Here is a 122,605-nt window from a genome sequence, read left to right as displayed (position 1 = left end):
GTTAGGATGAGGAAGTCTGCAGCCATTGAGCAGACTATACGGATTTGAACATCTCTTGCTTTGTCCACTACAACTGACTCTAAATTATTTTCCCTCAATTTTAAAATACAAGCAACAGTATTTTATACATAGGTAATTTTTCTAGGAAAGTAGAGGTATGGTATACACAATTAATTTAGAGCTGCATTTCCAGATAATTTCAAGGCAGTGCAAAGTAAAGGAGGGGAAACCCAACACTAGGTAAAAGTTTTATCTTGTTCAGGGGAAGGATACAAGTAATCCTTTACGTTGAAAAAGTATAAACATATGTATCACTACCTACTTCTATATTATTTGTTTGTCATGAGTTAGAGCTTCTAGTTCAGACAATCCTTTTCTCTACATTAATTTTATTTTAGGAGACATACTGCCAGTCCCTACAACTGGCCCTTAGGTGAATGAAGCCTGCCTTATTCGTTCCAACAGCATTCTCTAATTTCATATTTCAGAGAGGAGGGCAAGGTTATCTCCAGAGAGGATATTTAGGATTTATTCTCTCACAGAAGGCCTTGGGCTCCTTTAAGCAAATTGATCTACCTCTGCCCTAGTGACCAGCTTTATATTCCAGGAAATCACAGTGACAGACTTGATGGAGTGATGAAAGATATCTGCTACATTCTCTCATTACAGGACATTACGTCTTCATTCAAGACCTCTGCCTGCCTGACATTTGCATGAAGAATAGGGCTACTTTAGTGATTCTTCAGGAAATAAATAACAAGCTTCTTGCAAACGATATCAAAAAATGTCCTGGTCTGCTACATGTAAAATATTGCCATGGTACTTACTGCCTTTGTCATAGTAGAGGTCTCAAAACATGTTAGCTTCTTTGTCTTCTCTCTTAATCTAGGTGTCTCATGTATTAGGGTTCATTATGAATGGTTGAAAGTTTTCAGAATAAGATTAAAATCAGTAGTTACATTGAAGGCAATTTCAAGCTCTTAGCTTTAAAGAATAAGTTATCACCACTCCTGTTACTTGTCCCAATTTTTGATCCAAGAGTCTTTTTTTCTTGAATCTTACATAGCTTATTTGCCATTCATGTAAATCAATAAGAGCAATAGAATTAAGGAAAAGAGTGCTTGAAGTTAAATTCAAGAGTGAGGTACAAGAGTAAGAAAAGGAGTGAGGTGATGTAATAGAACAAAATAATCAGTCTTTCTGACCCCATCCTGCTTGAGCCTGACATGTCAGTTAGCAACTTCTGCTTAGTCCTGCACATAGGCATTGCTAATCATTAATGGACTCTAACCTGTAGGCTAGAAATGACTGAAATGACCTCCATCTCAAAATTACCTCCCCAAAATTGCTAAGGAAGGTATGTACAAAAATAATGATTGTTTATCAAAAGATTCTAGGAACCTCGTGACTGAGATCACAGCACCTGGAGTTTGAAGTGTCACCATTCGCCTTGGACCCTTACTGACATTCAGACATCTGTGATCATCAATCACCTCCTGACCTCAAACCCCTCTTGTTCCCCTGAATTCTGTACTTCCTCAAGATGGTTCTTTAGAATGCTAGTCTGCTATCTTCCTGCATTGTTGGCCTTCTGAAGAAAGTTGCTTTCCTTGCCCCAACTCCTTGTTACTTGACTTATTAGCTGTCCTGTGGCACAATTACAGTGGGAGGTGAGAAGGAGCTACTAAAGAATCTTGGTATCAAGGAACAGTTGGATTTTTCACTTGTGACAGGAAGTGCAAGGTGGTATTCCTTTTAAGTATGCCAAATGTCAAGATGTCTTGACGCTGGTATTTATCCTATACATATGTTTTTTTTTGATCCTTGAACCTGGTAGAGAACAAAATTCAACTGAGTAAATTTAAGGATCAAATTGGCTTTTTTAAATAATTCACGATTTGGGCAACATCCCATCTAGCTATCGTGTTTCCCCAAAAATAAGACCTAGCCGGACAATCAGCTCTAATGCATTTTGGAGCAAAAATTAATACAAGGACACCCCCAAAATATATATATATATGTATAAGACCCGGTCTTATATTACATTATTAAGACCGGGTCTTATATTATAGTAAAATAAGACTGGGTCTTATATTAATTTTTGCTCCAAAAGACACATTAGAGCTGATTGTCCAGCAAGGTCTTATTTTTGGGGAAACAGTAATAGGAGCTCTGAGGAGTCATACAAAATGGAAGGCTTTTATAGGCAGAAGGGTGCAGGGATAAGGAAAGAACAGAGTACCTCATCTTTCTTTGGGGTATGGAAGGGTCTTTTCGATGGATTACCTCACTACTGTTGAAAAGTAAATTACAGATTGACTGGTTTAAGATTACATTCCTGGGGGAGGCTGAAACCACAATTAAGTCTTGGTTTACTGATAGGGGGCCTAGCACAAGTGACTGTTTTATTTAAGCCTGCTGTTTCTTCCTTCCTTCCTTTCTTCCTTCCTTCCTTCCTTCCTTCCTTCCTTCCTTCCTTCCTTCCTTCCTTTCTTTCAACAGAAAATTTTTAGATATCAGAAATGTAAATACTATTTTGGGTAAATCAAGATGTAAAATTTAAAAAAAAATTTCATCGATAGAATATGAATTTGATAGAGAGAATTCTGAGATGTCCTAAATTAAATTACAGCAGGCCAGAGGGTAGAAGGAAGAGACAAGAAATGGTTAATCAGTTAACAACTGCTAACAAGACTGTTCACATTCCTGAATGTGCTATGGAAATTTGGATTAATTTCTCAGATCGTCTAACAGAGAATAGCCAAGCACCATCAACTCCAGGAGACTCCACTTATTGTTTACACAGGAATTTTCCAATCTGTTGCCCACAGCCAAACCACAGGAGTGGACAGTTCTTTCTTGAGCACTGGGCCGGTTCCAGAGCTGGCCTTGTTTTACCTTCTCCTACCTCCTTATCTAAAGACAATGTAAATTCTTTCAAATTCTTTTATATCTTTCTACCACAACTTGTATAAAAACCAGTCCTTAACTCCAGGATGGTGGATGTGTTGCCTTTTCCCTCTGACGCTTGCTACCGGGGGTTTAGACTTTATGCCCCAGGACTGGTCCTTTTCTTGTTAGCAATGGCCTAATAAACCCTTTCTTTTAAGAGTTTAAAAGAAAGGGTTTAACTTCAGCCTTGGAAGTGAAATTTTGTTTAAAGTAACTTTATTCTTTAAAGCTCAGAGTTTGAAATTGCCTTCAATGTAACTGCTGATTTCAATCTTATTATGAAAACTTTGAAACATTCACAAAGTAGAGACACTAGTCTAATGAACCCTAAAACACGTGACACCCAGATTAAATAATTATCTGTATATTGCCCTGCTGGCTTTATCTACCTTCCTTTTGTTTAATTGCTAAAGTATTTTAAAATAAATCCAAGACCTCATGAGATTTTATCCACCTACTTATAATTCTACTGACTTTTAATTGAATTATTGATTAAGTAGTTAACAGAAAACAGGATATTACAGGAAGTATCTAGTGAGGTGCAAAGTGCAGCAATTAATCTTTTCTCATTTAATCAAAGAGAGCAGCAGGGCTCTAGTCATATCAATTATGTTTAGAAATGGAAATTTTTTTAAAAAGTCAAAAACAAGGAAGCAATTTAAAGTATTTTTAAGCCCTTACTTCTGTTTTCTTTCCTGTTGACATATTTCCTATTAACAACTGGCTATCCCAGCACTCTGGCCCCTCAATGTAACTAGGATACACGTAAAACATACTTGTGCAACTCAGCAAGGGATTGGCACAATCCTAGGACATAGTTCTGTGGAGGAGGAAAAGTAATTTTCCTTTTATCCTTCTAAATTATTTTGGCTGGCCTAATAGTCAAATTGACATGAGACAGATTAACAGGAGAAAATGACCAAATTTATTATGTATACATGGGGGTTGCATAAGAATATGAGACCCTGGGACAAATTGGGCAGTTGAGGTTTGTATGTCACCTTGAGCTAAGAAGAAGGGGGGTTTGTAGATTGAGACTTCAAAGGGCAGGAAGGCAATTCACAGGGATATGAAAAAGCAAATGTTTGATAAACAAATGCTTGCTGGGACACCTTTAACAATGGGACACAGAGAAGACTTTGATCAAACTGGCCTTGGTATTTTCCTTTCTGCCTACCACACACTAGTTCATATTAAACTGTAGTTATCTGTGACGCTAGCTCCCTTCCTGCGGCAGTTCCTCTCTCTAAATTCTTTTAGGCGGTTAGAAGTTCAAACCTGTTTCCTGAGTCTTTCATTTCCTGAAAACAAACAGCTTAAAATAATATCCCAGAAGGCATATTTTTGGGGTGGCAGATTTTGCTCACCCCTCAGTTCCAATAGAAGTTTTCATTTTCACAGTGTGGGGGTAGAGACAATAACTTTTCTTCCCCATTTCTCAGTTCTTCTTGCTAGAGTAATAATCAAGTTAACATGAGAGAGGTTAGCAGGAGAAAATGACCAAATGTATTACATGTGTACATGTAGGGGTTTATAAGAATGTGAGCCTGGAGGACACAGGGGACAAATGGGATTTATACACCACTCTGGACTAAGGAGAGGGGGGCAGGGGTTTAGGATTGCAAAGGGAAAACAAATCACAGATAGATGAGAAAGAGCAAATATATGCTAAACAAATCCTTGCTGAGTCACCCATTAACAGTGGGGACACGGGGTGTCCAACGAACAGGCTTGCCGGGATCCTTGCTGTTTGCCACTCAACTCACATGGGCTAAGGTAAATAGCTAAGGTGAATAGCTCAATAGAATAGCTCCCTTCCTTCAAGCAGGTTTTTCTATTCCTTTAGGCAGGTAAAGGAGATGATCAAAGGTTCTTTCTTTCCGAGTCTGAGTCTTTTGTTTCTCAAAAATAACCAGCTTAAAACAATCAATATCCCATAAGGCATATTTTGAGGTGGCCAACTCTGGTCCCCCTCAAAAGCAAAATGTTGGCCCTCTGTCTAGGAGGCCTCTCTAGTCCTTTATATTATAACGGTTCCATTTATGTTGCAATTATGGTAACTGTATTTATCAGTATTTCAAAATAATTTTTCTTAGTTTCAGTGAAAAAAACAGACAAATTACCCAACGCTGATGAAGGTATACATGATGTATTTCTGGGGGGAGTATGCATAAGTTGATACATGTAAACAAAAAACTAGTTTGATAATAATAGTTTGATAACTTAAATACCAAGTTTCAACACTTGGAACTTGATACCGAGTTTTAATATTGGGTAGCTTACATTCTGTTAGCCTGTTCATAATTGAACAGGATAAAGAATTCTTAAAGTGAAATGACTCTCCCTGTGCCAAAAAAGAGAAGGCTGACTTTGTTTTTTTTCTGTTCCAGCCTCCCACCTTTTTCTTCCAGAGAAAAAGTCACTCCCCCAGATTGGATTGATGAACATTTGAGATGCAAAATTCAGGATTGAGTGGAAAGAAGAGAAAAACTAACTGATATAGGTTTATTTTTTAAATAACTGACAAAGGGCCGGCACCGGTGGCTCAGGCGGTTAGAGCTCCATGCTCCTAACTCCGAAGGCTGCCGGTTCGATTCCCACATGGGCTAGTGGGCTCTCAACCACAAGGTTGCCAGTTCAATTCCTTAAGTCCCACAAGGGATGGTGGGCTCTGCCCCCTGCAACTAAGATTGAACATAGCACCTTGAGGTGAGCTGCCACTGAGCTCCCTAATGGCTCAGTTGGTTGGAGCGCGTCCTCTCAACCACAAGGATGGTGGGCTGCGCCCCCTGCAACTAGCAATGGCAACGGGACCTGGAGCTGAGCTGCGACCTGGAGCTGAGCTGCGCCCTCCACAACTAAGATTGAAAGGACAACAACTTGACTTGGAACAAAGTCCTGGAAGTACACACTGTTCCCTAATAAAGTCCTGTTCCCCACCCCCAATAAAATCTTTTAAAAAAAATAATACTGACAAAGAGAGGGTAGAGATAAAGGGTAAGAGAAAAAGGAAAGAAAATAGTGGAGTGCAATGTGTAAATAAGAGACTCCCAAGTGATGTAGGCTTATAGAAAATCGAAAAGGAGAAAAAAAGAGATGTGGGAAGTATTACTGCAGTATATGAATGGGAATTTATTAACAATTTTAGAGGAGAGCCAAGTAAATTATTAGAATTAAAAAAGTAGTTTGACTATTAGAACTGTACTTCTTTGAGAGTGTTTCCATATATCAAACAATCTTTTTCTATACTGGTACACATTTGAAAAAATCTTTTTGATGACACATAGGATACTATCAAGTGAATAAATTTTAGCTAATGTATCATTCTTCTATAATTGGATTTATATTATTTCCATTTTTCTACTATTTAAAAACCACTGTGATGAATATATTTGTATTCACAGCTTCTTATTTAAGAATATTTCCCTAGGGTAGATGCACAGAAGTAGAATTACAGGACGAAAGTTAAAAATATTTTATATTGTCAAATTGGTTTTTTGTTTGAATGTATCAACTTATACATACTCCCACCAGAAACATATGAGAATACACACCATAGATACCTCACCATATATATATCTTCATCAATACTGGGTGTTTGATTTCTTAGTGTCTTTTTTTATGGGATTGTTTTTCTGATTTTTTATATGCTTGCCAAATTGTAGATTGGACAAAACTTTCCTATTCTCATAAGAAAAGAGTGACTATCATCTTAAATTGCTTTGCATTTACCTCTTAAAATAATCTTTGATAATCATCGCTTAAGATTTTTATTTTTTAAGGGAGGGCACAGCTCACAGTGGCCCAGGAGGGGATCGAACTGACAACTTTGGTGCTACCAATACCATGCTCCAACCAACTGAGCTAACCAGCCACCCCCCCTTATGATTTTTCCATTCTATTCTTCTTTCCCTTCCCCTCCCTCCCTCCCTCTTTTTCTTCTCTCCCTCCCTCTCATTTTTTGGTAAAGCTGTTTTATATTTATTTTGGAATATATTTAAAATATATTTTAAAAGCACAAATACATTTAAATATTTTAAAAGAACAAAAAGAAACTCTCTACCCTGGTAATGTTAATCTTGAGCATTTATAGCAATGGGAAGGGAATTCATTCGCTCATAAAGTCTCCCTGTCCAATTTCATTTACCTTATTTGTGCCTCAAAGCAATGAAAAAAAAGATCTAATCTATTCTGTACAAAGTGTGCAGGACATTGGCTAAGATAGAGTGATGTTCAATAAATGTTAGTTGTATATTCCTAACTAACATATTAATTTAGCTTCCAGGAGGCAAAGATATAATCAGCTTAGATTTTCTGGTTATATTTATCCATATACTCATTAAAAGAATATTATTCTTTTGTTTTTATTTTAATGACATAAATTAATAGCAATCCTATAAAGTTCTTAGTTGAACTTAGTTCAGTGGAACTATTTCCTTTCCTTGATTAAAATACTACTCATCTATGTGTGGAAAACATAGCTGTGTATCAAAAAGAAAGAAAATTCTTTTATTGCAGTTCAGTTTAAATATGCTTAAATTGTAAAATAATTAGCTCAGGTTTTTTTGGCCAGGAAACAAAAGATAAACAAAACAGACATAAATGACTAGATTGTTACTAAGCTGGGTTTTCCCTTAACACCACTCCTGAAAATATTTCATCTTTATTTGAGGAAATTTTATGTTTATATTAGACACTTTACCCAAGTCAACAGATGAGAAGATACCTGTAGCCAAACTTGAAAACCTGAGAAATAACCATATTAATACCAATGTTACTTTAGTTAGATCTAAGAAGTATAACATCACATAAAAGAATCTGAACAAAACAATATTAAATTTGCTTTTTTAATAGAATTTTTTTTTTAATTCATCACTGCATCACTATGTTTATTTCTTTAAGGAACATTTCCATGCACATATTTGAGTATGTATCAGGTTGCAAGTTCCATTGTTATGAGAAATGAATCACAAAACAAACTGATTCAAATGAAGGCTTTATAAGCCTAACTGCCCCACATTTGAAGCTGGAATAGTTACACACAAAGGAAAATGTTGAGAATACCTCAGTGAATGGAAGTCAACTCACAAGCAGTAGAGTATTCTGACAACATAAAAGTGTGAAGGATTTCCCATTTCCGAAAACATTTATTAGTCTAGTTAGTTATTTCAGAATCATCATGTGCTTTATATTTGCAATCCAGGTAGCTAATGAGTTACTTGAGGAAGTTAAACACTCATGTAGAATTGCAAGCCTTAGGTCATATTCCACCATGTAACCCATGATCACATTACTGGGGAATTCAGATCTCTTAGAACTGTGCATTGACCTCACAGTAATAAATTCATCATAGCCTGAAGTAAACAGAGTGATCTTTAAAAAGCCAACACAATTTAGATGCTTTTCATAATTTTAACAGCTATGTTAGTGTCAGCAATTTTGGGAGCAATAAAGTCAATTATCAGCTTTGTGAGGTAAATCTCCTGTAACATTAGGAAAAAAGGTCTCAATAACCTAGCACATTCAATACTTCATGCTTAGGAACATCAATGACTTTTCAAAATGGGCTAGTTATCCAAAACTTAGCTTCAGCTTTTCAATGATGAGAAATATACGAGCCGTATGTGACTTACTTAATTCATTAATTCAATCATTTCTTCTTAAAGAAGACACTACCATGTGTCAGGTACTGTGCTAGGTAAGGGGTACAAAAGCAAATAAAATGTAGTTCTTATCCTTAATTTCTGAGGACCCTCCATACTGGTTTCCACAGTGGTTTTATTAATTTACATTCCCACCAACAATGCACAGTGTTCCCTTGTCTCCACATCCTCACCAGCATTTGTAATCTTTTTTTTTTTTAAGATTTTATTGGGGAAGGGGAACAGGACTTTATTGGGGAACAGTGTGTACTTCCAGGACTTTTTCTCCAAGTCAAGTTGTTGTCCTTTCAGTCTTAGTTGTGGAGGGCGCAGCTCACCTCCAGGTCCAGTTGCCGTTGCTAGTTGCAGGGGGTGCAGCCCACCATCCCTTGCGGGACTCAAGGAATTGAACTGGCAACCTTGTTGAGAGCCCACTGGCCCATGTGGAAATCGAACTGGCAGCCTTAGGAGTTAGGAGCATGGAGCTCTAACCACCTGAGCCACTGTCGTTTGATGACAGTGGTTCTAACAGGTGAGAGTTGATATCTCATTGAGGTTTTGCTTTGCATTTCCCTGATGATTAGTGATGTTGAATACCTTCTTGTATCTGTTGTCCCTTTGTATGTCTTCTTTGGGAAAATGTCTATTCAGGTCTTTTGCCCATTTTGTAATCAGATTATTTTGGCTTTTGTTTGTTTGCCATTGAGTTGCATGAATTCCTAACATATTTTGGATATTAATTCCTTATCAGATATATACTTTGCAAATATTTTTCTTCCATTCCAAGGTATTTTACCTTTCACTTTGTTGGTCTGTATGAGTCTTGAAATATGAATAGGAGCTTTTTTCAGGCTCAAACTGAAGGGGGGACATACTTCAGGTTTCTGCTGTTTTGATTATAAATCATTAATCACAATTCACAAGTGATATTTCTAGCATAAAAAAATTAAATGAAACAAAGAGTCAATTTTGGCACACTATTTGTTACTAATGTTAATATCAGGTGATTCACATATATTATAAATTATTTTCTTCTGAAATATCTTATAGGTTCTTAAAATCTTTAAGGCCTCTAAAAGTTTTCAAAGCTCTTTGCCAGAAAAATATACATATAGTTTAATAAGCACTCTCCCTTCAATATAGTATAAACATAAAGTTTATATTTTTCTAAATGACATCAACTCTGCTATCAAATCCCCCTGACTCACCTCTTCATTTATTTATTTTTTAAAATTTTATTGGGTAACAGTGTGTTTTTTCCAGGATCCATCAGCTCCAAGTCAAATCGTTGTCCTTCAATCTACTTGTGGAGGGTGCAGCATTCTGGCCTATGTGGGAATCGAACTGGCAACCTTGTTGTTAAGAGCTCAGTGCTCTAACCAACTGAGCTAACTGGCTGCCCGTGACTCATCTCTTAATGACATCCTAGTCAGATCCCAGAGCTTTCCAGTCATATTCCGGTATTTAAAATTCAGCCTAGTTTGACTCACTTCTGCTCACTCGGGTGGCACTCTTTTCCATGTTAGCCAGTTTGTGACCTGAGGGACTTGCAATGAGAAGGAAAGCTCTTATCTTTTACTCTTTGTTAGACATCTTGCCAGATGAATATGGTGGGATCTTTTTCAGTATAATTCTAATGAAATATAGACTCTGGACTCTACTGTTTACAGAAAGTCAATGAACCCATTAACATTTTTATTATCTGCCATTATCAACTAAGGCTTTCAGTGATATATGTTTCACTTGGATGAAGAATCAACATTTCACAATTTGAAGCATGTGGTTCACTCTTTATAACTTTACAACACTGTTTATTCAAGAAATATTTATTGATTACCTACTCTGTGTCAGACACTGTGTTATATAGGTTAAACCATAGCAAAATAAAAAAATGGATTTCGTTTGGATATATTTTTTAAAAGGTATAAACATGGTCCTAGGTAGTCCAAACAGGTATTATCTTTTTATTGATGCAAAATCTAAGTTACTTCTAAGTTAGTGATGTTATTCTCATTTTACAGTGAGAAAACTGAGTGTGAGTGGACATTCAACTAGCCTGATTTTACCTACCTGCTAAGTAAGTAAGCCTTGAGCTCTGATTCAAAAGCCAGCTGAGCTAGTCCAACTGTCTGTGGAACCATGATATGAATTTGTGTCACCCCTTATTAGCTTTGCAAGTTATTTCACCTTTCTTTGTGTCAGTTTCCTCATGTATAAAATGGAAATAACCACTGTACCTTTCTCATAAGTTTTGTGAGATCAATTAGGTTAAAATAAATAAAACAGAATAGTCTGGCACAGAGTACACATTATAAAAAATCTTAACTAGGACAAGTCCAAATCCCTTATCAGAAACCCATGAGATCTCATGTATTTTGGAATTCAAAGTTGTTTAGATTTTAGAAATGTGCATGAGAGAATACAGCAAATTTTATATAACATTTTCATAAGAGTATGGAAACCTCCTCATAAGCAAAGAAACAAGTATATCCGATTTACACATAAATTCATACAAAGCAGGACAAGTGAGGACTATAAGTAGTTTTATTTCCGTTCAGGTCTGAATTTGTTACCCAGTTGTCTTTGGAAAATGTCAAAAAAAAACCTTGGTTTTTAGAGAATTTAGGACTTGAAAATTTTGGTAAAGAGCCTATTATTAACAACTAATTTATATTACCTATCCCATAATGATCAGAATTATCTTTACTTAGGTGCTAGAATTTCAAATGGGGTTCAAGGGAACATTTCCCATGTAAATTATCCCCACCAGTTAGTTGGCAGAATTAAACACACAGTGATGTTATTTGAAATGATCAATTTCATTTTATCTGCTTCACAAAAGGTCTCTTAATTGAATTTCCATTTCAGAGGTCCAAAAGACATTTTAAATCATTATAAAATTTCTGCTGCCTCCTCAATACAAAGCTTTTGATTCACATTTAGATTATATTTTATGCCATGAAGTTTCAAAAGCCATATAAAAGTTTCCCCCAAACTTAATCATTTTGGTTCTATAATCTGAAACAGTTTAAATCATAACTCATTCAGAATAGACTGGATTTTACTGCAGCTAAAATACAGTCCTCCAAATCTCCATGGCTTAAACATTAAAGGTTTCTTCTTATTCATTCTGGTGAAAGTTCAGTGCAGACAGGTACACTTGTTAGATTAAAGAAATGTAGTTTGAAACATACTTTTGGGAAATCAGTGTGGCATCATGAATGAAATCTTATAGATAGCCTTTGACACAATAATTCTATTTTTGGAATCTACCATAAGGAAGTAGTCAGAGTGAAAGTAAAGATACATGCACAAAGATGTTCCTCAGAATGTTAATTATAATACAGGAAAATTGGGACAAACTAAAAATATACTGAGAATAGAGTGATTTAATAAATTATGGCAATTGCTGAAAGAAATTAGAGACAAAAAATAAACACTGCATGTGTTCATGAATTGGAAGAATAAATATTATTAAAGAGATAAAAATGTGAACTGCTGATTAGAATTATTTGTCTTTGACCAGCTGATTAGAATTACTTGTCTTTGACAAGACCAAGAGAAAAGAAGGAAAAAAGAAAAAGAAAACATTGCAGAAGAGGGAGAAGAGATGTGATAGCTAATTTCGAAAGTAAAAAAATAAAAGTTGAAAAATTCATTCTTTTTAAACTCAAGATCATTTTGTTTAAAATTTCACTGTCTTTTAATAAGTTTATTTTCATTTCCTGTGCTTATTACTGAATAGTCAGAAAAAACAGACAAGAAAAAACAATCATGGTCTCTGTTAAAGCAATGATGTCTGTCTTCCTAATTACTTTTCTGTACATACACATATGTTTTAAACTGAAAACACATTATATACATTGTCTGGTCACCTTTTCATTTTGTTTTTCACTTCAATAGATACATTTTGCATTATAATTTATTAATTGCATAAATTTATGCTACATGGGCATATCATAAGTTACCCATGTTTTCCCTACTTTTGAGTATTTACATTACTGTCAAATTTACTGTTTCAAGTACCTGAGAGCAATGTAATTAGCTGAAAACAAAGAAAAGCAAAAAATCTGAAAAAAATTTTGACCAAAATGTTTTTTAAAGATTGAGGAAATTGGTAAATGGGGCATCATGTAAAAATTAAAGTTACAGGGGATTATGTTTTTGCCACTGTGTCATTTTGACGAATTGCTGTCTCTTTCCCTTTTTTTAATTATTCGTTTTTTTTCAGTTACAGTTGATATTCATATTATTTTATGTTAATTTCAGGTGTACAGCAGAGTGGTTAGACATTTATATAACTTATGCAGTGATCCCCCTGATTAGTCTAGTACTAATCTGGCACTATACCGTGTTTCCCCGAAAATAAGACCTAGCTGGACCATCAGTTCTAATCCATCTTTTGGAGCAAAAATTAATATAAGATCTGGTATTATATTATATTACATTACATTATATTATATTAGGTCTGATTATATTATATTATATTATATTATATTATATTATATTATATTATATTATATTCAATCTTATATTATATACGACCCGGTTTTATATTAAAATAAGACCAGGTCTTATATTAATTTTTGCTCCGAAAGACACATTAGAGCTGATGGTCCAGCTAGGTCTTATTTTTTGGGAAACACGGTACGTAGTTGTTGCAACATTATTGACTATGTTCTCTATACTGTACTTTACAATCCCATGACTATTTTGTAACTACCAGTTTGAACTTCTTAATCCCTTCACCTTTTTTACCCAGCTCCCCAACCCGCCGCGCCCCCCCCCACCCCGCCCCTCTGGCAACCATCAGTTTGTTCTCTGTATCTATGAGTCTGTTTCTATTTTGTTCCTTCCAGTTTTTTGTTTGCTTGTTTTTTAGATTCCACATATAAGTGAGATTATATATTATTTGTCTTTTTCTGTCTTAACTATTGCATTTAGCATAATACCAGCTAAGTCCATCCAAGTTGTCTCAAATGGTAAGACTTCGTTCTTTTTTATAGCCAATAATATTCCGTTGTATATACATACCACATCTTCTTTATCCAGTCGTCTACTGATGGGTACTTAGGCCGTTGCTTCCATATCTTGGCTGTTGTAAATAATGCTGCAATGAACACAGGGGTACATATATCTTTTTGAATTAGTGTTTGGGTTTTTTTTGGGTAAATACCCAGAAGTGGAATTGCTCATTCATAAGGTAGTTCTATTTCTAATTTTTTTGGAAACTTCATAACGGACCAATTGCTGTTTTGATTAAATTATATTTAACCAAATCATCTGAAGCTAATATTATTGATAGTTATTGGTGTGTAGAAAAAAAAATACAGGATTTTTTCTTTATCCATGTTAATATTTTATAGTTTTAAAAATAAGTATTATACTATAGGAAAAAAATCATGCATACCTTTATTCCTGGGTAATTTATTTATTTTTTGCTGCAACTGTCAATACACTTTAGAAAAAAATTTTTTCTACCCAACTAGTTATTGATGGTGCAGAAGAATTTCATTTACATTTGTATATTCTATTGTAGCTAAGGTAGCCTTGGCTGAACTGATAGATTCATTTTATATTGCTGTGGGCCCCCACCTTCTTCTCCCTGAGGTATTTTTTAAAAATGATAAACACAGTGCTTATTTTCTCCTTTCCTAAGTCATAAATTTACCTACAATTGTAAGTTCCAATTTTGTAGCAGCCCATCTTGTGCATATTGTTTTCATATCAATTATTTCCCAAATATTGTTCATATATTTTTAATTTCCTTTTTGACTCAGTTTTTATTAGAAAAATATTAATTTGCTTCTTAATGTTGGGTCCTTCTTTTCAAACTCAGGTTAATAATTTTCATTTTGTATGATTTGGTATATGTCCTGTTTTAACATTTATCATTTTGTGATCAACTCAAAATATAATTAACATTAAAAGAATCAATTTGAATCTATATAAGTATGTAAGTTTTGCATTTCTTTTATGACTAATTAGGATAATTTATATTATTTGGATTTTTTTTATTTTTTTATTTTTTTTACCACTCTGCCTCTTTCCCTTTTCTGTCCCACTCAACTTTTTATTTTTTCCATCTGAATGTCTGTGTACGGACCACCTCTTAAGTATGTGTTTCAGACATATGGTTTTGGGTTAAGAAAATGTACCTTTGTTTGGCTATTACCATTTCTGAGCAATAACTCTAAGCTGTGGAGGTGGGTAGAAGTTCCTGCTGGCTTTTGTAAAATGTCTCAGACTTGTTGCATATAAGTGTAATAAAAATGCCTTGGACTGATCCTTAAATAACCCTGTTTTGTACTTTGTGGCAGCCGTGGTACTGTTAACGATTTGGATAAGATATTCAGTCAATTTTCTCTATAATTTATAATATTGGATTCTAGACCATCTGGTCTTATTATGTTGACAAGAAGAAAGAAACATGTCTTATCAAAGTCCAAATACATGAAATCAAATGTGTCCTCATTATTGCTAATGGCCTGACCCCATCATAAAAGCTAATTAATTAGTACAGTGGGCTTTGTTTTTTTTAAGCTATCAGGATATCACCTCATTATACTTTAAGCTCTTCTGGGTGGTTATTACTGGATTGCTTGATAATCTGTTATCTCGTGGTTACCTATGCATCCTAGTTTATCTCACTTTACAATTAATAGGGCTACATTCTGCCCATCTTCATTTACAAAAAGAAAAACCTAGTATTTCATTGCACTCTTTAGCATCTTCAGAGCTTTCATATGCATAAATCCTCTAAAATAATGGTCAATCTCTCCGCATCTGCTCTGGTTTTAGGCGACTTGCAGACATTACAGAGTCACCAGGCACTATGTTACTCCTCATTTCTTGCTATTGTTCTATCTTTCAGGTCCGATTACTCAGGGCAGCTTTGATATATACAATGGGAAGAAAAGAGAGTAACATGAGTAGACCTAGTGGATTACAAAGGACGAGAGAAAATAGGTCCTTGATATTCTTCTTATTGTTCCCCCAGAACATTCTCCTCTAGCCTCTGATAAACCTATCCCAAGGAAAGAAAAGAGAACCATCCTTAGGTTAGGCAGACCCCAAAGCCATAACTCAGTTCCAGACTTTGAAATCCCTTTATTGAACTCAGGTTTAAACATTGGAATAATTCCTCTTGATTAAGTTAAACAAGTCTTTTTAGCTTCTAGAACTATCTAACAATAATGGCACCATGGGTGCATCTCATTTAATAATAGCTAATTATTATGTACCATTTCACTTACGCCAGGTAAAAATTTAATAATAAGGGGTCAAACATACTTGTATCCTTACTAGGACCAGGCCTTATTCTGAAGATTTGATAATCATCTTTTTAAATCTTGGCACCACTGTTATTATCACTGTTTTGCAGATGAGGAAACTAGGGTTAAAAGATTAAATTGCTCAAATTCTACAGCAGGATTGTCTAAGTAAAGCCTTTTAATCCCCCTCATTACCTCTTTAGTCTCTGTATAATATGCTTTAAAGAGCTAGAAAGCAAAATTGCATCTGTTGGAGCAAGATAGAGTAGAATCTGAAGTGCAACAAAGTGGCCCTTATTTGTGTGTTTATCCTATGCTGTAGGCACACAAGTGGTAAGCATTAGCCCTTAGTAGTTCATGTTAGCCCTTTGCACACACAATTGCTCTGAAATCCTTACTTCCAACTATCAAAATATTGTTTCAAAGACTCCTTATGGAGGACCAACTAGACATAAGAATAGAGATATTAAACATTTAACTTAAGAATTGGTATTAAAGTAATTAGGTGCACTTAGGGAAAAGTTGGAGCGGTAATAAAACAATTAGAGTGCTTATTCAATTCAGTATTGCTTGCGAGTCTGAAAAAATTGTTTTAAATGATAATGCAGAACATATTTGGCTTGTCACCCATTTTATCATTTAACAAATAATTATTAAGTGCCTATTAAATACCAATCGTCAGCTAAGTCCTAGGAAAAGCAGGTTTAAAAAACCCACAGCATTTAAGTGAGTTAAATATCTATTTTCTCACCTTAGTGATATTTTTGCCACTGTTTTATATAAAACTTAGATGAAATATTGGTAAGCTTTTATAAACTTTTAATTAACCCGAGTTATATAACAATAACAAGGGTTGCTAAACTAGCTTTATCAAGTTCTATTAAAAATGTCATCTCAGTATTATTCTTTAATTAATCTGCTTTTCCTCACTGATTTAAAATGTTACCTTTATTGCATACTAAATACCCATATATATTTGGATTTTTCTCTTTTATTTGATCTGTCTATTCCTGTTCCAGCCTCATAGTTTACGGCTTTATGATATGATGCAACATTTGGTAAGGTGCATTCCATTTCATTACTCGTCTAAGGATCTTTAAAAAGATTTTTTGCCTTAAATATTTTAGATGGTTAAAATTAGAGATTATACAATATATTTCTCTGTTTGATTAAATCCATAATTGTAATTTACAATATACAAGGCACTGTCTTGAGATCATGGAGGATATAAAGAGGAAAATGATAGGATCTTAGCTCTCAAGGAGTTAATTTATTTTATGAAATAGTTACAGTTTGATTCTAGGAATATGAAAAAGAGGCAAGCTAGAACAAGCACAGATAGACATGTTTTATAGACTTAAATACCAGGGGTGCCAAAAAAATTTGTACAAGTGGACACTTTGGTCAACGTTGCTCAGACAGTAGTTCGCCGTAATCAGAAGTGTCTGGACGCTGATGGTAATCACTTTGAGCACCTCTTGTGATCGCAGAAGTCAAACGTGACTTGTGTTCATCTTTTGTTATTGGTATTATCGAGTATTACAATTTTAATAGTTTTCTTAAAATGTGTATACATTTTTTTGGCTATATATATACATATATATCAGTTAAGATACTCACTTATAGACACAGTTATACTCTCTATATATACATATATGTGTATATATGTATGCATTGTTAGATCTTATAACTGAGCACACTTATAAGTAGCATGGCCCTTCTTAGATGTTTAATGGGTCAGGGCCATAGTTTTATAGATGGACAGCTCCCTTAGGCTATCTTAAAGCTGTCAAGTACAGAACAGGTACGGCCTCATTTTTATGCAGCATCTCAGAGAATCTAAGGACTTAGAGGCTTTTTCTTTTTCCTTTCTTTTGAGAAATATAACTTAATTACAATGGAGTAAACTTTAGTTGCCAGAGCATGCCTGTACTTGAATGTCAGGTTTTCACAGGTGTTTTGGATTTCAACTAGCTCTGATTCTCTGTGCATACGAGAGTGATTTTTAAACATGTTTTCAGTTTGGTGGATTATCGAGCTATTAGACATGCCCACATAATCCATTTCATAGAATATCTTCTGCAAATTCTTTATGTTATTACTCTGGTAACTAACGTTGTGACTAAATTTATGATCAGAGCCTCTGGATTTATATTCAGTGATCTTTTCATTCTCTCATACAAAATGCTCATTATGTAACAAATTACAAACACTTTACTAGTCCTTTATGTATCACACAACCATTATGACCTACATCCACAAATGAAGTTGGCAAAAGGCAGAATTTATTAGGTGTTCTAACATGCATAAAAGAGAGAAGTAAATTTGGACTAGGAAAATTCCGATAGGCTCCATGAACATGATTGCTAGAGAGTTAAGCTCTGAAGAATGATTGGGATTTCAAGAAGCAGAGACAGGAGACCAGTCTTTCCAGATATTGAAGAGCCTCAATGTCATGCTAACTACTGGAAGGGGACTAAAATGTATTGAACATTTTATATTGATGATATTTCTTAATAACTATCTTATGTCTTCTGGTCATGTTGCAAGGTGCTGGACAGTTTTAATGTCCTGTAGCTAAGGATTTGTTCCAAAGCCAAAGATAATTAATGTGCTGGCCTGTCGCCTAGGAAATGGTCATGCAGGAGAGTTCAGCATGATAAGAGTACAGCAGGTTCTTGAAAAACGTCATTTCGTTCAACGTTGTTTTGTTACAGCATTGATGAGAAAGAGAAAATAAATTCCCTACTGGGGCCACTATCTGAGGAGTTTGCATAGTCTCCATGTCTGTGTGGGTTTTCTCTGGGTACTCTGGTTTTCTCCCACATCCCAAAGACGTACACGTTAGGAGAACTGGAGTGTCTAAATTGCCCCAGCGTGAGTGAGTGTGGGTGAGTATGTGAGTGCACGCTGTGATGGAAGGGCAGTCCTGTTCATGGTTAGTTCCTGCTTTGTACCCTGAGCTGCTGGGAATAGGTTCCAGCCACCTGTGACCCTGAACTGAATAAGGGGGTTGGAAAACTATCTTGTTTTCATCAATTTTTCTTAAATGTATATATAGCTCACATATATTTCGGTGCTTAATAGAAGTGTTTTGGGGTCTTTATTTAGAAGTTTGGTGATGTTTTGTGAGCATAAATATGCTGTAGGAACTTCTGCTTATTTATATTGATTAGCCTATAGGTAAATTGATTTCCTTGTATTTTGCTTACAGGTGCAATTTCCAAGAATCTATGGATGTTAAGTGAGGGCTAACTGTACACTACTGCGATCAGTGCATACAATCCCTGACTTTGGGCTATTGTTGTATGAGACTGGCAGACTTTCAGGCGCTAACTAGGTGGGCTTAAGCACTTATTCATTGAGTAACTTTTATGTCTTAGGCACTATTCTAGGCAGCAGAAATGTGACAATAGACAAGATAGACTGTGGACTTTGCTGTCCTGGGGCTAACATTGTAGTGCAAAAAACAGATACCAGAAAAAGTAAATACACTGATTTCAAGAAAACTTATATAGTGATAATTGATATATATAGAACAGGTTACAAAGGATAAAGAGACACACAGAGAAACCAGTAGGCAGAAATCACAAGGACGCAAAAACAGAAAATTATAATAGAAGCAGAATAGAGAAGAAAAAAATAGATGTAGAGAGAAGAGACAGAGAAGTTAACTGTTTGCAAACTAACCAGACTTTGTCTCCTGAATATATGCATAAATAGATGCATATATTTCATTATCCATCTTTATTCTGTTGTAGGATACTCCTACTATCTGTCTGTATCTATCTATCTATCTATCTATCTATCTATCTATCTATCTATCTATCTATCTATCTATTGCTTCCCTATTGAGGGACAGTTAGGTTGTTGCCAGTTTTGAGCTCTTATGAACAATACTGCAGTGTATATTCTTATACAGAATTTCTCACGTACATGTGTGGCATTTTTTAAAAAAATATTAACATTTATTGAGGTGACAGTGATTAGTAAAGTTACATAGGTTTCAAGTGTACAGTTCTGTAATATATCATCTATATATCACATAGTGTGTTTACCACTCAGAGTCAGTTCTCCTTCCATCACTATATGTTTGATCACGTTTATCCTGATCTACCATCTCCCTTCCCCCTGAGGCCCTCTGGTAACCACTAAAGTATTATCTATGTCTATGAGTTTTTGTTCCTTTGTTGTTTTCAGTTTTACATACCACATATCAATGAAATCATATGGTTCTCGACTTTTTCTGTCTGACTTATTTCGCTTAGCATAATAATCTCAAGATCCATTCATATTGTTGCAAATGGTAAGGTGCATCTCATTTCATTACTCATATAAGGATCATCTTTTCTTATAGTATTCCATTGTGTATATCTACCACATCTTCTTTATCCAATCATCTATCAAAGGACACTTTGGTTGTTTCCATGTCTTGGCCACCGTAAATAAAGCGGCAATGAATATTGGTGTACATATATCTTTACAGATAAATGTTTTCAGATTTTTTGGGTGTATACCCAGAAGGATTGCTGGGTCATACACTAGTAATTCTATTCTTAATTGTTTGAGGAACCTGCCTTCCAGAGCGGCTGCATCAATCTGCATTCCCACCAATAGTATACAAGGGTTCCTTTTTCTCCACAACCTCTCCAACACTTGTTACTATTTGTCTTGATGATAGCCATTCTAACTGGTATGAGATGATATCTCATTGTGGTTTTTACTTGCATTTCTCTGATGATTAGCGATGTTGAGCATCTTTTCATGTCTATTGGCCATCTGTATGTCTTCTTTGGAGAAAGGTCGATTCAGGTCCTCTGCCCATTTTTTAAATTGGATTGTTTGTTTTTTTGTTGTTGAGTTGTATGATGAGTTCCTTTGTGTACATGTGTGGTAGTTTTGTATATACCAGAATTGAAATTGGTGGGTGGTAAAGAATGCCTATTTTCAAATTTATTAAATATTGCAATGGTTCCTGAAGTTCTTTCTCCTACACAAATTTACCTTTCCACCAGTAATGTACACTTGGAATTATTAAAATTCAAAATTTTTTCCAATCTAATGGATATAAAATGGGATCTCGTTATAATTTGCATTGCCTTTTTTTCCATAAGCTTATTGGCTGTTTGGATTTACTTTTCTGAAAATTGATTCTTTGCTCATTCTTCGTTGGATGGTTTGGCTTTCTTACTAATTAGTGGCATTATGAATAATACTCCTCTTTTGATCATATAAATTGTAATTATCTTTTGTCTATGGCTTGTCATTTAATTTCATGAGATTACAGGATAGTTAACAAGATTATGTTCTCTCTTGAGAAAGGTTACACTTTTGAGGGGTATTACTTCTGGCGTTTCAAAGGTGTGTTAACCTAGATGTATAAGAACAATGGACAGGACTTGCTTAAAAACATTTCACTAGAGAAGTTATAGGCCCGGGGCATGACCACTCACCATACCTGCCATATTAGGAATTTAGGATTTATTATAGAACCTATTTTTTTGTCCACATTTCCCCCCCCCCCCATTTTTTCCCCCTTCTGCCTCCCCGCCACCACTACAGTTCAAGCTGCTGTTTCTCAGCCTAGTTGTGTAGACCACAGCTCCCTGGTCCATGCTGATATTATGAGGCTTTGTGCTCCTCCCAGGTGAGGCAGTGGGTCGCCAGTGGTCGGTCAACCGCTCACGACAGCTCAGGACAGCTCACCGCAGCCTTCTGGCTGCTCACTGCAGCCCAGCTCCAGGGAGACCTGTTGTTCACAATCTTAGCTATAGAGGGTGCAGTTCACTGGCCCATGTGGGAATCCAACCAGCGACCTCGGCGTTAGGAGCATGGCATTCCAACCACCTGAGCCACAGGGCAGGCCCCAGAGATCTTTATTATAATTATCTTTTCTTATTTATGAATATGGTTTATTTCTCCATTAATATAATTTCATCTATAGGGGTCTTGCACATCTTTTGTTAGTTTTATTCTTAGGTACTTAGTAGTTGTTTTCTTTCTAATTGTTAATGAATGCTTCATTAAAAGTACATACTTGTGCATTTCTTGAAATTTTTTTATAATTTGCTATTAAACCATTTTGTAATCCAAAAATTTTTAAATTCTTAAAATGTCAACTGTTTACATACAATGTATACAAAAATACAAGAGATATTATCTGAAATGTGAAAGTATTAGCATAGTATTTCTCCCCAGCTTGGAAGGAACCCGTAATCTAGTATTTCTTGTAGTACACAATTTAAACAAAATATATGCCTGAGTCTGGAAAATGCTGAATCAACTTCCTTGCTGTATTATAAAACTTTATTTTCTTTTTCCTCTTTTCTTTCCCATTTACTGTTACCCATAGTGAGCTATTTATTTTGTGATTTAGAAAGATAAGTAGGTTCTTTCTGAGCAATCAGAATGTAAAGTCATGCTAATGAGGTAATTAAGCATTTTGAATGTTAATTAAGCTGAATCCAGTCAGTGATTTAATTTACTACTAACCTCTATTCACCATGTACTAAGTGCTACAGGAAAGACAGATTGAGGTCAAATCTCAGCTTATTTTCCTCAATCATAAGGAAAATTAGGAGCTACCAATAAATTATTTAGGTTTTAGCTCCAGTATTTTTAGTCCACTGAGGGATACCTTGAAACAGGCATCCAACCAGTCTAGTGTTGAATCTGGAAACTGTTTTCCTTCCATTCCATGGTCATCCCAGACTATGTTTTCTTTTGTTCGTTTGTTTGTTGTTTTTATATTGCTTATTACAACAAGTTTTTTCCTGCTCTGAATAATTCTCAGTATGGTCAAACACTTGACCTTAAAAATAAATCTGGAAGTGCTGTCCTTGTCTTAACGGATTATCTTAACTGTTTGTTCCATATACCATGATCTCAGTATACATCTCATAAGAACTTAGTTGTCAATCCAACTATGGGGTCCCCAGTACACAGCAGCTCCCAGATCAAAGCGACCCAATTAATCTTGTCCAGCCTCAGGCCAAATTCAGAGGCTGATCTGTTGGTTATTTCAGGATGCGTCCCAGCTTCCCAGAAAAACTCATCCCTACCTCAAACCCAGACCCCAAGACCCTCATGATCAGGTGAGCTAAAGCTTCAATGCCTTTCGGGTGTTGGCAGGGCTCGGGCTCATTCCGGAGGGGGGAGGTCTGCGTTTTTCAGACCAGCAGCACGCAGGGTAGACTGATAATGGCAGGGGAATCTAGCTCCAGACAGCTGGCCCATTGTGCTAACGGCTGGAAAGTCCGCCTCCGCTCTGACGCCAGGAGAGGCTCCGCCCCGCGCGTGACGCCATCGTCAGGCCAGTCCCGGCATGCTCCGCGGTCACCGGCGGTCGAACGCAGATGAGAGGAATTTTTCGCGTGAACAACCACTGCTCAGTTCAGCCGGTGTCCAGACTTGGGTCGGCAGGCGTGCCGCCTCCAATCGTTCTCCTACCGCTCGCCCGTCAGTCTGAGCGCCCCCAGCCCTCACGCGAGGGCGCCCCGGGACGGAAGGATCCACCAGCCTGTCGGCGCCCGCCGCTCTCGTGGTCGCCGTCGCGGTCGTCGTCGTGGTAGTCTCTGCCGTCGCCTGGGCCATGGCCAATTACATACACGTCCCTCCCGGCTCCCCGGAGGTCCCCAAGCTGGACGTCACGGTTCAGGATCAGGAGGAGCAGCGCTGCCGGGAGGGGGCCCTGAGACTCCTGCAACACCTGCGGCCGCACTGGGACCCTCAGGAGGTGACCCTGCAGGTAACGCCCACACCTCAGCCCTGGGTCTTTCACGACCCTAACGAAGCCCTGGGTGGTCTCACAGTCCCTTCTGTTCCCGGATAACCGGAGAGAGCTGACGGGAATGTCTTCTCCCTCAGTCCTTTGATATGTGACCGTGTATTTCCTCGTCACGCCGAGGAAGGTCACTCCCCCTTCTTTCACAGTTGCTTGATTAAGGTAGTTCTGGGGGCATATTTTCTCGGTAAAAGCGGCTACGTAAGTGACGCACCCATTCCACGCCGGGAGGATTCTTGTTGATAGTTGCCCCTCCTCCCACTCCCCTGTCCATTTTAAATGCAAAATGAACATTTTCCGCCCCTCCCCCCTTGCAAGGGGTCCTCGCCAATCGGCCCGAGCAACCTTTTCCACTCTTTTCGCAAATGATGCAGTAATTAATCCTCTCTGATCTTTTCCTTTCCCTTCTCTCCCCTCCCCCAACGGTTTACTCCCATTTATGCCTGACCCTGCGTTTTACCTTTTCAAGTCCTCGAATTGGCGAAAGTATTCGATTCAAAATAACCATGTCCGTGCATTACTAGATTGTGTTCTTAGGGAGCACTACACACATTGTTTTATTGGGATCCATATTAATGAATTTTTTCAGTCGTAGTAGTGAAAGTAACTATCTTATGTTAGAATGATCAGTGGCTTGTGAATATTTCTTTCTCTTGCCCACTGTATTCATAGACAAAAATTAGGAGAACAAATTCTTAAGAATCTAGGCGCTTTGTAATAACTTCTAATAAGTTATGATTTAGTATACTTGAAATTTATTTTGAATACTCATTTTTAAGTTTTGGAGTTTCAGGAACTATATGAAAATGAACCTTCTTTTCCGTTGCACACAAAACAAAATCATTTTAAAGGGTAGGATATTTGTGGTTTGTTTCAAATCTAAGCAATAATGTAAGACTATCACTTGAAGTAGCCAATTAATCTGCCTTGTTTTGTTGACTAAATTATTCTGCAGTGTTATGAACAGTATCTCAGATTCTTTGCTAAAGTAGCCACCTATATACAAAGATGAATAAAATATGAACAGTGTCCTAGGGCCCAGAACAGTTCCTGACACTCAAGCTTTCTTTCGTGTTAGTTTCAGTTCTTAATTCCTAGAAGAGTTTTGAGCATACGTTTTGAAAAAAATGTTAGACAAAATTCTTGAAATTTTAGGGGAGTGTTTATTAGCTAACTACATAGTACATAGTGAATACAAAATGATTTTCATTTGTAATTAAAAAATATATATCTAATGAAGGAAAATTAAATTAATCGAAACACCAGGCTTTTGTTCTTTATTCATTAACTAGTTTGCTATAGAAGATTTTTATGTTTATCAAAATGATTTGTATTCTGTCAGTCGGTTATTAATTAAACATACTAATTAAAGGCATGCTACTAACTGGTGCTTGCAAAGCAGTTACTTTTTAAGCAAAGATTTTAAAGTTTGAAGCTTTGACCATTGGAGTTTCTGTTGATGTATTTGTCTGTAGAACAGGAATAGCTACCATGAGGTACTATGTGCTAGGTTTGGATTAGGTGATCTATATTTTTTATCATTTAAGCTCCCAAACAATCGTTTAGGTAGGTACTTTCCCTTTTTTTTGTTTCCTTTCCTATGAAAGGGAAGTAAAGCCAGGATATAGGTTAAAAAAAGGGGGGGGGGGACAAAACTGTGGTAAACATCAAACTGTTTTTGATTGTTGGCAAGTACTTGAGATTGAATCTTCTGTCTATGTAGCATCTTCTGACTTTTAGACCTTTCAACTCATAAGCCAAACTTCTAATATACTTATTTGTAAGTGAAGGTAAATTCTAGCACTTAATTTTGCCTAAAGGATGATTATTAGTTAGAAATACAATCCCTCCATGTGTTAGCAAAGCTTTTGATTCAGAAGCTGGGACAACTACTAAGCTGAATAGGTGGTTATTCATCTCTCAACTTAGATTTGACTCCCACATTCTAGGTCCCTACAAACTCGGCTTTTATGATGCTTCAGGATTTACTTAATCTCAATGGGATTTTTTTTTTTTATATTTGGTTTTAGTTTTTGAAGTGTAAAGATAAAAATCACACATTTCAGGAGTGGAAGTATGTATCATATAATCAACAGATTAAAACAGTTGGATCAGTAACACATATAACCCGTTTCTTTTCAAAAACATTTTTTCTAAAATTTTTATGTGATTTAAAATATGCCTTAAACATACCTTAGAAGCTTATTATGTTTCTTACCTGGCAATTACTCCTGCCAGCTGAACTATTCAGAGCATAACAATTTCCAAAAGCAAGCACAAAAGACTTTAATGCAGTCAAAATGGTAGAAGGCCCAGTCTACCTGAAGACTTAGACACGTGGAATAGAGAACCTCATTTTAGATAAGGTTTTAATAAATTTAATTACTTCGTTTTTCTATCTGTACAAGATTAAAAGAATAAGTATAAAAGGGGTGGTGAGCTTTTTGGTGTATAGTATCTTAGAATAGGCGGAGTAGGTATAAACAATACCATTTTGATTGCTTTGTATTTAATAATATTTTACTGTTTATGAAGCCCAACAACAGTGTTGTGAGGTAGATATAGACTTTTAACATGTATTTTATAGTTACTGAAACTGAACTTCCACTTTGTAAATGGCAGATCTGGAATGAGAACCCATCTTATGAATGGATCTTGATCAAGAAAAGTTTAAACTTAAATCAGGGAAGCCATGTTTGTGATAAATTAATTTCTTAAAAATAAAAGCTTTGGCTCATAAAAAGATTTTAAGTTCCCCTGAACATAAGTTTATATTACTTTTTACACATTTGACGTTATTTTAGAAAAGGGATTCACTTCAGCTTTCCTTTAAGATAGTTACTCCTTTTGTTACATAACAATTCCCTATCTCATTTGAAGATGTGGAATTTTAATTTGTCTCTATTTGGCTAGTGCTTGTATAAAGGAATAAAGAATCAGGTGAGATCTCTTAGGCCCAAAGAATAATTCTCAGGAGACTCTTAAAATTGTTTTTCCTTCTAAAAAAGTTGATGAATCAGTGTTTGGAATGTTCCAGTATGTTGTCTCTGGATCTTTCTCTCTGCAATGCTGGACAATGCTTTTTTCATTAACTTGTTATTATGTGAATTTTTTTTTTTTTTAATGTGGGGCCTGTAGTAGATGTTGGAAAAGGTAGGATAGAAAGACCTTAATTATGATTTGTCGTTTTAAAACATTTATTCTTGTTACAGGATCTCAATGAGATCATTTGTATATGTTACCTTATAGTAACTTAGTTTTTCAATAAACAGTATACTATAGTGGTTAAGAGCATGGGGTTTGAACATAGTGCTGGTTTTGAGTCCCGGCTATGTACTTGTGACTAGATTTGTTATCCTGGTAAAGTTACTTAATGTTTCTAAGCTATAAAATGGATCCAAATACTTCTACCTCAAAAGGTTTATGTGAGAATGAAATAAACCCTATCTCTCATAATTATTATTGCTACTGAGCATCTACTATATATTGGATACCTGAATCAAAAAACGAACAACACATCTCTTCTTTGAAATTTCCAATTAATGTGCAATACAAATAAGAAAATAATTATAGTGTAGTGTTTTTGGAACGAGCGTTCAAATTTTATTCACAGGTAAAGATTACACAAGAACATTTAAAAAGCATACTGTTCTGCTGTTCCACAAGTTTTTGTATGTTTTTGAATGCATAGTTTTGAAACCTTAATATTATTTTTTTAAGTATACATACACTATCTTGGAAACCAATACTTGTGTTAGGTTGTGTAGCTATGTAGCAGTTTTTATATCCCCTTGAAGTAGTTACTGAAATATTCTATTAAAAATCTGTAACACCTTTTATTTTACTAGTGATATTTAATAGTGAATATTTTTTATTTTAAATGAATCAAAAGCCAAATATGTACAGTTGCTCTATTAAATTGCATTTCTTTTAGTGTTCTAATTTAATAATTAATTTTCCTTCCCATTTTTAAAAAGATGAGTTTGTTCCTTACTTTATGTGATATAAGTTTCAGAAGAGTCTTAGATAAATTTAATATATTAAGGGTGCCAGAAGGGTACAATATTCATAGGAACCTTGAGTCCTATAGATACATATAAGGGGTCATAGTTTTTATTCGGCATAACTTTTAATATCAGTGGTTAGGTCCAGTTTTCTATTTCCTGTATCTTCTCTTTTTTTTCAGTGTTTTATAATAATGCATTTAAGTGGGTGGTAGGACCTAAGACTATATTGACTATGGCTAAGAGATGTATAATGTTTGATAGGCTCCTATCAAAGATATACAATGTTTGATAGGTTACCTTGTGTTTTAGTAAGACATGACTAAAAAGACAGGAGCCTAACCTTCTAGTTCATTTTCAGGTATTAACAGCTGTGTGACTTGGACTAAGCAAATCACTTTACCTCTCCTTGGGGCCTTAGCATATGTGGTGGAAAGGATGATTTTTGAATCCTGACGCCAGCCATTTGTAACCTTTGGCATGTTTTTAAATCTCTATAAAATGGGATTGCTGTCTGCCTTGGAAAATAGTAGAAAAGTAGAAAATAGTAGATTTTGCTACTGTACTACTACTTTACTATTATACTACTAATAGTAATTTTACCACGGATACGGATTTTATTACCTTACTACTAATAGTAGAATATCCTGAGAATTAAATGAAATATATAAAATGATGCATAGCACATTTTAGTGTTACATGCCTCCAGTCTGTCATCTCTCTTCCTTCCCAAACCCCTCCCCGTATTTATAAGTGGAAAACTTGATCTGAAAGAATTGTAAGCCCCTAAAATTTAATAATTCTGATGTATATTTTTTGTCCTAGATACGCTATTTCCAGCAGCATTTCTTTGTACAACTAACTGTACCAGAAGGTAGGCATAGGAGAATGTAGGAGGGAAGACTTCATAGAGGAGGGTACCTAGGCTGAGCTTTGAAGGAAAGTTATGATCAGATGGAATGGAGAAACATTTCTGGGCAAAGAAAACTACTTTCACAAAGCAAGACTGAGTATTTTGGGCAGAATGGAGTGTGACCAAAAACGAAGGGACTGATTTTTGAGAAAGGGAGTGGTGAGATATGAAGGTTTCGTACCTCAATTAGGAGGTTGTATTTTATTATCTAGGACATAATAGGAAACCATTGAATGTTTTTAAGTAGGTGAGGTATATATCATGTATGTTTTAGAGAAGTGGCAGGCTACGATGTAGGCAGTGGCATTGTTGGTTGAAGGAAATGTTTTGATTTGAGGAGTAAGTGGTCACTTAGGATATTTGTTTTGAAACTGGTGGTTACCACACACTAATAGGATGATAAATCAATATAGTGGGTTGAAACCACTACAATTTAAATAGATTAGTTAAAATGGCATGTGATAGGATAGATCATAGAGCCTTGCAAGTATTAAGGTGAGTATTGTTTTGTGAAGCTTGTTTTAGTTGTATATAAAAGTATCTGTCTAGTATGTACTGAAATTAGATGATAAATACTATATTTCTTGCTTTGTATTGTATTAAAAATGTTTGAGAAAGAATTAATCTAGGAGAGAGTGTTGTTAGTCCAGACAAGAGGTGCTGGGACCCAAATTACGACAGTAGCCTTGGAGAAGGGAATAAGGGACAGATTTGACATTTCAGAAAATAAATGTGCAGGACTTGTTAATTGCTTGTAGGTGAGGGAAGAGGGAATCTTACGGATTTTTGTTTTGTTTTTTGTTAGTGACAGAGATGAGGTAATAGAAGATGTGTAAGGAATCAGAGGTATTTCTAATGATTTTGTCTTATAAGGAGTTATTTTACTCTTTGATATAACAGATGGGCTATAAATAGATACTTTTCTGTCACTCTTTAAAAAATTGTGAGATACAACAAACATACAGAAAAATGTATGAAACATAAATTGTTGTAGAAAAAATAGCTGTGTAACCCAAATACAGGGAAAGAGAAAATGTTACCAGCAACCCAGAATATCTTTTTCCTTCCCTTGTCCTAACCTCTCAGTCTTTCTAGTGGTATCACAATAACATTTAAAAAAAAAATTAACAATAATTTGAATTACTCATGTTTTGCAAGTTAGTACTCTGAGAAAATAATATACTGATTAAGTACATGAATTTCCTTTACTACATGAACATGAAATAATTTGGTTTTACTAAAAAGATGTATTACAATGTTAAACTTTGAATAGAAAACAAATGTCCTACCCATATTTTATTTAAAAATTACCGGTGTTTTATTATCTTCTATTATACTTCTTCCGTTTTTATTTTACATAGTTGTAATCATACGATATGTACAGTTTTGTATTCTTTTTTAAATATAACCTTTCATAACCCCATGTTTGTATGGTATCGACTGTAATTTCTGATAGCTACAAACAGTATTTGGTCATGTTAAATATGTGACCTAATTTTTTAAATAAGGATTTTAAGTTCTGAAGAGTACAAAGAAGAAAATTAAAAAGGCTCATATTCTATCTAAACCTGTTGATTTTGTTTCAAATTAGTATAGGTAATACATTCCCTTAATAAAATATTTAAAACATATATAAGACTGTATATGAGATGTGAAAAGTCAAACTTCCTCTACTCCAAGTCATTCTCCCAACAGGTAATTTTGTGAACAGTTTCTTTTGAAATTATAAAAAATGAGCAGATTATGGAATTACCAGTGTGCATATCAACCTGTGTTTATAAATATCAGTAAATGTAATTATATTCATGTTGTATACGTAACTAAGTTATTCTGTATCTTGCTTTTTAAAATAACATATTTTAGACATCCTCCCTTGTCAGAATATGTAATCTGCCCTATATTTTTAAAGCAACATTGAATTGTTTTCTATTTTTTGGATATTAAAAACAGTATTGCAATAAACTGCTTTTATACATATATTTCGGAAGACTTCTAAGTAAATTCTTATTAATGGAATTAAAAGGTTAAAAATTGCATGTGTCAGAGTTGTCCAGAGAAACAATCTCATATATATAATTTACTTCAAGGAATTGTCTTACACAACTGTGGAGGCTGGTAAGTATGAAATTTATAGGGCAGGCTGGTGAGCTACAAACTCTAAGGCTGGAGTTGATGCTGTCTGTAGTCTTGAGGCAGAATTTCTTCAGGAAAACCTGTTTCGCTTTTAGATGTCCTTCAACTGATTGGATTAGGCTCTTTATGATTTTGGAGAAGAATCTTTACTTAAAGTCAACTGATTGTAGGTGTTAACTACATCTACAAGATACCATCACAGTTGCATCTAGATTAGTGTTTGATTGAATAAGTGGATACCATAGCCAAGCCAAGTCTGCATATAAAACTATCATGCTGTTTCACACCTTGATATTGCCAAATTCTTACAAAAGTTGTATCTATACTTCTCAAAACAGTGTTAGAGAGTATCTTTCTTTTATACCTTGTCCAATGCCTGATACCAAATTTAAAATATTTTGCCATGGATATGATATGATATGAATATGATATGATATTTTGTTAATTTTGTTATTTTGGAAGATGGTGGAATCCAATAGTTTATTCCACAAAACAGTTAATTGATGTGTATTAATTTCCATCTTTTAGGCTTGTTTATTAGGCATTATCTTAATAATCGAAACTTGTCTTTACTGTTTTATTGGCCTGAGGAAGCTCATTCATTTGAATTTGGTAGTTAATTGGTTGTTCTAGACCACGGGTGTCTAAACTGCAGCCCGTGGGCCAACTGCTGCTCGAGATCCATTGTTAATTGGCCCGCAGCAAATTCCAAAAATACATTTAGTTTACTTAAATAAACCAGGTGAGGCAATACGTACTTCACCTTGAGTGAGTGGCCTGGCTGTTGGTGTATTTTACCGCATGTGGCCCTTGGTGAAAACCGTTGAAAAAGTTTGGACACCCCTACGCTGGACCATAAATAAATACATATCTGCTTCCCTGTTTGGGATTTGTTTGGGGCCCTTGAATGCTGGGAGACCAGTAGTAGCTCCCATCAGTCCACCCAATCTCTGATAATGCTCTATTAAAAACTTTTGCCTCAACCCCATCAATGTCTGCTTTATTCATCCAGTTTTTCAGTAACCACTAAAAGCTTCCACTCTGTTGGGACAGATAGATTTGCCATCTCCCTTATCCTTTCTGCTTTTTTTTTTGAACAATTCTAATTTTCTTAGTATCATCCCAAAGACCCATAAAAGGAAGCTTGAGATAGCAAATTGAATACAGCATTCTGAACAGTTTTTTGTGTGATGCTAACATTAAAGTTACACGGGGACCCATTTAGAAGGACCTTATCACAGTATTTACCAGGACCTGGGGGCAGGCGTATTAACTGGTTGGATATCCTGGTCCTTACATATAAAGCCAGTCTGGTATGGCCTGCATCTGCTGCATAGCAGCCAACTTTATCTGGGGTATTCATTCCACTTTGCATGTGGAGGGACAGGACATTTCTCCTTTTCAGGGTAAACAAACTTTCTAGCTCTTTTTTATCTATTGTGTAAGCTAGTAGTCTTGTTGGGATTAGGTTGCTCTATGTTTGGGTTTGTCACAGCCATTCAGGCCTGCTTAGCAGTGAGCTGTGGGTCTTTCATTAGGCCATATCATGCTGTGGTTTTCCAAACCATAGACTGCTCCTAACTTAACCATTTTACGAGCCATGTTAATAAAGGTTCTTTAGGGAGCTGGCTATATTGATCCAAAAGTGAGACGACGACTTTATACTATATCCCCTGGTTTTAGTAGTTGCCTGATTTTTGTCCCCTTGCCACCTGAATCATCTTGGTAAACAGAGGTGCTTATGCAGTTATCTGCTGCGCAGCATGATTCTCTCTTTTAAGATGGTTCTGAGGTTAGCAGCCTGATGTTGGATTAGACCGGCTGAAATCCGGGTCAGTGCAACAGTTTCCACCCTGAAACTGTTCTTACTTTTTTTTTTTTCGGGGGGGGGGGCAGTTTGGCTAACAACAGTCAGGGAATTGTGCATTTAGACAATTTCACATTATTTTGAACTTTATTGTGGTGGAGTGACTCAACTTGTCTATGGTTAGAGCTCTCATTTCTAGTCATTTACTTTTACTTCTGTGACAGATGGCAACATGCCTGCTGTTTCATATTATGAGTGATTGGACAAACAGTGAGGCATCAGGGGTTTTATCATCCTATGCCTCTTATTCTTTCCCCAAATAATGTGTTAGCAATTAGTCTAGGGTCATGCTAGGGAACCCATAAAGTTGAGGGTGGTCTTGATCTCCCTGAAACAGGTTTTTAACCTGTCCTGTCACTGTAACTTTGAATAAATATTGAAACTTATTTAGGCCATAGTTTTCTTGTCCAACAACTTGATCATTTTCAAGTTACCTTATAATCTGTCTACATAAGCAAACGTTTATTGAATATCTCTATGTTGTATGTAAGCCAGTTTCTTTTTATAATTACTCTCTGAAAAGAAAGCTAAAAGTAGATTAATTAAAATTAAATTATGTTAATTTCTACATAACAGGAGAAATGGAATACTAAAGAATAGGATTTTGTTAAGTAGGGTTGAGCTTTGGATAGCCACAAACCTTGTAATATCTAAGTTTTTTTTTTCTCCCTCAAGAACCAATTTTTGACCCTTTGGTGATGATACCATCTCTGTTGAGAATGCATATAATAGACTTAAGAGATTTTATTTAATTTTCTGTAGTCATACTTTGTTTTATTATTCTTTGCTTTATTGAACTTCCCAGATAACTGCATTTTTTACAAATTGAAGGTTTGTGGCAACCCTGCATTGAGCAAATCTATTGGCACTATTTTCCAACAGCCTTTGCTTACTTCATGACTCTATCACTTTTAATAATTCTCACAGTATTTCACACTTTTTTATATATTTGTTTTGGCAATCTGTTATCAGTGATCTTTGATGTTACTATTGTAATTGTTTTGGGGAATCACAAACCATGCCCATATAAAGACGGTGAATTTAATAATGTTGTGTATGTTCTGACTGTTTCACTGACACGCCATTCCCATCTCTCTCCCTCTCCTTGGGCCTCCCTATTCCCTGAGACAGCAATATTGAAATTAGACCAATTAATACAATGACATCTAAGTGTTCAAGTGAAAGAGTCACACATCTCTCACTTTAAATCGAAAGCTAGAAATGATTAAGCTTAGTGAGGAAAGTATGTTGAAAGCTGAGATGGGCCAAAAGCTAGGCCTCTTGCGCCAGTTAGCCAAGCTGTGAATGCAAAGGAAAAGTTCTTGAAGAAAATTAAAAGTACTACTTCAGTGAACACACAAATGTTAAGAAAGCAAAACAGCCTTATTGCTGATAATAGAGAAAATTTTGGTGGCCTAGATAGATCAAACATTCCCTTAAAGCCAAAGCTTAATCCAGAGCAAGGCCCTGTCTTCAGTTCTGTGAAGGCTGAGAGACGTGAGGAAGCTACAGAAGAAAAGTTTGAAGTTAGGAGAGGTTGGTGCATGAGGTTTAAGGTAAGAAGCTATAACATAAAAGTGTAAGTTGTAGCAGTAGGTGCTGATACAGAAGCTGCAGCAAATTATCCAGAAGATCCAGCTAAGATAATTAATGAAAGTGGCTACACTAAACAGATTTTCAATGTAGATGAGACAATGTTCTATTGGAAGAGGATGCCATCTAGTATTTTCATAGCTAGAGAGGAGATGTCAATACCTGGCTTCAGAGCTTCAAAGGATAGGTTCACTCTCTTGTTAGATGCTAATGCAGCTGATGACATTAAGTTGAAGCCAGTGCTCGTCTACCATTTTGAAAATCCTTGGACCCTTAAGAATTATGCCAAATCTACTCTGCCTGTGTTCTATAAATGGAAACACAAAACCTGGATGACACAGCACATATGTTTATAACATGATCTACTGAATATTTTAAGCCCACTGTTGAGAACTGCTGTTCAACAAAAAAAGATTTCTTTCAAAATATTACTGCTTACCTCCATCAGAGCTCGGGTGACCAATTTTTCAATAATTTTCATTATGGGCAGCACGTTTAGTGTCTTGAGATCTATGCTGAAGTCATGAAGATAATCCTCAGTGTTTTCTTGAAGTTTTATTGTTTTGATACTTTACATTTTGATCTGGAGTCATTTATGGTGTGAGGTGGAGGGGATCATGATTCATTTTTTTACATATGGCTATCAGTTATTCATTTATTGAAAAGACCATCTTTCTCCATTATAGTGTCACCTTAGTGATAAATCAGGTTTCATTGTATGTGGATTTGATTGCAAATTCTGTTTTGTTCCTTTGGTCTGCTTTGTCTGTTGCACCATTACCACATTGTCTTGATTACTGTCAAATTTGCTATAGGTCTTATTACCTGGTATAGTTTCTATAGTCCTTGGTATAGAACTTTAGCTTTGTTCTTCTTTAAGATTGTCTTGACTATTCTTGACTTTTTAAATTGCCATGTAAATTAAAGACTCAGCTTTTTAATTTATACCAGATAAACAGATGGGATTTTGATTGATATTTTGTGGAATTTATAGATCTTCAAGAACTAAATTAACAATATTCAGTCTTGCAATCTATAAACATGGTATGTCCCATTTATTTAAATCCTTAATTTCTCTCAAACTTGAAGTTTTTAATATAGAGATTTTTTGTTTCATTTGATTTTTTTTCCCTCTAGGAATTGGATGCTTTTTGATATTAATGTAAAGGGTATCATTTAAAAATGGTTTGTTGGTATGCAGATATTCATTTGATTGTTATATGAGGTGTGATGAAACAATGCGGTAAATCTTTAAATAAATAAGAAAATTATTACAGTGAGAGACACATTGCCATTAATTCCCCTCAGAATACTCCCCTTCTCTTCAAACACACTTATGCCATCTTTCTTGCCACTTTCTGAATCAGTTCTGAAAGTCCTCTTTTGTGAGTGTCTTTAGTTGTGTTGTCCTGGCTGCCTTGATGTCCTGAATCGATTCAAAACGCTTATCTTTCATGGTCATTTTGACTTTGGGGAAGAGCCAGAAGTCGCACAGTGCCAGATCTGGTGAATAAGGTGGATGAGGGCACACAGTAATGTTTTTATTTGACAGAAATTGCTGTACAGAAGCGATGTGGGACACAATGTTGTCATGATGGGGGATGAATTGCTCATTTCTCAGGCTGTTTTTGATGTTGAAGGACATCCAGATCTCTCCTTATCTTCAATCAATTCACAATCATTACAAAATTGCTAGTACCACTTGTAAACCATCTTCATGGTCACTGCAGCATCACCATAAACAAATTTTACCATTTCGTGTGTTTCTTTAGCTCTTTTTTGCAGTTTGAAACAAAATTTCATGTTAATGTGTTGTTTGTGATCCATGATTTACGGCACACTTCAACACACACTTTCTCTCAACTGTAGCTCACACCCGACTGCACCAAACAAGTTGAAACTTGTCACACACAGTTACTAAGGTTCGACGTGCCACTTGCTGTATTGAAGATCCCTGCCTTTCCATTGGATGGCACTCAGCAGCAGCATTCACCATATTTTTTGATCACAACGGAAATGCTCCACGTCACACATCCCCGATAAAGCCTCATGCAGTATACAAGTTGGGTGAGGCAGGGTCTCAGGAAATCACTAGAGTGGAAGAGTTGTGTTTACCACGTTAATGTAGATTGTGGCTTGGTGCCAGTCCTGGGCCTGGAACTACTCGGCAAAAGTCTCAGCACATGGAGTCACGCGGACCCAGTAGTTTTCCAAGAAAGTGCAATGTGGACGGGGCTGGCTGCTCCCTGAGAAAATACTTCCGAGCTGGGGGAGTTGCATAGGTTTGGGCCCCCAGGAGTTAGCGCGGTGGAGCAGTGGAACCCACCAGACCACTTCAGATTCAGATTTGGCCATGTTGGGGGGAAGGGCTCAACACAGGAAAGATAGCGCCTGTCTGTTGGCTGCGTGGCAGGATGACCCCCTATACAGGGAAAATGGATAGTCCCTCCAGTCCTTTCCCCGAAACCACACAACTCGGTCTCTCCCGGTATGTCTCTGACCCCTTTGAGTCACTGTACCTCCACCAGATCCCAGGGTGAGTATCTGTGTGCAAGTGAGGCTGTGCGTGTGTCCTTTAAGATGATGTCTGGGTTTCCCCCAGCCTTCCATCCCACTTGGTTGGATGGAATTCCCACTGTTTTCTATAGGCAGATGTTGTTGGGTCTCCTCTTCCTGGCACCAGTACTCTGGGCAGGAGAATCCATTGCGAGGCTGAGGTCCCTCGTTTCTCTAGGGGGACCTTTGCTGCCAGGATATCCCTCCTGATTGTCATCTATCACATGGAGGTTTGGGGCTTGCCCTTCTGCATCTCTGCCTCTCCTACTTATCTCAACATGACTTCTTTATATCCTTAGTTATAAAACTGTTCAGCTAGACTTCAGATGGTTTTCCAGGTTGATGGTTGTATAATTTAGTTGTGATTATAATGTATTCACAGAAGTAGGGAGGCACAGTATTTATCTACTCCACCATCTGGGATGTCTTACCTGCTTTTTAAATTTTTAATATTTGTACTTACATGTTCCTATAAGCACCCACAGATTTTGATATGTCTTTTTTATCATTCAGTTCAGAATGTTTTCTAATTACCATTGTAGTTATTTTCTTTATCCTGTGGATTTTCATGTTCATTGCTTCATTTCAAATAAGTGGGAGAATTTTTTTTTCTTTATTTTGGCAAAAAGCAAATACAAAATTTACTATCTTAACCATTTTTATTTGATGTGTGTGTGTGGTGTGTTTCTGATGTCTAGCTCACATCCATTGTAGTTTGAGAAAATATCTGAATGATTTTAATCATTTGGTATTTATTGACGCTTGCTTTATAAACAAGCCTATAGTTAATTTTGGTAATATTTCATGTAGACTTGAAAAGGATGCATATTCGGTTCTTGGGTACAGTGTTGTATGTCATTTATGTAGGATTTTAAATTGTGTTCAGATCTTTTGTACACGTAGTGATTTTTTCCTGTTTTAAAAAAATCAGCTATTTAAAGATGTGCTCAAGTTTTGAACAATTACTGTGGAATGTATTTAGTATGTCAGTTTTTGCCATGTATATTTTGAAGTTGTGTTATTGGATGCATACACATTTAAAACAGTTATCTCTTGTTGGATCAATCCTTTTATCATTATACAATGTCCCTATTTATCCTCAGGACTATATCCTTAAGCTCTATTTTGTTTGATATGATGTAACTACATCAGCTTTCTTTTGCATGTCTCTTGTGAAAGCCGCATTTATAGTTGTTTTTTTCCATAATTAGCCTTTAATTGGATTATTTAGTTCTTTTACATTTAATGTAACTATTTAGGTAGTTCAGATTTTCTTTCTACCATCTTAACTATTACCTTCTGTTCAATTCATCTGTTTTGCATTCCTATTTTATCGCCTTTACTTTTTTTTCCTTCTTTCGATATGTTCCAAGCCTCAGAAGAATTCACAGTATAATATGGAGTGACAAATATAATTAAGCAATTACAGTGCATTTTAGTAAATGCTATGTGTAGGGTACTAGCAAACACTGAGAAGTATTTATGCCTTACTTGAGTTTAGGGACTATCTTCTAGAAGAGATAACTCCTGTATTGGAATTTTAAAGGAAGTTGGAAGTTAAGTGAAGGAATAGAAGGGTGAGTTTGTTAAGTAGATTACTAGATAACTTGAAGAGATATCAAGGAACTTGCATACCATAAGGATCTTGAACTTTATTTTCTGAGCAGTGTGGGACCATTTGAAGATTGCCAATCATCATATTCTTAAATGTTGTTTAGATATCTTATGCAGGTGGCAGTGAAGAAAGAGAATATTTTTAGAGGGCAGGAAGGTGGTTAAACTGGCCTAAGAGAGACCAGTGAGGCTATTGAAATCCTGCAGATAAGAAATTGACAAGATTTGACTGTTGGAAATAGGGATGGAGAAACAGAAGAAAGAATTACCTAGGAAGAAAACTTTATGTGGGGGATGAAGAGGGAGGGTTCAAGTGGTTACCATCAGCGTAATTTTACCATCACCGTGAATAGTTACATTATTCATATATTTATATTTTTACCCTTGGAATTTATTATGACTATCACTTCATTGCATGTGTGTCTGTTGTACAATAGAAAATATTGGGGTTAGTATCGTTGGAGTTGAGATTCTGTCATACTTACACATATCTATAATAGTGTTCAGTAATCTGTATTCAGTAATCTTATTACCTATCCCTATCCCTTTAAGTGCATATGTCTTACATGTATGGTTCTGTATGTACACATAAATATGTATACATTGTTTTGGCACCCTCTGTATGTAGTTATCCACATACTTGTTGTTAAGAGCTTAGTGTGTGCCAGGTACTCTAAGTGCTTTTATGTATATTAACTCATTGATCCACATAACAATGCTATAAAGTAGATTCTAATATGCTGATGTTATACATGAGGAAAATGAAGCACAAAGAGGTTTAGTGACTTGCCTAAGATTATTCAACTTGTAGAAAACTCAGCTAGAATTCAAGCTCAAACAGTCTTGCTTCGTAGCTCCTCATCCTCTGAAATAGTTCTATCCTAAGTACTTGACCAACAATGCAGGATAAACCCTGTGAAAAGGAACTTCATGAAATTTGTACTAGTCTGGTACCCCATCCATTGATGGGTAATTTTACATTTCTAGTATACATGTAGTGTTGTGTACTTAGTATATGGTGTAGTGTATTTTAATTGTATATTTGGAAAGGTCCAGCATATTGAATCACTTGCAAGTTTATATATGAGGTGGGAACTATCCAAGAGCAAAGAGCATTATCCATACATCCTTAAAGTCAGTGTTTTCCATGAGAAACCATCAAGAACACATCTATAGCCGAACAGCTTTGGACTGTTACTCACTGTAATAGGGAGAATTTCTACCATGGGGAATGGTGGTGATCTCAGGAACTGGCTGTGAGAAAGAAGTTATATAGGATTTGAGTTTGGTGATTTGGGGAAGTGTTCAAGGAAACAAACTTTCCTCAGTTGGGTGCTGTAAGGAAGGAAGTGGGGCAAGTCTATGACTGTGTGGGTATCTTTTTTTTTTTTTTTTTTAAATCAATTCATTTTATTATTTTTTTTCCAAGTCAAGTTGTTGTCCTTTCAGTCTTAGTTGTGGAGGGCGCAGCTCAGCTCCCGGTCCAGTTGCCGTTGCTAGTTGCAGGGGGCGCAGCCCACCATCCCTTGCGGGATTTGAGGAATTGAACCCACTGGCCTATGTGGGAATCAAACCAGCAGCCTTCGGAGTTAGGAGCACGGAGCTCCAACCGCCTGAGCCACTGGCTGTGCCAGCCCCCTGTGTGGGTATCTTAATCTTACCTAGAGGCCTGGAGGAATGAAGCCTGCCAAAGCTGTGACTGGAAAAGGAACAGCAGTCACTCAAATTAGCCAGAATAGAGGGATGTTTGGTCATTTTTGTGGTTTAGGAAAATTTCATAATTTTATCTACGTTCAGACATGATTACAGTGATTTTGTTTTTGTCTTGATCCTTTATGGCCCCAGAGAGGCCTCATCTGACGTTGGTGTTCTGTGAAATTGTTTATGTTCAACAGAACCTCAAGGCCTTGCTGTGTGTGCCAAGTTGGTTCCTAGTTGTTGGGCTCCTTTTCATCTCACTAATTTTATTGTTTCACTTGTGAACTAGTTTCCTTGCAGAAAAAGAGTGAGAAAACATACATAAGCCAAAAGAAAAAATTTAAACTACTTGGAAACAAGGAACAAGATTTAAACTACCTCAGGTTTTTATTGAATATCTTTGCAGACATTTTATGCTTATTTATACATGAACTTTTTATAAATATGAAGTTATATTACTCATATTTATATTTTTACCCTAGGAATTTATTATGACAATCACTTCATTGCATGTGTGTGCCTGTTGTACAATATAGGGTGTTAGGGTTAGTATAATTGGAGTTGAGATTCTGTCATACTTATAAATATCTATAATAGTGTTCAGTAATCTGTATTCAGTAATCTTATTACCTATCCCTGGCCCTTTAAGTGCATATGTCTTACATGTATGTTTCTGTATGTATACACATAAATGCACAATACAGCATGCACATTTTATAGGCAAGAGAGAATGCGTTTGTTAAAAACTAGGTAAAGAACACAATTTTGATAACTATATGGGGAAGTGTTAAGTATCTACTATTTGCTATGAAAATACAGAAAACAGATTCAAGCCCTGGTATTTGAGTATAAAGTGTCATTTATAAGCATTTCGGACTGTTTCTCAATCTTTATTACAGTAATTGAAATATTTTCTCTCCACATGATATCTGAAGAAGTTACAGAATAACATGAAATGATATGGCATTGTAATAAGAAACATGATCTTTTGTTTTTTAACATGATTTTCAACACAGGTTTTAATAAAATGATTGGCATTTAGTTTCAGTGCATATGCTTCTTGTCAATTTCTTACTGCATACAATCTTTTTGAAATCTAGGAGAGTGATAGTTTATGTCTCTAACATACCTAAAAAATAAGTCTCTTTATATTACTTCATATGTGAATAAGGGTAGTAGTCCATCCTTGTATGTAATAAAAATCCATTCTATAAAAACTCGTCAAATGTATATTAACTTTAGTAAATAGTTCCTTTCAAAATTTCATGTGAAGATCTAAAGCCTTTTCAGGTATCATTACAACAATCTAATTGAAATGGAAACATTTGCCCTCTTTCTCAGGTATTAGTTATAGTATATACATTTAAATTATTCTCTGTCCTTTTTTTCCTTTTCTTTCCAGTTGTCTTAGAAGAAAATATTCTTAACTCTTATTTTCACTTGTACCTCTTGTCCTTTTATTTCACTTTAGAGCCTCCAAAATCTCTGAATTATAACTGGGTAAATAGAAGAGTTAGTTTTCCTGTCAAATTAGTATAGAAAAAAATGAAAGATAGAATTTTTGAATAGAATTAGAGAACTTGTATCTGTTTACTTCTTAATGTGCCATTTGTGCTTAGATCTAAAAAAAAAGGCCTTGAAGTATTGACTTAATGCTCTTAAAAAATCCCAGAGGCGGGCAGCGGGTAGCTGTGGCGGCGGCCGGGGGGAAGCTTCGCTGCCGCAGCGGACGCCAGTGGCCCTGCAGCGGCTCTCTCAGGCCGTGGGTCGTCGCTGCAGCCGTAGAGAAAGGAGGAAGCGACGACGCAGCGGGCCAACTTAACAGAGCTGGGAGGAGATGCATGGTCATGGAGGTTATGACTCTGATTTTAGTGATGATGAACACTGCGGAGAATCTAGCAAAAGGAAAAAAAGGACAGTTGAAGACGATTTACTGCTCAAAAAGCCATTTCAGAAAGAAAACCATGGAAAGGTGGCTCATAAACAAGTTGCAGCAGAATTGCTGGATAGGGAAGAAGCAAGAAATAGAAGGTTTCATCTCATAGCAATGGATGCTTATCAAAGGCACACAAAGTTTGTAAATGACTATATTTTGTACTATGGTGGCAAAAAAGAAGATTTCAGGAGATTAGGGGAAAATGACAAGACAGACATGGATGTTGTACGAGAAAATCATAGATTCCTATGGAATGAGGAGGATGAAATGGACATGAATTGGGAGAAGAGACTTGCAAAGAAATACTATGATAAATTATTCAAGGAATACTGCATAGCAGATCTCAGTAGATACAAAGAAAATAAGTTTGGATTTAGGTGGCGAGTAGAAAAAGAAGTAATTTCAGGAAAAGGTCAGTTTTCCTGTGGAAATAAATATTGTGATAAAAAAGAAGGTTTAAAGAGTTGGGAAGTTAATTTTGGCTATATTGAGCATGGTGGAAAGAGAAATGCACTTGTTAAATTAAGATTATGCCAAGAATGTTCCTTTAAATTAAATTTCCATCACAGGAGAAAAGAAGTCAAGTCAAAAAAAACAAAGAATAAAATCAAAAAAGACTGTGAAGAGTCATCCCACAAAAAATCCAGATTATCTTCTGCAGAAGAGACCTCTAAGAAAAAGGATAAAGGACATTCATCCTCAAAGAAATCAGAAAACTCTGTAAACAGAAACTCTGATGAGGAAGAAAGTACTTCAGAATCTGAACTTTGGAAAGGCCCAGTACCAGAGACCGATGAAAAATCACAGGAAGAAGAATTTGATGAGTATTTTCAAGATTTATTTTTGTGACATGGAAGAAAGGAGTCTATATTCCTTAATATGCAAGTACACTTTGAAACTTCAAAAAGTTTTATCTACAAGTTGCAGCTTGAGTGGTTTGTCTTTGGAAATAAAAATTCAGCTACTCTGAAGACATCAAAAAAAAAAAAAAAATCCCAAAAGTCTCTTCTAGAAAATATAGAAATCTCTACTTACCTGTCTACCTCTAATTAAGCTTGCACTTCTTTTTTTAGCTTAGTATTCAAGTTTAAATTACCATAACCTGAATACTTATTTAACGCATGTTATGTTAAGTAACTTTTAAAATTCAGATTTTATAAGTTGGAGATTTACATTGTAAATTATGGTAGATGATGTTTGTGTATTTAAACTTGTGAACATTATTACAAACCGTTTTTTATGTCATATACCAAGCTAGGAAGAGGGCAGTGTCCCTGTCTTCAGCCTTTTCGCGCGTGTGCGCGTGCGCGCACGCGCATATATACACACACACACACACACACACACACATTTGCAATGATTGCAGTACAAGGTAGACTGATATACAGTAGGTAACAAACTATGGACATACTAGAGGTGGAATAATTAACACTTTTGAATCAAAAAAGACAATGTTATAGGAATTAAGGACGAGATAATAAACAGTAGAATTCCTTTTTTTTAATCTAGAATTAAAATTATAGACATGTTAAAATTCAAAAGTTTATGTTAAGATATTTTAATTAGTATTAATTACAAATTATCTCATATTCAATTCCTTAAAAGTATATAATTGCTTTCCTCCCCATTTTTTCTTTTTTTTTGGGCAGCTTTTCACAGATGGAATCACAAATAAACTTATTGGCTGTTATGTGGGTAATACAATGGAAGATGTAGTCCTGGTGCGAATTTATGGCAATAAGACTGAGTTGTTAGTCGATCGAGATGAGGAAGTGAAGAGTTTCCGAGTGTTACAGGCTCATGGCTGCGCGCCACAACTCTACTGTACCTTCAATAATGGACTGTGCTATGAATTTATACAGGGAGAAGCGTTGGATCCAAAGCATGTCTGCAACCCTGCCATTTTCAGGTACATTTCTTTTTCTAAATGATTTTTCCTTTTGAAAAATAAAGAGTATGAAGTGCACTAGGAAATATATTTTAAAACTGCCTGTTTTTTTCTTTGAGCAACTATTTGGTTAACTTAGAAACTTAACTAAAGAGTTAGGGTTTTGTTTTTGCTAAAGGAAAACATTTTTATCTACCATTCTAATTGTTGACTCTATTAAAAAAGGGACTACAAGAGGTTTTGGATGAGTCTACTGCAGGAGAACAAGGCTTGCCCTTAATTTTTTTTTAAAGTAGTGCTTGACTCAGTATCACGTCTTTCTAATTATTAAGTTTATTTACTCAGTTCATATTTTCAGAGTTCTTGCTTATTATGATTCTTTTAATTGTGTTAATACATCTTTGTACTCTTTAAACTTTTTATTTAATGTATTACTTTTTTTATAAGCATGTCTTGCATTTGCTTGATCATTTTTCCAAAATTGCTATCTTTTATAATTCTCTTTCTACTCTTAAAAACTAGCAAATGAGCTTGATTTGAAAACAGCAAACTCATTCGTAATTTAAACCAATAGTTCTCAAACATTTTGGTCTCAAGACCCCTTTATAATTCTTAAAGGTTATTGAGGACCCAAAGAACTTTTGTTTATGTGAGTTATGTTTATCAATATTTACCATGTTAGAAATTAAAACACAGTTTTGAATACAGAAATACCAAGTGCACATTCTGTTAGCTTGTAAGCCAACAGACATCATCACTCCACTTCATGTAGCTTATCAAACTACACTGTACACTCATGAGAGAATGAGAGTGGAAAGGGTAAATAATAGCTTGTGAAAAGAGTTTTAACCTCACAGACCTGTAAGGGTCTTGGGTCTCCAGGGATTCTGAATCATATTTTAAGAATTGCTAAGTAAACACTGATAAAAAATTGAATGGACCAGTATCATTTACTTATTTTAAAACTGTTTCAAATAATATTTTGGCATAGAAATCTATTAAAACTGTAATTTTAACCATCAGATATAGTCTCTTCCCTTACATGAGTATACTGTCTAGAATGTGTTGAAGGATCCTGATTAATAGGTTTATGTTTGTTCTTTTGTGTAAAATTTATTTGTGGTTTGAGGCATGTATATACATATATGTGTATATTATACACATATATGCATATATATTCATAATATAAATATTCATATTCCTCAATCTTGTTCGCAGTGGTTTAGAAATATTTATATAACAGGATTAAAAATGAATAGTTGCATAAATTAGGCCAAAGGAAAAGCTGGAGTTAGAGTAATATACAAAAAATATTGTATAAGGTTGTTAGAGAAGAGCCATATGAGCTTTCTAACTAAAGCAGGGAGTAAGATATTAGTTTTAAGAGTCACTGTCCAAAAAGTTTAAGAAAGAAGTTGCTTAAGGCTAATACCATTTTTACTGGTGTAGCAGTCTTAAATGCCTTTGTAAAACCCACACTTTCGTAGATTTACATTGTATTCCTAAACTGTCTTTAATACACCAAATTGAAACTTTCATTTGAACTGCTGGCATTCCGTACTATCTTCTGGTAGAAGTTCATATTCAGGAAATTCTTACCTCCCTTTACTCTGTGGTCACATGATGGAAACTGGACACCCCTCTCAGTTTTTTTTGGTTTCTTTCAGTGATAGTGGAAAGCATGGAATCAGAAGCTATGTGAAATCCTATATTAGGCAGTATAACTGTGTCCCTGTACACTTTGATGCTTTAGCTTTGTGAGCTGTGTAAATTTGGGCACAGTACTTTCGTGCCTCAATTTCCTCATCTAAAAGATGGAAATAATAGTACCTAGCTTTAGGATTGTAAGGATTAAAGTTGTTAATATATGTAAAATAAGCTAATTGAGGGAAAGGCATATTAAATTAATAAAATAGCTGAATTATGAATGCTTTAAAAAGAAATATGGTTTTATTGTTTTCAAATATGTACAGTGAAATATTTTTTAAAAACATCAAGTAAGCAGTTGGATAAATGATTGTGGAGCTCCAAGTTGAGGTTAGGGGTGTAAATTTGGAATGGTGTGCTTTTTTAGCGTTTCTTTTTAAAAAATGAGTTCTGTATATTCATGATAAAACGGGATCATTGATTTATTAATTAGTAAGGACTTATGCCAATGTGGGCTTAGTTAGATGTCACATTTTGAGCCATTGTTACTAGGTTAGCCTAATATGCAGCCCACAATTTGGACTGATTAATCACAGCTTCAGTAAATACTGATTGAGCTTTAGATCAAAGTCAACAGTACTCTGTTACTTTGGCTCATTCAGACATATCTGCTTGTCTGTATTAAGTTTATAATAAAGAATATCTACTTTAAATATAAAAGGCATTGGGATACATGTTTATGTTTGATCTAGTCCAGAGAAGGAAATATAATTCAAACTGCTATCCTACAGTCTGTGGCAGACAATAATCTTGGTAGAAACATAAGTGAAATGATGCACATGGAAGAAGAGAAAAGCTTTTAAAAAAAGTATAGATAGTTTCCTGTGGTATGCTTGGGAGATTAGGCAGTGTTTCACTGAGATCACACTTGAACTGGGTACTTTAAAGGATGAAGCAGAGCATGGAGAAGTCTGAGGGATTATAGGTAAAGACAAATTGTACCAAATCAATGCTTAACTAGTAATTTAGCTTACAGAAACTTACCATGATCTGTTTTATTTGAACTCTTCTGTAGCAATCAAGTATTGCAGAGACCTTCAGAAAATTTTTTAAAATTCAAAGGTGTTTAGGAATTTTCTCATCAGGTATTTTTTAAAACTTGAGTCTTTCACCTCCTTAGTTAAGTTCATTTGTCTACATGTAGGTACTTGTTTTTTTGTATTATAAAGGAATTTTAGCATTTATTTTTTTAAGATTTTATTGGGGAAGGGGAACAGGACTTTATTGGGGAACATTGTGCACTTCCAGGACTTTTTTCTCCAAGTCAAGTTGTTGTCCTTTTAATCTTAGTTGTGGAGGGTTCTGTTCAGCTTCAAGTTGTTCTTTCAGTCTTAGTTGTGGAGGGCGCAGCTCAGCTCCAGGTCCAGTTGCCGTTGCTAGTTGCAGGGGGCACAGCCCACCATCCCTTGCTGGAGTCAAGGAGTCGAACCGGCAGCCTTGTGGTTGAGAGGACACGCTCCAACCAACTGAGCCATCCGGGAGCTCAGCGGCAGCTCAGCTCAAGGTGCCGTGTTCAATTTTTTAGTTGCAGGGGGCGCTGCCCACCATCCCTTGCTGGAGTCAAGGAATTGAACTGGCAACCTTGTGGTCGAGAGCCCGCGCTCCAACCAACAACTGAGCCATCCGGGAGGCAGCTCAGCTCAAGGTGCCGTGTTCAATCTTAGTTGCAGGGGGCAGAACCCACCATCCCTTGCGGGACTTGAGGAATTGAACTGGCAACCTTGTGGTTGAGAGCCCACTCGCCCATGTCGGAATTGAACCGGCAGCCTTCGGAGTTAGGAGCACAGAGCTCTAACCGCCTGAGCCACCGGGCCGGCCCTAGCATTTATTTTTTAACGTATTATGGTACAAGAAATTTTATGTACTGGTAACAAATTTATGATGTTTACGCATCAGAGAAGGCCAAGAACACTTCGTAGTTGTAAGTTCAACAAAACCAATTATCGTGTTCCAGGGTATTTTGCATATGGATATCGTTATTGATTTCTAGAGTAACACTTTTAACTCATAAGCATAAATAAAAACATTTATATAGATATGGAATTAGTACTATGCATGTATAATGTACATCCTTATTTTTATCTCACAAATTTGGGCAAAAAAGTGCATTATATGTGGCAAAATATGGTAATTTTAGGTTTGAAGGAGAACTTAAAGATTATGTAATAGGCCAGTAGTTTTGTTTTCCTTGTAAGGAAGGTGAGACTCAGAGAAATTAAATAATTTGCTTAAGTTAAGACTGAAAATACAATGGCAAAGTCAGAATAAAAACTCAACTAATTCTGTGCAGTGTTACTGCATCATATAATCAGTTCAAATTCTGGCTCAATTATCCACCTTTCTGCCAGAAAAGTCAAGGCTCTCAAAACTCCTATGTGCTTTCTCTCCTAGCACCTAGTTGTGTGTAACAGATTCCATTAGTCTATAAAAGATCCTTGGAGTTGTGGTCATATAATTCATTTTTGAAATATTTACCGTAGAATTGTCATTTCAGTCATTCCCAGCTGAATAACTTTTAATCAGACAACTTCTGAGACTACATTTTATATTTTGTAAATCATAATTTCATACAGACTGGGGTAAAACTATAAAAAAATGACATTATTTTTTCAAATCAAAGCAAATTAAATTTGTTGGTGTTAAATACCTGTTCTAATATGTGAACCATCTACTGAATACCAGTCTCATTTGTTCAGTAAACATTTCTAGAACATAATGTTCTGTTGACATAGATTGCCCCTTTTGTTTTATGTAACATGGATCATACCTTTCTTCAAGCCTCTTATCCCAACTCTTTCTGTAAAGTTTTAAACTTGTCCTTACTAGCTTAAAATACATGTTTCTCTCATACACGTATAATACATGTATACAAGATCTGACAATTAAGTTTGCGAACTTGTCGCGACGATGTTACTAACCTTTTTTGATATCAGGGATTACTCATTATGAATTTATACCAACTGGACAAACAATTACCCAGGTTTACTATTTGGAAGTGCTGAAAAGGCTGTGTGAAAAAGTTAGACAACCTGAACTTTTCGCCAACAATTCATGGCTCTTGCATCATGACAGCGCACCAGCTCACACGGCACTGTCTGTGAGGGAGTTTTTCTTTACCCGAAGATAAAGGAAATGTTGAAAGGAAGACATTTTGACATTCAGGACATCAAGGGTAATACGACGACAGCTCTGATGGCCATTCCAGAAAAAGTGTTCCAAAATTGCTTTGAAGGGTGGACTAGGCTCTGGCATCGGTGCGTAGTTTCCCAAGGGGAATACTTCGAAGGTGACTGTAGTGATATTCAGCAATGAGGTATGTAGCACTCTTTTAGGATGAGTTCGCAAACTTAATGGTCAGACCTCGTATGGACGCATGTGTGTGTATTTGTACACTCCTTTGTTTTGGCTTTGTTATCACCTGGCTTTTTTCTGCAGTTTCCTGCTGCTGAAAGTATCATATTCATTTGGGCCTATGTGTATATGAGAGATTGGCATAAAAATATATTTCTTCTTTTTAGACATGAGTATGTGGTCTTGGGGAAGGTCAGTCAAGTAGCAGTTACTTAATTTATATAAAGAAATGTTTATTTGCCAATTTGAGAGGTATGAACCAAAGCACACATACCTAAAAAGGTTATATAGATTTTGATAATTTTGGTTGTGCATTAGGACTCTTGATTGAGGATGATAATTTGAAAATTCAAACTGACTTAAAGAGGAACAAATTTATTGGTACATGTAACTGAGACAAGAGTGAGACAAGAGTGGCAATTAAATAATAAGCAGTTGCAGGCTCATCTGATCAGTATTTCCACCCCTGGTTGGGGCCGGGGTGGAATTGTGTGTGTGTGTGTGGGGTGTCCTCTTTTTCTAATAGCTTCAACCAAAGTCAGTAGTAGCTTCAAGAAAAGTTCTGGGATCAAATCCTTTTGGCCTAGCTTGTGTAATATGCCCGGAACCAATTATTGTGGCCTGAAGGATGGAATGCTCTGGGCAAGTCTGTATCATATCTTCACTGCTGAAATTAGTGTGCAGATGGGGTGGGGAGTTAGGATTGAGGTAAACTCTGTATGAACCACATGAACTAAAAATGAGGGGGATGAAAGTTTCACCAAAGGAAAATCATGCCTCTTTCGTTACTTGAAACTAGGTAGATAAGAATATTCACTATAGTATAAAAATATAATAAAAGTTCTTTAATCTCAGGTCGGTGAAGGAATACCACAATGTTTGATTTCCTGTGTGCCTTAGTTGAGTGGTTCTCAAAAGTTTTTGCATATTAAAATTATCTGGGAAGCCTGTAAATATCTTGATGCCCTGGCTGCACTCCAGACCAATTAAATCACAGTTTCTGGGAGATTAGTACCCAGGCCTCTGAGTTTTTTTAGTTTTTTTTTTTAAGCTTCTAAATTTGATTTCAGTGCATAGCAGAGCTGCAGAGCATTATGTTAGCACTCTTCTTTACAGTGGGTTAGGATCACCTGGAGGTCTTGTTTAAAATACAGTTTGCTAGGGCCAACCCCCAGAAATTGTGGTTGAGTAGATCTGAGGTGGGACCTCAGGCGTTCCTAGATGGTGCTGTGTGGGAGGTCCTAGAACTGTTCTTTGAGGAGCATTACATTAGCTTGTTAGCATCTTGAAAATGTAACAGTTTTAAGTTCATTAATTTATGGATTACTATTAAGTCATTTGTCCACCTATTAGTCTATAGGTTGTTTGGTAACTTATTTCTTATTTCTGTTTGGTATGTTCATTTGCTGTACCATGTTCTGTAGATACAAAGATAGCATGGACACAGGTATACATAGCTTCAAATTATTTTGTGGTTGCATCAAGAAGATTGATTCTGACATCATAAAATCCTAATGTTTGTTCAGAGAATTTGTCTTTAACACAGTTTTAGAAATTAACTCATAGACCCCTTTTTGTCTCCCCAATAACCTTTTTACTTTAGTCCCTTTTTGCCCTTTACCCTCAGTATTTCAAAGGCTCAAAATTAAAATGACTCAGTGCAATTTTAATGTATCTCTAATTCATGTTTAATATGTGCTTTGAAATCATTTGTAATTGTGTATTATTCTGCTGGTCCCAAACATTGTCTGTGTAACCAGAATAGGCCACCTACTTCCAGACACTCAACCGCTTTGGGACTCAATATTGAATTGATGAATTGATTGTACGTTTCTTCATTCTGGTACTTTAAGCATTTGTTTGACTCTCCTTGTGAGAGTTGACTTGCCTAATTATTTTGAATGTTACATATATATGATAAAAACAAAATCATGTTATAAAAAGATGTACGCTAGTTGTTTTAGTTTACCTGTGGGTAGACATGAACTGTATGATGCTTAACATTTTCTTTTTATGCTGTTTTGTTTTTAAACAGGCTAATAGCACGTCAGCTTGCTAAAATCCATGCTATCCATGCACATAATGGCTGGATTCCCAAATCTAATCTTTGGCTAAAGATGGGAAAATATTTCTCTCTCATTCCTACAGGATTTGCAGATGAAGACCTTAATAAAAGGTAAAATTACTTTTATATTTGAAATGATGTTTTGCATTGTTTTGATCTCTATATTGGATTTCAAAGATAACTATGAGGTTTCTGTGTATAAAATATGCTTTAGTTTATCTCTTTGCATGTAAATAAAATAAGCGTTGATTCATTTGACTCAGATGGCACTATAGAAATAACAGCTTCTCCGGCCTACTCAAAAAAATAAAAAAAAAAAAATAAAATCCCCTGCAAAAGCAGGGTGTGTGGGAGTGGGTAGAGGTGAGGAGCCAAGAAGTAAATATAGAACATTTATTTGGAAATAAATGAAATACAACGTGACTGTGAAAGGGTGCATTTTTGCATAGTATGAGTTGGCCATAGAGACCTTCTTTTAAAAAAAATTTTGTTCAAAACTGTTTTATATAGGTCTAAAGATCTACATTGGGGCAGTGGAGTAGTATTGGAGCATGAAAAAGTTTGTTGTCTTAGTTTATTATGACTAATGAAGTCCCATACAATGAGGTTAGAAATTCATTTGCTAGAGTCTTACTCAGATTTTTTATGACTGACTCCCCAGGTTCTAACTGACTATGATATTTCAGTATTTTGTGTGTAAAACAATTTGTAAATCCATATTTAGAATCTAAATTATTTGAACATATTTTTACATAGTGTGATTAATACTAGTACAAAAATTGGAAATTTAATTTTGTTTTTTATATCTAAACCATACACAAACACTTCAGCTTTGTATTCAGGAAGTCTGTTTTCAGCACAACAGTCATGTAGGAACTATAGATTTTTTTCTTGTTTCTTTATGTTTTATAATTCATTAGGGAAAAATAGTTGTATTGTTCCATTAAGTTTGATTATTTCAAAGATTAGTTTGAGTCACTCTGTGTATCTGTTTGTGTTTGCAGGTAGTTTGTTAAACCTTGAATTTGATAGGGATATTATACCCCATTAACTGGAATAAGCAAGTGTCTAGAAGTGTGTTCAGTGTGCTGGATGTTTAGGAAGTGACAGCATGAAAACAAAAATTTCTCTTTTGAAATAGCTATTTTATTGAAAGATTTTAGGGAAAACCATTTAAAAATAATGAAGTAGATGACAATGGTAAATGTAAGGCTTTCTTGACTTTTTAATATAACACAGAGTTGAGAGACAACATGGCACTGTATGGTTTCAGAGCGCAAGACTCTGGAACCAGATTACCTGGGATCAAATCTCAGTTCTGCCAATTAACAGTTCTACTTTTTACCTTGGGCAAGTTACTTGTTTCCTCGTGTATAAAACGGAAATAACAAGAGTAGCACAAAATCTTCAAAAAAATAAAAAATACACCAGAAAACAAAATAAAATGACTATTGGAAATCTTCAGAAAAAAAGGGGTGAGGGGTGTAGTACACCCCTTTTAAAGTTTTTGTGAGGATTGAGTTTTTATGTATGTGTGTATGTGTAGTATGTATGTGTATGTGGTAATCAGAACAATGCCTGGCCATTTAAGTGCTAAATAAATATTAGCTGCCATTTGAAAAAGTATTTGATTCATAGAAGGTTTTTTGGGTAGGTTTTGGGTTACATTTCATACACTCTCCTAGTTTTAATTTAAATTCTTGATGTCGGTGAAACTTTGGAAAAGCTGCAGATGCATAGTGACTAATAACAGGGCGAAAGCCTCCTGTCCCGATAGAAAATATATAGCTAGAACATCAAAAATTATTAAAATATTAAAAAATTTTCTTCCATTCCTTGTTTGTACATGATTGTAATCATCATGTTCATAATCCTTTGAATCCTATTATTTCTATTCAACTCTGTACTTTTAAAATAGATTCTTGAACAGTTACACCATTTTGAAAAGAACACACGTACGAGGATTACTTTTGGAGGCTGTGTGTAGAGAAGAATGCAGTAGTGGAAAAAATACAGGTAGCAAACACCCAAATTGGCACATTCATTAAAGTAAATTCAGTGTACAGAATCTTAATTATATTGTAAAATGGAAAAGTAAGGGGTAATTTGAGAGACTTGAGAAAGAATGGAGAATTTGGCTTAAAGTGTAAAGGGAAGAAGCGAAAGAGTAAAGTAATAGCAATTTGGTAAGCCTGACAGTGCTATTGAAGGGATTCATGGTATCACCCTATGTTTTTAATCAAAATTAATACAAATATAGCATAATAAATAGTGCAGAAGAATGTAGGGTGAAAAAGTCATAATCTCTACCGTGTTTCCCTGAAAATAAGATCTAGCTGGACAATCGGCTCTAATGCGTCTTTTGGAGCAAAAATTAAAAGACCCGGTCTTATTGTATTATAAGACCAGGTCTTGTATAACATAACATCGCATCGCATCCCAGTGCAACACAACACAACATAACGTAACAACACCGGGTCTTATATTAATTTTTGCACCAAAAGATGCATTAAAGCTGATTGTCCAGCGAGGTCTTATTTTCGGGGAAACACAGTAGTACAGCTTGCCATACTACCTCCCACCCTTCCCAGTCTTTACTACTGTGAGACAATTTCTTTAATAAATAATGAGAATTCTATTATTTGATCATCATATGATATTTTAATGATTATATGATTATCATATAATGAGTCGATTTATCAATAGTAGATAATATCTGTTGACTTTGAAATGTGAATTTAGCTTATTTAGACTGCAGTCACCCTTCCAAACTTTTAGTTCTTTATTGAACTGTCTTTGTAACTTTAAATAGTATGCTTAAACTTCATTTTATTTAACTCTTTGTGTCTTGATTTTTTTTATCTATAATATGGAGATTAAATGTAAAACATTTAGAATACTGCTTAGTAAACATTAACTGTCAGCTATACATATTACTTTTCCCTTCAATTTTGTAGTGGTATATTTTTTACTTTTCTGCCCTGCATTTTAACTGTTGCTCAAGTTTCTTTTTATTCATGTTTAAGTTCATTGTAAAGGTTTTTTTTTATTCCAGCTTTTGGAATAATTGGCTTATTTTAATTCAGGAGTCTACAATTAAGTGGAAAGAATTTATTAAAATAGATATTCATCCTTTAAACAAACTTGAAAAAAATGTCATTAATATAAACAAGATATAATCTTTTTTTAAAACTAAAAGGTTCCTAAGTGATATCCCAAGCTCTCAGATTCTTCAGGAAGAGATGACTTGGATGAAGGAGATTCTTTCCAACCTGGGCTCACCTGTTGTGCTTTGCCATAATGACCTATTGTGTAAGAATATAATCTACAATGAGAAACAAGGTAGGTATTTGACTTTAGCAGTAAGTAGAGATGATTTCTTTGATGTTCTTGATGGTTCTTTGATATTTGTATCAAATTTAATTCAAATGCAAGGATGGAAAACATATGTGAAGTCTTTAAAGATTTTCTTTTAGGTTATAAAATGATGATAACCGCTAAATTAGGAATATAAGTTCTCTTTATATTTGTATAAGGTATGTTTCTTAGAATTGGTTTAATAGAAACAGTTTTGTTCCTGTTAAGTGAGTTTTAAATGAAAAATGACTTTTATAAATTTAACTGTAAAACCTATATGGTAATTTTTGGTTTGAAACTACCTGCTTGTAATGGGGGTTATTGAAAAACCAATTAACATTGAACTGCTTTATAAATATAGAAATTTTGTCAGCGTTAAAAAGTAGTACTAAAACCAAATATGTCTTCAGGTTTTCTATTACCTGTTTATTATGTTGATTTGTTAGATATTTTGATGCTAAGGAGAGAACCACGGATGGAAGAAATGTTATTGGTAGTTGCTGACATTTACATATACTATAAAGTAATAATCACTTAGCTATGGTAGATAGTTCTAACATTTTTTTGAGGTAGACAGTGATACTTTTTGTTAAAATGTTTTCTGTGATCATATCTTTCTGTATTCAAATTCTGTTTTCATATTTAAACACTTAGCTGTATTATATTATTAGATAAAGTGGTTTGAGGTTTGGTTGCTAGACAGTAGATGCCCTTAAATTTATTTAAAACTATAGTTTTGGTTGAAGGATTAATATTAATTTAAAAAGTCTGTTTGAAACTATGAAGCTATTGCATTTTATAGGAAATCAGTTTTGAAGATAGTCATTATAGTTGGAAGATTATTTTGAATCAAAAATATGCTGTTGTAAAAGTACTAAAGCCAAAGAGTTCTCATTAAATGGTTATCATTATATTAAATTACTATTTATGACAATTTTTATTAGATTGTAAGTCAAGACTATTCTAATGCAAAAGTTAAATTTTAACTTGCTGTAAATTGAAGAAAACCAACCAAAGAACACTGTCAAGGGTGGTATACTGAAGCACCTATTTTTCAAAAACATGTTTGTACTTTTTGTATTTGATATTTTAATGTGGATTAGAGAGTCCAGTATTTACAAATATAATGAGGTAACATCTTTATTTTGAATGTTTTGAAGTTTTGTGTGGAATCATTTTTTTAAAACTTCAGGTGTACCCTAAAACGTGAGGTACTTGACAGTGTCCTTTAATTTTTTATTGTCCATTTATTATATATATATATCTCTCTATCTCATAGTATATATGTACTACATTGTATACTGGTAACCAAATCTCAATGCCATTTGTGAGAGAAGAGTATTAGTTATGCATTAAAGCAGTGTATTAGCTTTTAAGTTCAGTGCAAGACCTAATAACACATTATTTTGTATAATGGAATTTCCAGTTAGGGACTTCATCTTACGTTTGAAGTGGACACTCAGCTTTATTTTTAACTGCAAGTTAATCAAAGAGTCTATTTCCTTTGGAATATAATTTTAACTTTTCATACTTTTATGTTTCTTTTACATACTCATGTCATGGAACAAACTTGTTTATAAAACTAAAATAGAAGGGACCAAAAAAATCAGATTACTTTGTCTTAGGTATAAAAAAGTACATTTTTACATTTTAATTTAACCAGTTGCCTATCTAAACTACTAATCAGTGATGTGAAAAGTTTGCATACTTTAAAAATCTTTATGCTTTAGTTTGGCTTTAAGAATTCAAGGTTGTCATTGTTCATATTACTGAGAGTTACCTAATTAATACTTTTGCGTCTAATTTTTTTCCCTACAGAGAAGAATGAATTTCACAATTCAACAAATATAATTATTTTGGTATATATCTTAAGAATTTGCCCTTCTTCATAGAAGTCTATTATGTACCATGTGTTTGTTGTCTTTGTAGTTATGTTTGTGTGTTAGCTATGGAGATGTTCTGTTATTTTTCCTTACCATTGCTTTTATAGTGCCCAGTAGGAAGGTTATTTTGGACTCCATGGCATCGACTTAAAAAAGGAAATCTGGGGGCGGCTGGATAGCTCAGTTGGTTACAGCGTGGTGCTCTTAACAGCAAGGTTGCCAGTTCAGTCCTCACATGGGCTACTGTGAGCTGTGCCCTCCACAACTAGATTGAAACAACTACTTGACTTGGAGCTGATGGGTCCTGGAAAAACACACTTAAATAGATAAAAGTTTAAAAAAAAAAAGAAAATAGAAAATCTGTTCTTATGTGACTAGTTAATAATACATGATCATTAAGAAAATACGGTTGGAATTTTGTTCAAGTAAAATCTAAAACTCATGAAGGTGTGGCAAGAAGCTTGTTCTGTTTATTATCTTATGCCATTTCAAATTAGGAGCTAATGGTTTTGAAGTAATAACTATATGAAATATTTGTTTTTAATTATAAGGAGAAGATACCATGTTTCAGACTTTAAAAAATGTAAGTTCTATAAATTGAGTAAATTTTAATAAACAAAAAAACAGACTGTAGCATAGCAATTGTATTTGTAGTTGCAATCTCAAGGACTATAATAATTAAAATTAGAAATATGTACTACTAAATTCTTTACATTCTTAACTGGTTACCTTGTATAGTATCTAAAAGCCAAGTGTTAAGTCTTGGGGTTAAAGTAATTTATACATATAAATGATTAAGCTGAATATTCACAAATGTGTTTGATTTGTTAATCACTTTCTGAGTCATGTGATTTGAGCTCAGGGCTTCACCATTTTGTACCTACCTATGAGATTATAAATATGTAAAAATAATAAGATGAAAGCCAAGAAACTGGCCTTGACATCATCAAGCCCAGTATCTGTGTAGTAGTATATTTCAGACCCTTAATTTCTCAGAATTACACATTTCAGTTAAACTTCATGAATTTATACAGGATCATCTTGAAGTCCCTCCATGTATTTTTCAACCATAATAACTTTGTCAACAGATTTAAAACTATTTGTAAACTATTGTAAACAGATTTAAAAAAAAATTTGTAAGTTAACTCTTAAAAGCAGATGCATTAAAGCTTAGTTACAAACAAGAGAGGTCAGGAAGAGCATAGATTTTGGAACCAGGCACACTTGGGTTCATCTCCCTGCTAAATCACATATGGAAGCAGCATTATACAAGTCATTTTATCTCTTAATATTAAGTGTTTCTGTTTGATCCATGACTATCTGTGTCAGAATCACCTGGGTTATTTGGGAAAAATGCAGGTTTCTAGGTCCCATCCAAGACCAACTGAAAAAGAATTTCTATAGATGGGCTTGGGTATCTAAATGTTTAATAGATTTCCATACTGTGCTTATATTGTTGCTAGTCTACAACTTTAGTTTGCTTTATTTTTAACTTGGATAATATCTATTATACTTCAGATGATCCCTGACAAGATTTTAGATGATGCATATAAACTGTACACTGGATGAGGTTAGCAGCTCTCAGTTACAGCTATTTATACTTTGGTACGGGGTGGTAAAACTTTTTCTGCAGGGGACAAGATAATACATATTTTAGGCTTTGCATACCATGTTATAGTCTCTGTTGTAACTATTCTATTCTGTTGTCTTGTAAACACAGCACAGCCATAGATAATACATACGCGTAAGTAAATATATGTAGCTGTGTTCCAGTAAAACTATTTACAAAATCTGTGGACTGGCTGGATTTGTCCTGTGCATACATAGTTTGCCAATCCCTATGTTTTGTTTATAGGATGCATTTTATAAAATGTATCTGGTTCTGAGAAAGTGAAATAGTTACTATAAGCCAGAAGGTTAACTGTCCTGTAATTAGAGGAATTATGGCTCATAGGTATGAGATGACAATTCAGTTTCTTTAAGTGCAGTTCACAGATTGTATCTAAACTGTACCTTGAGTGATTAATTTAAAGTTTAAAAATGTACATATGTATGCATATATGTATACAAGAGTACATATTCATATAGACATACACGAAGACTATGAGTACCCTGCAGTTTATAGGCATTTTCACCTGTGGATGTTACCAGAATGGTAGGCATCACAGGAAGAAATCCTGCTACTACCTCTTCTCACCATGTCAGTTGACAGGACTCAGGAATATGGGAGTGAACTTCCTTTCTGAAGTTGATGATAGCTGTCAAGAGTTTTGAAAAGTTAGTCCCAGAAGTTAGGGGGTTGGTAAACAGCGGCCCATTCACAGCCTTCAGTGAAATAACATCTTAAAAAGGTAAGAAAAGAATACTTAATGATATGATGATAGGATTTGTTACATAAGAAAACCAAAAGCAGTGGTTCTTGCCCCTGAACTGTAAGACTTAACCAGTTGTCTTTTAAATTAATAATTAAAAAAATAATTTATACTAAGTACATCAAATTGTAATATTTCTTATTGCCTATCTGACTTCAAGTCTAATATTTTAATTTCAACTAATCCCTTTAGCTGCTGAAATGTTAGGAGTAACTGCTAAAACTTGAGTTTGTTGTCTCATGTCTTGATGCTGTCATGTTTATTGGTGGATGTTTTGATCCCCCCATCCTTCCATTTCTTCATAAAAGCTCATATAAAGGTCTAATATATAACTTTAACTTTAAGTAATGGTTATTTTGATTATTTTCTATGTCAGCAAAATACAAGAAGCTGAGTTACTATAACTATTTTAGGAAATACAAATGAGCAGAAGAAAAATATAGCTTTTTCTGAGAATTACAGTGAAAACCAGATTTTTTAGAGTTTTGCACAATATATGTAAATAGAAAACGGGTGAGTCACCATTCTTAGTCACCTGTTTGGCTCTAAATCATATTACCCACTCTATTATTATTCATGAAAAGGCATTGTTGTGGTTGTTTTTTTTGACATTTTAATGGGTTTAGGAGAGTTTTTGTAGTTGATGGTTTTATTTTAAAATTTAAGTAAATACAAATTTATTGTTGTATTTGGTAACCTATTATTTTCTAGGGTGGAATTTTTATGAAGGATAGTCTTAACATTGTTTTAACTATATTCTAGATCATATTTAACATAAAATAAAATATCCTAAAATCAAGTAATACAAAACTTAAATGGACTGTAAAAATCTGAACTATTAGGGAGAAGCTATGTAAAATAGTTACTAGTTTAATGTTTTTCCTTTACTCACACATTCAGTCCCACTGTATGTTCAATCATATACTTGAATAAAAATGTCAAAAATTCCACCCTTTGTTCTTCAGTATTTCATGCTTATTCCCTCCAATCCCCATTTAAACGTGTTATTGTCTCAGCATTCTCTGAAAAACCTTCGTGTGTTCCACTAGCATTTTAATATTTTCTGTGTGCTAGAGATTACTCTGTGGATTGCATGATGAAAAATAAAAGGGACCTACTGCCCTTTCAGGAAGCCATATGCTGTGTACTGGAGGAGTCAGATCATGGAACAGATATTTACATTCAGAATGAGGACTGCTATGGTGAAGGTGTACACAGGGTACTACTGGATTCCAGAGTGAGGGATGAAAGGAAAGTTTCCCAGAACAAAATACTCCTTTTTTTCTGTATAAGAGAGAAAGCATTTTGCTAACATTAGTGTAGTCATGATTGTACTTTCTCTCTGTTCTCTTTTCTGCCTTACCTAACACTACAGAGAAAATGAGTTGGAAAGATTTCAGGTTTTCATATTGGCTATTTTGCTTTTTATCTTTATCCCGTTCTCCTTAAAAACAGCACAATAAAGGAATCCAAAAGAATGTGTCATACGAATTAAGTAGCCTTAGTTATTAATAAACTAATTTTTTGGTTTTAAAGTACTTTAAAAGTTGGCCAATTTTTTTCAGCTATACTGAGATTTGAACAATTTATTTAACTCAGTGGTGTGTGGATTTTATTACTGTGAAGATATGCAAGAAATAATAATAAGAAAAAATGTAGCTTTTGAAAATTCAGATTATAGTTTTATTCATTTACCTTATGCTTTACGCATTATATGCTAGACAGTGTGCTAATTATATAAAGATAAATAATATATAGTCTTAGCTCTTAAAGCACGGCTTCTTAACTCTTTAGAGGTCAAGGATCCTTTGAGAATTTGGAGAAGAGAATCCCTGCGGAAAATGCATATACACGCAAAATTTTATATAAAACTTCATGGAGTATTCCATTTTCTTCTACCCTTGAAACCCCAACTCAAATTCAAGTCTTAAAGAATTGAGAAGATAAGCATGCCATATGAGCTGTTATTAGTTATTAATAGTGATGTGAACGTTCCTCTAAATAATTGGAAATTTTAGAAGTCAGAAGTTAAATTTGTAGAAAAAGAATTCGGTACACTTTCTGTGGGTAGGAAAGCATTTTCCTGTAATTTGATTTTTCTGGCACCCAAAATAAGGGAAGTAGGCATCTTTAATTTTACTTCGTTGCAGACGATTAAATTTAAGGTTGAGTTCCACTTTGCAATAGTTTTAAAAAGAACAGTTAATGCAGATTTTTTTTTAATTTTTTCCTTTTAAGCTTTGTGTCTTGTAAAATGTGAGTTTGCCAAATTTTCTTCATCTGCTACAGATTAGGTATGCCATTGTTGCTGCCATGTGGCGGCGCCCCCCGTGCTTCTTAAACGCACTGACTGGAGGTTTATCGCATCACTTGTTCACATGCACGGAGCCTGGTAACAGCCTCATCTGTATCTTGTTAGCTTCATTTTCTTATTTTTTAAATTTCATTATTTATAAGCTCAACATAGCATATAAAAGTAAAGGCTAGTTTTAATGAATTAATGCTACTACAAAAAGTCATTGCTAAAATTTTCATATTGAAACGGATTTTAACTTTTGTTAAAATGAATGATCTATGCTTTATTTAAATTGTATTTACAAGCAGTCATGTTTTACCTGCCATTTTAACTATATATTTGCCAAAATGTAAATATAATTTTGAAAATGGAAGCTTTTATTTATGTGGCAAAAGTAAGCTTCAGGACTGGGCTGTGTATTTTTATTGGCATGTAAGTTAATATGAGCTCTACAAGAATTTGTATTTAGAGAGCTAAAACAATCAACAGCTGCGATTTAAAAAAATCACATACTAAAACAGGTTCATTTGTGCAACTTGGTAAATCTTGAATCCTGATTCCTTGAAGGCCTGGTAGATAGATATCTCCCAGATTGTTGTGTTTAGCCTCTTATCTATTGACAGCTTTGTTTAGAGAATTAATCTTAAATTTAAAAAATAATTTTAATCTTTTTAAACTGTCTTTTTCCCCCTCCTGAAAGTAATGTTGATTGTGTAAAGAATTTAAAATATAAGGAAAAAAAGGTCACTTTGTCTAACACCTGTAATGAAACCAGTTGAAACATTTTATTTTGGTTTATTTCCATTCATCTTCTTATCCCTATGCATTTATTTATTTTTTCTCTCTTCAGGCATAATGTTTTCATAACTTGGATTACTATCTTTACTATTTTAGATTTTTTTCATATAACATTTGTAATTCTTGTCGTTAAAACATTTTTTAAAATGAAATATTTTTTCATGGCTGCAAACTGTTTTATCATGATGGTGTTCTTCACCCTCTCATTCCCAGTGGTACCTTGAAAAAAATTAAAAACATGTTCTGACTTCCTATTCTGCAATTTAGTAAAGTGATTTGGTAAAACACTTTCCATCTACCCATTCTACACTTGTAAAATGATTTGGTTAACTTTTAAGACTTTTGTGGGATTTTTTTTTTTTTTTTTGGTGAATTCAAGAATATGATACTTGTCATGTTTGAATTGCAGTGATTTATTATAGTCACCAACATTTATAACCTTACATTTTGTCAATATGCATATAGATTTTGATATCTGGGCTTTACTACATTGATTCTCACTTATTTTACTGATGATTCTCACTTATTTGACTTACTTACACAAGTTTAGAATTAGATATTAAATATAATTACATTAAAATATGCTTTTAAGTAAAATACATTGTTTGCTGTGGCATTTTTTTGTCATAAAATTGTTTTTCTGAGTTTGAATATGATCAATATACATCCCCAAATTAAACATACATATCTATATCAAGACATTATAGTTCCAGAGCTCTTTTTTGGGGAAATGCCAATCTGTATAGATTAAACAATTTGTTTTGTTAACTTAGTGTGATTTTTAAGATAGTGTAACTCGGCATATGCTATTCACTTTCACAATATGAGCAGCTTAGAAACTATTCTTACAGCCATCTCTGTTTATGTATCCATTTTAACTGTTTAGCCTTGTAAGCCTTTTAGTTTGTGATCCGTGGTGTAGACAGTGACCCGTTTTAATTTCTCTCTCTCTCAACTTTTTCTTTTGTCTCTTTTAAAAAATAGAACATATATCTTTGTTGAGCCAAATCCCCTACAATACTCAATATACCTTTGCTTTTTTAAAAAATAAAATAACCACCATAATGCTGCTCAGGTATGTTAAGGGAAACCTTAACTATGTAGCATTCCAGGAAAATATGTTTAATTGCAACTAAATTCTTAAATTAGAGATATTGTTAAATTGATCAAATGTTATAACTGCAGAGTTCACAGAATTCAAGTCTTTCGAAGTTTATATTTGATTCATATCAAATATATCAAATATATTCATATCGAATATATCAATATATGATCAAATATATTGATCAAATATATTGATATGATTCATATCAAATATATCAGCGTGTCAGTTCACTGTTGGAGTATTGTAGATTAATTTTTTTGTTAAAAGCTTAGATTATTAACAGTTTCCAAAGATTGTGTTCATTTCTGATTAAATTTGCATTTTTAAGTAACTGGTGCCCCCATGTGGTGAAAGACATATTTTGCTTTTGTTGAAACTTGGAGAATGGACTATACAATATTGTGATTTTTCTTTAATATAATGGACATTATTAATGTTCGCAAAGGAGCTGTTGACCAAGATACGTAATTTGAATTTTGTAAAGCTCATTGCCATAAAATTCACAGCCTTACCCTGTATTGTCTCAGAAGTGCATGTTAACCAAGCACGTACAATGAGACAAAATATTGGAAGCTATTTCATTACAAATAGCATAGGGATTTTCAGATCTCATACATGATTTCTTATGTCTTTTTTTGTGTGTCTCACATAGGTGATGTACAGTTCATTGATTATGAATATTCTGGATACAACTACCTGGCATATGATATCGGAAATCATTTCAATGAATTTGCAGGTAAAATTCAGGGCTTAACTAATGGAGTAAATAGGATATATAACTTTGAAATGACACTTTTGGAATTTTTTTTTCTCTCTAAAGAAGATAAACTGGAATCAGCAACATTTTTTTTAACTTCTTCCTGATCTTCGTTCTTTGTTCCTGGAGGACAGAGGAGATGACTTCCTTTAAAATAATGATTGTGGCTTTTATTAAGACCTGACATGGCACAAGGTGCTTTATAAATCTCTTCTCACCTTATGTTTTTCTCCACAACAATTCTGTAAGTTAGGTAATATTCCTACTATACAGATGAGGAAAGTAATTCACCATGGTCACAAAGATTTGAAGCCAGTTTTTAAAAGCTTTTGCTATTTCCATTTTGTATTTAGGCTTTTGGAATGTTTGTTAACTAAACTGAAGAATTTGTTTTTTGGTCTGGCTATGACTAATAAAAAGCTGGTCATTTTTGCCCCTGAAAATTAATCTATTATCACTGTTAAGTATAAAAGTTTTAGTTTTCTTAATGTAGGTGGAATTAATTTAAAATACATTTTATTCTGTATTTAGAAACATGAAATAAAATACATTTTATTCTATATTTAGAAACATGAAATGCTCTAAAACTAAAGATTAGGAATTCCCCTGGTTTATACCTAGTAGGAATTTTTCATTGCTGAATTTGTATTTGTATACATTTATGTATTCATGGATTTTCTCATATAACTAGATTGGAGAAAAGTTTGGGGAAAAGTTTTAATTTACATGTTTTCTGTTATTTCCCTCCACCAAGCTTATATATATGCCATATCCTTACATATGTACTGTACATATTTCCATATATTTGTAGGAAAGGTAAGCAGGTGTTCATATAATGAGCTATCACTGTGTTAGTATTAAGGATAGTTGAGGATATGAAAGAGGAAACTCCACTTAATACAATTTCATGTAGGAAAAACCCAAACATGAAAGGTAGTATAGACAAAATAAAGCTAAAACTTGAAAGGTAGCATTTGGATATCCAGTTAGAAGACAAAGGAGGGTTCTGCAGGAAGGAGGAAGAAAACTTCAGGGTGAGTGTACTTATTTTTGTTGGATATAGAATTCATGAAGGAGAATAGAATGTTATAAGACCGGAGAAGTAAGATTGGACCAATTTAAGAACCTTGAATGCTAGGCAAAGTAATATGAACTTGATCATCTAGGTTGAGTTTTTCAAACTGCAGATTATGAAATCAAATTTGTGGGGTAATTATTTTAAAGCAAGGAATGGAAAAGAAAAGAAGTAGAAAATGTCAGAATTAGAAGGTATAGTTAGGGTAAATATTGTTTGTGAAACTTAATATCAGCTGTGTATATAAGGTTTCAATATAAAATGTATTTCTTACTCCGAGTAATGGCCAAAAAAGTTTTAGAGCCACAGTTCTAGGAAATGCTCTAAATATTAGTGTGCATAAGAATCTCCTGGGGTGCTTATTAAAATGAAGATTTGACGCTTCTGATGCAGATAGTTCAAGCTTCATGCTTTGAGGAAAAATTGAAGCAGTCAGAATTGATTATGGTGATGAACTGTATTGTGCATTAAATTTAAGTTGGAATACATTATGATTGGTTTATTTTAATAAATGCTATGTAACATCTAGTATTTCAGCCAAATGTCTTATAATTCTTTTTCTGAAAAATTATGTACGTGGTAAGGATTATTAAAGTATGCAGAAGAGAATGTGCTTTCAAAATCTTTAGTGTCTTTTTTCCATTTTAGGTGTGAGTGATGTAGACTATAGTCTCTATCCAGATAGAGAGCTTCAGGGCCAGTGGCTGCGTTCCTATCTTGAAGCCTACAAAGAATTTAAGGGCTTTGGGACAGAAGTTACTGAAAAGGAGGTAGAAGTACTCTTCATTCAAGTCAATCAGTTTGCGTTGGTAAGTTTAAATATAAACGAAAAATTGTTAATATGATTTAAAAAGCTTTTAAATTTTTATTCTCTTATAAACGAATTTCCCATTTTGAGTTTTGTTGAAGTTTTGTTCAAAATGACAAAATATAATTGTTTACAATTCTCCCATTGTAATGCTTTTGAGGACAAATATTTGTTTCATTCACAACTATCATCTTACCCCCAGAACAACAGTGCCTGTCCAGATGCTTAGTAATTATTCGTTTAATGAATGGATTCTAGTTAGAGTTAGGATTAATTGTGAAGCAGTTTTTTATATTTGTATTCTCATTACGAAACACATAATCAAGAAAAGATTTATGGGAAATGAAGTTTTCCACAATATATTTAATTATCACATCTTAATGTTAACATGACAGAAATATATTGGAAGAACAAGTACAATTATTATTATGTTTTCAAAACTGGTTATCCAGTATTTTGTCTTCTTGACCTTCTTTTGATAAGCCATTATTTCCAGCTTTGTTGACGTGCTAATGCCTTCTTATTATGAAGACCCATTTTCTGTAGTCTAAATACTTTTTTTATTAACCAGTTAATTTAAATTATCTTTTGAGAATTATGTGATATTTTAGAATGAGCTTTTCAGCTAGGGTGTTAACACAATTAAATTGAATACTAGGTTGAAATTATTTTAGCTACTTCTTTTTAGTTTTAATATAATTCTGTACAATTGACATGGAGAACATTTGTTGTCGTCTTTACAAATAGATGCCCTTGGTGGCTCACAGGTGTACTGTTTCCATAGTCTTAAACAGGTCACTGCTATTCTGATACCTACCTTTTTCTCTGAAAATAAGACTGGGTCTTACATTAATTTTTGCTCCAAAAGACACACTAGGGCTTATTTTCAGGGGATGTCATCCTGAAAAATCATGCTGGGGCTGATTTTCCAGTTAAAGTCTTATTTTCGGGAAAACACAGTATTTTCAGTATAATTGTTGGTTAAATTAATGGCATGCTCTCCAGCCGGTTGTAGGATGCCTGCTGTTTCTATTTATTTAAGCATCTTCTTTAAGTGGAGAATGCAGGGGTTTCTTTCTCATGAGGTCGTTGAATGAACTTCAGAATCAACCTAGTATTTCTTTTTAGCCAATTTCTATGTTAACATGAGGAGTATTATGGGTATAATTTGTATTTTTTCCATGTAACCATTTAAAGAAATTGCTAAGGCAATGAATTTATTAATTTCCACGTAAAGTCCACATACCTTATAAATTCTTAGCATCCCCACTGTTTACTATTAGAATGCTAACTTGGGTTCCCTTGTAAACTTTTGATGTTTAACATGTTTGGATACTGTGCATATAAATGTGTGTGTGTGTTTGTGTATATGTATATACACACACATTAATTTTTGCTCCAAAAGATGCACTAGGGCACTAGGACGCACTAGACGCACTATATGTATATGTGTATTATATATATTTGATATTGAAAAACACTTATGGTTTGAGCACCAGGTTATTTATAAATATTCATCCATCAGATATCAAGTATTTATTGTTATTCTAGGTATGCTAGATTGGAGTCTTCAAAAGGAATAAAAGTGCATTCCTTCAAAGTGCTTATAATTTAGAAGGGCCAATAAAATGCACAAAACACCTCTTTTTGGATGAAATTTAATACACATCCCTATTTAAAATTCTTAGCAAATTACAATTGGAAGGAAACTTACTGAACCTGATTTTTTTTTAAAAGGGAATATATACCCATAAAATATTCAGCAAACATATTCATGAAATGTCATATGAGCTCTGACAATTAAGTTCGTGAACTCATCCTAGAAAAAGTGTTACATACCTCATGGCTGAATATCACTACAGTTACCTTCAAAGTACTCTGTTGGGAAGTTAAGCTCCAATGCCAGTACCTAGTCAAAGGTTCAAAGCACTTTTGGAACTCTTTCTGGAATGGCCATCAGAGCTGTCATCCTATTAACCTTGATGTCCTGAATGTCATCAAAATGTCTTCCTTTCAATATTCCCTTTATCTTGGGGTAAAGAAAAGGAGTCATTGGGGCCAGATCAGGTGAGTAAGGAGGATGTTCCAATACAGTTATTTGTTTACTGGCTAACAATTCCCTCACAGACAGTGCTGTGTGAGCTGGTGCTTTGTCGTGATGCAAGAGCCATGAATTGTTGGTGAAAAGTTCAGGTTGTCTAACTTTTTCACGCAGGCTTTTTAGCACTTCCAAATAATAAACTTGGTTAACTATTTGTCCAGTTGGTACAAATTCATATTGAATAACCCCTCTGATATAAAAAAAAGGTTACCAACATTGTTGCTGCAAGTTCGCGAATTTCATTGTCAGACCTCATTTGTTCAGTAGAAGTTCTTGAAGAAAAAGGATAAAGATCAGTTGATAGAGACATAAAACTTCAATACCTTTTTAATATTTATTTCTCATTCAATATGTCCTCAGAATTTATGTACTCTTATAGTTTTAACATAAGCTTTACATAGTCTATTAATGTTCTGAGTTTCCTCTCACTAAAAAATCATTGAAAACCATTTTTTAACTCAGTTTTGGTTTGAATTCCTCTTTTTATTTAAATTGTACTGAATCTCTGTCACAAACTTTCCTTGCCCATTCTTTTCTTGAACTTTTTCTTCTGAGGTGGGTTACTTTCTCTGTTGTGTTTGAATGGATAAATATTAGGTTGGTGCAAAAGTAATTGCGGTTTTTGCAATCATTTTTAATCTTTTAAAGCACAATTACTTTTGCACCAACCTAATAATTGGAAAGGTAGGGTGAAATAAAAGCAAACCCTCAATCTTTCTCTTTTATCATCTTTCGTGCACTCTTCAGACCACTGCAATCTGTCTTCTCCCTTATTATATAAAAAAAAATAATTCAGGTCAAGTTTACCAATAATGACATAATTGTGAAGTCTGGTTTTTATCAAGTCTGGTCAGTCTTTATCTTACTTGATCTGTCCATAACATTTGACAGTATTTACCATTGATTTTTAGAATTTTGTCTTTCATTAACTTTTGTAATACCATTCTTCCTTGGTTCTCTTTTGTGCTTTCCCGTTCAGTCTCCTTCTCTGGCTCTATTTTTCCTCCTCTTCTCCCAACCCTCTTACATGTTAGTGTTCCCTGGTGTTCTGATTTTGGGCTCTCCCCCCTTCTTTCACTTATATACATACTTTCACAGGGTGATCTAGTCCCATGGCTTTTATTGCTCTTTTTGTTAATGATCCCAAGTTGAGTTTCTTCCCTCTGTCCAGATCAGTACTGGCTATCTCTGTCCCAGGCCCAGTTCGTATTTGACCACAGTATGCTTAAACTTGAATTCTGTTTTATGCCTTCTCTCCTTTATCTCAGTATTCTTTATTCTGCTATCTTGATTTAATTAAAATGCTATCTATTCAGTTGCTCTTTTTTGAAACTAGGAAAGGAATTTTTTTTCACGTGTTCCTCTTCTTCATTCTCACATTTTTTCTATTTCCAAGTTCTTGGTTCCTAAAATTCTCTCAGTTCTAACCCCTTTTCCCTAATTATATGACCTTTGATTAAGGTGTTAGTGTCTCACCTGTACTTCACTTAGCCTTTACTCGTTTTTTTGCCTCCAGGTTTTTTCTGTAATTTGTGTCTATTTAAAAAGCGATCTGTCTAATAACTAGAATCTAATGAACTCATGTCACTTTGCTACTTTATGACTCCTTGTTACCGACAGAATGAAATCCAAACAATAGCACCCAAATTTTGTCTTATTACTCGCTATTTCTCACATCTCACCTCTGCTGGACAGAGTCATCTTGTTTTCTGCACACTCCATGATGTTTTAAGCCTGTATCCTTTTGTATAGGCTGTTTCTGTCTACCCAGAATGCCCTTAACCTTGGATCCTCTGGCAAGTTCCTCTTTTTCCCTTAAGTATTGTTTCTTCTTTTGGGATGACTCTTAATCACTTGTCACGAAGAAGCTTACATGTACATATATTATAAAGCTGCTTTAATAAGGGGGAAAAAGATTTGAATAAGACCAGGGTGTAGATGTTTTTAAATAAATGCTTGGTGGTAAGTGCTTGTTGCTCCAGGCACAATCAGACTTCTAAAAATCAAGACTTCACTTATTATTGGTTGTTTATTATAATTAATGTTGAAGAGATAGATAGATATTTGCATTATAAGTAGATATTTGCATTATAAGACCAAATAGAGTACACATAGGGTTTTTTTAAGCTTTGAGGAGTTTTTAGACACATTGTTTATAGACTTTGGATTCTTTCTAAATGAAACATTAGACGTATGTAGGGGTATTTCAGAAAACAGTTTAAAGACTCATTTTAATTATTTGTTCACCATATAAAGCTTTGAGTTTTTCTTTGTAACAGAGTTGGGTAGCCTAGAAATTAAAATGCCCTTTGATAGAGAGAATTACATACTTATAACTTCCAAATCTGAGGGAGCCGGTATAAGTAAATCATGGAATCACAGAATGTTATTTTCTTTGGACTTAAGTGTTCTCTCGTCGCCATTTTTGGGAAAGCAAATGAATGGGCTATTTCCTACATTTATACTATATATATTTACTACATGAATGAAAATTGATTTGAGAAATACAGTTATCAACACTGCTTAAAATGGTGGTAAGAGTTTATTTGATGTCATTTTTATGTATAGAATGTCCCCTGATTTCAATCTTTTCTACTACAAAACGAACCTAAGTAGGAAGAAATTATGATACCATCCACCGATGACTTTATATCACTTAAAATATGCTAAGGTTATTGTCATGCTGGAGACTGCTTGTTGCGCCATGTGTCATGCAGGGTGTCATGCAGGGTCTCTGGTCCCACTCCTCACATAAAAACGCAGGGTATGGTGAGTCCAAAAAGGAACACCCATGGAGCCGTAGATAGGGGAGTCATACCACTATATTCTCGCTGGCGGCTGGGTTGGAGACACAGGAAGCAGGAACCACACTGTCCGCAACCTGCCATCCTAACTGCAATCCGCACTTGCCAGCCACCATCTTCTTGCTAGCCCCCATTTTTTATTAGCGTAGCCACGGCAGTTATATTAGTGGCCAATGGCTCACTGGTTACAGCTGACGGCCAACTAGCCACAGCTGATGGCCATCCAATCACAGTTGATGGCCATTTACTACCTGAGCTAGCACCTTTCCATGAGAGGCCGAGAGCCTGGAAACTGCATTCCTGGCTCTGTCCCCACAGTAATTTAGACTAGTGTTTCTCAAACTTTTTGGTCTCAGGACTCCCTCTTTATACTTTAGAAGTTGGTTGAAGCCCTACCGCTAATAAGCTATAAGGTTAATTATCAATATTTACCATACTGGAAATTAAAACACTCAATATTTATTAAATACGTATTTTTTAAAAAAAATAAACCATATTAACAATCAGCATTTTTTAAATTAAAAATAACTTTTATTTAAAAAAATTTAGAGAGAAGAACGGCATTATTACATACTTTTATAAATCTTTGTAATGTCTGGCTTATAAACGCTGGAATTTCATATCTGCTTCTGCATTTCATCTATTGCAATATATTGTTTTGGTTGAAGTATATTAAGAAAGTCCTGTTTCACACACATTGTTGGAAAAGAGGAGTATTTTGCCTTTTCAGATAATTGTGGATATTTTTTTGATACTTCACCAAAACTCAACAAGTGATAGTTTCTTAAAGATTAATTGCAATGTGCAATCTGAATGCATCAGTTGACTTTTTGTACTCTAGTACATTAAAATCCATGGGTTTATCTCGCAGTTCAAATGCCTCTTTTACCAGTGGATGATTTTGTAATTTTAGCATCATTCATTAGTCATTAGAAAAATATCCATTGAGTTGTATAAGATCTTTCATATGTTGATAACATCTCACGTGATATCAAAAAATCACATTCATTAGTATCAGAAAAGTGTTAAGTACTGTGTTGAGAAGCTGTTAAGCACATGGAGTCAAATACAAATTTTACAAAGTTCGTATTTTAGGTTGAATACTTAAAGTCTGTCATTGGCAACAAATATTGTCAGTTCTTTCCATTGAAATGACAACTTTTCTTCTTTACATTTGAGAAATGTCTGCCAAACACCCAAGTCTAATAATTAGTTTGTATGTTTGTTGTTTTCTTAAATAAAAATAATAGCATTCCGTTATAAATGTGTAAGTTCAGTTCCTAACTCAGTCATATTGGTGTTTTTTCCTTGAGACAGTCTTCATGCTTTGGGTATGTAGTAAACGTGCTTTATGTGTACTTCTTTATCATTCCGCAGAATATTAGAATAACATGTACTCAAGGGTAGAGTTTAATAAAATTAATCGTTTTAAAGGCTTCATTAAAGACATTCTTTAGTGTGCCTGGCTTTTTACTGTGTGTGTGATGATGAAGAATAGGATACTATATTAATACAGTTTGATGCCATTGCCTTGACTTATGTTAAGGTACCAGTAGCTTCACCCACCATTGTTTTTGTACCATCAGTGCAAATGTTAACATAATCAAAAAGGCAAGTGTAACAAGTGTAACATATTAGTATCATGAAAAATAGTTTTGGCCCTCAGGAATCTCCGATGGATTCATGGACCACTTTGAGAACCACTGATTTAGACTTTCGAAAGGAAAAAGCATCTCATCTCTTAATTCACTTCTCAATACCTAAGACACTTCCTTAGATAGAAAGAAGACCAAAATCTTTGTCATTCTAATTTCATATAATAATAAGTAACATTTTATTGAATGTTTGTTATGTGCCAGTTGTAGATACTATTATACTTTCTCTGATGTGTGTTTTTTCCACACCATCAAGCAATTTTCCAATTCTCAGCAGATAGTGATTTGGTGTCCTACAAATTTAACTCAATTCTGACAATATCTATCTACCTAGAGATAGTGTCAGATCGCATAGGTTAAGGGTTCAGTCCCACAAGACTGCCCCCCACTTCAGATGCCAGTTGCAAGACTGGGTTATTACCTGTACTTCTTCTCCACTCTCAATTCCACAATTGACTTGGGTTTGATTAATTTGTTAGAGTGGCTCACAGAACTCAGAGAAACATTTACATAGGCTTACCAGTTTATTATAAAGGACATTATAAAGGATACAGAAAAATAGTCAGATGAGGAGATATATGGGGCAAGGTCTAGAACAGTCCTGAGCACAGGAACTTCTGTTCCTCTGGAGTTTAGAGTACGTACTCTCCCAACACATCTGTGTGTTCACCAACCTGGAAGCTCTCCACACCCCCTCCTTTTGGGTTTCTATGGAGCTTCATACATAGGCAAGATTAAATCATTGGCCATTAATGATTGAACTCAATCTCCAGCCCCTCTCGCATCCCTGAAGGTTGGGAGGTCCTGGGGTTGAAAGTTTCAACCCTTTAATCAATCACTTGGTTGGTTCCCCTGGTAACCAGCCCCTATCCTTAAGGGCTTTCCAGAAGTGATGTCATTATCATAAATTTAGCTGTACTTGAAAAGGGGCTTGTTATGATTGATGGTGCTCCTGTTACTTCTGTGATTCCAGGATTATTCAGTAACCTATAATAAAACACCAAATATAACAAAAGATCACTCCCATTTTGCTTGTATTTAGGAGATTCCAAGAATATTGGGAGCTGTGATCCAGGAACAGTAGATGAAGACCGAATATATATTATTGTAAAGCATAATGTCACACTTGCATCTTATAGGTGAGACAGCGGTACAGAGAAGTTAAATTGCTCAAAGCCACATAGCTAGTAATTGTTACAGTTTGACTCTAGAGCCCAACCTTTAGAATAGATTTCACATGCATGTGACTTTAGCTATTTACTCTTTACTACAGTCTTTATTCTTTTTTAAATCTGTATTTGAGGAAGAAAACAGTGCAATAGTATATTTTAAATAGAGATTTGTATTAGCAACATACTTTTTAAATCTTAGAGTGAAAGTTTTCTTTTTAATAGTATTTCTAGTTAGAGTATTTCTTGGACAGTGAAGTCTTATTAGCGTTATCAGAATCTTTAAAAATATCATCATGTTTAACTTGTAAAGTACACACACACAATTATTCTACAGTTCCTAATTACACAGTCATGTGTTTTCCCCATTAAGTCCTACGACCCACTTTTCTGTGACATGAGCGTAAAGTTGTGTTACTTTTGTGTTGTGGTTGGTGATGCATAATTGTTGTGTCACTAAAATGTTTTTTAGGTGTTTATCACACCTGGAACATTCTTCACATTTAAATATATATTTTTGTTTTTGAGATTTGGATATTCTATTTGGTTTATACTTTTATGTCAAGAAACTAAGTCCTTTGGTGATGTATTTTATAGGAGAGCCTGTTAGCAATTAATACTATGAAAGACCCTTAGCCAATATCTGTCAGTGCTGACGCTGAACACTGCCTACACAAAGCAGGTTACAGGAATTGGATACTGTTTTTTAAATGACTGTGATTTCTTTTAACCTCTTTTGGTATGGACAAAATGATTTATAGTCATCTAGGAAACTACACATAAAGAATACCTGTGTTTTAGATATTTAAAAAAGCATTAGGAAAGTATTTTTTATGGAACTCATGAAAAAGGAAAAATTAACAATTTGATACTTGTTTTACAAAGAAATGCGTTATTATAATTCTTGATTTTTCTTCCTTCCTTTTTAGGCTTCTCATTTCTTTTGGGGACTGTGGGCTTTGATTCAAGCCAAATATTCCACTATTGAATTTGATTTCCTTGGGTAAGTTTAATTTTACTTATGCATTACATTTGTCTCTGCTGTCTTTGAATTAACATTTAGAACTTGCAGGGCACATTGCAATTATTTTAAGTCGAGTGTTACAAAGGTTGGATATATTTAATAGTTGGTCTGAGAGGAAATCTAGTATAATGTTAAGTGTACTCAGTATCAGAAAAGTGTCCAGTAGGTGGTGCAATAAACTAAAAATATGTTCTTTGAAAATCTTAAAACTTAAAAAAAATCAGTTTAGATGGGTAAGTAGAAATAAAGGATTAAGTTTTTCAGCTTTGACTAATTCTGTCATTTTTCTCTTTTTTCACTAGGTATGCAGTTGTTCGTTTTAACCAATATTTTAAAATGAAGCCTGAGGTTACTGCATTAAAAATGCCTGAATAAAGAAGAGATTTAATTATTCTCAAGTAGCTGAACAATGCTTGCGAATCTTTTCTTAAGAAATTCAGAAAAGCCAATACTTGTTAAAATTCTGTTATTTAATTTGGTTATCTTGCTTTATAAATTATGCCTCTAAACAGTCACAGTCTATTTTTTAAATAGACTGAATGATGTAAAAAAAATATACCTACTGCTCTCAGTATGTGGTGGATTAGAAATTTGTTAAATCTGCAAAAAAGTATAAGATTCAGTTTAACCTTTGATAATTTAATCTATGTTATATGTGAATTATTTATTATAGTTGTAACATGATTCTGTGACTGCTTTCATCTATTTCATCTGTTTAAATGTAATCAATGAAAATGGTCCAGAGAAAAACTTTTTTTGTTTTGCTTTAATAAGATTAATTTTAGTAAACATTCTAGGTGTTCAGTGTAACCTTTTTATCTTGATGCACTGCAGTAAAATGGATCATTTACTTTTGAAATGCCAGACACTGATCTAGATAACTTAGGATGTTCATTGAAAAATACCTGTTTAGGAAGGTGAAATATTAATAAATTCACTGTCTATGCTAGTGGTACATCTTATTGAGTTGAATATTGGAAAGTTTCTTTTTTGGGGAATATATCTTAGAATTAAATTCCCTTCTCCCTATATAGTCTGGCAGTATACATATTAATATTTAATGTATAATCCAGGAATAGATATGAATGATTTTGTTACCAAAATCTGTATTCAGTAATGTTCTCATATACTAAATGTGGTTATTTACATTACTAGTTTAAGATTTTAGTATATCAAATTGTTTCTAACCAAAAGTTTTGTTATACATATTGGGATGTTTTATGTATTTGTTTACTAAATAGTAGCTAGTAGAACAGTTGCTAATTTTGGAAACAAGGATAGAATGTTTATCACACTTGGGAACAAAAAAATATCATTTCAATTAATTCTTTTTACCCCTCCACCTTTATTTCTTACATTTTGGTTTCATGTTTTAGTTTGGCTCCATGTCTTTAGAATGGTAGCAAATGATTACTTGATTCATATAGCTCAGAGAAATAAGTTGAGGTGGTTAAAAGAATTAAATAAGGAACATTCAAGGCATTGATCTTATACACTTAAAATCTGATAAAACAAAATGTGAATTAAGGAGAAATACTCAAGGTAGGAAGTCTCTTATTTTGATTTCTCTTGATTTTGTTTAATTGTGTTTTTTATTTTGTCTAGGAGTGTGAGGATGGTGATTATCATATGGAAGGAAGTTAGATCTTTGGGTTGTTAAGTAGGCTTCAAGTTTTGAAGACTGTTGCATAGTCATGGTTGTCTTTACTTAGAAAATTTATCTGACAAGCTTTGCACTTTGGTCACATAAGTGCCCATGTACAAAGTTGGCTTAATGGATCTGCATATTCAGAATATGCAACTACAAATTAATCCTCTGAGAAATCTTCTGGGGAGTCTGATGTATTACTCCAAATGACTTAATATGCTCAGATAAATGCTTTAAAATACTTGGATTATCTCAAGATGTTTAAAGCTAATAAGGTAAATAGAAACACTTAAAGGCCATTTTAAATGGTAAATTCTAGTTACATAAATAGAACCATAAAATCTGTTTGTGTCTATAACAGTGTTAGACCAAGATTTGTTTTCTACCTCCCCGATGTTATAAATGTTCCCTTCTGTTTTATAAACCATATTATTATACTGTAGAAGCAATAGAATTTTACCTAATTGACAAAATGAATGGAACCAATTAAACAATTAATAGTTTTTTATATAATTTAAAGTGAACTTGAAAATTTGTTTTTTGGGGAACTTTTCATCTGTGGTTGGCATATTTTCTTATAATGATGAAGAATATGTAATACTTTTGATTTTTTTTGTTTTGTTTTTCAACTTCTTAAAGTGCAACAGTATGTATTTTGGAGAACTGGGAGGAGAGATCATTTTTCTACCTTACTCCATATTCTTCAAACTATTTTGAATAGAGATTCACTGAGCCATTGTTGGTAGACTGTGATAGCTGCTAACTGTGACACTATTATAAGCATTTCAGAGAGATTCATATAGAAGTAAATGTAAAGGGGAATAAAGACTCTCACTTTAGCCCTGTGAGTATGCAGTGGGTCTTGGGAACAAAATCAGATATTTAAGGTATTTCCTCCACTCTTTGGCTAGATTTTGGGTGTTGTGATGCTCCCACTTCTGTATTGGTTTTTGGGATCATGCTGCAGGCTAATAATAGGGTTCAAAGTTGCTTCCCTTTTTATTGACCATTTAAGGGATTCTCAAGGAAAAACATCTCTAAAATTTATCCTGTGGCTTGTAGAGATGTCTGTTGCCTTTTTATGTTAAGCTAAAGAACTTGAATGCCTTACCTAATAACTCAACTTGTAAGCTCATTTTGTAAATATGAAAATGGTTGTTAGAGAAGTGGCATTCATGTGTACTCATTGTTAGTCAATAGACCATAGTGGCCTGGACGCTTTAACAAGCAAAATTCCCCAACTTTTCTTTTTTGTTCCTTACATACTTGTAAGATCTTACCTGACCAGTAATATTTGATTTTTTCCCCTGCCTGACCCCATACTACCACCATTTTCTGGAAATCAAAGAAAAGTGGTAGTAAGTCATACTGTTCACATGATCATTTGAGATCAATATGAGCACAAAACTCATAAACTAGGTTTGCCTGGAATGTATATAAAACTGTAAATAAAAATTTGTAAATTAGTGTGAGTTGTATCTTACATATGAGATTGTGTATTGTTTGTCATTCTTTTTTTCTTTTGTAGAATTTTTTCTGTAAGGAAATGATCCAGTTCTTTGGTTTTAGACTGCAGAGAGTCAACAGTTCTAGCTGCATAGTGGGATAACAAGAGGAACTGGAAATAGGGTCTATCAGTTTTTGTTAATGTCAGTACTTATTTATTTAGCCTCTCAGTGCCTAATATGACTTTTTGTCATTCTTTAGTTGTCCATTGGTTTTTGTGAGGTTAGATACCTGCAAGCAGTTAATTATTACACTGTTAGAGCTCCATTCTTTGAGTCATGATTCTAAGGTAAAGCAAATTAAAAATATAATTTAATGATTGCAAACTGAAGTATTATCCTTTTCCATCTTAAAGGTTTTAACCCTTTTCTACAAAAAAACTTTGAAATATTAGCTATCTCAATTCAAATCTCATATATGCAAGAGATCTGATAAATAGTAGCTCTTCATCTTAAGCATATCTCTAAATATAAAGTTGTTCAATAGGGATTGTAAAAGATAGAAAAGACGTAAGTAATCTTTTAATGACTGCTATTTCCATTTTTGCTGGACTAAAAATATTTTAACTTCATAAATATGTTACTGAAGTTTCCAGATTTAAAGAAAAAAAGTTCCTGCAGACACTTTAAATTACAAGTTAAAAACCCCTCACTTTACTAATTATATAGTTATTTCTTTTGTACATGACACAAAGCCTTCTGTACCATTTTTAATTCTTTTGTAATATAAATGAGAATACTATGAGTTTGATTTCTGCTTTAAATTGCCTTTAATAAGCATTTTATACTGCATTCCAAAGTGATATAGACTTAAGGTTTTAGTATTAATTAGTCATTCAGTTGATAGACCAAGTTAACAATGCTTTATGCTAGAAGCAGAGTTGTTATTGGCAGCAACTTGCACTTACTTTACACAAAAGGCAAACTCAATTATTATGCACAGAGGAAAATGGAATTCTGAGTATGTGGTAAAGCAACTTTCTCTTCATTTCAAAATTGATTTGCTCTGATTTTTTCTTTAGTTCATTAGATTTGAGAATGTCCTTTGACTGGAAACTTAGTTACATGTTAAGGCAGTCTGTTTTGTTTTTGTCTCTTCTCTTTTTTTTAAAGAAATACATTAGTTTTATTGAACTGCCTTTTTTTCCTTCTTACCACCTGTGGGATTTCAGTGTTATGTCTTGGGTTTAGTGTCTTCAGACAGAAAAGCGTATTGGTTATTTTAAATGAATTTTTCCCGTCTTTAAAGCTTAGTCTGTAAAATGCGTTACTATAAAAGAATACTTGCATTTGCATCACTTAAGTACTTGAAAACTGAAATTAATAAAATACGTTACATAATAAGACTTTCCTGAACAGTTTTTTTACACTAAATTTTTAAATTTCTAGATCATAATTTGAAATGGACAGAGGATTTTAAACTATTTGAATGGAAAAAATAATAGTGCTTATAGAAAATACCCTTTTGTGTTGGAGACATCCAAAATTAAAGTTTTTGTTAGGTTTCTGTCCTGAAATCTTTTTTTTTTTGGTTCCCTGTGTGCTTACTATGCTACTGATGTTACCAGCAGGTTAAAATAAAATCTGTGTTAATTATGAATCCGGTAGCTTTTCTAGTTATGAAAAATTTGTGTAAAGTACTCTAACCTTGTGTAGGCATATTTTTGTTTACTTCTTACCCATTAATGGTATAAATGCCATTAATCATTTTAACAAAACACTTAAAAGAACTTTATAAAAATTGAAAACATTACATCTTGTGTCTGGACTAGTTAGTGAACGTTAAGAAAAAGCTGACTGATTTAAATTGTTTCATTATTTAAATTTAAAAACTCTTAAACTTTCAGAGGTAGGTTGAGACCTGATGGTATCCATGTAAATTAGCTCCTGTGACCTAGAAAAGACTCCCCAAAAGCAGTGGAAGAGATGAGAGTATTTACTGGCCATGGCTGTAGTGTGCTGCTACTTCAATTTAGGTAGTGTCACTCTGAAATTTTTATTGTCCATTAATTTGAAGTTTTCTGTTATTTGTACTAAAGTAACTATAAATTGGTAGAATCTGCAAAGAGGAAAAATGTTAACTACTGTATTTAGGAGCTTTTGTACAGCTGGGTGAAGTTTCCATGCTATAAAGTATTTGAATTTTAAAATATACTATTATAAGAAGGAAGACATGATATTATTCCATGTGCTTAAATGATAATTTTCTTACGCAGTTTCAGAAGGAAGAAAACAAAATGAATTAATTGTCATTGCGTTAGTTGTATGTTGAATTGGGGAATTGTGGCATAAAGCTTAAATTTGTGTTTATCAAATGTGAACCATAGTAGTATAATGCTGCTTTGTATATACTGTAAGTGCTACAAATAGTCTCAGCACTGAAAATGTATTGATACCTCTCAAATGAATGCAACTTTTGACGTAGTTGTTTTGATATGCCTCAGAAAGTGTCTGAGTGTCTTGAGAACTTGTTAATCTGTTTGGTAATGAAGATACTTCCTGTTTTTTGTTGCATATTTTCATGTTTAAAATTTAATTTTTACATTTTTACTACTGTTAATTTAAGTAAAATTTGTTCTGTGGATAAAATGGGGTTGCCAGTAAAGAAAATTAAAAAACAGCCTCATTCATGTAACTGCTTAAGTAAAAGTACATTTTTCTTTACGTTCATAAACTTTTAATGAAACTATTTCTGTTTAAACATAAGTGATGTTTAGGCTTTATTTTTGTTTAATAAGGCCATTTACCATTGATTAGATGAAGGAATGTATCTTTTTGAAGAGATTTATATTCTGTAAATAAAAAATTGGTTGTAACAATAAAGTTGGTTCTAACTGCAGTGTATCCATAAATCTTGTTATTTCGATTTTTGTGGTTTTCTTTTTTGTGGAAAAGCAAGACTTTTCAAAGTTAGTGTATAACTTTATATTATTTGAAGTGATTCTTTAATTTCTAATTCTCTGGTTTTATAATACAGTGTTAAAAAGTTTTGAAAAAAGTTTACTTTCAAAAATTTGGTTTGATGAATGGAATATCACATAATTTAGTAACAAATTCTGTTTACCTAGTTTAAAAATCCATTGTTTTTCTAAGTAGTATACTTTGTGTTTTCACTGTGCTTGGAGCTGAAAACATGAATACAAGACACTGGGACTTAGCATCCACGGTGTAGGCAGGGAGTATCTATTCAACTAGCTTTTATTAAGCTCTTTCTAATCAGGTGATGTGATAGGTGATGGAGATACAAAGATAAAATACACTCTCTACCTTCAGGTAATGTTTATCATAAGAATTCTCCATAACAAAATGTGTGTGTGTGTGTGTGTGTGTGTGTGTGTGTGTGTGTTTCATAAAAAGTGTTTTCCAGTTTGCGTTTATGTGGTGGTTTCTAATGATTAGATTGAGGTTACATTTATGTATTTCCAGCCAAAAGACTATGAAAGTGATGTGTCTTTGCTAGGGTATCATATCCAAGGAACTCAATGTTGATGTTGATTTTGGACACCTGATTAAAGTATTCTGTGTCTTCATTGAATGTTTATTTTCCCTCCTTGTAAATAATAAACTACGGGGAGATACTTTAAGATTATCATTTTGCTGCTTTTCCAATGTCCCTTCTCCCTCCCCTGATTTAGCAACACTTGATAACTGTCTATACCAATCGTTATTACCGTATTTCCCCGAAAATAAGACCGGGTCTTAAATTAATTTTTGCTCCAAAGGATGCATTAGGGCTTAAGTTAAGGGGATGTCATCCTGAAAAATCATGCTAGGGCTTATTTCCAGTTAGGCCTTATTTTTGGGGAAACTCGGTATGAAGGCTGCAAAAGACTCATTTTTCAATTCTGCTACAGGCTCCATGTCTGTCGACCATCTATCTACATCCATGTGGGTGTATTTTAAGTATAAACTCTTAGGTTTCTGATTTATTCGGGAATTATAATCTGTCACTATACTTACTTACATCAATGTTAAAATTGTCTAAGATTTGGCTTGGGGAGCCTCATCAAATCTGGTGTGTGCGTGTGTCAATCTGATAGGCCCTTAACATTTTTTGAACACTTCCTTGCTTTCTAGTAAAATAAGATGATCCAGACTAATTTTGTACCTTCCCTTTCTGAGCCCTGGAATCAGCCATTTTTCCAAGGAGCCTGGTTCCTTTTAGGAGGAATGGTTCTTCGAAACGTATCTGGGAACTACGTATGCTCATTGCTTCTGGGATATCACTGATCCTAGACCCTTGCAGCTGGCACAGCAAGGAAACACACACACACACACACACACACACACACACACACACACAACAGATAAATAATATATTTCAGAAATTGGGAGTCCATACTGACACCTCCAATTTCTAATCCAACTTCACAAAGTTTTTCTTTAACTCTCCCGTTTATATTTGTGTTTCCCATTTTCCTTGCTCTGATAAGGTTTGTATTTTTGTTAAGGATACCATAGAACTGATGTGCCCTTTGCAGTGTATCACACAGGATATATGATGTTAATATATATGTTACCAGTGATTCTAACCTTGAACATTCACTTGATTAAAGTGTCTGCCATGTTTCTCCCAATTTTCTTTTAATTAAAATCTTGGCACTTTGAAACTATGAGAATTTTTTTGTGTGTGTGTGTGGCTATTTTAACATCATGGGCAGTTTTGCCTCAACAATTGTGACATTTGCCGGATGTTGATTTTTGTGTTACCCTCTTTCCTTCTACATTCATAAATTGGAATTTTACTGTAAGGAAGAGCTTTACCTTATGTCTATTCAACTATTTGTATCAGTAAGGAAAAAGATATTCTATGGTCTGTAATCCGTTACAATCCTTTTGTCGCTCAGTTTGCTGCAGTTTGGTGATTGAGAGCACCTTCAAACTGGATGCGATATCCTTTCAACATGCTTGTGTCATTTTTTCAGCATTTCCTTTTCTGGCAACATAAGACATTCCAGGTTAGGCTTGTACCTTTCCTGCTCCAACACGCCTCAGCTCAGCTATTTCTTCAAGGAGCCCTGACACATTTATAATATTTTTGAGAATGATATTTAGAGACTAAGATCTGAGTGCCAGGTGTATTCATTGTTACTGGGGTGTTAACTTGTAAATTACGTCAGTTGACAAAATCAGGAAATTACAACAAAAAATAACATGCATCTCTACTTCTTGATCCGTCTGTTTTTGTAACTTTATTTTGGTCATTTCAGACTTAACAGAAAAGTCATGAGAAAAGTGCACTTCCATATATCCTTTGTTCCAAAGTCCCCCAATTTAATATTTTACTTCCTTTATCGTTTTCTGTCTGTATTATTTCATTTTGTGAATTATTTGCACACATTTCTTTACCCATCGATACTTGTATTTCCTAAGAACACTTCTGGCCTCCATTGTTTCTGACGAGTTGGTGATCATTCAAATGAATGTTCCTCTGTGTGTGGTGTGTGATTTTTTTCTAGCTGCTTTCAAGATTTTAAATTGATTTTCAGCAATTTGATTATGATGTGTTTAGGTGTAATTTCCTTTGTGTTTTTTACCGTGTTTGAGTTTTGGCTTTTCTGATTCTGTAAATTAAGGCCTTTGACCAAATTTTGGGGAAATTTCAGCCATTATTTTTTCAAGTATATACATAAGACCCATTCTTTCATCTGAGTCTCCAATTAGACATAGACTGTTTGATACTGTACAACAGGTCACTGTTGTGCAGGGGACCCTGCTTGCTGCGCCATTTGTCATGCAGGTCCCCAACCAGCATTGGCTGGAGAAAGCGAAGGTCATTGTTGCCCTGTGGGCTGGGAAGTTCTTGCTGAGGCAGCCCAGATGCAGGACTTGTAGTCCCAGGAGGAAACACTTGCTGAGTCCTTGGGAGATGAGGGTGAGGTCAAGGTTGTCCCTCAGGCCCAGGACAGTCCTGGTGAATGACTATGAACTATGGGGAATGGGCTCCATCCCTAATTTAATGGACTGCTTGACTGTTTGCTTGGGAACATACCACCATGTAGTGGAACTGGCAGATGTTTGCTTTTGTGTCTCGACCGGCCGCCATAGAGAATATGTGAGAAACCCTGGCTGTGCCCAGGAAGACTGGCTGCCCAGAAAGAGTGGCAGTGCCCTGAGAGGCCCTGGCTGTGCCCGGGGAGACTGGTGGTACCCTAAGAAGCCCAGGAAGTCTGGCTGTACCCAGAAGAACTGGTGTTGCCCTGAGAAACCCTGGCTGTGCCAGAGAGCCTGGCTGTGTCCAGGATATTGCATTCACCTCCAGGCTCCTCGCACAGGGCCCCTCGCGGAAGACGTCGCGTAGATTGTGAGGCGAGACCCTGTAGGGGTGGGGTGTGGGGACAGAGCCAGGAATGCAGTTTCCAGGCTCTCAGCCTCACGTGGAAAGGTGCTGGCTCAGGTAGTAAATGGCCATCAACTGTGATTGGATGGCCATCAGCTGTGGCTAGTTGGCCGTCAGCTGTGGCTAGTTGGCCGTCAGCTGTAACCAGTGAACCATTGGCCACTAATATAACTGCCGTGGCTACGCTAGCAAGAAGATGGTGGCTGAGCTAGCAAGAGTGGATTGCAGTTAGTATGGTGGACTGCAGATCATGTGGCCCCTGCCTCCTGTGTCTCCATCCTAGCCGCCAGCGAGACTATAGTGGTATGACTCCCCTATCTATGGCTCCGTGGGTGTTCCTTTTTGGCCTAGCCATATCCTGCGTTCTTATGTGGGGAGCGGGAGCTGAGACCCCACAGGCCGCCCTGCATGACAGTCACTAATATTCTGTTGGTTTTCCCAGTATCAGTTTTCAGACTGGATTATATCTATTGGTCTGTCTTCATATTTCAGTGACACCCTCTCCTTCCCATTCCAAGTTGTTATGCCTATCCAGTGACTGCTTTTCATTTTTGCTATTTCAGTTCTAGAATTTCCATTTCCATTAGATTATTTTTAGAGTATTTCTTTTTTGAGATTTTTAAATTTATTCATTATGAGCATAGTCTTCTTTACATCCTTGAGCATAGTTGTAATGGGTGCTTTAAAATCCTTGCCCCCTGATTTTAACAATTGGGTCATCTCGGGGATCATCTGTGAATTTGGTGTCTTTTAGAATATAGTTTTAATTTATATTTTCCTATTCCTTTGTATATATAGTAGTTTTGATTTGTATCCTGGACATTATGATTGACATATTATACAGATTCTTGATTCTGTCATGATCCTCTGAAAAATGCTGATTTCATTTGTTGTAGCAGGCATATAACTTGGCTATACTCAAACTTCAAACTCGCTTCTCTTTGGTGGATAGCAGCTAATAAAATTTTTTATCTCTTTTTGTTAGCTTTTGTTGCGCTGCTCGGAGCATGCCCCACACATGTGTAGTTCAGAGGTCAGCCAGAGATTTGGGCAGAGAATATATATGCAGATTTTAGTGCCATTTCTCTCTGTTTTTCTTGGAATTTATTTTTATACTTTCCAGCTATTGAGATTGCTTTGAACTCTCTCCTGGTTCTTCATGTAAGTTAAGACTGAAGGTTTTCTGAGTTTTAGCTGCTCAAGAAACCTCTGACTTGTAGCTTAACGTTAACAAAGTGGAAATTCAGAACTAGTCTCTTTTTCTAAGTGTAAATTCTGCTCTAGTTTCTTTTTTGCTATTGGTTGCTCTAGTACTTTTAGGTTGTTTTATATATTATATCCCAAGTTTATAGTCATCTATGGGAACATCGGTCCAATAGGAGCTATTCCTCCACTGAATGTAAAACCTTTTTACCATAGCTTTTTCAGTTGGGAATATATTAGGTTGGTGCAAAAATAATTGTGGTTTTAGCAATTATTTTTAACCTTTTAAACCACAATTACTTTTGCACCAACATAATAATCAGTAGTTTAAATTGTTATAGATGTTAAAGGCTCTGAAATTTTCTCTAAGTACTGCCTTCAACAAATACCATATCTAACTTGCAAAGTTTTAACTATTTTTTAGAAATTGGGTAATGTGTATTTCCCTTTTTACCCAAGAGTTAATTTAACAGAAAGTTGTTTAATTTCTAGGTGGAAGTCCTTTTTTGATTTTTGGTTTGTTCTTCATATCTTAATTTATTTAATTGTGATCAGAGAGTGTTTATAATATTTCTACTTTATGGAAATTATTGATGTTTTGACTTATATGATCCACTTTTGGGAATGTTTCATACGTTCTTCAGAAGAAGGTATATTCTCTCTCGTCAGGGTGTGGTGTTTTATACACACACAGTGCTTATTCATAGATTCCATATTTGTGAATTTGTCTACTTGATAAAATTTATTTGTAGCCCCAAAGTTAATTCTTGGGGGGCACTTTGTGTTCATTTGCAGTCATGAGCATTTGCAGAGTGATGAAATATTTGAGTCGCCCAACGTGCATTCCCAGCTGGGCTTGAACAAGCTGACACTGCCGTTTTGTCTCACCTCTCATTCTGTAAACACATGTCCTTTTCTCCGTATATTTAGTGCCACATTTTTTTTCATTTTTGTGCTTTTTGTGGCATTTTCACTTTAAAATGACTCCCAAGCATAGTTCTGAAGACTTACTTGGTTTGGTCTCACCTCTTAAGCTTCAAATCTTCTCACTCCGTGCCCTATACCTTGGGATAGAGCAACACTCATCTGCTTATAGTTCTGACACATACCAGTCTTGTTCAGATCTCTTGCTTTTTTTCATGCTTCTTACCCTCTAGACTAGGTTAATTCTTACTTTGGTAAAATTTCTTAAAACTGTGTTCAAAATACTTTGAAAGTATCACTTCCAGAAATCCATCTCTGCTTGGTCAATTATTCCTCCTGGCCCTCTTCCCTTATCTTGCTGCAGTGCCCCAGGAACACCTCGTATGTATCAGTGAACTGACAATTCTGTTTATGAGTTTGCCTCCTTGAGTAGATTTTACGTTCCTTAAGGACGTGAGCTTTCTTTATAGTATCAACCTTACACAGTGCTAGCTACATAATGAGTCTTCACTTTATGTTTGTTAAATGAATGAAAAGATTGAATTAGTTAAGAATTCTTCCCAATCAAGCAAAAAATATGTAAAATAAGAGGCGGTTTTGGACCTTGGAGAGAGACAAACCCTGGAAATGGCTATACAGAATAACTTTTCTGAATTGATATGATAACCTGGAAAGCTACTTCACTGGAGAAGCTGTACTTCAGTACTTCGGGAGTTAGAAATTCATTTTATTTTTCACCATATGCTTCTGCATGGTTTGGTTTTAATTTATTAAGTTGACCTCCAATTTCAAGAAATATGTAGATACTTTGTTAGCTACCATTAACTTCCTAGAGGTGACCAGAATTTAGTGTTCTTAGAATCTACCATCCCAACAACTTTTCAAGCTCCGCCCACTGTATTTTTTTTTAAACAAGTGTCCATAACATTGAAACAGCAGTGAAAAATATTTTTCTTTCTAGGTGAGTTGTAGTCAAAATCTGTAATTGTTTTTCTCATAATATTGCACAAATGTCAATAAAACCCAAGCCAAGCATCACTGACTTACACCAGAAATTTCTATTTAAAGTGATCATCAATAATTCATTATGCAGGAAACAACCTACTTTTTTTCCTAAAGATTTGTCAGTTGCATTGGGTTATCTGCTCTGCTCTATTAACCCAATCAGAATATCACAAAAGAGAAATCAGCATAAAACTACTCTGACATATTAGGCATTTTTACTGTTATTTTAATTCAACACAAGATCATAAATCACAAATACTAATTTTTATGCCAATTTCTCTTAGTTTTTTTAAAACTTTACTGTGAGTCTTAATAGTTGAAAAATTAGTCTCATAAAAACACTAGTAATTAGTTGATAAAGGATTGCCTTTTTAATCTCACCACACTTCAAAAATCTAACTCAAACTGTACTCTTTTTTCCCCAGTTTTGTAAAACTTGGAGAAATTTTAAATTTTATTGTGCTTCTTACAGTTTTTTCTTTTTCTTTTTTCACATATAAGCAGAAGGCTGTGTAGGTGCCTTGTAAAAGGCTGTCTTGCTGACATCCCTAACAAGAACCTAAAGAATCCTGCTAAAAATGATTTCTGAGCTCCAGCTTTGAAATATGCTAAAAAGAAAAATCAACAAGAAAGAAATGTAACCACTTGACCACATTTACCAGTGAATTTTCTTCTGTGGTTAGAGGAGCAGAGTTCTCTGTTTTACTTTACCTGATACTGTGTTGACAACATTAGCTCATTTATCTTTTGCAATAAAAAAAAATGAAAGCTAACGAGTGGTGGGTTGCTAATAGCACCAGTTTTTGTAAAGGTGAATGGAATTTAATTTCTGCTCTTTTTCTTGTTAACTCAGAATATCTCTTTGGAGACCCCCATACACTAGAGATAAAATGTTGAATAGTGGAAAGACCCTGTTCAAGTGACAGGAACTGCCAGGGATGATCATGGGTTTTGTGGCCTTCATTTTCTCATTTGCAAAGTGATGAGATTAAATAAGATTACCTTTAGAGTGCCTTCTATTAGGTTGGTGCAAAAGTAATTGCGGTTTTTGCAATTTTTTTTTTTTTTTTAACCTTTTAAATTGCAATTACTTTTGCACCAACCTAATAGTTTTAAAATGCTAGAACGCAGTAATCAAAATACTTGGAAAAGATTTCATATGAAAATTGGGACTCTGATAATATTCTGTCACTTTGGTACATCACTTATTTTTTTCTTTGTTGTGCTCCCTACTTAAAATACCCACTCACTCAGAAGGTAGTGAGCTGACGATCCCTGTAGCTCTGCCGTATCTGAATACTAGCTACCACAGCGAGGTACCTTGTCTTTGGAGGTCTCAGGCTTTGAGTTTTACTTCTTCCTGTCTTTTATCTCTGAAATATTATGTAGGTTCTTCCTGAATGGGGCCATTTTCACCTAGGTTTTGGCTGTATGTTCCAAAATTCATTATGTTGTAGCCCTAACCTCCAGTGTGGATGTATTTGGAGATAGGGCCTCAAAGGAAGTAATCAAGGTTAAATGAAATCATAAGGGTGGGGTCCTGATTCAATAGGACTAGGGTCCTTATAAAAAAAGACACTAGAGAGTTCTTTCTATGAGTGAACACTCACTGAGCAAAGGCCATGTGAGCACACAGCATTTATAATCGAGGAAGAGGGAACTCCATCAGAAATCTAGTCAACTGCCACCTTGAACATGGACTTCTAGCCTCTAGAACACTAAAAAAATAAATTTCTATTGTTTAAGCGACCAAGTCACCTGTTACTGCAGGTTTTCTAATTCTATTTTGGTTCATACTTGCCTGGTACATCTTTTTTCCCTTATTTATGTTCAACCTCTGAGCCTTTGTGCTGAGTGGCTATTGAAGACAACATAGAGTATATATATATATATATATATATATATATATATATATATATATATATAGAGAGAGAGAGAGAGAGAGAGAGAGATTTTATTGGGGAAGGGGAACAGGACTTGATTGGGGAACAGTGTGCATTTCCAGGACTTTTCTCCAAGTCAAGTTGTCCTTTAAATCTTAGTTGTGGAGGGTGCCGTTCAGCTTCAAGTTGTTGTCCCTTCAGTCTTAGTTGTGGGGGCACAGCTCAGCTCCAGGTCCAGTTGCCTTTGCTAGTTGCAGGGGGCGCAGCCCACCATCCCTTGCGGGAGTCGAACCGGCAACCTTGTGGTTGAGAGGACACACTCCAACCAACTGAGCCAATCGGGATGCAGCTCAGCTCAAGGTGCTGTGTTCAATCTTAGTTGCAGAGGAAGGAGCCCACCATCCCTTGTGGACTTGAGGAGTTGAACCGGCAACCTTGTGGTTGAGAGCCCACTGGCCAATGTGGGAATCGAACCAGCAGCCTTTGGAGTTAGGAACATGGAGCTCTAATTGCCTGAGCCACTGGGCCGGCCCCCCATACAGTATATTTTTAAATTCAATCTGAGAGTAGTTGTCTTTTAATTGGTGAGTTAAAACATTTACTTTTAGTGCAGTTATATTAAAGCCAGTTCTATCTTAGTATTTCATTCTTTGTATTGTACACTGTTTCCTTTTACTCCCTACTTGCTATTGTATAAAATGTGCCATTGATAAGTTAAAGGTTATGCATATTTTTATTCTTTTGGTGGTTGACCTTAATTTATTAACCATGTTCATATTGATTTATCTTAACTTATTGAACTTATCAGTATTGCATATCTATCAATATCCATGGCAAGTTTGGAAATGTGCTGCTCAGCTCTCCAAATAAGAACTTGGATGGGGTGGAGTGTGATTAGCTGACATGGCGGTTAGCTTTTCCTGGCTCTGCTTCATCATTCAAACTGACATCACATTCTTTTCAGGGCAGCGCCCCATTGAAGGGTACAAAGACCTAGCCATTTTTGTCCCATGTGGGTCTTGTGGGGAGTCTTTGCCTTGCAGCTCCCCATTGATCGGGCAGAGACTTTGTAAGGTCTGCCTCATGGTCTGGAATTTCCCCCTGACAAATACTGCTTCTTCCCTTTCTCTTTCACAGGTGCTATTCCCCAATAAGCCTTTTACATTCCAAAACCTGATCTTGGCATCTGTTTGCTGGAAAACCCAACGTGCAACAATTGATGACAGGAGTGGTCCAAGAAAGCAGCGGTAAGATAGGAGCATTAGATTTGGAGCTGGTTCACTCACCACCCTCGTCGGTGGTGCACAGACAGATCCTGGCACTCCGTGGCTGAGTAATTGATAATGCTTCCACTGATCATGCGCTGGGATAGTGTGCTGATGAGTGGAGTGCATTGGTCAGTGTGATTATTCAAGATTTAAAATAACAAGAGGAATGATAAATATGAAGATAATAGAATTGGATTGTTGTAAGCAAATTGTATTCACACCCTGCAGTTTGATAATGAAAAACAGGTCAATTAACAGGTGATTGAAAACCAAGTAACAGAGCTAGTCACTTGAGGGTATTCTCTTGGGATATGCAATTTAACATCATCGTAAGGGCGGCAGGGGATGATGAAAACTTGCTACTAGGGTGGTTCCTAGAAGCTGGCAACTGGAGTGGCCCACATGGGTGAAGTTGATATGCCTATGATGTCATGACAGGTATTAGACAAAGAACTAAAGGGTCAGGGAAGTGGACATACAGAAATTGAATATTTGAGACCAGAAGACTCATCAGAGGATTGTTTCAAAGGTAGGCTTGGAGGATCCATCATTTACCATGAACATCAGGAATGAGCAGGTGAAAGGGGCACTAACATCACCAAGAAGTTCAATGATGGCTGTCAGCTGGAAGCCAGGGTTGATAGAAGCTACCAGAGAACTTGTCTCAGTGACAGCAAGCATGATGAGAGCACTCTGAAGTGCAGGGCCGAATGGTGGTGCTTAATTGCCAGAAATCGGGATCATGATCATCAAAGTAACCAACAAACAATTGGGTAGCAGCCAAGGGAGCCTGACCAGTTCAGAATTATGGGGATCCTTATCGTCATTAGATGTGAGCAAGCAGAGGCCTTGCCGTGGGCCCCAGGCTTTGGAGTACCTTCCTGCTAATGTTTTGAAGTCTCCCTCTGGTGCCTATGAGTAGCTGGGCTGTGACTGCCATCCAGGCAGGATACCCCACGACTAGACCAGGACCCTCTGGGTTCCAGTTCCCATTTCTCCCTTTTGAGAGCCCTTTGGTCCTATACCCTACATGTGGAGTGAACCAGATGCCCTAAGACATTTACTCAGAGCCCTGCACACCTAAGGATTGTCCCTGTCAGAGATGGTTAACCACCACAACCTTCAATTTCTTCATCTATTATGGTTTTAGTGCTGCTTTTTCTTTTTTAAAGTCAGAACAAAAAAGAGTTTTCAAAATGAATATTTGATATCCATTCTAATGAAAGCAGAGATTTTTAAAAATTGGTTTTCTTTGTAAATCAAGCTGTAATTTTTGATGAAACTTGAACTCAAATAAATTTCCAAGTATGTGGAAAGGATCAATCTGTCCACTGAACTCTAGTTAGGGGAGAGAACCCGAAGTTTAATGAAGCAGATCCATGTAGACTGAGCAATCATATGCCCTATATATTCTTGCACCACTTCCGCAGATACCTTTCCTGTACTCCATAAATGAAGTTTCTAGTATTCTCCAAGTTCCTGTAGTGAGGATGGAAGTATAGTGGAGGGGGTAGGGGTGGGACAACGAGGGAAAGGGTTATGTGACTACTCCAATCCATCATACTGACAGATATCACCTCTTCCTAGTAGCTCCCTCCTCTGCAAATCATTTTCATTCACTGACACTGACCTCAAGTACGTATTGATCTGAGTACTTGACACTAAAGCACATATGACCAATTGGCTTAACCTTCTGTGAAATTCCATAGGACTTTCTGTCATTAAGATTCAGATGTTCTTTTAAATTCAGGCCAGCTACCTATGTTCTCCTTTTGATGGCCTCAGGGACTCAGCCTCCTTTCCTTTCTTGTTCCTTTTCTCTTAAAAAAACACACACAAAAAACTTTTATTTTTCCCCCTTATTATTATAATAAAGACAATACCTGTTCATTGGCGAAAAACCAGAAAACATAGGGAAGCCAACAATTAAAGTTTTATAAACTTATTTTCATTTTGGTATATATTTTTTAAACTTTCATTATGCATGAGTATCTTACGTTTGTGTATAAGCAAATGTATGCACATAAGTCTATTGCATTAGTCTATGATAGAAATGAACACACACACACACATACATACACACACTAAAATTGACCACAGTTGTTTCATAACCAGCATTTGATTTTTTGCTTTTCAAAAGAATAATTTTCAATTTCATATGTCATTTTTAATGGCTGCCTAGAATTCCATTATATGTTTTTACAGTAGTCCCCCCTTAACCAGAGGGGACAAGTTCCAAGACCCCCAGTGGATGGATGGCTGAAGCCACGGATAATACCATACCCTATATATACCATGTTTTTTCCTACATACATACCTATGATAAAGTTTAATTTATAAACAAGGCACAGTATAAGGATTAACAACTAATAACAAAATAGAAAATTATTAACTATACTGTAATAAAATTTATGTCAATGTGGTCTGTCTCAGCACACTAGCACACGTTTTAAACTCAGTTAGTGTAGGTACACTATTCCCACAAATGCCTATAGGTGTGAAAAAACATCATGGTTTCAGTATTTAAGGGTAATACCCTAAAAGACCACAAGGTGGTAATGTCATTTCACAACTCTGTCACTGCTTGTTTCCTCTTTTTCTGTTTGCATTTATGCCCTTATTTTCCTGTGTTTCAGTCTTTTTTATTTTTCTGCCTTTTTTTTTTTGACTTATGTATTCCCCCTTCAATTTTTTTTCCTCTCTTGCATTTCTCATCTTACCTCTTAACTGGCAACCATTAGAACTAATACAAAATTTTCCATTATTCACCGAATAGAATTTTGTTTTGTCACTAACTTAAAATTTATTGTAGAAAAATGAAACATATATGAAAGTACACAGAATAGTTTAATAAATCCCATGTACCTGTTTTCCCACTGTCAAGTTATCAATTCATGGCCAATCTTATTTTACCTATATCCCCACCCACTTCCCTGCTTCCCATTTTATTCTGAAGGAAGTTCCAATTCTGGAACATGTGTCTGTAAATATGTCTCATACATGGGGATTCTTAAAAATAACCACGACACCAACATTACTTTTAAAATGTTAACAATTCCTTAATATTACAAAATCGACTTAATGTTCAAATTTCCAATTGCCCCTTAATAGCAATTAAAAATTATTTTATAATTTGTGGAATCAGAATTCAAGTAATTCATGATTAGTTGTTTTTCTCTTCACATTTTTTACTATACAGATTCCTGCTTTCTTTCTCTGTTTTTCATCTTGCAATTTATGTTTTGAGAGAACTAAGTTATTTTTCCTGTAGTTTCCTTAAGTCTAGATTTTTGTGATTGCTGTTGATTTTTAAAATGGTTAGTGAAGCATTTTTGTAACCACCCTGTCCCCCGCAACCTCCAATTTAAGAAAAAGCTAACCGCTTACTTTGTTTTTGGTGCTGAGCTTCTGAACATAGCTGGAAAGATATTATACACCTGTATAATTTGTGGCACCAGTATCCAAGGTCAGGTGAGCTCATCAATGCAGATCAGATCATCACTTTTCTGGCCTCTAATACGTTTTATTTATTTTCCTGTTTCAAGCCATTGCCTTGCTTTTTAAACTCTGAGGTGTATTCCTGCCATTTCCTGCACCATATTCATTTGCTCCCTTTCCTGCTTTATTTGAGACTGACTTCTCCATTGGTTTTTGCATTCTGGTGTCACTGCCCTGAAACAACTCCTTCCCTAATCCCTGCCAAGGGCCACCTATGGTGTCAGGCTGGTTTGGCCCTGCACAAAGATACTCAGCTCCAGGGGAGGGAGCGAGCTCCCCGCCAGTCTGTGTCCTGGTACAGGGTTACTTCTGCCCAAAGAGGTGACTTTCTCTACTTTGCACAAAGGGGTCAGTGAGCTAAACGTAGCCTATTCCTACCTCTTTCTCAGTTGCAACAATTTGTATTCAGTCCTCACTCCCACGCCCCAAGGTGTTCTCTTTAAAAATTCTGATAATTATCTAGTTTCCAAATACAAATGGCCCATCTTTTATCTTCTGTTTTAGCTAATGCCACAACTGTCATCCTCAGCTCTGCCAGGCTCTGCTTTTCAAGACTGTCCCGTCTGACGTTGCTGGAAACTCCCTTCTCTCCCCTCACTCCTCTTAGCTTTCTCAATGTTTCTTCTGTATCTTTTGCTGGCTTCTCCAATCTCCTAAATTTTGCGGTTGTTCATGGCTTCCCTTCTCCTCTCCTGCCCCCCACCCCCATGAGCTCTGCCTGGTTTGATCCATTTCCATGGCTTAAGCACCATGTGTAACTCTGAACTGAAGAGTCCAAATCTCTAAAGCCCGTCTCAACTTTTCTCTTGCACTCCAGTCCCAAACTTGAAACAGCGTTCAACATATATTAACCTGGAATTCTGTAGACATTTAAAACTGTTCTGTCTTGGGAATTTTTTTTTTTTTGTCTTGTGAATTCTTGCTCTCTCACCATCCATGCAGATTCCCAAGCTTGAGATTTTAGTCATCTAACTCATCTATTCAATTTAATCAAACCTTAAATTCCTTTGAATTCACTTCATTTATTCTAAATATGCTTATGGAGGTTCTGCAGGCAGTGTGCTAGGTATTAGGGATTCAGCAAACATCCCTCCTCTTATGGAACTTACAATTTAGTGGGAGAGAGAAAATAAACAATCACTAAGTAAAGGTATGGTATAAAAGATGGTGGTAAACAATGTGGAGAAATTTTAAAATGCATCCTGTTCTGGCCTTTCTTTTCCACTTGTGCTGCCACTGGTATGGCTCAGGCCCTCTGTCTGTCTTGCTTTCATTTTCGTCCTGGCCTCCAAACAGGTGCCTTTGCTTCTAGTCTTTCTCTGTACTGCATTCCATTATCCATATTTCCAGTTGGCTAATATTCCATAACAAACAAACAAACATGCAAGCAAACAAACAGAAACCAAAAGTCAGGGTGAATGACTTTTTACTGCAATCCTTTTGCTTCAAGTCAGTCACCTCCCTTACCTGAAAAACAATGTTCAGACATTTTAGCATCGCAATTAAAGCATAACTTGATCTTTCTCCTTTCCTGACACTCTCCTCTGCTTCCTTCCTCTCTCCACTCTCCCAGTCTATTGCTGGAGCTTCTTGCCTTTCCTGGTACCGGCCCTTTTCTAGTGCTACATTCCCGTACGTTGCCTGTTCTTCTGCCTGGAGTGTTTATCACATTTACGGCTTGACTGGCACTCCTCTGGGGAAGCTGTCTTCAATCCTCTAGGCCAAGTTAGCCTTTCCATCCTCCATTCTATACCATTACAGTGTTCTTAGCTCTGTAATAGCTTTAACAAGTTTTTCTTGGAAATTTAAGGTCTTGGTGGAGGTGGGGCAGAAATAAATGCATCCATGTGACTCATCCGTCTAGGTGACTCTAGGACCGCCTTTAGAGCTTTGCCCAGGGTGAAGTCATGTCTGAGCAGGGCCCAGGTTCTGGGGCCAGGCAGACCAGAGTCTGACTCCTGGTCTACCCACTCACTAGCTATGTGACTTCAGAGAAGTCACATAAACTCTCTGTGCCCCAATCTCGTCATGTCTAAATGGATATTGGGAATTGAACAGATCTCACAGAATTGTTGTAAAGATTAGTGGAAATAATGCATATAAATTGCTTCACCCGGTGCATGGTAATCATACATGCTCAATAATGCTAGCTTTACAAGAAGCTTATAAAATGGATGAAATTAGCATAACTTGTATGATCCCCAGCTAAATGATTGTATTATTAGGTTGGTGCAAAAGTAATTGCGGTTTTTGCAATTATTTTCAACCTTTTAAACCACAGTAACTTTTGCACCAACCTAATATAAGCTAGTAGCCCTAAAGGGACCAAAAAAAGATCACTCACCACTGGTTTAGAGGACTCAAAGGGAACAATTCGATAGAGTGTAATTAAGGGGACCGGGGAATACTTTGATAGGGCACATACCGTTTTATACCTCCATCTGGATCTAACCTGTACCCTTTAGTGGGAAACATGGTCTCAGTAGCATTTTATTTAGGGCATCATCAGACCTGTTATGAACTGAGGCAAAGAGTTTGTTTTGAGGAATCAAAGAAGTAGCGGATCTGAGGGAACCATTAACGGACCCAGTTGCCATTTCACACGCAGAAAGAAGCAGGTTCACAGCAGGCGCCTCTCAGGGAGGGAGGAGAAAATGTCAAGGATTGTACTAGGAAGGTGTTGGAACATTTCGTGTGAGAGTGGATATTTGGATGAAATGCCTCTAAGGCCCCAAGATAGCACCACAGGCTGTAAATAGACAAGGGAGGAAGAAGACAGAAGAGGAGTGTGTTTCTCTCTGGTGAGGACAGAGGCTGCGTACGCCTCGAATGATGCAGGGGTCAGTGAGATAAAAATGTTAGCTAATGTCTTCTTTCAAAACAGCATCACAGGAAAGCTATGACTAATCATTCTGGATTTGACGTTCCATTCTGCTGCTGCTACTGATGCTTCTAGAGTGATTTTAACAGTCTGAGTTAATGAATTCTGTTTTACAACATTGCAGAGGTTTGATACATGTGTAAAAACCTCCGATGCTAGGGGACAAAACAGAATTCCTATGCATCTTCTTCTAAATATTAATTGGAAATGTTCCATTAGTATGGAGAGGATCAGGGTGTGTGTTTTCTTAGGTTGATTAGATGACTCGTGCTATCACATGGGGGAAATGTCTGTCAGCATGTCCTGTAGCCCTTACAATAGAGCCTATTAATCACTTGCATTGATGTCACCCACTGGCATTCAGCCTGGAAAGATCTGCAAAAGGTTAATCTTTCATGGTTTCTTGGGATTTGGAGGGCAGCATTCTGAAAACCTAGTTTTAATTTTGATAAATGAATTTAGCAAGTAGTTAATCCCTGAAAAGGACTAAGATTTACAAGTCAGTCAAGAGATGAAGTTAGCAATTTATTATACATCCGGGGTGCTCCCATCACAAAATAAGCCCTTTGACAAATCGAACGAGAAGTGACCAAACACTGTAGATGGAGACAAATTTATTACTAGGACTTGCCCCTTCTCTCTGCAGAGTCTTCACCAAGAGACCTTTTTTGGCAAACCCACCTGTGCATTGATCACTTGTCTATTTTTCACCTCTTTCAACGTTCCATGTACTACTTAATATAACAGAGGAAAAGTTTCACTTGTTCTCGCCATTAGGCATGTTGCTTCTTCTCCTGAGCAATTCTTCCTGTGGACATAATGGCTTTTATAGCGGACCAAGTTTTCTTTATCCCTTTAACTTCAAGGACATAGAAGAATGAAATTTTACCCTACCTGGCAGCAGTGGGTGAAGATATGGATTGTGTTGTGCTAATCTTCTCCCCTAAATTTTATTCTCTTTTGCATTTGACTTTTGCTCTCTCAACCACTTTATCAAAAGCCATGAGTGTATATTTGTGATAGGCTAGAGGAGGAGGGAACTATGACTTTTTCTGGTTATAAGTTTTGTTTCTGGTAAGAGAATAGACATTCAGTAGTTGTTTTTCAAATTAAAGAATTTCTGAGAGTATGCCATAGTATTTGGGGGGATAGTTTCTAGTTAGTTTTGCCACGTTCCTCTTTCATCCCACAAATACAAGCTCAACTGAATTGCCCTCTTTATCTTTCTGACTGCCCCCAAGAGCCATCCTTCTAAAATGCAGGTCTGATCATTTCATTCCAGCATTTTTGTTCTTAAAAACCTTCATTCCTTCAATGGTTTCTAACCGTTGTTAAGACAACGACCACATTCCGTATATGGCTTACAAAATCCTGTGTGATTTAGCATTTATTTCTTTCGCTTTCTCCTACTTGATGCCACCTGTCACCCTATGTTTCAGACATCTTAAATAATTTATGGTTTCCAGCTGCAATTAAGGTCCCTAGTCAGTTGAATTTATATTAATCAAAAGAGAGATTATTTTAGGAGGGTCTGACTTAATCAGGCAAACCTTTAAAAGAGGTTAGAGAGATTCTCCTGCTGCCTTTGAAGAAGTCGGCTGCATGCTGTAGGAGTGCCATGTCGTGAGGACCCGATGGCAGCCTGTAGGCTCTGAGAGTGACCCCAGCCAGCACTCAGCAAGAATACTACAACCACAAGAAACCGAATTTGGCCAACAACCTGAATGAGCGTGGAAGAGACCACTGAGTCACAGCCCTGGCCACACCTTGCCCTCAGCCTGGAAAGACCCTGAACAGAGGACCGAGTTAATCTGTGACTGGACTCCTGACTCACAGAAACTGTGAAATAATAAATTGGTTTTGTTTTAAGCTGCTAATTTTTAAAATAATTTGTTATGCAGTAATAGAAAACTGCTACAGAAGGGTAGAGAAAGGATAGCAGGGAGAAGGAAGGAAGAAAAGGAGGGAGGGAGAAAGAGAAGAAGGAAGGTAGGAAGGAAGAAAGGAAGGAAGCAAGGAAAAAGGAATCTTTGGTCATAATTTCCACTCCCTTGCTCTCGTTCCTAGGACAGAAAGATATGCTTAGCCACAATTCATAAATTTTGAGGGGAGTGATAAATAAGTCTTCATGAGATCCTGTGTGGTTTTTAAGCTTCTAGATTAAAATTTAGGGAATGTTTACTAAAGTACATTATAAGCCAGTACCACCTTCGTTTTGGCTTATTTCTTTTAAAGTTGAGGGGCACAAAAATGTTAAGATATCTCAGGGAATTTGATTATCTCTTCCCGCCTTACTGAGCTTTTTAGATTTTTACTTCCTTATTCTGCACTTGACTTCAATTTTTTGTTTAATTAAGACATATATATGTTTAATATATATTTTCCAAAGACATATATGATAAATTGTCATATGTGAAATAGTAAAAATAAATAAATATATATATACATATATATACAGTTTAAAAATATTAATAAAATGAACATTTATATACATATCACCCAATTAAAAATTTCATTATGGTTTTAATTTGTATTTCCTCTGTAATTAATGATTTGAAAATGTCTTCATGTATGTGTGGTCTATTTGTGCTTCAACTTCTGTGAGATGGTGTTTGTGTCTTTTGTCCATTTTTTCTGTAAGGTTGTCTTTTTCTCAAAGATTTATAAAAGTTCTTTATAAAATATAGATGTCAATCCTTTTTCAGTTATTTGAGTTGAAAATAATGCTCACAGACTGTGAAATAATCTTTTACTCTCTTATTGCCTTCTTTTGTTGATCATCAGTTTTTAATTTTAATGTGATAATATTTATTTGTCTTTTCCTTTATGGGTTATGCTTTTTTTTGTCATTAAAAAAACTTTCTCCTTTGTTAAGATATTTAGAAGATATTCTATTACCTTTTTCTAAAAGTTTTCTAAGTTATGTCCTTAATATTTTTATTATTTTCCATATGCATAACCAATTTTCCTACCACCATTTATTGAATGGCCCATCTTTTACCCGAACTATAATATGAGATCTGACATAAATCAAGTTTTCATAAATACCTGCTCTATTACATTGCACTGACTCATTTTTCTGGTTTCACATCAATACCACACCCTCTTAACTATTATAAATTTTATTCAAACTTTTCCTGTTTTTTAAAACACCTGGTTCTTCCTTTTCAGTGTCTGGCCTATTCTCAGACTTTGACATTTCCATATGATTTCCCCTCAACACTTTATTATGAAAAGTTGCAAAAATGAAAAGTTGAACGAGTTTCATAGTAAACAGCCCATGAACCCACTACTTAGATTCTACAATTAATATTTTACTATATTGCTTTGTCACATAACGATCCATCTCTGTATCCATCCATTAATCCACATATTATTTTTTTAAATTAGCTTTTAATGTTACACAAAACCTTATTGGATTGTGACTGGAACTAAATTGAATACACAGAACACGTTAGTGACGACTGACATGGTTACAATACATGCATGTTCATATAACTCATAAACATGTTATATCTTTCACTTATTTGTCATCTATCATTCCTTCCAGTAAAGTACTATACTTTTCTTCTTAGAGATCTTGCAAACCTTTTGTTAAAGCTATTCACACAATTTTTTATTGTTGATTTTTAAGAGGTATTTTTTTTATATTTTATTTTTTTATTTAAATGTGTTTTTCCAGGACCCATTAGTTCAAAGTCAAGTAGTTGTTTCAATCTAGTTGTAGAGAGCACAGCTCACAGTGGCCCATGTGGGGATCGAATCGACAACCTTATTAAGAGCACAGAGCTCTAAACAACTGAGCTAACTGACTGCCCCCTTAGGTGGTATTTTTAGTTATATATTCTAAATATCTGTTCCTGGTATATAAATTAACGTTTTAATATTGACTTTAAAACTAATAATTTGTATCCAGCTAGCCTGTTAAAATATTTTAATAGTTCCAATATGTTATCTATATATTCTACTGAGCTTTCTACATATGCAATCATATATTCTGTAAGTACTGATGGTTGTTGATTTTTTCTTTCCAATCTCATTCTTTGGTTTCTTTTTTTCCTTTTTCTTATTTTACTGATTCAGAGATCCTGAGTAATATGAATAGAAATTGCAATATAATTGCAATATCAGCCATTTTTGTCTTATTTCTAATTTTAAAGTCAATGTTGTAAATTTTTTTACCATTGTGTTGATGTTTGCTCTAGGTTTTACATGGTAGAGGGTAGTTTTTTTCCTTTCTTTAAATTAAAGTTTATTGGGACGACAATTGTTAGTAAAGTTACATAGATTTCAGGTGTACAATTCTGTAATACATTATCTATATCTCACATTGTGTGTTCACTGATGTTTTAATTTGTTAGCAATTGGAAATTTATTTTAAAGACTATTGTAACTTTTCATGCACTTCTGAATGTTTTAGTATTTTGAAGAATGAGTTTTATCATCTGAGAGTTTCTTTTTAATGAAGAGAAAATGTCTCAAGGGAAGATTTTGCTTTCTCATACTTTTATTTTCAGCCACTCCCCAAGCACCTGCTCCCCACTGCCACCTTTGCTCTCAGCCTAATATCGCACAAGCACTCAATAAACACCCATCGATTAATGCCAACTATTTATATGCTTCTGGTTCTGGGAGTTGATGTCCATTTTGTATTAAAAATTTTTGCCAATCTGCTTTATTCTTGTTCATCCTAAAGCTGACATGTTGCTTGAGTCAAGCTGTAGATGTCCGTTTGGTTGTCTTTACTTCTCACACAGAGCAAACACACACACACACACACACACACACACACACACACATAAATAAATAAATAAATAAATAAATAAACAGAAAAAAGAAAAAAGAAAAAAAGAAGGGGGCATTTGTCCTTTTAGTAATTAGTAAATTAGTTCTTTTAGTAATTCAGAATTTCTGAGAGTTCCTTATAGGACTCTTTTCCAAATAAAATCTTTAAGTTCCAGCAGTGACTACAGCTTAGAGTCAAGGTATCTAAATAGAGACAAGTAGGTAAGTATGGGGAGAACTGGGAATATGACTATTTTGAACTTTATTTCCATCCTGGTGATAAGTAGAAACCCTTTTTCTTTGCCTAGGCTTCCAAATTAATCAGCTGTTGCCAAAATAATGCCACGTACCAATCTGCCCTGAACTCAGTGGTTTACCATAGCATTAATTTTTTCAGCTCATGGGTCTCCAAGTTTGTTGGGGCATATCTGCTTCAGGATGATCATTGGTTGACCTTGGCTCTAGGTTTCAGGTTGAGTTTAGGTCTGCTCCATATGTTTTTCTCATTCTCTTTGGACCAGCAACAATCTCAAGAATTATGAGGTAAGTCAAATTACAGAAACACACTTTGTTCCTCTAGTTGTGTTACATGTACTAAGAACACAGCAGTCAAAGCAAGTTATGTGTCCAAATCCAACATCAGTGGGGTGCAGTAATATACTTTGCCCTCTACAAGGCACTATTAGGTTAGGTAGCACAGAGAGGGAGTGAGTCAACACCCAAGAACGATAATGTCTCATATGTGGTTAAATGTAATAACATTGATAAAGGGCTTGAAACATAGTAAATGCTCAACAGCCTTGCCTATTACTATTGCTATTATTTTATGGAAAACGGGTTAAACTAGTTGACCTTTAGAATCCCTGATATATCTAAATATTTATTTTAATTTCTAGTTTACCATTTAAGATTTTTCTTTTCTCCCACTTTGTCCCTCTGTTGTTTTTCTATTATAAAATAAATAACAATAACTTCAGTTTATGTTTCCAGATTTTAGCTTTAAGTAAATCTCTTCAGTATCTTTATGATTATAGTCTTGTAATGTTAAATATTCTCAGAATCTTTATCTGTTATGAAATTCAGTGCTGCGTTTGGTTGAAGAAACATGGGTTGTTTATTTACTCTTCTGTGTCTGCACTGGTTGAATGCTATCTTGTGTAGATAACTGCTTTTGATTCAAAGAGGGAACATGATTTCAGACCTAATTACTACAGAAGTAATTGCTCCTTGGCAAATGGGACCTGCCAATCTGCCCAGACTTCAAATGTCATAGAGCCAACTGAATGGAAATCCATTGCCCTTCTCAGTTTGGCAGTTTAAAGGACTAGGAACTTAGCCACCCAATTGCAAAATGGGACTCTTTAAATCCCTGTTTCATCTAAAGCCTAAAGAAAATAGAAGCATGCCAAGGGGTGGGGAGTGCAAGATCATTTAAACAAATTTTGAGAAGATGGTAGCTATGAACTGATTTTACAGACCATCCACCTGCAACCTATGAAGGAAGTTGGAGAGAGCTACAACTGTGGGTTGAAGATATGAGAGGATTTTTCCCTCATGGGGATGGAGTGGAGGAGAGGCTTCCTCTAGACCTCAACTAAAAATGGGCTGCAAGGGGATAAAATGGCGATTCTGATATTGTTCTCTGCTCTTTGGAGGTCACAGTTGACTGGTATTTGAGACAGGCTTAGAGAACCTAAAAGCAAGATGCTCTGGCTAGTGCTTCTTGCTTTGATCGAGAGACAAGGAATGAATGACACATCAATCTTTTCCGTGGATCAACTGTGGGCCACATGTGAGAAAGAAAGCTGGCCTTGAATTACTTTAGATCCTGCCCAAGTACCTGGGGTAGGGAAGGCAAGGAGAGTTCATCAGAGAAAGGCTTCGAATGTATGGTGGAAGTCAGGAGCAGACAGAGGAGCCAGAGCAAATGAATTCTTCTAGCTCTGCAGGTGAGAGCCTTGGTGAGTGCAGGAGCTCGTCAAAGAATCCTTTATGCACCTTATGAGTGAGAGTCAGCTTTATACATTAGCCAGCCAGAGAGAACCCGTGTCAGATAGAATCAATTTTGGTCAGGTAAGACCTTTCTGTTTGTATCCTTACCTCTTCTCTGTTCCCTCTCCTGACCCCTGACCCTAGTCTCATCTTCAGTCTTGCACTGGGGAGAGGAAACTGACTGAGTGAGGTATAGGAGTGGGAGAAGCAAGAGAGAAAATTGAGGAAAGGTTGAATGTGTAGGTCCAAACTGGGACTGCAGGTCCAAATGGGGGAGGAGGGAATTTTTAACTTTAAATTCTATAGTTTTGACTTGAATTATAAAAGTAGCCATGTTTCAGGGGGAAAAAAAGACTTTATTATCTAAGAATGGCTGGAAAAACCAGTTTCATCTTCCCAAAATTTCTTTTGGGAGCAGAGGAAGAACTAGCCCCCTAGAATGAATGAAGATTGAGGGCAGTAGTGAAAAAGATGGTGGTTTTACAATTTCACCATGCTAGTTCTGCATGTTCATACTTTATTTTTATTTGTTTGTTTGCTTGTTTTCTTGAGGTAGTTTCTCGACTCTTCATTCTAAAGAATGTTGGTTCTCACCTTGGGGATCTTACTCAAATACTGGGCACTATACCCTCTATCCACTAGGAGGCATGGAGGAAACATCTGGATGGGAGCAGAGGACATATGTAAACTGAAAAGCTACCCAACTGATTATTTCCCTCCACCACATTCATTTAAAAATTCCTCCCACAGGGAGACCTCAGACTCCTCTGAATGATTCCCCAATGTAACTATCAGATTCAGCTGGAAAATTTTTTTAAAATTACACATTCCTATTCTCCATTGTGGACCCATGGACTCAGATCTCTGGGAGGCTTAGGAAGAGTCTTACAAATCTTTTAGGTGACTGTAGTCCACTGGGCTATGAGATTTGGCATTTGGAAAGATGGGCAACATATTTTGAGGATGCTGGAATCTGCAATGAATTTATTGCTCTAAAAAGACCAAGGAGTAGGGCTTTGAGAGTTGCTGCTATGTATTCTTTTTGGTTTTCTTCATCTTTAAACAATTAGATTGCTATTTTAAGCCATTAGGTAGATGTTAGAATGTTTATTGGGTTGGTCTTTTTCTACTATATTGGAACATTACTTCCATTCTTGTGGCTTCTTAGCCATCTGGTAATTCTGTTGATGGGAGCAAAAATGGAAAACAGAGGGCACTATTAGCCCACAACTCCAAAACATGACAGTTGTCTGATTTTCCACCAATCCTGCCAAAACTAGGCCAATGACAATATTGTTTCTAACCCACATACCTTCCTCAGGCCAATTTGGAAACCCATCTCTTGTAGCAGAACAAGCCTGTCACGGATGGAAAAGGATCAATAGGTTAAAAAATAAAGATTAGGTCTAGGAGTTTTGCCAGTATCAAGAAATGTGCTGGGTATAGGATAATGGTAATTCTGATTTGTCTTTTGTGTTGGAACTCTTTGCTGTTGTTGAAAAAGGACCAAATGAAACTAAATGCACTGCTTTATTAGTGTTCTCTTAGCCAATATACTACTTATTTTTACTGACAAATGTCAGTGAGGAGGGTGCTATAGTAGCCTGATTTATGGCTACTTCACGTTGCAAGTCATATTTTCATGTTAGGTAGCACAAATACAAGACTATTTTAAGTGCCAAAAATATGAAATGTTAAACTTTATTTTTGAGTGATTTTATTTTTGTTCTTGATTTAGAAGCATTATATATTTTTGTGACAACTGAAGAGTGAGAGAGATGTTTTGGCTGAAGTAAATACCTATAGGCTGAAGAGAAATGCATTTATCTACCCACTGAGATTTGAGTCTATTGTTGAGTTGAGAAATTTTAGATAAGGCACCCTCTTTACCTAATTCAACGCTGGAGGGCCGTAGGACTGGAGAATGACATTTTATTGTTCTTAGGTTGAAGAGGACAGGATTGGTTTGTTTGAGTGGTGAGGGAAAGAATGCGATCACTATTCTCAAATGACTGAAGAGTTATCATAGGGAAGAATTTTGTGATACACTAAGGGGCAGGATTAGAATCCTCTCCCTCAACCCCCATATGAAATTGGTCATTAAATACAAATGATCTTATCTCCTTACCTCAAGAATTTGTTGATACATCTGTATCCTTACTTCTACTACCTCAGTTTAGACACACTTCCTGTTGCAGGAGGAAGGAACAGAGAGAGGGTAGGAGAAGAAACTTATAAACCATTTACAGGTCTCCTCTCTATTCTTTCCTATGCTTTTTCCTTTCCCTGATTCATTCTCTATACTTAAGTCACAGTAATTGTTCAAATTAAAAAGCTAACCGTGTCACTCCCTAACTTAACATTCTTTACTGATTCCCCATTCCTTGAAGAATAAAGTCCAAACTACTCATGCTGTACAAGTCCCTTCCTAATTTGCCTCTTGCAGATTTTTGCCAGTCTTATCCTCTTCTACCCCACAACCTTTTATTCTGGACATAGTGAACTACTTGAAGTTTCCTAAATATGTCATGCTATTTTATGCTTCCATGCTTGTAACCATAATGTCCCTTCTCTTTTTATTCCTATTCATCTTTAAACAATTAGATTGCTATTTTAAGCCATTAGGTAGATGTTAGAATGTTTATTGGGTTGGTCTTTTTCTACTATATTGGAACATTACTTCCATTCTTGTGGCTTCTTAGCCATCTGGTAATTCTGTTGATGGGAGCAAAAATGGAAAACAGAGGGCACTATTAGCCCACAACTCCAAAACATGACAGTTGTCTGATTTTCCACCAATCCTGCCAAAACTAGGCCAATGACAATATTGTTTCTAACCCACATACCTTCCTCAGGCCAATTTGGAAACCCATCTCTTGTAGCAGAACAAGCCTGTCACTGATGGAAAAGGATCAATAGGTTAAAAAATAAAGATTAGGTCTAGGAGTTTTGCCAGTATCAAGAAATGTGCTGGGTATAGGATAATGGTAATTCTGATTTGTCTTTTGTGTTGGAACTCTTTGCTGTTGTTGAACAAGGACCAAATGAAACTAAATGCACTGCTTTATTAGTGTTCTCTTAGCCAATATACTACTTATTTTTACTGACAAATGTCAGTGAGGTGGGTGCTATAGTAGCCTGATTTATGGCTACTTCACGTTGCAAGTCATATTTTCATGTTAGGGTAGCACAAATACAAAACTATTTTAAGTGCCAAAAATATGAAATGTTAAACTTTATTTTTGAGTGATTTTATTTTTGTTCTTGATTTAGAAGCATTATATATTTTTGTGACAACTGAAGAGTGAGAGAGATGTTTTGGCTGAAGTAAGTACCTATAGGCTGAAAAGAAATGCATTTATCTACCCACTGAGATTTGAGTCTATTGTTGAGTTGAGAAATTTTAGATAAGGCACCCTCTTTACCTAAATCAACGCTGGAGGGCCGTAGGACTGGAGAATGACATTTTATTGTTCTTAGGTTGAAGAGGACAGGATTGGTTTGTTTGAGTGGTGAGGGAAAGAATGCGATCACTATTCTCAAATGACTGAAGAGTTATCATAGGGAAGAATTTTGTGATACACTAAGGGGCAGGATTAGAATCCTCTCCCTCAACCCCCATATGAAATTGGTCATTAAATACAAATGATGATCTTATCTCCTTACCTCAAGAATTTGTTGATTCATCTGTATCCTTACTTCTACTACCTCAGTTTAGACACACTTCCTGTTGCAGGAGGAAGGAACAGAGAGAGGGTAGAAGAAACTTATAAACCATTTACAGGTCTCCTCTCTATTCTTTCCTATGCTTTTTCCTTTCCCTGATTCATTCTCTATACTTAAGTCACAGTAATTGTTCAAATTAAAAAGCTAACCGTGTCACTCCCTAACTTAACATTCTTTACTGATTCCCCATTTCTTGAAGAATAAAGTCCAAACTACTCATGCTGTACAAGTCCCTTCCTAATTTGCCTCTTGCAGATTTTTGCCAGTCTTATCCTCTTCTACCCCACAACCTTTTATTCTGGACATAGTGAACTACTTGAAGTTTCCTAAATATGTCATGCTATTTTATGCTTCCATGCTTGTAACCATAATGTCCCTTCTCTTTTTATTCCTATTCATTTTTTAGAGCACTCTCTAACACCATGTTCTCTCAGAAGCCTTCTTTGATCAGTCCCTTAACAGAGTTAGTGGCTTTTTTCTCCAATTTTTCAAAGTACTTTGTACATATGTGTATTGGCATTTTAATTCCATTTTCAGACCGGTCTTTCCTACCCTCATTATACTGTGAGCTCCCTGAAGTCAGGTGTGTCTACAACCCCAGCCCCTGGTACAGAGTGTTTCTGCAATGGAGCTGTGTTGAAGCTACTTACAAGAGGATTTTTTTTTATCGTAGTATGAGTTAGAACTTTTAAACAATTATAGCTGTTCAAAAATTGAAGAGGCTGCCTGATACAGAGAAGGTAAGTGCTTAACAAATACGTAGAATATTGAATGAGCTGTGAACACTTGAATCTCCTGTCCCTAGGACAAAGTCAAGTTGTTTGACAGACTCGTTCAAGCATCATAAGAAGTGTTTCATGATGAACCATTGAAAAGTTTCCACCAAAAGTTCCTAGATTGTACTCTTACTATATTTTGGAATGTGTGTGTGTGTTTGTGTGTGTGTGTGTGTGTGTGTGTGTGTGTGTGTGTGTGTGTATGACTCAAAGTTTCTGTTTATTTATCTGATTAAAACATTGTTTTTTTTTTCCAGGTCATAATTCTTCCTCTTTTTTTTCTGCTTGAAGATTTGATTAGGACAATGAAGTATGAATATTATTTAAAGTATTATTTCTCTTACTTTCAGCAAGTAGGACTATTCATACCTTCTCAATTCCTTTGAACAATTCTTCAAAGTAAATCTTGCTGTTATCCACAGCTAAAGTACCTATATAATGGGAGTGGATTGGAAAAAGTGAATACTTTGGTGGGAAAGGAAAAATCCCATAGCTCCTCTTCAAAGTTAGAGAAAAAGAAAAGAAATTATGCAGAAAGGGAAAATGGCAGAAAATACATGTTTTATATTTTAATTTTAAGAGTGATTTATATATGACAATTTATAAATTATATTTCTTTGAATACAGCATATTGTGTAACTTTTTTTTATTTATCCAACTTTTCAAAGTGTCAGCATTTTTATATTAAAAGTACTACCTGTTATTATGATGTGCTCCTTAGGGTACAGTCCTTGCAAATACAATCCTTGAGGTGAAGGCCTGCTCTTGATACTATTATACAGGTAAAAGTGTATCCTAAAAGAGAATTTTCCCTGACCCAAGGGCAGGACAGTATCACACAGAAGCTGGAAGGAGGTATAGTTAGGGATAGGATAAGCTGGCATAACAAAGAGACAAAACTTACAAAAGTCTCAAGCAAGAGACGTTTATTATTCTATTATATGAGAGGGTGGAGGTAGGCTGGCAGTCCAGGAAGAGTGGATAACTGCTCAGTTAGGATTAACAGCCAACCAGGTCCTAATTGATGCTTTGCTGTCCCAAGGGCAGCTGTTTTCAAATTTAGCCTGCATCGGAACTACCTGGAGGGCTTTTTAGAACAGAGGGCTGGGCACCAGCGCCAGGCTTTCTGAATTGATAGATCTGGTATGCGGACCAAGAATTTGCATTTCTACCAAGTTCCCAGGAAATGCTGGTCTGTGCTTAAAGAGGCAGTGCCCTAGCGTGCTGTCCTCATCCTCACCAGCCCAGGGGAACGGAAAAACACAAAGTGAAAAAGATATGACCCAGAGGTTACACATAGTTCTTTTGCTTAGATTTTTCTTTTTTTTTTGTTTTTAGGCAGAACACAGTCAAATGACCACACCTACCACCAAGAGAAGCTAAAATGCAATGCTTCTGTTATTAAAAGGAAGAATAAAAAGTTCCAATATTGAGTCGTCTGACTTCTGAACAAGGTATATTGCTCAAGTTGTTTAAGTCTTCTGTATTCTCTCAGAAATATTTTGTAATTTTCAGTGAACAGGTCTTTCACATATTTTGTCAGATTTATTTTTAAGTATTTCATATTTAGGTTATTGTAAGTGGTATTATTTTTAATTTTTGAGTGTTGCATGCATATAGCAATATAATTGTCAGTTTTCTCCAAATTGATCTATAGATTCAATACAAATCTGATTAAAATCCTAGCGGATGTGTGTATATGTGTGTGTGCGTGTGGTGTGTGTGTGAGAGAGAGAGAGAGAGAGAGAGAGAGAGAGAGTGTGATATTGACAAGCTGATTCTAAAATTCACATGGAAATGCCAAGGGCCTAGAATAGCTAAAATGACTTTGAAAGTGAAGAATAAATTAGAAGGCTAATACAACCTGATTTCAAGACTTATTATAAAGCTATGGTAACCAATAAGCTATAGTAATGGTGTAAGGATGGACAAATAGATCAATGAAACAGGATATAGAAAAAGACTAATACATATATGGACAACTGATTTTTCACAAAATGCAGAGACAATTCAGTGGAGAAACAATAGTCTTTTCAACAAATGGTGCTGGAATAATTGGCATCTATATATAAAATAAAACAAAACAAAGTTCAAACCTTCAACCATATACAAAAATTAACTCAAAATCTCAAAATGGATCATAGATCTAAATGTGAAACCTAAAATTATAAAATGTCTAGAAAAAACATAAGTAAAGATCATTGTGACCTTAGCTTAGATAACGATTTCTTAGATATGACACCAAAAGTATGATCTATAAAATAAAATATTGGTATATTAGACCTCATCAAAATTAAAAACTTTACTTCTCCAAAGGATACTGTTAAGAATATGAAAAGACAAGCCACAGACTTGGAGAAAATATGTGCAAAGCATTTATTTGCTAAAGGATTGTATCCTTAATATATAAAGAACTCTCCAAACTTAATAATGTGAAAACAACCCAATTAAAAATGAGCAACAGATTTAAACAGACTTCACCAAAGAAGCTGTATGGATGGCAAATAAGTACATAAACAGGTGCTTAATACCATTTTTCATTAGGGAAATGAAAATTAAAATCACAATGCAATACTACTACACATCTATTAGAATGACTAAAATTAAAAAGATGAACCAAGTGTTGACCAGGATATGGAGAAACTGAAATTCTCAAACTATGTTGTTGAGAATATAAAACTTTGGAAAAGTTGTCAGTTACTTAAAAAGTTAACCACACTCATATATGACCCAGCCATTCCACTCTAAGGTACTAACCTAAGAGAAAAGAAAGAATACGTCCATTACAAAGACTTTTACATGAATGTGCATAGCAGCTTTAATTGTAATACCCCCAAACTGGAAAATAGGTGAATATTCTTCAATAGGTGAATGAATAAATAAATTATGGCACATGAAACGCTACTCAGTAATAAAATGGAAGGAAATATTGATATACACAACAATATGGATATATCTCAAAATTATTATGCTAAGTGAAAGAGGACAGACATAGAATATATATTCATGAGTCCATTTTTATAAAGCTTTTAAAATAAAAACTTATCTGTATTGACAAAGCAGATCAGGTGTTGCCTGGGGTGGGGGTAGGTGGGAAGGGTAAATGACAGAGATTACAAAAGGCAAGAGGAAGTTTTGGGAGTGATGGAATATTGACTATCTTGAATGTGGTAATGGTTTCATGGATTTATACATATATCAAAATTTATCACATTATATATTTTCTGTATTTATTGTATGCTTATTATACCTCAATTAAGCTGTTTTTTAAAAAGGAAAAAAGAAAAAAAGGTATAAGGAGCAAAGAGCATATGGGGTTATTTATAGTTTACACTGATTTTTTAAAAAAACATGCTAGAATTCAATTGAATTAAATGGATGTTTGACTGCTTTCAACTATTTTAAAAGAGGTTCATAGTTCATGTGCATAAAATCTTAAACATAGATGTAGTTCAAGGGGTATTTTGTTATGTTATCTTCATGTTACCAAATGGACAACATGTACCTAGAGTCAGAATGATTGAGGAGAAGATGTAAGAAGACCAGGATTAATTTCTGTTTTCTCCAAATGTCCTGGAACTAGCTTATTTATCTGACTGTTCTAATTTTGCCACTAGTGCTTAACTCGGAGGACAGAGTAAGAAAGAAGACAAAATAGCTAGTGAAAGCGCTGTCAGATTGTTTGAAGTAGGACTAATTGCTATTACAATATATTCCCTTCTCCTGCCTTCCCCTTAGTTTTATCACTCCCTGGAAATCTCTTTTGCCATTCAACTTCAGTTGGCATCTTTTCTATTGAAAGCAAAATGTGTTGAGTCAGCAGATTTGACTGACTTCTGAAGCCTCTAGTGATTCCGAAGCTGACAAAATTCTTAACTCTTTTTGGCCCAGAAACCGAAGCTCAGGGATTTGTCAGCTTCAAGTTGCTTTTGAGGCTATTGTGCCTTTCCCCCTCAGCTTGGCCTACCAGGGGCAGCAGACTGAGTGAGTGTTATTATATCCATGCTGCATTGAGCAAAATTTTGCTGCTATAAAAGGATTAGGGGAGGACTAGAGTGTACCCCTTAACATATGGATGTGCTAGGATTTCCCAGGAGAGTCTGCTTAGGGTGAGTCATTTTAGCTGTCTATATCAGTGCCCAGCACAGAGGCTGCATGCCTGTGAGACACTTGAATGGATCCTTCAGAGACAAGGATTGAGATGTCCACAAGTATAACAACATTAGTGTTATCGCCAAGTATGAGGTCTGACAATTACGTTTGTGAACTTGTTGCAACGATGTTACTAACCTTTTTTGATGTCAGAGGGATTATTCATTATGAATTTGTACCAACTGACAAACAATTAACCAAGTGTACTATTTGGAACTGCTGAAAAGACTGCATGAAAAAGTTGCATGACCTGAACTTTTTGTCAACAATTCGTGACTCTTGCATTACTACAATGCACCAGCTCACACGGCACTGTCTGTGGGGGAGTTGTTAGCCAGTAAACAAATAAATGTATTGGAAAACCCTCCCTACTCACCTGATCTGTCCCCCAGTGACTTCTTTCTTTAACCAGAGATAAAGGAAATATTGAAAGGAAGATATTTTGATGACATTCAGGACATCAAGGGTAATATGATGATAGCTCTGATGGCCATTCCAGAAAGAGTTCCAAAATTGCTTTAAAGGGTGGACTAGGCACTGGCGTCGGTGCATAGCTTCCCAAGGGGGGTACTTTGAAGGTGACCATAGTGATATTCAGCAATGAGGTATGTAGCACTTTTTCTAGGATGAGTTTGCGAACTTAAATGTCACACCTCATATATCCCCGTCTATATGAGAAGACTGGTGGGGAGGGGAAAAAGACATTATGATTGTTGGAGGAGGTCATCGAGGGAACGTAACTGCTGGTTGACTGGTAAGCTAGACATGGGCAGTCGGAGGCTCCTCACCCCCACTCCTGTCCTGTCTTTGGAATATACATCTTGCGCACCATTTCTACACTAGGAGCTACAGTTACGCGCCACTTAACGATGGGGTTATATTCTGAGAAATGCATCCTTAGGCAATTTCATCATTGTGTGAAATCATAGAGTGCACTTACACAAACCTAGATGTTCTAGCCTATTGCTCCTAGGCTGCAAGCCTGTACAGCATGTTGCTGCACAAAACAGCACGAGTTAAATAAGCACGAGAGAAAATGATGCAATAAAAAGACACAGTAAACACAAGATGTATGAGGCTGCTGCCAGCATAATATGGCATACTGTCTTATAGTAAACTTTTTTTAATAAGTAGAAAGAGTATGTTTGAATGATAAAAAGTATAGTGTAGTAAATATATAAACCAGTAGCAGTCATTTATTATCATTATCAAGTATTATGTTGTGGGGACAGAGCCCCAGAGAGTAGTTTACAGGCTCTCGGCCTCACGTGGAGGAGTGCTGGCTCGGGTAGTAGATGGCCGTCAGCTGTGGCTGATTGGCCGTCAGCTGTAGCCAGTTAGCCAATTAGCCGCTAATATAACTGCTGCGGCTACGGAGGAGAGGGGAGGAGAGTGAAAGAGAGTCGTCGGTGGGTTGCAGACAAAAGGGACAGCAGGTCGCACGTCCAGTGAACCCAGCCTCCAGTGAGACCGTAGTGGTATGACTCCCCTACCTATGGCTCCGTGGGTGTTCCTTTTGGGCCTCACCATATCCTGTGTTTTTGTATGGGGAGCGGGAGCAGAGACCCCGCAGGCTTCCCCGCACGACAATGTACTGTACATAGCTGTATGTGCTATACTTTTAAATGACTGGCGGCAAAGTAGGTTTGTTTACACCAGCATCACCACAAACATGTGAGTAGTACATTTCTCTATGATGTCACTGTGGCTCGACATCAGGACCACCAGTCATAAAGACAACTAGATATCATGAAGGCTGCATGTCTAGATGTCATGGCAGCTAGACATCATGATGTCACGACGTCACTATGTTACTACGTTATAGGGGCTAGATGCCACCAGGTGATAAGAATTTTTCAGCTCCATTATAATTTTATGGGACCACTGTAATATATGTGGTCTTTCATTGACTGAAATGTCATCATGCAGTGCATTACTGCATTTCAAGGACGGATGTGGGGACTGAACCCCAAAAAGCAGTTTCCAGGCTCTCTGCCTCACATAGACAGGTGCTGGTTCAGGTAGTAAATGGCCATCAACTGTGATTGCATGGCCATCAGCTGTGGCTAGTTGGCTGTCAGCTGTAACCAGTGAGCCATTGGCCACTAATATAACTGCTGTGGCTACGCTAGCAGAAAGAGAGAAAAAAATGGGGGCTAGCAAGAAGATGGTGGCTAAGCCTGCAAGCAGCGCAGTGAGGGTTGAGAATTGTGTGGCTCCTGTTTCTTGTTTCTCCAACCCAGCCACCAGCAAGAGTATAGTGGTATGACTCCCCTACCTATGTCTCCGTGGGTGTTCCTTTTTGGCCTCACCATATCCTGCGTTCTTATGTTGGGGGTGGGAGCAGAGACCCCACAGGATGTCCCGCAGGACAGATGACGCAGCGAGCAGGGTCTCCCGCATGACAACGCAGCTTTGAGAAAGTAAGGTGTTCCTGAGTCCATCTGGATGGTATACGGGACTGAACCCAGTTAAGGCCTCTATACAAACTTTCTGGCAGGCCGGTGCTACTTGTCTTGCGCTGCTTGAGTCAAGCCTTCGATGCAAATACCCTTGCTTAGTAAACCTGCTGCCTGCCCATCTGGGGTGGTCTGTCCCTTTCTTTGGTCTCTTCCTTTGCCCTCCATTGTGGGAAGGCCAATTTCAAATTTCACCCAGGTTACAGACCAAACGCCTGAGATTGCAAACCGACAGAGATCCTTACCCTTGAGGGGAGGGCTATCCTTCCCCACCCTATTTCATCAGGATGCCGTAGCCAAATGAGGAGGGCTTCAAGACCACTGCTTGAAGGATGGGGAGACCTGCACCTTGATTCCTGGCTGGATTCTTGCTGAACTGCAAAATCAGTAAGTCATTCTTATTGTTGTTAGAGCAAAGTGTTGTAAGAGATTTTGTACCAGAACAATGCTGAATTCCATTTTTGAGAGCTTATATACCAAGCCCTGAATAATCACTATTTATGACCCACAAAAGAACCTTATGTGATAGGTATTACGTTCTCTTCTGTAAAGACAAGGAAGCTGATGTGTTGAGAAGGTAAGTTATTCTTGGTGACTAATTCATAATGGTGAGATAGATATTCTTTCCTAGGGTGTGAAGTTCATTTGCTTTTCATTATTTGAGTCCCCATAGTAGAGAGGGTAGGAGGAAAAAGACCTGGTTATTTTTAAAGCTATGCCAATTATAGTGAAAGTGATAAAAGTAAAAGTGGGTACTAAATAGATAGTCCAGAATTCTTTTTTTTATAATATTAATGCCATTTTATAGCAGATGCAGCAGTATTTCTATTTCTATTTTTAAGAGACACTAATTTTAAAAAATGTATTACTAATGTTGATACTTCAGCTTGTTTTAAACATTTGATTTCTTTCTCATGTGTTATAAGAATTTTAAGTTTCTCCACCACTTCTAGAAAACAGAATTTTTGTTTTTGAACTCTGAAGTCATATCATGTTTCCCCGAAAATAAGACCTATCTGGACCATCAGCTCTAATACATCTTTTGGAGCAAAAATTAATATAAAACCCAGTATTATATTATATTACATTACATTACATTATATTATATACTGTATTATATTACAAAGACACAGTCTTATATTATAGTAAAATAAGACAGGATCTTATATTAATTTTTGCTCCAAAAGACACATTAGAGCTGATGGTCCGGCTAGGTCTTATTTTCGGGGAAACACGTTATTACTCTTCATTTTTATAGATTTCAGAGCACATTCACAAGTATTTGCCTATCTGGTTCTCACAATCACACAGTAATGGAGAGAAGTGGACATCAGTATCTTGTTTTGCACATGATGAGGTACCAGGTGCAAATCAGAGATACATAGTGACTCCCTCAAAGATGCACAGCTGATATAAAATAGGGTTGAGAATCTTACATTTTCCTTCTCAACACCTTTCCTGTGATGCCTTACCATCCACATATCTTTTTATTTACTGAAGAAAAGTGTTTCATGTAGTTATTTATCGGAACTTAAAAGTTGGAAACAGGATGTGTACAGTTATTTATGAAATTCCACTTATAAAAAATGATTCCTAATATAAAATATAAATATGAGTTATATGGTTGCCATAGCTAAGAGCTATGACGTTTTCTTATGTTTAAATTTTTGAATAATTAAATGAACAGCAGCACGTACAATTTAAATTTCTTAAATTTAATTAAATGATACCATTATATAAGCACTATTGTTAAATGTATGTGTAATGATTAAAGGGTTTAGTACATATAGAGTAATTTTCCCTAGTGCTTAAAAGGTCACTAGAAAGAAAAAAGTGACAAATATGCTGTTTTAAGCTTTTTTTTTTGCCACTTTAAAAATGTCACAGTGAGTGAAAGGAAAAAGCTGCCCGATAGCAGATGAATGGGTATTGACAGCTGCACCAGTGTTAAATGCTGCATGGCAGAAAATTCTAGAGAAGAAAAACAAACTATATTCATGTTTCCATATTGCTTTTTATTAAATTTAAGTAAAGAGACTTTAACTTTGATTTATACCCGAATTTGATAATGAAAGCAATTTGTTAGACAAATCCATGTACACACAGAAAAGATAGGTATATAATATAAGATATTTTAATCATGCACTAAATGTAAAATTATCCTGACAACACATGTGATATTTTATGGTGTCCATATGGTATTGCATATGCAGCTTATAATATACAACTGGTATCTGGATAACATATGATATAGATATAAAGCACACCCTACAAACTTAGAATTCTATGGTTACACACACACACACACACACACACACACACACACACACACACACACAGGCATAATATTCATGATTTCTCTGTGCTTGATATACATTTAACCCCTGCGCCTGTGTATTCATATTATGAAGTGCTCAGGTTTCTTTCTGGGGGTGTGTTAGATTTCTTTTGGCTTGAACAACCCTTTCCCCAGAAGCCTGGAAAAATCATCCTGTTGGAGGCCAGGTGTTCTCCATTTGCAAATATTATTACCTTGTAGGATTAGGAGAAGGTTTAATTATGAAAAAGGAAAAATAAACAATGTAATAGGCAGAAAGTCCCACCATGTCCCACTGTTGGGGAGTGTCCTACAGGACACATTGCACATGGGCACTTATAATGCAGGGGGGACATTCTGGCAGATTCTGTTGTCCAGTCAGAGGAGGAACCCTGAGGCCAGTGCCTTTTGCTCTTGTTCTTTAACATGACTGTCTTCATACAGAGCAGGTCAGGTTGATGTTTCTCCTGAATAACCCTCAGTCCCAGGAGAAGCTCATATTCCATACTCAAGCAAATAATCACCACAGGCAAATCCTGTGTGTGTCTGTTTCACCCACCAGCCTGGAGTAGAGAGCAATCCTTTTCGTCCTTGGATCCCCACCACCTACTATATTCCCTGTCATCTAGTAGGTGCTCAATAAATATTGAATGTATCTCTATAGTGGAATAGCCAAATACTGTAAATTGGAATACTTTTCTGGAGTTTTTTTAGTACTGGGGTAATTTGTCAGAATTTTGTTGCCTGGAAGCACAAATAGATGGAGTTTGTGTGAAAATTTTCTGAGATTTTTCACTTTGAGGACTTTTCTTCTGAAGTAATTCTTCCATACTCTGCTGTCACAGTTTGCTCTGGGAATAGTAAGCTCACAATTATATCAGAGATGCTATTTTTCCCTGTCCCAAATTGAGAAAGAATGATCAGACATGACCTTAGGTTACATGGTAATAATCCACAAGGAGATAGTGAATAGTGTTAATGGAAAATACCTGGACTTTGGAGTTAAAAACATTCTTTTAACTTTGCAGACATCTTTCGGGAGTATAACCTAATACCAAAAAATTACATTAACAAAATTACTTTGTTGCATAATTAGATTATTCGGCTAGCATACATACATTTTGAAAGTAAATGCTGTCAGTTTTTAATTTTAAAAAATATCTTGTGATGGATGAATAATAATCATACCTGGAATCAGCTTTATAAGTAAAAAATTAAATCCCATGAAACGATATTCAAAGGTGGTAATGAGCGTCAGGATTGCTTAAAAAGAGAAAAGATGATTTTCCAGAACCTCAATATGTACTTATGTGTTAACTAAATGTATTTATGTTTCATAGCCAACTATGTTGTAGTTTAAGTGCATAGAAATGGCACTAATGCTTTCTGAGCTATGGCAATTTTTATTATTTTCCACAATAGCAATGCTTCTATCCCTCATTACCAAAGAAATATTACCCTGGAGTTTGTAGGTAGCTTGAGCTGTATACACATAATGCAAAACAAGCTTATGAAAACTAAAACTCTATCGACAAGTTAATGCCTCCGTGATGCCTATTAAAACCTGTGTGATGCCAAACCATAGTAATTCATTTGTTTCTCATTGAATCAACTGATTTTCAAAGACATCAATGAAATACCCTGTTATTTAGTTTCCTATTGACAAAATTGTAAGACTAATGATAATTTGAAAAATAATCTAGCCTACGGTTTCTCATCCCAAGTTGTCCTGCAGACTGGCAGGCCACCACGGTCATTTGCTTTAGCTGCCCAGCCACTTAGTGTAGCCCCCTTTAAAAATAATTTCCTCTAGTTCTGAGGGAAAAGGGAAACATATTTCTAAATTGGCTAAAATAATAGAATGGTTAGGTGTTTTCCAACCTCCATTTCTGAACCAGGCAGGCTAATGTTTATTTCCAAGGGAACTACAATAAGATTAATTATTTCCTCTCCTTCTAGCAGATTCAAAGCTCACAACTTTGCTCCTCACACTTTACCTTCTCTGTATTGCTCCTGGGATGGTCTGTAGAGAAATTAGGTAGCTGCAAGTAAATATCTATCCATGTCCTGTTCAGTTGATCCTGCCCATGGAATGACCGAAAACACATCTCTTGCTAAAAAAGGATTAGAATATGTGCATTTTTTGTTTTAAGTGTGTGGTGGGAGAAGAGACCTCTGTAACCCCATCAAGTCTTCTCTGTTATTGAGTTGGGCCAAAGAGAATTTATTTTGACCTCCTGAGGAAGGCTTGGGGTTGGAAGAAACACATTAGAAGCTGGCTGGTTATCATCTCAGAACATATCACTTAATCTGAGGAAATTTGGGGAGGGTAGACTATAATTCTGTAAATTAGAATTTGGCTGGAATACCAGGATCAATACCTCTCTCTCTGATAAAATTACCAAGGGACTGCTAATGATCCCAGGAACTCTGACTGAGAGCCAGACTCATGGAGCAGTTAGAACTTACTAAAGCTCTGACTACATAAAACCAATAAGTGAAGCATTCTTTATTTAATTGGCTTTACTTGCCAATCGTAATGGCCAGTTGGATTGACTGTACAGTCAATAGATTCTATCTTTAATAGGGTTGTGTATATCAGATTGACATTTTCTACTCTGTTGTTTTTAAACATACGGACACAGTGGCATCAGAGTGAATTTCACTTGTTTAGTTGGATTTTCTAGGTGGCCTAAATTACTTCTGTGAACAAGTTGAGTACTTTTGGGAGTCACATGACCTCTTAAGTAATCAAAAACTATATGGTTTATGGAGGCCATAACTTAATCACAGGGAATAGCTGATGTTGTGAGAATAATTTAGGTGTTAAGAAAATTTAGTACATCAGATAATAGCATTAAACAGTACCCTGGAGGTTTGAAGAGTTGATGTAATTTCTGAAGATGTGTAAGTTACTCCCAGAGAGCAGCTTAGCATGTGTGGAAGAGAGTTCAATGAACCACCATGATCTTTTACAGTACCTGGGTTCACCTTTGAAATCTATTTTGAACATACTTTATCCCTAATTTCAAATTTATAAAATGTGAGCTTCTTTGTAGCATTTTTGATCATATCACCACCTTTAAAATCCTTTCCCATTCTCAGTGTCTTCTCAGAATTTATAAAATAGCTTTCAGAATTCACTATAACACAGCCCTTGTTCTAAATTTTATTTCTATTATTATTTTTCAAGAAGAAATGGCTACTGGTTTTAGCCATATCAATTAACTGTGAAATTTATCCTCTACAAGTTCTCAGATTAAAAACAATTAAAAAAAAATATATATATATATTAAAAGATATGTAAGATATATCAATTATATAAGATATGCAAGTGTGGTGTTTTCCAATCCATATTTTAATACTACACATACATACTTTATATACATATACTATGTATACATAGTACTATCTATTTTTATACTACATGCATAAAAATGTAGTAGATATAATACATATCAAAACTCACAATAATGTTTGTTTCTGGGGAGAAAGGGAGGAGAATTGGATTGGAAAGATGAATATATGAAACTTAAACTATATATGTAGTTTTATTTCTCTCAAAAGTGACGTGAGACAAGTGACAAAATATTAGCATTTATTAAAACTGTATAGTAGATACATAAGTGCTTATTGTATTATTCTATGCACTACCCTGTATTTTAAAGCAATTTTTAATAGAAGAAAAACTATCTAAAGCCACTTACCTTGATGTTGCATTCATGCCAATCTCTTCCTTATCAATTACTTTTTATTTAACTTCTTAAATTCTTGTCTTTTATTTCTTCTTTAAACCAGAAAATTACTTTGGCATTGTTTAAAGAATGAGGAAAATCTCATTTAGATCTGGGTTGCAAAATCCTTGCTAATTCATGAGGCATTTATTTTTTAAACATTAGTTTCAGTCTGTCCCTCAGACTGTCACATCTTTCTTCAGGGGTTTCTCATAGTCTTTAGAGTACTCCATCTGTTCTTCTAAAAGGAGATCATCAAATCAGTTTGTTAGATGTGACACAATTAGATCTCAGATGCTCAGTTGTCTGACCATTTGTAAAAGCATTTTCTGGGAATTAGAACTAGACCAAAGAACTCTGACTTTTTTTAAGGCTTTTATTTAGCCTTGATTTTGTCAGACTTTGGCTTACATTTTCATTCAACTTCTTCTACTGGGAACATGTATAATTTTTGCTCAAAGTCATTCTCCCCAAATAACGCTACCACTTACTATTATTGGTTATTCCTGGTCAAGATGGCAGAGTAGGCAAACACTGTGCTTGTCTCCTCCCATGACCACATCAAAATTACAACTAACTTACAGAACAGCATCATTGAGAACCACCTGAAGACTAGCTGAACACAAGTCCTGTAATTAAGGCTATAAACAAGAAACCACATCGAGAGTGGTAGGAGGGGCAGAGATGCAGAACAGGCTGGTCCCCATACCCACGTGTTGCAGTTAAGAATTGGGAGAGATATCGTGACTGCAGAGGACCCCCTGAGGAGTGAGGGGCCCCAGCCCTGCACAGGGCTTCCCAGCCCAGGGCTCCAGTACTGGAAAGAGAAATTTCCACATCAGGCTGTGAAAAATAGCAGGGACTGTGGCTGAGTGAGACAAAGGGCTGCTGGAGGGAGTCCCCAGCATTCCTCTTAAAGGACCCATGCACAGACTCACTTGCTCACCAACTCACTTGTTTGGAGCTCCAGCACTGGGGCAGCAGCTAGAAAAGCACCAGGAACGTACGAGGAGGAGTTGAATTGACTTGCTTCAGGAAGAGAGCTGCAGAGTCAGAGAAGGGTCAGGGCAGCTCTCTCCAGGGATGAAAGTGCTGGCAGATGCCATTGTTCCTTTGTTGAGCCGTCTCCCTACCCAGCCGGCAGGCTCAGGCAGCTGCCATACCCAAGCTCTCCATTAACTTTACTAACACCTGTTGTTCCACTCTGGTGTGACTTGAATTCCAGTTCTGCCTCTTCCCAGTTGTATGGCCTTGGGTGAGTTACTGATCCCCTTTGTGTTTTACTTTGCTGAGAGATAAGATGGGGATAGTAATTGTACGAATTATTTGGAATTGTTGTTAGGATAAAACGAGAGTAAGCAGAATGGCACTGAATATGCATTTATTTTATTTATTTTTTTTTAAGAATGTATGTGTCAGTCATGACTGGTTTTTTGTTTCTCCTGAAAGTCAATTACTCATTTAGTTTTTCTCTTTGGGTAGATTATGTTATAGATGACCCATTCATCTTATTGTGCATTTCTTGTTGATAGTTTTACTAATTTTTTTCCCTTTGCACTTATTGAATTCAGATTTGGGAACATAAAAACTACAAAATCTATAGGTTATCATTGTAATAGTATAAGACTCCCAAGAATATCAACTGACACATTTACTATTATGCATATAGTTCTTATTGTGAAGCATGATAAGTAGGGATAAATGTTTAACGGTTTACACAAGAGGCAGTAATTTGTGTTTCTGTTACAAAGCTAGAGAGAACCTTATCAGTTCTCTAGCAGTTAACAAATGGCATGGACATTTTCTTGAGGCAGTATATATATTTTAATCATCACTATTATTGTATATCTATCTACCCATATCGAGTTAAAGAGGAATGTTCTGGAGAAAACTTCCTGAGAGCTGAAATTCACTTACCCTCTTTAGCCCTCATGCATGTCTTCTCCACCAGTCTTCTGCTGAGCGTGGTCTTCTCTCAAAAGTCCTTTCCAGGGCTGCAGAATGGCACAGCTCCAGGGGCTGCCTTTCACATTGTATTCTTTGTTAATTATGCCTCTGGAGTTTGCCACATGGTTGCCATGAGAGTGGCAGCTAGGTAGCATCCAGCTTTCTACTTCCCATCTTCTTACCTGCCTTTGGATTGGTGCTGAGAGGCTTGTGGCACCAACCCCAGGACCAGCACCATAATAAAAGGGGAGGCAGGAAACTATTATATTACAAATCACACCTCAGGTGAACAGTGAGAAACAGGAAATAACGATGGTTTTCCCCCATACCTTGAGTTCTGTTTTCTCTCAGTTTTCCATGTTTGTACAAAACTTGAGCTCAA

General features: G+C 35.6%; 1 protein-coding gene and 1 pseudogene across 1 annotated transcript; both read left to right on the top strand.

Annotated features, from left to right (window-relative positions):
• The first annotated feature begins 23,183 nt into the window (after positions 1-23,183).
• Positions 23,184-80,177, top strand: ETNK1 (ethanolamine kinase 1). The gene is made up of 8 exons (XM_019737892.2): positions 23,184-23,615; positions 43,615-43,874; positions 50,947-51,087; positions 54,176-54,318; positions 63,440-63,523; positions 65,268-65,428; positions 74,086-74,159; positions 74,483-80,177. Exons 1-8 carry the CDS (start codon positions 23,460-23,462, stop codon positions 74,553-74,555), a joined length of 1,092 nt encoding a protein of 363 aa, XP_019593451.1. The 5' UTR covers positions 23,184-23,459; the 3' UTR covers positions 74,556-80,177.
• Positions 41,678-42,944, top strand: LOC141570130 (protein FRA10AC1 pseudogene; annotated as a pseudogene).
• Positions 80,178-122,605: the final 42,428 nt, after the last annotated feature.

This window comes from Rhinolophus sinicus, linkage group LG02 (genome assembly GCF_036562045.2).
Source record: "Rhinolophus sinicus isolate RSC01 linkage group LG02, ASM3656204v1, whole genome shotgun sequence".
In the NCBI taxonomy this organism is placed as follows: Eukaryota; Metazoa; Chordata; class Mammalia; order Chiroptera; family Rhinolophidae; genus Rhinolophus; species Rhinolophus sinicus.
This window is presented reverse-complemented; position numbering and strand designations above follow the sequence as displayed.

Bases quoted from the DNA above. Each gene is read 5' to 3' on its own strand.
- ETNK1 (XM_019737892.2), top strand. From the start codon at position 23,460: ATGGCCAATTACATACACGTCCCTCCCGGCTCCCCGGAGGTCCCCAAG. The intron at 23,616-43,614 runs GTAACGCCCACA...TTTTTTGGGCAG, and splicing joins CTCAGGAGGTGACCCTGCAG to CTTTTCACAGATGGAATCAC. The intron at 54,319-63,439 runs GTAGGTATTTGA...TGTCTCACATAG, and splicing joins AATCTACAATGAGAAACAAG to GTGATGTACAGTTCATTGAT.